We start from the raw sequence: 101,060 nt of genomic DNA on the forward strand, positions 1-101,060 counted from the left end.
TCCCAGGTTCGATCCCGGTCAGGGGCATGTACCTTGGTTGCGAGCACATCCCCAGTGGGAGGTGTGCAGGAGGCAGCTGATCGATGTTTCTCTTTCATCGATGTTTCTGGCTCTCTGTCCCTCTCCCTTCCTCTCTGTAAAAAATCAATACAATATATTTTTTAAAAAAAGAAAAGACAACCTACAGAATGGAAGAAGATATCCTCCAATGATCCATCTGATAAGGGGTTAATACCCAAAATTTATAAAGAACTTAACACCAAAAAAAGAAGAAGAAGAAAAGAAAAAAAAGAAAGTAAAAGAATCCAATTTAAAAACGGGTAGAAGACCTGATTAGACATTTTTCCAAAGAGGGCATATTGATGGCCAATAGACATACAAAAAGATGCTCAACGTCACTAATCATCAGAACAGTGCAAATTAAAACCACAATGAAATACCACCTCATACCTGTCAGAATGGCTATCATCAATAAATCCACAAACAAGTGATAGCAAGGATGTGGAGAAAAGCGAACCCTTATGCACTGTTGGTGGGAATGCAGATTGGTCTAGCGAAAAAATGGTATGGCCCTGCCCGGCTTGTCTCAGTGGATAGAGCGTCAGCCTGCGGATTGAAGGGTCCCAGGTTTGATTCCGGCCAAGTGCACATGCCTGGGTTGCAGGCTTGATCCCCAGTGGAGGGCGTGCAGGAGGCAGCCAATCAGATTCTCTCTCATCATTGATGTTTCTATCTCTCTCTCCTCTCTTCCTCTCTGAAATCAATAAAGAAATATATTTTTTTTAAAAAAAGAAAAAATGGTATGGAGGGTCCTCAAAAAATTAAAAATGGTGTCGGGGTTGACCAGCAGACCCTGAGCGATGGATGAATGATTACTCTGACACACGTTTCCGTGAAAGAGAGGGCTAAGGGACTGCCTGGCTGGAGAAACCTAATAGCCCCATTTACCTGTCTCCTTAGACTTTTATTGTAACAACAGCTTGAACTAAAATTAACTCTTTGTTTGCCATAAGTGTCTATAGATGCAAGTGGCAGACCTTCCCCACATGCTCATCTATAGCTGCACGTCTATAACACATGTCTATAGCTGCAAAAAATAGCATTACACTTGGTGATTTCCAGTTACAGGTAATCAGGCAATTAATTAAAAAACATAAATTAGTGTGACCTGAGTAAAGAAAATGTTATGGGCTCTCTGCTCCTCCTGTGCGTCAGACAGCCTCTCCTCCCACACCAGCAGCCACAACCCTGAGACACGATGGTAAAGGTCGGAGTGAACGGATTTGGCCGCATTGGGCGCCTGGTCACCAGGGCTGCTTTTAACTCTGGCAAAGTGGATATTGTCGCCATCAATGACCCCTTCATGACCTCAACTACATGGTCTACATGTTCCAGTGTGACTCTACTCATGGCAAGTTCAAAGGCACAGTCAAGGCTGAGAATGGGAAGCTTGTCATCAACGGGAAGTCCATCTCCATCTTCCAGGAGCGAGATTCCGCCAACATCAAATGGGGTGATGCTAGTGCCGAGTATGTTGTGGAGTCCACGGGTGTCTTCACTACCATGGAGAAGGCTGGGGCTCACTTGAAGGGCGGAGCCAAGAGGGTCATCATCTCTGCCCCTTCTGCGGATGCCCCCATGTTTGTGATGGGTGTGAACCTTGACAAGTATGACAACTCCCTCAAGATTGTCAGCAATGCCTGCTGCACCATCAACTGCTTGGCCCCCCTGGCCAAGGTCATCCATGACAACTTTGGCATCGTGGAGGGACTCATGACCACAGTCCACGCCATCACTGCCACCCAGAAGACCGTGGATGGCCCCTCTGGGAAGCTGTGGCGTGATGGCCGAGGGGCTGCCCAGAACATCATCCCTGATTCTACTGGCGCTGCCAAGGCTGTGGGCAAGGTCATCCCTGAGCTGAGTGGGAAGCTCACTAGCATGGCCTTCCGTGTCCCCACCCCCAATGTGTTGGTTGTGGATCTGACCTGCCACCTGGAGAAAGCTGCCAAATATGATGATATCAAGAAGATAGTGAAGCAGGCATCAGAGGGCCCCCTCAAGCCCAGAATAGCATCCTGGGCTATACTGAGGACCAGGTGGTCTCCTGAGACTTTAACAGTGACACCCACTCCTCCACCTTTGATGCTGGGGCTGGCATTGCCCTCAATGACCACTTTGTCAAGCTTGTTTCCTGGTATGACAATGAATTCGGTTACAGCAACAGGGTGGTGGAGCTTATGGTCCACATGGCCTCCAAGGAGTAAGAGTCCCCTGGACCACCAGCCCCAGCGAGAGGAAGAGAGGCCCTCTGCTGCTGGGGAGTCCCTGCCCCAGATCGAACCCCTGACACACTGAGAATCTCCTGACCACCGTTTCCATCCCAGATGCCCTGGAGAAGGGGAGGGGCCTAGGGAGCCCTGCTTTGTCGTGCACCATCAATAAAGTTCACTGTACCCATCCAAAAAAAAAAATGTTATGCCACCAGCTTGCCATCCAGATTATATGAATGACATTTTTTGGGGGAAATATCTGCCTATTGGAAAAAAAATATCTATGGAAAATGTGTTTGGTATGCTCTTCTACTAGTATTGGTACAAAACAGTGAAAAGAAACCAAATACTTTTGTAAACAATGTAATGTTCCATTATGTGTTGTACCATGTTTTGAACTTTATCATACACAGAAGCAATTTTAATTTTTTAAATAATAATAAGTATAAATAATACTTTTTTTCAACTGTGTCTATGCTACATAAAAATAATATAAAATGTTCTTTGGAAGAATTAAAAAGTAAAATGTTTTCCCTAAGTGGCAGCCCTGACCAACTTTTAAATCATTTTTCGTGAGAATTTTCAACTGAAAATATTCAAGAACACCCAAATTGTGAGTAATATATTTATTTTTATAATATTCATTGCAAATTGATTTTCTTTAAATATTTTTTTATTGATTTTTGAGAGGAAGGGAGAGGGACAGATAGATAGAAACATCAATGATGAGAGAGAATCATTGATCGGCTGCCTCCTGCACAACCCCTACTGGGGATCGAGCCCACAACCCAGGCATGTGCCCTTGGCCGGAATCGAACCTGGGACCCTTCAGTCCACAGGCCGATGCTCTATCCACTGAGCCAAACCGGGTAGGGCTGATTTTTTAAATTAAATTCAAAATATCATGGCATGTGGGGATGGTTTCTGTTTTGGACGCATGACAGTTAGCTGGTTAACTATTAGAGACTATCAGCAGGGTAAGCATCCTTGAGAAGACACAGGCGTCTGCAGAGTCCTTTAAGCATAAAGATTCCAACAAACACCTGGGTGTTCGCACGGGCACAGACTTGCTTCCCTACAAAATGGAACTGCCTTATAACCAAGCTATTCCACTACTGGAATCTGAACAAAACCAAAACACAAAACTGAAAGAATATACGTACCCCTATGTTCATTGCAGCGTTATTTACAATAGCCAAGATATGGGTGCAACCCAAGTGCCCATCAATACACAAGTGGATAAAAATGTGGTGGTACATATATACTATGGAATTTTACTCATCCATAAAAAGAATAAAATCTTACCATTTGTGACAACATGGATGGACCTAGAGCAGGGGTGGGCAAACTTTTTGACTCGAGGGCCACAATGGGTTCTTAAACTGGACCGGAGGGCCGGAACAAAAGCATGGATGGAGTGTTTGTGTGAACTAATATAAATTCAAAGTAAACATCATTACATAAAAGGGTACGGTCTTTTTTTTTTTTAGTTTTATTCATTTCAAGCGGGCCGGATCTGGCCCACGGGCCGTAGTTTGCCCACGGCTGACCTAGAGGGTCTTATGCTAAGTAAAGTAAGTCAGACACAGAAAGACAAATACCATATGATTTCACTTATATGTGGAATCTAAAGAACAAAATAAACAAACAAAAAACAGAAACAGATTCATAGATACAAGTTGATGGTTGCCGGGGGGGTTGGGTTTGGGGACTGTGTGATAAAGGTAAAGGATTAAGATATACAAATAGGTAGTTACAAAATAGTCATGGAGATGTAAAGTATAAGGAATATATTCAATAATATTATAATAACTATGTATGGGGCCAGGTGGGTACTGGACTTATCAGAGGAATCACTTCATTAATTATATAAATGTCTAACCACTATACTGTACACCTGAAACTAATATAAAATAATATTGAGTGTCAATGGTAATTGAAAACAAACAAACACACAGCATAGAATGAGTCACAGCGGAAAGTTTCATCCCAAACCTGTGCCCTCCCCCCCAAGCAACCACTTAAAAAATTTGTTGTACCATTCCAGAATTTTCTTAAGGAAACATATGTTCTTCCTCTTCTTCTTTTTTCCCCAATATATAAAAAGTTTAATTTTAGAATACCATCAGTAACTATCTATAGTTACATATGGAACCAGGAATATCACAAAAAGAGTAATATTCTGGACTTACATTGTACAGAATCCTATGACTCCCTCCTCCTTCATTACAAACAAAAATTGCATCCTATAGACACCCTTCTGCACCTTTCTTCTTTCACTTAACAATACACTTGGTGATTTTTCCCACATCATACAGCAAGAGCTTTCTCATTCATTTTTACCAAGTTAAATCTCATTGGGTGGATGTACCATAATTTATTTAACTGGCCCCTCCCTTAGGGCGACAGTTGAGCTATTTCCTAGACAAAGCCTGCCAGTCTTCCCTGACTGAGAGGCTGACCAAGCAGTCAGAAAGGGCTTATAAAGGGAGACGGGGAGGTGAGGAGCCACTCTATGTTCCCAGGTGACCGAGGGCAGAGGTAAGGGCAGATGAGAGGGGGTAAGTGGGAATGGGAGGTAGGAGTCAAGGATGGGTTTCCCACAGGACTCCCAGGAGGCTGGTTTCTCTGCTGACTTTCCTCTGGTGTCCCCATGGCCCACTGCTCTGGCTCAGCCCTCTCCTCCACAGGCCCCTTATCTGTTGGCCTTCTAGCTCTAGGCCTGACTCTGCTGGGGGAACTTCCCAAGACCCCTCTGTGTGGCAGGAGGGGTTGTTGATACTTGAGGACCTGGAGTCTGGCTGACTGGGTCTGCACTCTCACTGGCTTGACACATTGCCCCCCAACCCTACTTCCAACTCCCATGTCACCTGGTCCAGGACCATGAGCCATAACTGAACAACTCAGTGGCCTTCATCTGGCCCAGGACAGTTTCCCTGTCTGCCCCACTGGCAGTCTCTGGGCACCTAAAAGCCTCTAGGCTGCCAAGGCTGGCAGGTGCCCCTTCCTCTCACTCCCCCACCCCATCGGCAGGCCATGCTCTGTGGTTTCTCTTGAACAGGTTTGAGAGGACTTGCCAAGCTGGCAGAGATTTCCCATTGTGGATGGAATACTGGCTGGTGAAATCCAGAAGAGATCACAGAGCAAGTTAGTGTTGAAGTGTCCTCAATTGAGGGTTGGGGGTGGGGAGAGGAATTCTTGCCTCTGGCCCAGGCCTCTACATGCCCCTCATTGCTTGGCTCAGCTGCTCTGTGGGGTAAACTGGGTGGGGAGAAGAACTGGGCTTGGGAGGGGGACAAGAAATATGACCAAGAGTCTTATGGTCGCTGCCTCTCAGGCCTTGTGACTCTCTGACCGTGGCTTTCTGGCAGGAACAGATGGACATGGCCTGGAAGATCACACAGCTGCTGCTTCTGGCTTCGGTGACTGCTGTGTGGGGTGCTCCACCCAGGACTCGACAGGGCAGGACAGATCTGCTCAATGTCTGCATGGACGCCAAGTACCACAAGACAAAGCCAAGCCCCGAGGACAAGCTTCATGGCCAGGTGAGGGTGGGGTGGGGAAAGGACTGACCCCAGAAAGGGACGAAGTAGGGTGATAGGAAGATCAACTTTAAGGGGGGTGATAGAGGCAGGAGTGTGACTAAGGTGATACTGAGGGTCTCTCCAGGGGCCACCAAATCTACAACAGGGGCGGGGGGAACCTACTATGGGCCGAGTGCTTTCCTCACATCTTATCAGTGAGTAAGCCCAAATGTCCTACTTGGTTGGTGGGTGGTGGTCTTTACTTAAACAAGTGAAGAAATAGGCCCAGAGAGAGCACAGATACCCGTGGAGATTGAGAGGCTAATCATTAGCAGGGGCTAGGAGAGAGACAGGCAGGAAGTTTCCCAGCCTTCATTCTGGGCCAGCGCACAGAGCTCAGAGGGAAGGTAGAAGGGGAGACCGGTCTCTCGCAGTCACCAGGAGGCTCACATATACAAACAGGCCAGGCCCGCCCCCCCCCCCCCCCATGAGGTTCTGAAGAGATAGTGACAAATCAGATGTACTTGGCCTTGAAGGATAAGTAAGCTTTTTCCAGGAAGACAAAGCAGGAAGGGGCCACCTAGAAGAGGACAGCATGTACATGGGTCGCAGGGTGACAGCACAAACAGTGGCAAGTCTTGTGGGCCAGAGACCACAGAAAAGGAGAGGTGAGACCAGGGTCCCCATTTCATAGATAAGGCCCCTGGAAGCAGTTCAGGGGATCTGAGCTTGAAGTTGAACTCCAGGCTCATGAGAGATGCCAGTATTTCGTTCCTTCTGGTCTCCAACTCTGCTCCCCACAAGGTTTCACGTTGCTAGAGGGCTGGGGATGTTCTCCGGGAAAGACTGTGGCATGGACTCACTCCAGGAACTTGAGGTGAAGAGGAGGAAGCCCAGCAGCCCCATGACTCCTGAGTCGTTTCCAACATTTCACTGCTTTGTGTGCGTACGTGGTGAAATACAGGGTGTCCTCAAAAAATGTATACACACTTTAACAGCTGACAGCTCAATTTTGAAAATGAAATGTATTTTAACAAACACAGCCTTTATAACTATTCAAAGTGTGTACATACATTTTTTGGGGGGACACTCTATATGCATAACATAAAATTTGCCATTTAAGCATTTCAAAGTGTACGGTTCAGTGGCATTAAGTGCATTCACATTGTTGTGCAACCATCGCCACCACCCATCTCCAGAACGACTTCATTTTCCCCACCCGAAGTCGGTACCTACCTTGTCATTTTTAGAACTTTTTAAGTTCTTTTTAAGAATTCTCTGAAGCCCAAGCCAGTTTGGCTCAGTGGATAGAACGTCGGCCTGCGGACTGAAGGGTCTCAGGTTCGATTCCAGTCAGGGGCACAGGCCCGGGTTGTAGGCTCGATCCCCAGTACGGGACATGCAAGAGGCAACCGATCAATGATCTCTCTCATCAATGATGTTTCAATTTCTCTCTCCCTCTCCCTTCTTCTCTGAAATCAATTAAAAAACAAATCTCCCCTCTTGCTTGATTGTGGGTACTAGAGTCCATCTCAGAGAGTTGAAGCAATTGGTCCATGATCATACAGCTCTTGAATCCCAATCTAGAATGATTTAAAATATATATATATATATATATATATATATATATATATATATATATATTTCTCTATTGACTTTTAGACAGAGAGGAAGGGAGAAGGATAGAGAGATAGAAACATCAATAAGAGAAAAACATCATTGATTGGCTGCCTCCTCATGGCCCCCACTAGGGATCGAGCCCACAACCCGGGTATGTGCCCTGACCAGGAATCGAACTGGTGACCTCTTGGTTCATGGGTCAACATTCAACCACTCCACACTGGCTGGGCTAGAGTGATTTCTAAAGAGACACCTCCACCACTTCTACCATTTTATGTGCCATGAATTCTCTCTCTAGGATAGCCTCCCACATTTAGTCAGGCCAATATTCAGGCCCATGTGCTGACCATATTCCCTCTGTTCCCCACTGCTTTCCGAAATTACCTGGAAGCCCCGAGCCTGAGGTTCCAGACCCCAGGACAGCCAAACCAGCCCCCTTCACATCCACCCCCCACCACAACCTGGGCCAGGCTCCTGTCCTGAATCTTAACCCCACCATTTACCAGGGGTTCAGCTTACTTACACTCCATAAAATTTGGAGTAATGATGTTTTCACTGGATTTTTGAGAGAATAAAGCACAAAAGCCTCAGGGACTTTGCACCTGCTGTTTTCTAGGCCTACAATGTTCTTTGGCTTTCCCCAACTCCGAAGGAAAATCATACACGACATGAGAGAAGAGGTTTGATCTGTTTTGTTCACTGTAGTATTCTTAGTATCTAGCCCAGTGCCTGATATATAATAAGCACTCAATTAATATTGGCTGGATGCAACATGAGTAATATAAATAACTTAAATAATGTGAAAAACGTTTATAAACTGTTTAGAGCTATACAAATATAGTTGCTTCTCCAGACAGAGGTTCTCCAGGTTGCCCACATCCCCTGTTACTCAGTTAAAATCCAATATCACACAAATGGGGGCTCCTCAAGTGCCAGGCATAAAGGCACCCTCCCCACTGAGTCTTCCTCTGGATGATCTACTTGGGCCAGAAAATGGAGAAGATGGCTGTTCTGGGGGAAGAACTTAGTCCTGTGTCTTCCCCACCCAGTGCAGTCCCTGGAAGAAGAACGCCTGCTGCTCTGTCAACACCAGCCAGGAAGCCCATAAGGATGTCTCCTACCTGTACAGATTCAACTGGGACCACTGCGGCCCGATGAAACCCGCCTGCAAGCGCCACTTCATCCAGGACACCTGCCTGTATGAGTGCTCCCCCAACCTGGGGCCCTGGATCCAGGAGGTATGAGTTCTTCTCCATGCCTGCTTCCCAGACATCTCCTCGTCCTGCCTCTGCAGCTCAGGGGCTCTTTAGGGCCGGGCTACTGAGAATCCTGAGCCTGAGTCCTTTTCCCCTACTGACATCTCCCAGGTGGACCAGAGCTGGCGCAGAGAGCGGATCCTGGACGTGCCCCTGTGCAAAGAGGACTGTGAGAGCTGGTGGGAAGACTGCCGCACCTCCTACACCTGCAAGAGTAACTGGCACAAGGGCTGGAACTGGACCTCAGGTGAGAGCCTGGTGGGTGGGGCGAGAGGGGGAAAGTGCGGGTGTGAGATGGGTATATGAAGGGATAGAGTTGTGAAGTTGGCAGAACCAGAGAGAGTTCTGGGCCCAATGGCTAAAGGCCTTCCATCCTCCCACAGGGTCTAATGAGTGCCCGGTGAAGGCTGCCTGCCACCGCTTTGATTTCCACTTCCCCACGCCTGCTGCTCTGTGCAATGAAATCTGGAGTCACTCCTACAAAGTCAGCAACTACAGCCGAGGCAGTGGCCGCTGCATCCAGATGTGGTTTGACCCGGCACAGGGCAACCCCAACGAGGAGGTGGCCAGGTTCTATGCTGAGGCCATGAATGGAGCTGGGCTCCATGAGTCCTAACCTCTCCTGCTTGGCCTGGCCCTAATGCTGCTCCTGCTGCTCAGCTGAGCTCCTTTTACCTTCTGATACCTGGTCATCCCCAAGCAGTTCAGCCCCACGGCTCAGCTCCCATGGCCGGAGCTCTGTCCAACAGTTTGAATAAACTAGTTACCCCGCAGGTGACTTGCAAATTATTTGGGTCTGAATAGGAATGTGACTTCTGCTTCCCTGTTTCCATTGACTGAGACTTGGTCAGGTCCCAGCTCTGACACTTGCTAGGAATTTGCCAGACACTTAACTATTCTTCTAATCAAGGACATATTCACAGCTTTCAATTTCATTTTTCACTGTAGAGTCAGGCCCAGGACTTTGTCATTTGAATTGGACCAAAGCCTTCCAGGGTTGACTATTCTGTCCTGAGCGCAGTAGAAGAGAGGGAATGGGAGTGACCAGCATGTTCTGGATGCTGGCTGGGAAGAGGTGAAGGGGGCCAGCAAGAGCCATACTTCTCTACAGCTAATACCCTCAAAACACTACCTGCCAGGCATTGTCCTAAATGCTTTATATTTATTCCCATAGGGTGTAGATACTATTGTTTGCATTTTACGTGTGTGAACACAGGCCCATAAATTAAGGAACTTAGTCAAAGCCATCCCCTTGCCTATGAACATGAGTATGATTTTACCCATTTGAAAAGGTCCACGCCCAGCCGCCATGGCTCAGTGGTTGAGGGTCGACCTATGAACCAGGTGGTCATGGTTTAATTCTGATGAGGGCACATACCCGGGTTGTGGGCTTGATCCCCAGTGTGGGGTTTGCAGGAGGCAGCTGATTAATGATTCTCTCTCATCATTGATGTTTCTCTCTCTCTCTCTCTTTCCCTTCCTCTCTTAAATCAATAAAAATATGTTAAAAAAGAAAAAAAAGAAAAAAAGCAAGCCCTAGCTCAGGGGTGGGCAAACTTTTTGACTCGAGGGCCAATGGGTTCTTAAACTGGACTGGAGGGCCGGAACAAAAGCATGGATGGAGTGTTTGTGTGAACTAATATAAATTCAAAGTAAACATCATTACATAAAAGGGTACGGTCTTTTATTGCAATAGTTTTATTCATTTCAAACGGGCCGGATCCGGCCCGCGGGCTGTAGTTTGCCCACGGCTGCCTAGCTGGTTTGGATCAGTGGATAGAACGTCAGCCTGCAGACTGAAGGATCCTAGGTTCAATTCTGGTTAAGGATATGTACTCCCCTCCCTCACCCCAACACCCCCCTAGTCTTGTGCAGGGGGCAACCAATCAATATTTTGCTGTCTTTCCCTTTCTCTCTAAAAAATCAATGGAAAAATATGCTCGGGTGAGGATTTTAAAAATAAAATAATAGGTCCACAATAACTGACAATTCGGTCAAAACCCTTTACCTTGTATAAAACTCATCTCAAAGAAATGAGCTCCTCCCTTTGCTGTCATCTTCCTCCACATTGTGGACACTATGAACAGGGCAGCTCTTATAATACTGAGAAGCTAATTTTAAAAACGTGGAGCATACCAATTACATTTGATTATTTTTAGCATTCTTTCTTGAATACTTCTTTATTAGAGAGCACATTTTTGGTGTATTCTAGCAGCTGTCTGGGAAATGCCATGGTGATTTCAGTGTAAAATACATCTTGATAGTTTTATTGTCCTGAATGTAGGGCCTGATTTAGAGAAGAGAACCTGAAGAAAGTGTTGGCAGGAAATAGCCTGAGTCTTGGCTGTCTCATTAATAAGAGAACTCTATCTTATAACATTGTCATTAAGAATTTTAACTTCTCTAGAAGTGAGGAAACATACTGTCTTGTATCATGACCTAAGAGCACGACATGAGTGAGCCAGCACAAAATAAAATAAAAATTAACGTGTTTCCTGCAAAGTAAACGTTCACAGTCCAGCTGGGTAAGGACCTTAACACTGCTGTAAGGGAAAAACACAGGAAACAAATAATAACTTATTTCTTCATGTTAAGTGCAGAATATATACTCAAAGACCACTTCTTCGTAAGAGTGGCCAACATTATTTAAAGCTTTATGCCTCTTAAAGTAAAAGTAATCTGAAGATGCACTCCTGGAATGGCAGAGGATGGGCATCTGAAAATCCACTCCTCCATGAAAGCAAGACCACTGGCAAGATGTCAAACTCAACTTTCCCAGAAGTCTGGAAATTAACTCAAACTTTCAAAAATCGAAGGAGCATTTATTTAAGAAAAATGGTTGAATTTTGGTAGGAAACAGCAAACTCTTGGCATTTTGACTTGCACTTTTTAAAAAAAATTGATTTCTTTGCCGAACTGGTTTGGCTCAGTGGATAGAGCGTCAGCCTGCGGACTGAAGGGTCCCAGGTTCGATTCCGGTCAAGGGCATGTACCTTGGTTGTGGGCACATCCCTACTGGGGGGCGTACAGGAGGCAGTTGATCGATCTCTCTCATCGATGTTTCTAACTCTCTATCCCTCTCCCTTCTTCTCTGTAAAAAATCAATAAAATATATTTTTTAAAAAATTGATTTCTTTTTATTTTTAATGCAGACCTTTTATTAACATATGCTCAGCTCAACTGTCACTTCTTTATACAACATTTAGGGGGGAAATATATGATGTGTAGGAATGAATATTCCCATTATACTGTAATGGTTTTTAAAAAGTGTTCCTCAGAAGGAGATTTTTCCCTTCATGTTTTAATGTATAGCCTGAAACTTAAAGACTACATTAAAATGTGTTTTTCATTGTTGCTAAAAGAAATTCAATGCAGCAAACAACTATGCAATTACAGGGAAGCTTGTGAAGAAGCAAAGATGAAACCGTGATTTCAGAGAGGAAGGGAGAGGGAGAGAGAGAGAGAAACATCAATGATGAGAGAGAATCATTGATTGGCTGCCTCCTGCACAGCCCCTACTGGGGATCCAGCCCAAAGCCCTGGCATGTGCCCTTGGCCAGAATTGAACCTGGACCCTTCAGTCAGCAGGCCAACGCTCTATCCACTAAGCCAAACCAGCCAGGGCCTGACTTTTTTCCCATCCTCCTCTCCCAAATGCGATGGTAACCTTTAAAACCAGCTGTCTCACAACTGCAGTAGCTGTGAAAAACAGCAGCTTAGTAGCCACTAGAGGGGGCAGAGTGGGTGTGGAATTCCCCAAAATGCCCTACCCCTCAAGAAATGTCACTGATTTGTCTGGCAGCCGCTGGTAAGAACCCCATTCACAAGGTTAGTCTTATTTGACCTGACTCAGAGCTCACACAGTGAGAAGGCCCATCCCTAGGTGTTTGTCTTAAACAGGGGTGGGGAACTTCTAATCTAGCCAGTGAGCCATATGAGGCCCGAGATATCATTTGGTCTCACCCTGCCAAGGCATTAGGGGTGAGTTAATTAAATGTTTGACCAAATACAGCAGGCTAATTTTTAAGTTGATAGGTTTGTATGGCCTGCAAGTGATGTTATAAATATCCAAATGGCCCTTGGCAGAAAAAAGGTTCCCCACCTCTGTAATCAGCAGCAAGTTGTTTGACATCCCAACTCCCTGAGGCTGTAGAACCAATTGAGACAAACTAGAGGGCTCTTACACATACCCCGGGGTCTAGAAATCCACATGCTTCTGCAGAACTGTATGTAAATCCAGGAAATACCTGAGAAGGCCCCAGTCTTTCAATTCTATTAACTTTGAGGCCCTGCTCAAGCAGGAAGTGAGGGATGGGGCAGAGTAAACTGCCAGAGCACTGACATCATGCCTGAACCAGCACACAGAGTCCCTTGGCAAAGAACAGGAGACTTATGGCTCCAAGGCAATAAGTGTAGTCACTAGGTGACTGCTAAGGTAAATGGGCAAACATTTTTGAAAATAGGAGCTACAGAATTAGATCTTGAAGGTCGTTAATAAACTAATAAAAAGCATCAAAAATGAGCCCTGGGAGAGTCTAATTTCCAAAGATGCCATTTATGTTATTTTTTAAAAATATTTTATTAATTTTTTACAGAGAGGAAGGGAGAGAGATAGAAACATTGATGAGAGAGAAACATTGATCAGCCACCTCCTGCACACTCCCCACTGGGGATGTGCCCGCAACCAAGGTACATGCCCTTGACTGGAATTGAACCTGGGACCTTTCAGTCCGCAGGCCGACGCTCTATCCACTGAGCCAAACGGTTTCAGCTATTTTTGTTTTTTAAAAAGGAGGTCAGGGAACATCTGTAATACTGTCAACAATAAAAAAAAAAAAAAAAAAAAAAAAAAAAACAAGAAGAAAACACTTCAGCAAACCACCAAATATATATTTAAAAAAATTTTTTTTTTATTGATTTCAGAGAGGAAGGGAAAGGGAGAGATAGAAACATCAGTGATGAGAGAGAATCATTGATTGGCTGCCTCCTGCACGCCCCCCACTGGGGATTGAGCCCAAAACCCAGACATGTGCCTTTGACCAGAATCAAACCTGGGAGGACCCTTCAGTCTGCAGGCTGACGCTCTATCCACTAACCCAAACTGGCTAAGGCACCAAAAATATATTTAACAACCTGAGCTGTCACCTTTAAAAAAAAAATGCCATTTTTTACTTCCCTCCAACAAAATGAGACATACAAAGAAACAGGAGAGTATCACCATATGCAGAAGAAAGTAAAGTAGTCAATAGAAACTGTCCCTGAGAAAACATGGATGTTGAACTTATTACATAAAGTTTTAAAATCAGCTATTATAAAAAAGAAGGAAACGAAACTATGTCTAAAGGATTCAAGGAAAATATAAAAATGATGTCTGACCAAATAGAGAATATCAATAAAGAAACAGAAATTAATTTAAAAAGTCAACTGGAAATTTTGGAGTTGAACAGAAATTCAAATTTTACTAAAACTTCCTGAAGTTGATCTATAAAACATCCCAGAGCTAAGACCATACTTAATGGTAAGAAAATCTAAGCTTTCCCATTAAAATTAGATAAAAAGCACCCGGCCAGTGTGACTCAGTGGTTGAGCAATGACCTATGAATGAGATCACAGTTCAATTCCTGGTCAGGGCACATGCATGGGTTTTGGGGTCCATCCCTGGTGGGGGGCATGCAGGAAGTAGCCGATCAATGATTCTCTCTCATCACTGATGTTTCTTTTGTTGTTGTTGTTGTTAATCCTCACCCAAGGATATTTTCCCGTTGATCTTTTAGAGAGAGTGGAAGAGAGAGGAAAGACAGAGAGAAACATCAATGTGAGAAAAACGCATTGATTGTTGCCTCCTGCACAAGCCATGACCAGGGCCCAGGCTGGGGAGGAGCCTGCAACCAAGGTACCTGCCCTTGAATGAAATGAACCTGGGACCCTTCGGTCTGTAAGCCGACGCTCTATCCACTGAACCAAACTGGCTAGGGCTCATAATTGATGTTTCTATCTTTCTCCTTCTCCCTTCTTCTCTGAAATCAATAAAAACATATCGGGGAGAAAAAGATTATATACAAGGCAAGAATGTCTCCTCTCACTACTCCCCTTTAACTTTGTACTGGAAGGTCCAGCTAATGCAATAAGACAATGAAAGGAAAAATTCTACAAACAGATCAGGAAGAAGAAATACATGCATCTTTGTTTATAGGTAATATGTATTTCTTTTTTATCCAAAAAAACAAGGAAAAAACTTTTAGTACTAATAAGTGATTTATCAGATTGTAAAATACAAGGTTACTATAAAAAGCAATTGCCTTTCTACATGCTAGCAACAAACAAGTGGAATTTCAGCTTAAAAACAAAACAATATTATTTACATTAGCATCCAGAAAAATGAAACACTCAAGTGTAAATCTAACAAAACCTGTAAAGATCAATATGAGGAAAACTACAAAATTCTGATGAACAAAATACAAGAAAAACTAAATACATGAAAAACTAAATACATGAAAAGAGTAATTCTTAATAGTGCTCCAATGCTCTTTAAAGCACTTTATGGCTAAAAAGAAATATTTTGCCTTTAGATTTTTACCAATTATAGCATTTGCAATTATTAATTGAATTTCATTGTAAATAAAGCATTTAGTGTCCTTACCAAAAAACTAAATAAGTGGAGAGATATTTTATGCTTGTGAATAAGAAAATTAAATATTGTCATGATATCAGTTGTTCCCATCCTGATCTATTGATTCAATGTGATCCCAATCAAAATCCCATTAAGTTATTTTGTGGATATTCACAAACTAATTCTAAAATTTATATGGAGTGCTTGGCGGATATTTCTCAGTGGTTGAGTGTCTACCTATGAACCAGGAGGTCATGGTTTGATTCTGGTCAAGGCACATGCCCAGGTTGTGGGCTCAATCCCCAGTGGGGAGAATGCAGGAGACAGCCAACAAATAATTCTCTCTCATCATTGATGTTTCTCTCTCCCTCTCCCTCCCTCTCTGAAATCAATAAAAAAATATATATTTTTAAATATATTTTATTGATATTTTACAGAGAGGAAGGGAGAGAGATAGAGAGTTAGAAACATCGATGAGAAAGAAACATCGATCAGCTGCCTCCTGCACATCTCCCACTGGGGATGTGCCCGCAACCCAGGCACATGCCCTTGACCGGAATCGAACCTGGGACCTTTCAGTCCACAGGCCGATGCTCTATCCACTGAGCCAAACCGGTTTCGGCTATATTTTTATTTTATTTTATTCTATTTTTTTTTGTTAATCCTCACCAGAGGATATTTTTCCATTGAATCTTTTAGAGAGGGTGGAAGAGAGAGGAAAAGACAGAGAGAAACATTGATATGAGAGAAACACATCAATTGGTTGCCTCCTGCACATGCCCTGACCAGGGCCAGGGCTGGGGAGGAGCCTGCAACCAAGGTATGCGCCCTTGACCGTAATTGAACCCAGGACCCTTTGGTCCACAGGCCTACATTCTATTCACTGAGCCCAACTGACTAGGGCCGTGGTCGGCAAACTGCGGCTTGTGAGCCACGTGCGGCTCTTTGGCCCCTTGAGTGTGGCTCTTCCACAAAATATCAGTGTGGACGCGCACGTACAGTGTGATTGAAACTTTGTGCCCCATGTGCAGAAGTCGGTATTTTGTGGAAGAGCCGGTATTTTGTGGAAGAGCCACACTCAAGGGGCCAAAGAGCTGCATGTGGCTCGAGAGCCGCGGTTTGCCGAGCCGCAGTTTGCCGACCACTGGACTAGGGCAATAAAAATATTTTTTTAAAAGTTCTAAAAAAAATAGAAGAGAATAGAGAGCCCAAAAACAAACTCACACCAATATGGTCAATTAATATTTGACAAAGGAGGCAACAACATACAATGGGATAAAGACAGTCTATTCAAAAATGGTGCTGGGAAAATTGGACAGATACATGCAGAAAAATAAAACTAGACCACTTTCTTACACCATATATAAGAATAAACTCAAAATGGATTAAAGACTTAAATGTGGGGAGTGGGGGAGATGAGGAGGGTAGAGGGGGGATAAATGGTGATGGAAGGAGACTTGACGTGGGGTAGTAAACACACAACCCAGTGTACAGACGATGTGTTTTAGAATTGTGCATCTGAAACCTGTATAATTTTGTTATCCAGTATCACACCAATAAATCAATAAAAAGGAAAAAATACTTAAATGTAAGACTCAAAACCATAAAACTCCTAGAATAAAACATTGGCAATAAAATCTCTGACATTTCTCTTAGCAATATTTTTCCCTGATATATCAAGGGAAACAAAAGAAAAAATAAACAAATGGGACTACATTAAGCTAAAAGTTTTTGTACAGCAAAGGAAATCAGTGGCAAAGTGAAAAGACAGCTTACTGAATGGAAGAAGATATTCACCAATGATAGATCTGAAAATGGGTTAATATCCAAAATGTATAAAGAACTCATGCAGCTGAACATAAAAAAACTCCTAAATAATCCAATTTAAAAATGGGCAGAGGCTTGGCCAGCATCGCTCAGTGGTTGAGCATCAACGTATGAGCCAGGAGATCCGGGTGCAATTCCTGGTCAGGGCATATGCCCGGGTTTTGGGCTGCCAGTAGGGGTCGTGCAGGAGGCAGCTGATCAAGGATTTGCTCTCATCATTGATGTTTCTATCTCTCCTTCCTTCCCCTCTGAACATACATATATATGTACATATACATATACATATACATATACATATACCTGAATAGACACTTCTCCAAAGAGGACATAGAAAACCGTATGGAGGGTCCTCAAAAAATAAAAAATGGAACTGCCTTTGACCCAGCAATTCCACTCTTAGGTATATATCCAAAGAAACCAAAAACAGTAATTTGAAAAAAATATATGCTCTGCTATGTTAACTGCAGTGTTATTTTTAAAGCCAAGATATGGAACTAATGCAAGTGCCCATTAATAAAAGAGTTGATAAAAAAAATTGTGGTACATATATAAATGGAATATTACTTGGTCACAAAAAAGAACTTAATCTTACCATTTGCAACGACATGGTGGACCTAGAGAGTATCATGTGGAGTAAAATAAACCAGTCAGAGAAAGACAAATACCATATGATTTCACTTATTTGTGGAATCTAAAGAACAAAAGAAATGAATAAACAAAATTGAAACCGACTTATAGGCACAGGAAACAGACTGATGGTTGCCAGAGGGGAGTGGGGTTGGGGTCTGGGTAAAAAGGTAAAGGGATTCAGAAGTACAAATTGGTAGCCACAGAATAGTCATGCAGATAGAAAATATGGTAAATAATACTATACTATGTATGCTGCCAGGTGGGTACTGGAACTATGAGGGGGAACACTTTGTAAAGTATGTGATTACCTAACTACTATGCTATAAAACTGAAACTAATGCAAAATAATATTGAATGGAAATAATTGAACAATAAAATTAAAAAATAATACCAATCATTCACAAACTTATCTTTAAAAAAGGAGATGAGGACCCTAGCCAGTTTGGCTCAGTGGATAGAGCATCGATCAGCCTGTGGACTGAAAGGTCCCAGGTTCGATTCTGGCCAAGGGCACATGCCTAGGTTGCGGGTTCAATCCCCATTAGGGGGCATGCAGGAGGGAGCTGATTGATGTTTTGCTCTTACATCCATGTTTCTTTCTTTCTCCCTCTCCCTTCTCTCTCTCTCTAAAACCCAACCAACCAACAAACAAAAAGCCACCACTAACATCATACTTAATACCAAAAGGCTTTCCCCCTGAGTTCAGGAATAAGACCCATATATCCACTCTCATCATGTTTATTCAACATTTTACTGAAGGTTCTAGCTAGGGCTATTAGTCAAGAAAAAGAAATAAAAGTCATCCAGATTGAAAACCAGAAATAAAACTATTTCTATTCACAGATAGAATGACATTATATATAAAAAACCCTAAGGAACCTACAAAACATTGTATTACTAAAAGGTGAGTTTAGCAAGTTTATAGGACACCAGATCTATATAAAAAAATAAATTGTATATCTCTATACTAGCAATGAAAAATACAACAATAAATTTTAGAATCCCACTTACAATAGCATAAAAAAGAACAAAACACATTGAAATACATTTGACAAAGTAAAAGATTGTACACTGAAAACTAATAACATTGTTAAGTTAAAAACCTAATAAATGGAAAGACATTCCATGTTTATTAATCAGAGGACACTTTTGTTAAGAGGCAATTCTCCTCAAATTATTCTATAGATTCAAATCAATCCTTTCCAGCTGACTTTTTTTTTTTTTTTGAGAAATAGACAATATGAGCCCAAAATCTATATGGACATGCCAGAGACCCATGATAGCTCAAGCAGTCTTAAGAAAGCACCAAATTGGATGACGCACACTTTCCAATTTCAAAACTTATTACGAAACTTCAATAGTCAGGACAGTGTGGTAGTAGCATGAGGATAGATATACACATCAATGGAATAGAACTGAGAGTCCAGGTTTTTGACAATGGTGTCAAAACAATTCAATGGAATAAATGACAATTCAAAGAATAGTATTTTCAACCACATGATCTCACTCATTCATGGATAATAGAGACCATTATAAACTTTTGAACAATAATAGATACAGAGGCAGAGCTGCCTCAAACAGATTGTCAAACTGCAGCGGGAAGGCCGGGGAGGGTTGGGGGGCAGGAGGTAGGGGGGTAAGAGATCAACTAAAGGACTTGTATGCATGCATATAAGCATAACCAATGGACATAAGACACTGGGGGATAGGGGAGGCTAGGGGACTGTCTAGGGCGGGGGGATAAAATGGACACATATGTAATACCCTTTGTAATACTTTAAGCAATAAATAATTAAAAACAAAACAAAACAAAACAAAAAAACAAAAAACAAAGAATAGTATTTTCAAAATATGATGCTGGCACACACCTGGATATTCACATGCAAAAAAAAAAATTGCTTTCAGCCCTATCTACAAAATTTTACTCAAAATGGATCAAAAACCTCATTATAAAAGCCCAAACCATTAAAACTCCTTAAGAAAATATAGGGCAAGAGCTTTATTGGCATGGTATTAGGCATTGATTTCTTACAGGCAACAACAACAAAAAAAGAGTTAAATTGAAGTACATCAAAATTAAAAATTTCTGTGCATCAATGAACAATTAGAATGAAAAGGCAACCTACAGAACAGGAGAAAATACTGCAGATCATTTATCAGATAAGAGCCTAATCCTTCGACTCAATAACAAAAAACATAGAACCCAATTTTGAAATGGGGAAACAGTGCTCGATTCGGCAGCACATATACTAAAATTGGAACGATACAGAAAAGATTAGCATGGCCCCTGCGCAAGGATGACACGCAAATTCGTGAAGCGTTCCATATTTAAAAAATAAAATAAAATAAAATGGGGAAACAGCCAAACTGGTTTGGCTCAGTGGATAGAGCGTCTGCCTTCCGACTGAAAGGTCCCAGGTTCAATTCCGGTCAAGGGCACATACCTTGGTTGCAGGCACATCCCCAGTAGGAGGTGTGCAGGAGGCAGCTGGTCGATGTTTCGCTCATCATCGATGTTTCTAACTCTCTATCTCTCTCCCTTCCTCTCTGTAAAAAATCAATAAAATATATTTTAAAAAAATAAAAATAAAAATAAATAAATAAATAAAATGGGGAAACAACATTGCTTAAAAGAAGATACACAAATGACCAAAAGCATATGAAAATCTGTTGGACGCCACTAATCATTAGGAAAATGCAAATCAGAAGCACAATGAGATTTTACCGCACACATACTAGGATGGCTTCTATTTCCCCCCTCCCCCCCCAGTTCAACAGAAAATAACAAGTGTTGGTGAAGATGAAAAGAAATTGGAACTCTTCACACTATTGACGGAAATGTAAAATTCTGCAGCAGTCTGAGAGTTCCTCAATATTAAAAACAGAACTAGCACATGCTCCAGCTCTTCCACGTCTATGCATGCACCCAGAAGGGTCCTGTAGAGATATTTGTACACCCATGCCTATAGCAGCATTCTTCACAATACAAAGAGGTGGGAGGGAGCAACCCAAGTCTACATTTATGAATAAGTGGATAAATAAAATACATTGTATACATACAATTAAATACTATTCAGCTATAAAAAAAAGAGAATGAAATTCTGCCCTAACCGGTTTGGCTCAGTGGATAGAGCTTCAGCCTGCGGACTCAAGGGTCCCAGGTTCGATTCTGGTCAAGGGCATGTACCTTGGTTGCGGGCACATCTCCAGTAGGGGATGCGCAGGAGGCAGCTGATCGATGTTTCTCTCTCATCGATGTTTCTAACTCTCTATTCTTCTCCCTTCCTCTCTGTAAAAAATCAATAAAATATATATATTTTTTAAAAAAGAATGAAATTCTAACACATGAATAAACTTTGAGGATGTTATGGTAAGTCAAAGAAGCCACTCACAAAATGACAAATGACAAATATTGTATGATGTCACTTATGGAAGATATCTAAAGTAGTCAAGTTCATAGAGACAGAAAGTCAAATGGTGGTTGCCAAGGACTGGGGGAAGGAGGCAATGGGTAGTTGCTTAGTGGGAATAGAGTTCTAGTGTTACAAGATGAAAAAGTCCCAGAGATTGGCTGCACGACAATATGAATGTACTTAACAATACTGAACTTATTAAAATACTTAAAAATGGTTAGGATAGTACATTTTACATAATGTGTATTTTACCACAATTTTTAAAGGTTATCAAAAATTGCTTAATTATGGCCCTAGCCCAGCCGTGGGCAAACTACAGCCCGCGGGCCGGATCCGGACCGTTTGAAATGAATAAAACTAAAAAAAAAAAAAAGACCGTACCCTTTTATGTAATGATGTTTACTTTGAATTTAGATTAGTTCACACAAACACTCCATCCATGCTTTTGTTCCGGCCGTCCGGTCCAGTTTAAGAACCCATTGTGGCCCTCGAGTCAAAAAGTTTGCCCACCCCTGCCCTAGCCAGTGTGGCTTAGTTGGTTGAGCATCATCCCATGCATCAAAATGTCAGGGGCTCCTGCAGGAGGCATCTGATCAATGTTTCTCTTTCACATCGATGTTTCTCTCTCTCTCTCTCTCTCTCTCTCTCTCTTTCCCTCTCCCTTCCTCTCTCAAAATTCAATAAAAACATTTTTTAAAAATTGCTTAATTATTTTTAAAGTAATGTAATATGGTGAAATATTATATTTAATCAGATCCAAGACAATTTTTTCTGTGACCCTTGACTTCTGTACCTCACCTTCTACTTATGTCCACCTCGAGGCTCACAAATTAACATGATAGTTGGCATTTAAGCCTACTTCGTACGTGTCTGGCTTTTCCAGATATATTCTCAACCATTTTCTGGTGAGCCAACAAGAGCTCGGCAAGGTTTAGTGACATTTCCAAGGTTGTGAGAGGGCTGGAGCTGTTATTGGATCCCATGGCCTGACCCTAAAGCCTGGGTTCTTCTCCACCTTCCCTCATGCCCCTCAAGTTAGCTTTATCCTAAAACCATTTGTGGAACCTCAAAAATCAGATTCCCCAAGGAGGTGAGTGTTTCTCTAAATTTTCATGAATGCTGAATGTGTGGATCCTGGAATGAGCAAATTAAAAAATAAAGACATGAAATCAGCCCTGGCCGGTTTGGCTCAGTGGATAGAGCGTCAGCCTGCAGACTGAAGGGTCCCAGATTCTATTCCCATCAAGGACACATGCATGGGTTGTGGGCTCGATACCGAGGAGGAGATGTGCAGGAGGCAGTCAATGAATGATTCTCTCTCATCATCGATGTTTCTATTCTATCTCTCTCTCCCTCTTCCTTCCTCTCAGAAATCAATAAAATAATAATTTTTTTAAAAGTCTTTATTAAAAAAAGAAAAGGGAGATGAAATCAAACAAGATTGGCTAACTTGTCAGACTAAAGGAGCCTTGAAGACAGTGGGATCTGGAAAGGAAGGAAGGAGGTGGAAGCAGAAATTGCTAACCGCAGGGTACATTCTGCGTAAGCACATTCAGAGCTCTACAGTCATCCTGCCCTGAGGACAGAGACCACTGGGGAGTCCAGGGTCCTGGAGCTGTTGCAGCCCCGAGAGAGGCCAGTCCAGACACAGCTGTGTGTGCTCCCAGCAGCAGAGGAGGCTCAGGCAAGATGCCCTCAGGAGGGGAGGGTGACAGGGCACTGGGGGACTTGGTGGGTGTGTGGGTAGGGGAGGGACACGTCTTTCTTTAGAAAGATCACCCTGGCTCCTGTGGGAAAGATGACTTGAAGGGGGAGAAATTGGAGGAGTGAACTGACCCCAAACACAGAGCCAGGGGAAGTGAATTCTGGAAAGGTTTTTGGAGGGACCCTTGCCAGGGCTTGGTGATCAACTGTGTGAGGGAATGGTGAGGGAGAGGAATGGGTCTTCACTATTAACTCTTAGTACTTCAGCGACTAAGCCCAAAGAAACAGATCTGTAATGGGTGGGGTGGGTGGCGGGCAGTCTTGGACAGACAAGGGGCTGTCACTTTTTCCAGGGGCCGCCCATGCCACTCAGTGCCTGTCGGGTAGGCTCCTTTAACACGGGAGACTTTTATGCTGTCCTTCTGCTCAGTCCAAGGGTCTCTGCATTTGTTTTCTGAGGAGTCAGGTGGCGATCTGGGGCATTAGTCCAGCTCTCAGAGAGCTGAGGGGCCAGAGTCCTGATGGGGTGGAGAGAGGAAAGGCTTTCAGGAAATGGGGAAGGAAGAAGTCTGAGGGAGCAAAGCTGTTTGAAAGCCACCGCTCTTGCCCTGGCTGGTGTGGCTCATTTGGTTGGGCATCATCCCATGCACCAAGAGATGCTGTATGATTCTGGTCAGGATTGTGGGATCGATCCCCAGTTGGGGTTGTGCAGGAGGTAGCACATTGATGTTTCTCTCTCTCCCTCTCCCTTCCTCTTTCTCACAATCAATGAAAACATTCCTTTTTTAAAGATAAAAAAAATACTACTTACATTTCTGTACCATTAAACCAAACACAGTCCTGTTGTGTTACATCCCTTGATCCTCAGGCTGATGTGGAGAACTCAGCAGAGCTGGGCCACTGCCTTCCCCAGGCAAACAGGGTTCCTAAGCTGCCATGGGAACCCAGGTGATCCAGGGTCTAATGGCAGGGCCCTTGCTGAACACAGCATAAGGGTGCTGTGGGTCCCTGGCCCTTTCTAGGAAGTAGGGACCTAAACCATTTAATTACTTTTTTTTAAAAGGTAAAATCCAGAGAGAATGAGTGGGTTCAAGCATTCTTCTCCAACTTGGGTGCTGTCCCTTAGGACCCACCTACTAACCCCAGATCTCACTCTGAACCCTCCAAGAATGGGGTGAGGAGCACCCATCTATCTCGGTGTCAGGCAGCCCCAGGACCCAGCACTGAAGGAACAGGGTCTGGCCCCATCCTTCACTGTGCAGATGGGGAGACTGAGGAGGGGGTGAAGGGAGCACGCGGCATGGGCTCGCTCCCTTAGGCCTTGCTCTCCCTAACCACAGCTTCCTCTGCAGGGACAGAAAGACATGGCCTGGAAGCTGATGCCGCCTCTGCTGCTGCTGGCCTGGTTTTCAGCCCCCGTGTGCAGTGCCAGAGACAGGACAGACCTGCTCAACGTCTGCATGGACGCCAAACACCACAAGACAAAGCCAGGCCCTGAAGACAAGCTGCATGGCCAGGTATGGCTGCAGTGGGGCTGTGGTTGGGGAGGGGACTGGTTCTGACAGGGAAGAGGACCTGAGGGTGGTGCGGGAAGGGTTGAGGGGCCAGACACCCCATGTTCTGATTACTGCTGAGAAGGTAAAGGTCGGGAGTGGTTTAGGAGGTTTTCGGGGTGGCCTCTCAGAACAGGATACCATGTCAGCAATCACATGCCATGATCACTTACTGAGTACCTACCTACCAGGTATCATGTGCTTTCTGTCCATGATCTCATTTGTGCGGTGGTCCTCTGAGGTAGGCAGATGACATTTTCCTCATGACACAAATGTGGAAACAGGCCCAGAGGAGCCTATGGACACACAGAGAACCTGGACATGACTAGCCCTCGTGGTGGGGTAGGACGGGCAGACACCTCCAGGGGTTTGGGGGAGGATGGTTTTCCTACTCTGACTATGTGCCCCTCCCATGGAGTGCTAGGGGCAAAGGAGGAGGCCTCTTATGACTGTGACACAGGACAGAGGTGCAGTACCTTCACACATCCTATAAAAAATTATGCCACTTGGTTGCATCCCTATTAGTTTCCACAGTTCCTTTTTAGAAAAAAATATTTTTTAGGCTTTCTTTTCTATCCTGGAATGAAGTTCAAAGCTACTAGAATCTATTTGCACATTTAATTTAAAAATATCAACATCATTGCAATTAGACAAGAAGAAGAAATAAAAGGCATCCAGATTGGAAAAGAAGAAGTAAAACTGTCCTTATTTGCAGATGACATGATATTATACATAAAAAACCCTAAAGACTCCATCAAGAAACTATTAGACTTAATAAATGAATTCGGCAATGTAACAGGATACAAAATTAACGCCAAGAAATCTATGGCATTTCTAGCCGAAACCGGTTTGGCTCGGTGGACAGAGCGTCGGCCTGCGGACTGAAAGGTCCCAGGTTCGATTCCGGTCAAGGGCATGTACCTGGGTTGCGGGCACATCCCCAGTAGGGGGTGTGCAGGAGGCAGCTGATCGATGTTTCTCTCTCATCGATGTTTCTAACTCTCTATCCCTTTCCTTTCCTCTCTGTAAAAAATAAATAAAATATATTTAAAAAAAAAAAAGAAAAAAAAAAGAAAAAAAAAAGAAATCTATGGCATTTCTATACACCAATAGTGAACTTACAGAAAGAGAGACTAAAAAAACAATCCCATTTACCATCGCACCAAAAAAATTAAGCTACCTAGGAATAAACTTAACTAAAGAGGTAAAAGACCTCTACTCAGAAAACTACAGGACGTTGAAAAAAGAGATAGAGGAAGACATAAACAGATGGAAGAACATACCATGTTCTTGGATTGGCAGAATCAACATCATTAAAATGTCCATACTACCCAAAGCAATCTATAAATTCAACGCACTTCCCATTAAAATACCAACGGAATATTTCACAGACCTAGAACAAACTCTCCAAAAATTCATCTGGAATAAAAAAAGACCCCAAATAGCTGCAGTGATTCTGAGAAAGAACAAAGTAGGTGGGATCTCAATACCAGATATCAAGCTGTATTACAAAGCCACTGTTCTCAAAACAGCCTGGTACTGGCACAGGAACAGACATATAGATCAATGGAATAGAATAGAGAGCCCAGAAATCGGCCCGAACCAATATGCTCAATTAATATTTGACAAAGGAGGCAAGAACATACAATGGAGCCAAGATAGTCTCTTCAATAAATGGTGTTGGGAAAATTGGACAGATACATGCAAGAAAATGAAACTAGACCACCAACTTACACCATACACAAAAATAAACTCAAAATGGATAAAGGACTTAAATATTCGACGGGAAACCATAAAAATACTAGAAGAATCCAAAAAGGCAACAAAATCTCAGACATATGCCGAAGCGATTTCTTCACTGATACAGCTCCTAGGGCATTGGAAGCTAAAGAGAAAATAAACAAATGGGACTACATCAAAATAAAAAGCTTCTGCACAGCAAAAGAAACCATCAACAAAACAACAAGAAAGCCCACTGCATGGGAGAACATATTTGCCAATGTTATCACCAATAAGGGTTTAATTTCCAACATTTACAGGGATCTCATGAAACTTAACAAAAGGAAGATAAACAATCCAATCAAAAAATGGGCAAAGGACCTAAATAGACACCTTTCAAAAGAGGACATTCAGAAAGCCAAGAGACATATGAAAACATTCTCAAAGTCACTAATCATCCGAGAGATGCAAATCAAAACAACAATGAGGTACCATCTCACACCTGTCAGAATGGCTATCATCAACAAATCAACAAACGACAAGCGCTGGAGAGGATGTGGAGAAAAAGGAACACTTGTGCACTGCTGGTGGGAATGCAGACTGGTGCAGACACTATGGAAGACAGTATGGAGTTTCCTCAAAAAACTAAAAATGGAACTCTCATTTGACCCCGTGATCCCACTTCTAGGAATATATCCCAAGAAACCAGAAACACCAATCAGAAAGGGTATATGCACCCATATGTTCATAGCAGCACAATTCACCATAGCTAAGATCTGGAAACAGCCTAAGTGCCCATCAGTAGATGAATGGATTAGAAAACTGTGGTACATCTACACGATGGAATACTATGCTGCTCTAAAAAAGAAGGAACTCTTACCATTTGCAACAGCATGGATGGAACTGGAGAGCATTATGCTAAGTGAAATAAGCCAGTCAATGAAGGAAAAATACCACATGATCTCACTCATTTATGGATAATAAAGACCATTATAAACTTATGAACAAAAATAGATACAGAGGCAGAGCTGCCTCTAACAGACTGTCAAACTACAGCGGGAAGGCTGGGGAGGGTTGGAAGGGGGGCAGGGGTAAGAGATCAACCGAAGGACTTGTATGCATGCATATAAGCATAACCAATGGACATAAGACACTGGCGGGTAGGGGAGGCCAGGGGATTGTCAAGGGCGGGGGGAAAAAAGGAGACATATGTAATACTCTTTGTAATACTTTAAGCAATAAAACAATAAAAATAAATAAATAAATAAATAACTTAAAAATAAAAATAAAAATACCAACGTGATTACCTGTAATGCGAAGAAGCAGCAATTAGAAAGCAATTTATTAAAAAAAAAAACAACAAAAAACACCTACATTTCATATGTCAATTCTCTGGTATGGCTACATTAGAAGTCATTGTGAAACAGGATATGTTTCTTTATTCACAAAATCACTCTGAATGGGGCAGCTGCAAATGAAGATTTATGCAGGAGTAATCTATTCGCAACTTAAAGACTATGACATGTTGCCATTGATGACTATTTCCTATATGTTTTTATGTTTTTATTGATTTTAGAGAGAAAGGAAGGGAAAGGGAGAGAGAGAGAGAGAGAGAGAGAGAGAGAGAGAGAGAGAGAGAACATTGATTGCTGCCTCCTGCACATCCCTATGGGGTTGAGCCCACAACAACCCAGATATGTGCCCTGACTGGGAATCCAACTGGTGACCTTTTGGTGCATGGGAAAATGCTCAACCAACTGAGCCACACCAGCAGAGGCCATTTTCTAAAATGGTAATTAGCTCCAATAATGCAAAACATATAGTACAGCCTTCCATTTCATGGTTTTCTTGTCCTGGAAAATCGGGTTTATATTAAAAACATGCTGCCGAAACCGGTTTGGCTCAGTGGATAGAGCGTCGGCCTGCGGACTGAGAGGTCCCAGGTTCGATTCCGGTCAAGGGCATGTACCTGGGTTGCGGGCATATCCCCAGTAGGAGATGTGCAGGAGGCAGCTGATCGATGATTCTCTCTCATCGATGTTTCTAGCTCTCTATCTCTCTCCCTTCCTCTCTGTAAAAAATCAATAAAATATATTTAAAAAAACAACAACAACAACAAAAACATGCTAAACTATGATGTGTCTGTTTCTAAGGTGAAGTTCAGTTTAGATTAGGAAATCATGAATGTCTTTCATTTGCTTATTTTAGCAAATGTTTCTGTGGGCCCATTATGTCTGGTACTGGCCTAACCACAGCGGGGACACAGGTCTTATTTCTTGCCAAGAATATGGTTATTCAAAAATATATTTTATTCCTGTGAACTGAAGGGTCCCGGGTTCAATTCTGATCAAGGGCACGTATCTCAGTTGCAGGCTCCATCCTGAGTCTGGGCCCATGTGGAAGGCAACCAATCCATGTGTCTCTCTCACATCAATGTTTCTCATTCTCTGTCTCTCCCCCTCCCTTCCACTCTCTCTAAAAATCAATAGAAAATATATCCTTAGGTAAGGATTAACAACAATATATATATATATATATATATATATATATATATATATATATATATATATTTGCATTGCTCACTGTCTTTCCTCCTTTACTGAAAATGTCACCTTGCAATGAGGCTTTTCAAACCACCTTACTAGTATTTTAAATTTCAACAATCACCTCATTCTCCACATACTCATTCCCTGCTGTAAACGTCCCTATATAATTGATCATATCCTTTCATATCATATTTTTTCTCTTTTAGTGACTTCCTGTCTGTCTCCCCTGACCAGAATATAAGATCCATGAACACATATTTCTGTTTGTTTTCTTGTCTGCTGTACTCCGTCTACAACAGTGGCTGGCATAGAATAGTTACTCAGTAATACATTTTTAATGAATAAATTTAAGAACTTTTTAAAGTGTTAAGGCCTGTATAAATGATAGCTTTTTGTCCTCCCAAGACAGGGTTTCTCCCAGGCTCCCACAACCCCCTAATCACACTGTTGCAACTGAGTGTCCTCCACGATAAGAGTTCCTGAGGCCAAGAACAGAGAGGTCCTCACAGTGAGCGTTTCCAGAACAACCTGCCTGGGGCTGGAGAGCAGGAACCAAGTGGGGAGAGGCTGGAGGTGGCAGAGGTTGGCGGCAGGGGCACTCAGTGCTGTGTCCTCCCCCCCAGTGCACTCCCTGGAGGAAGAATGCCTGCTGCTCTGTCAGCACCAGCCAGGAGCTGCACAAGGACACCTCCCTCCTGTATAACTTCAACTGGGACCACTGTGGCAAGATGGAGCCCGCCTGCAAGCGCCACTTCATCCAGGACACCTGTCTCTATGAGTGCTCCCCCAACCTGGGGCCCTGGATCCAGCAGGTACAGGGGTGTCCTCACCCCACCCCACCCCGCCCCACCCCAGCAGGCTTCCCTCCAGCTCAGTCAAAGCTGTGGCTGCCAACAGGCCTGGCTGAGGAACCTTCTCATATTACCTCCCACCCAGGTGAACGACAGCTGGCGCAGAGAGCGTTTCCGGAACGTGCCCCCGTGCAAAGAGGACTGTGAGAGCTGGTGGGAAGACTGCCGCACCTCCCACACCTGCAAGAGTGACTGGCACAAGGGCTGGAACTGGACCTCAGGTGAGGGCTGGGTGGGTGGGGAGATGGAGGTGGGGTTTGGGCAAAGGCGGTGTGAGGATTGGGATTGCCTGAATCTCTCTCAGGTAAGCAGGGCTGGATGTCCGTGTCTATCCTCTCTCCCCCTGCAGGATCTAACAAGTGTCCAGCTGAGGCCGTCTGTCGCACATTTGAGTCCTACTTCCCCACTCCTGCGGCCCTGTGTGAGGGCCTCTGGAGTCACTCCTACCAGGTCAGCCAACACAGCCGAGGGAGTGGCTGCTGCATCCAGATGTGGTTTGAGCCGGCCCAGGGCAACCCCAATGAAGAGGTGGCGAGGTTCTATGCCTTGGCCATGCTCCATGGGATTGGGCCTCTCCTGCTCAGCCTGGATCTGATGCTGCAACTCTGGCTCCTTGACTGAACTGCTTCCACTACTGATCCCTGGACATTTTCCTTACCTGCACCCACCCTGGGTGACCTGGGCTCAGTCCAGCTCAGCTCTCTCAATTAGCAGACTTCACAATGCCCTGGTTCTTATGCTGTGACAGTCTATTCAAATAGAGAGATCCACATGTGTCCTGTGTCTTGTAAATAATTTGGGGATGAGTGGGTTGCGGAGGGTGGGGTGAGTCAGTCCTGGGGTAGAGGGGGCGGTAGGGGGACATGCCTCATTGATTCATCATTCCTGTTGAGAGAACCAAAGAAGGACTGGGACTAGCTTGAAATTCACCAGCAAGTAGGGAGTATAAATCAATCCCTTAGTCTGGGGCTAAATTCATCATTCTTGCATCACAAGGGGACCAGGGGATTGGTGGAGGGAAGGTGGGCAGAAATTGATGGATGACCTTATCAGGCTTCTGGTGGGAAACAAGTTTCTTTCCCCTTCCTTCTCTTACCAGATGTGGTGTGGGATGGAAATATTGGTGGAGGGGTCTCAATAATGAACACCTGCATTGTTTCTTTTTTTAAAAAACAACAAATACCCCAGCCGGTGTTGCTCAAAGGTTGAGCATCGACCTATGAGCCAGTGATCATGGTTAGATTCCCCATTGTCAGGGGTCAGGGCACATGCCCCAGTTGCAGGCTGGATCCCCAGTAGCAGGTGTGCAGGAGGCAGCCGATCCATGATTCTCTCTCATCATTGACATTTCTATCTCTCTCTCCCTCTCGCTTCCTCTCTGAAATCAATAAAAATATATTTTTTAAAATGACAAATAATGTTACAATGAATAATCTTGTACATAGTAGAATATTATACTTGAATTCCAGAAGAGGAGTATGTGGATTTCTAATTTTCTAATATGGATTTTAACTTTACAGGGGTTGTGTCAATGTAACCCCCACCAGAAAAATATGAGTGTCCATTTCCTCATAGCCTTGTCAACACAGTATGGCATCAAACTTTTTATTTTCTGCTAAGTTGATAGGTGTAGTTGTCATATGCCATGTGCCTTACCATGAGAACATGGTTTCTGAAATATTTCCATATTAATCTATTGAGATCTAGTTCATACTTTTTAATTGCTGTACAATATTCTATTCTATGGATATGTTACCTTTAATTCTGTCACCTACTGATAGATAATTCAGCAAGGGAGGTTCTTTTGTGACACTGACAATTTTGCAAAGCACAGGCCACTTATTTATTTATTTTATTGTTTATTGATTTCAGAGAGGAAGGGAGAGGGAGAGAGATAGAAACATCAATGATGAGAGAGAATCACTGATTGGCTGCCTCCTGCACACCCCCTACTGGGGATTGAGCCTGCAACCCAGGCATATGCCCTTGACTGGAATCAAACCCGGGACCCTTCAGTCCATAGGTCGATGCTCTATCCACTGAGAAAACTGGCTGGGGCCGGGCCAGTTATTTTGTAAAATAGCCCTCATTTTGAATTTATCTGTTTCCTCATCACTAGATTGAGGCTGAGCATTTTGGATACAAATATCCCAAAAGCAATACTCTGTCCTTCTTGGTGCATCATAACAGGAGCCACATGGTGTCAGGTTTGCCCATCTGATGATGTTAACTGATCTTTTAGTTAATATTGCATCTTCCAGGTTTCTTTACTACTCCCCCCCCCCCTTTATAATTAATATGTATGTTGTAGGGAGATACTTTGAGAACTGCAGATATCCTCTTCATCAGTACACTTTCAGCCATCAGTTCTACTATGCAATCGACATTTTTTAAAAAAGTAAAAACAAACACCTAAAAGGTCTTGTTATATGACAGTTCCTCACCAACCCTTTAATGCTTTCCGATGGTATCTGTTGTAAAAACCAAACTTCTCTAATGGCATAGGAGGCCTTGGCCAACCCTCTACTTAGGTTACATGTCAAATTATTTCCCCTTCTACCTCCGTATATGAGCTCCATTCACACTTTTCATTTGGGGCCTTAACTTCAGCAATTCCCTCCTTGTGTTCCTAGAATGTTCTTTTATCCTCTGCAGCCTTTTCCCCTCTAGTCAGTTAGATTTCAACCTATAGTTTCCTCCTAAAATGACTTCTGAACACCTTTAAGCTCCTCTACCCCAGGCATGAGGTTTGGCCCCTGAGCCAGGGCCCTGGGCCCTCAGGGCTTCAGAAGAGACCAGCTAAGGGACGGTGAGGAACCTTCTTATCACAACCCTTTTTTAAAAATTATATATATTTTATTGATTTTTTACAGAGAGGAAGGGAGAGGGATAGAGAGTTAGAAACATCGATGAGAGAGAAACATCGATCAGCTGCCTCCTGCACACCCCCAACTGGGGATGTGCCCGCAACCAAGGTATATGGCCTTGACCGGAATTGAACCTGGGACCCTTCAGTCCACAGGCTCTATCCACTAAGCCAAACCGGTGAGGGCTATCACAACCCTTTAGTCCCCTTGTACAGATATATACCTGCTGTGTTTAGTGTCTGGCTTTTCCTTAACAAAACATACATCTAAAAGCAGGGGCCATGTCTGTGTCATTTGTGACAGATGCCTGAGCCTGGGTCAGTGCCTGCAGAGAGGATACTCAGGAAGTTAAGGAATCCGTGCACTCATACTGTCAGTCAACAGAGGCTTTCTGAGCATCCAGTCTTCTTGTCTCTATCAACAGGGAGGAAACTGAGTACCTTGCACAGTCTGGTGGGGGCAGGTAGACCTGAGAACCAATAACTCTTATTTAAAAAAAAAAAAAAAATATATATATATATATATGTGTGTGTGTGTGTGTGTGTGTGTGTGTGTGTGTGTGTATATTATTGATTTCAGAGAGGAAGGGAGAGGGAAAGAGAGATAGAAATGAGAGAGAATCATTGATCAGCTGGGTCCTGCACGCCCCATACTGGGAATCAAGCCCACAACCTGGGCATGTGCCCTGACCAGGAATCGAACTGTGACCTCCTGGTTCATGGGTCAGCGCTCAACCACTGAGCCATGGCGGCCAGGCATTAGAAAACAAGTTGCTAAGGCTTTGCTATTGGGAAGCCCAGTGTGGTGTAGTTCTGTGGAAGCCCAGAGAGGTGAGGGAAAGGCTTCCAGAGGAGTAATGTTTGCCAAGCAGAAGATGGTGGGAGGAACAGCACTCCAGGGAGAGGGTTCAGCAAGTGCAAAGGCTCAAAGGTAACAGAGGCCCAAGCAGAATTTCTAGGTGGCTAAGAAGGAAGTTGAGAGGGCCAGGGTAAGAAACGGGCCTGGAGAAGAAGCACTGGATCTGCAGTCCTGAGGCTGATGCCCTGAGTCCCTCACAGAGCTCTCCTTTCTTTGTGAAGGACGCCAGGTTTGCAATCACACTCAGATCTGAATCCTACCCCTCCTTGCTGCCTGGGAATGCCGTTCCCACAGCTGTGAGGATGAGTGAGCAGCCATTGCCTATGTGGTGGGCTGGCACTCAGGAAAAGCTCTGGTTTGTCCCACCCCCACTCCCGCCAGCCCAGAGCCCAGAGCTGTGCAGGTCAAGCAACTTCCTGTTATCTTTGTGTGACTAATCTTGCTGGTATTAAGCTTCCAGTTTAGGTGGACATTCTTGGGATTGGCTCCAAGGTGACTGCTTGACCTGTTCCCCCCTGCTGTCCAGATGGCCCCAGCACCCAGACCCCAGATTCCGAGCAGAGTGCGGAAGGAAAAAAGGATTCTACAGAAAGTAACCTCACAGAGTGATCTGATTATAAATTCCTAACTTGGGGGGGTCATGGTGGATATTTGTGCCCAGGCCTATAACATTTTAGTAAAAGGTTTATCTTTGCCTTAAGCAAGCTCTGTCCATTGTTTTTGTGTAACTGGGTTAATACACCTTTGAAATAAGTGGTAACCACCCACTTAACTTATCTGTCCTGCAATTCTATTTTAATTGTCCTGTAATCCTGTCCCACCTTGCTTTCTCTCACCTTCACGTAATCATCTTTACTTCCCTCCTTAATTTCAAATGCATAATGGAAACTGCAAAACTGTCATTCCGCAGAGCAACTGTTGTCTGTTTTGGCTCAAATAAACGCAAACAAATTCTCTACAGGTTTGGCTGTTTCTTACCTTGAACAAGGGCCTGAGGCTCAACAAGGGCAGGGACTCCCCACAGATTAGAGCTCCACTTCAACTCATCATCCATTGGCTGGTCCCTTCTGAAGCCCTCAGGGCCCAGGGCCTGGCTCAGGGACCAAACCTCATGCCTGGGGTGGAGGAGCTTAAAGCCCATAAATGATCAGCTCTTGGGGCCGGAATGGAGGATGAGGAGCAGGAGCAAGTCCCATCCTGAGGTCTTTTCACTGGTCATTCTCTAATCAGGAGCAGGCTGAGCTGGGCTTATGAAGTCAGGAGGGAGCCTGAGGGCTCCAGTGGCCCTCTGCCTGCTGAGATCTTCAGAGAGCTTAACCCTCCCAGGCTGCTGTCACAGGATTCAGATAAGGCTGGCTGGACAAAAAAATCAGCTTGGCTGATTTTCCTCCAACAATCTGATAACTGGAATGGCCAGCCGAGGTTTTTGTCCTGGGGTCCTATCTCTTGAAGCCAAAGAATGAGATCTCAGACCAGAAGATTTAAGCAAAAACGTGGAAAATTTATTGCAAGCAGATTCAGACTCCTCACACGGGAAGGGGGACCAATAATGGGTTGCCCATGAAGCCTTGTCGTCTAGGGGTATATTTTTGCTACAAGCCTGCTCTATATCTACTCCTGTAGTGTAGCCACCTGATTGATTCCTTCCATTGTTCTTGCCCAGCAATGGACCTGAACTTTCCCTGTTCCTATGCGTTAGTTCACTTTATTGTTGCAACCCGTCCCTAGTTCCATATACCTCCCACTCCCAGTCTAAAAACATTTTGTTATTCCCGCATGGTTGGTTTCTGTGATTAGGCTGCTCAAACTGCTGTGTCTGCCCTGCCTATGTTCCACCTGCCTTTGTTTTCCACTGGACCCCTACCCTGCCTGCGGGCGTGTCAAGCTAAGCCAGCCGTGGGCAAACTATGGCCCGCAGGCCGGATCCGGCCCTTTGAAATGAATAAAAAAAAAAAAAAAAAAAAAAAAAGACCGTACCCTTTTATGTAATGATGTTTACTTTGAATTTATATTAGTTCACACAACACTCCATCCATGCTTTTGTTCCGGCCCTCCGGTCCAGTTTACGAACCCATTGTGGCCCTGGAGTCAAAAAGTTTGCCCACCCCTGAGCTAAGTCCTTTCAAATCCATCTGCCTCCTCTGATTCTCCGGCCCCCTCCTGCTCCAGGGACCCAGACCTGTGGCCTTCCAGGAGGTATTGGGATTCCATCTTTCCTAAACTTCCACTGCCATCCACAGGCTGATGGCTCCCACATCTGCATCCAAGCTGGACTCTTCCCTTGGGCTTTTGCCTCTGCAACCACCCTCCCCTGGGTGGCCCGCAGGCACCCTGACAAAACCAAGCTCAGTATTTCCTCCTGCCCAAGTCTGCTCTTCCCTCTTCTCTTCCCCCACCAGTGATATCACCACAGCCTAAGGGAGTGAAAAAGGGAAGGCTTCTCTCCTTGGCTGGGAATGGTGGGATCTAAATTAGACCAGACTCTTTGATGCTGTAGAAAGGATACCTGTGTAACCCGGGCCAGGAAGCTCAGTTGGTTAGAGCATTGTCCCAATACACTAAGGTTGCTGTTTGATCCCAGGTCAGGGCACTTATAAGAAGCAACCAATGAATGCATAAATAAGTGAAACAACAAAATTGATGTTTCTCTCTCTCTCTCTGTTTCTCCCTCTCTCTCTCTCCCTCTCTCTCCCTCCCTCTCTCTCAAATCATTATAAAAAAATCTTTAAGGGGTACCTGTGTAGGTGGGTGAGTGAGTAGGACATAGCAGGAGAATTGGAATTTTGGAACAACGGAGGCTCTGGCTATCAAGTGAACACCTGTGATGCTGCAACTGGAGGTAAAGGATGTATGGGGTTGATGAGGTTGGAGGAGTTGGTGGCTAAGTTGGGGACATGGGAGCTCTTTGCTCTGTACAGCTGACTGTGAGGTCAGAAGCCTGCACTCCAGCCCTTGCCCTGCAACTGGTTCTGTCCTGGGAACCTTTCCTTTTTTTTCTGCCAAAGCCCATTTGGATATTTATAACATCATTTGCGGACCAAACAAAATTATCAACTAAAAAATTAGCCTGCTATATTTGGTCAAACATTTAATTAACTCACTCCTAATGCCTTGGTAAGAGCCAGACCAAATGATTTTTTGGGTCTTATATGGCCCATGGACCAGATGATCCCCACCCCTGTTAAAGGTTCCCAGCAACTCTGCTGCAGTTTTATCAAATCTGAGTTTTTGGAAGAAAATGGGGTAAGTGGGGCTTGGGGAATGGCCTTAGGCCATTATTATTATTATTATTATTATTAATTATTATTATTATTATTACTGTTGTTGTTGTTACTAGAGGCCCAGTGCATGAATTCATGCATGGGTGGGTTCCAACCAGCCTGCCCTGATTGGGGCCCATCATCCGGCAGGGGGGAGGGGCCGAGGGTGGTTGGTGGGTGGGCACTGCCCCCTGGTCAAACTCCCTGTCAAACTCACATCGAGGGGACAATTTGCATATTAGCCTTTTATTATATAGGATTATTATTATTATTATTATTATTATTATTATTTCTCCCCCACCCCCATGGAGTCCTGGCTGGTGACAATAATTAACTGCTGAGTGGCCTTCGCCCGATCCCAGGCTCCGCTCCTGGGCCACATTCCCACTGCCTGACGGACTGCCGTCTCCTAGGCTACTAAACCCCAGCCATTCCTGAAGTAAGGCAAGGGCAAGGAACTGGAAAGCAGAGCAGACGCCTGAGCGGCACGGAGAGCCACCTCCACTCCCAGGTATGCCACTCCCCACCCATCACAGGTACTCCCAGCATGAGTTAAAGGATTTGCTAGACTGGGAGGGTCCACTTTGCCTAAAGTGCTAAGATTCTGGCAGTGGAGACGGAGGCCCAGAGCAGAGCAAGGCCTGCCCAAGGTTAAAGTACAAGTTAGTGTCCATCCCCGAACTAGAACCCCGAGCTCTTGCCTTTCAGCCGAGCACCGAGCTCTCAGTGCTTTAAGTCTGGGGCCCTGGTGTGTGTGTGTGTGTGTGTGTGTGTGTGTGTGTGTGTGTGTGTGTTGAGGGTGATGGTTGTTGTTGGTGGGGTCACACCTGATCCAAGAGCTGAAGCTGAGCCTAGGAAAGTGAGGAAGGGTTTGTGGAGGGACAGAGCAGGCTCAGAGAGGAAGAGGCCTCTGGCTCTGGAAAGCAGCCACAGTAAGAAAAGCTACTGATTGACCAGGTGGGATCCAACAGAACCTGGAGAAAGGGCTTTCTCACCCCCCTGCCAGGACTCTACATCAGTTGCACCCATGACAGCCTCAGCATAGAGAAGGCACAGGGGCCCCAAGCGGAAGGAGCTCTGGACCTGAGGATCCCAGAGTCAGTCTTGGGTGGTCCCAGACTTGGAGCACATCTTTTAAACTGTGCCCAACTGATGCCTCAATCTGTGCTCAGCTGGCCATCATGTGTTGGGAGTCTCCTCCCCATAACGCCCCCTCCCCAGACATGTAATCCTCAGATGAGAAAACTAAGCCTCAAGATAATTGAGTTATTTCCCCCTAAGATCAAGTAGGAGGTGAGTGTGAGGGCTGGGATTGTGGGCAGGCTGATCGGAAACCCTGAGCCCTAAATTGCTAGACTTTGTTTCCCCAGGGAGCCTGATTGGAAGAATCACCTGGTGGTCCCCAAGAGTACAGATTGGGTCCTGAATGAATGAGTTAGCAAATGAAAGCATGAATGAACACTGGAATAAATAGAGTAGCAGAATATGGTTGTGGAAGGGTATGGGGTGTGGACAAAACAGGGGGGTTCTTTGGAAAGTAACTTCACAGGGTGACCTGATGAATTCCTAACTAGGCAGGTCATATATAACTTCTTTACTAAAAAGATTATCTTTGCCTTAGGCAAATCTGTTCCTTGTTTCTGTGTAACTAGATTAACACCCTCTGGAATGCACTTTTCAGACCCCTCCTTCTAATAATACCTGACAATTCTTTCAGACCCCCCTTCTAAAGTTTGTAAGAGGTAATCTGATCGCCACCTTGCCTTCTTCCACCTTCATGTAACCTTTCTTACCTTCCCACCTTAATCATAAAAGACTGCGAATTTATTTTTCAAAGCATTTTTTTTCATTCTGTTGAGATCTTGCTTCTAGGCATATCCTCTGACTCAAATGAACTCTTACAAAATTCTCAACAGGTTTGGATGTTTCTTAGGTCGACAGAGGGAAGGAGTGGGGAGGAGGAGAAGGAGGAGAGCTAGGTGGGAAGTCAGTTCCAAGTTTCCCAGAGCCCTGTTGGGCAGAGTCAGCCTAGAGCAGGGGTGGGCAACCCCTGGCACACGTGCCAAACATGGCACGCCAGTAACTTTTGCTGGCACGTGAAACCCTCTCTTATAATCTTCCATTTACAATTTTTTTTTCTTAATATCGACTTTTTTATTTTTCAGATAAATTCCGTGTAGGTGCATCTTAGATAAATAAATAATTTTACATAACAAGTTATCTTAAAGACCATAGACGTGGATTGACGAGAGGGGAAGAGCAATTTCTACGCCTCTGCCTTAACTCTCCCTGCCTTCCTAGATCCGATCAGTGTTTTGATTTCATCCACAAACGCTTGTCAATCTTTGTTCTCAGTGATGAATTTTGTTAAGTCTCGTAATAGGAGTAGCCCGACAGATGAAAGTAGTAGCTCGTGCATATCTCTGAAGGTCACGAAATATAAACCTGATGTAAAATCTCTGTCATCAGTGATGCAGCAGCAAAAGTTCCACTGATAATACCAAACGGAGTCATAAAGTTTTCTGTCGGACTATCAGTGTACATGTATACATTAAAAAATACATGTATTGCCCTAACCGTTTGGCTCAGTGGATAGAGTGTCAGCCTGCGGACTGAAGGGTCCCAGGTTTGATTCTGGTCAGGGGCATGTACCTTGGTTGCGGGCACATCCCCAGTAGGAGGTGTGCAGGAGGCAGCTGATTGATGTTTCTCTCTCATCGATGTTTCTAACTCTCTATCCCTCTCCCTTCCTCTCTGTAAAAAAATCAATAAAATATATTTTAAAAAAACATGTATTTTTCATCATCATATACTGTGTTTTTGTCATTCGAATGAATTTTATTATTTCTTCAAGGTTCTTCACATACGTATACCTTAAGAGATATCAAGTAGGCGTAACATGTTCTCAAAAAATTAGGGTTGGCATGCAGAAGAATTTTGAGTCAGAGATTTTGCTGGTTTTGGCACGCACTCACAAAAAGGTTGCCCACCCCTGGCCTAGAGGCTACTCAACTCAGGTCCTGTCCATGAGGCCCAGGCATGACACCTGAGTTCTACAGGAGATGGGTGTAATGTGGAGGCGAGGCAACTTGGTGAGCAGGGGGCGCATAAAGCTTTAGGAGCTGTGGGAAATGAGTGTTTTAGGAGGGCCAGGCATCTGCTGACCAGGAGGCTGAGGGAACAGTTACCTCCCAAAGCTCAGTGTCTGAGGCTAGAGGACTGAGGTGCCACAAAGGCTGAGTGGAGGCCACCTCTGTGGTCGGAGGCTCAGGAGCCTCCCCCAGGGACTGTCCAGCCGGCTGCCAATGCCCACCCACCAAGCCTCTGTACCCTGCGACCTCCCTCAGGCTACATGGGCTCTGGGAGAGGCCAAATGATAGGCTGGAAGGAGCTAGAAGCAAACTTTTTAATAATATTATTATTACTTGAGAGAGAAAGAAAGAGAAACATTGATTTGTCATTCCAGTTATTTGTGCATTCATTGGTTGGTTCTTGTATGTGCCCTGACCGGAATGGAATCCGCAACCTTGGCATATGGAGACTATGCTCTAATTATCTGAGCTACCTGGCCAGGTGGAACCGAGGCTTTGTTTAAAAAAACAACACATAGGTCTGCAGTTTATCTGGAGCCCTAAAATGAAGATATTGTAAACTTTTACACAGTCATTTGGTGTAAAAAAAAAATCTGTCCTGAAAATTAATGTGAGGTGACAATAGTTTTTATTTATCCCACCGGTGTAACTATTTCACCAGAGTGAGTGCCTGATCGCTGAGTGTATGTAAATCCTACTACCTGATTTTGTGTTACCTTTTATAAAATCCTAAAAAAGATTGTGAACAAGGGATTGGGGACCTATGTTATCTCCTGGCTATTTCTGCATATTTCCCACCCCACCCCTAGGCTTAGTGTATGTATCACTTGTTTCTCATGACCGCGTGGAGAAGACAGGGAGGCCCCACCCAGAACTCTCCCAGAAGATGGCGTCTGGTCCCACCCCTCATTGAGGCCGGAAAGACTGAGGAGTGGGGGTAGGGTGTAAACTTCCTGGAGGCTCCACCTACCTGGATCTGTTCATATACCTTGAGGCCCCACCTCCACTTTACTTGGTGTCACTGACTACAGCTCTTCCTTCAGGGACTGACATGGCTCGGAAGATGACAACACGGCTGTGGCTCCTTCTGGTGTGGGGGGCCGAAGTATGGGCAGCCGGGCCCAGGACTGAGCTTCTCAATGTCTGCATGAATGCCAAGCACCACAAGGAAAAGCCAAGCCCGGAGGACAAGCTGCATGAGCAGGTGGACCGAGGTGGAGGAGGGGTGGTCTGTGGGGAGGAACTGACTCAGTTGAAAAAAAGCCGGAAATGAAAGGTTAAACACTCCCTATGCCTGAGGAGACAGATTTTCGGACCTAGACAGACTTTGGTCTATAGTGACGGTTCTTTTTTTTTAAGATTTCAAGCTTCTATCATTAATATATTATTGATTTCAGAGAGGAAGGGAGAGGGAGAGAGAGAGATAGAAACATCAGTGATGGGAGAGACTCACTGATCGGCTGCTTTCTGCATGCCTCACACCGGATGGAGATCGAGGCCGCAACCTGGGCATATGTCCTGACCAGGAATCCAACCGTGACCTCCTGGTTCATAGGTTGATGCTCAACCACTGAGCCAACTGGCCAGGCTATAGTGCTGGTTCTTAAACTCTGCTCCAGGGGACCCCTGGGAGACTTAAAGAGGCAGTCAGGGTACTTGGGAGACCTGGGAGGAAACCTAAGATTCTAAGCATCCCAGGGACTGTGGGCACCCATTCTCCACATTTCCCAGCCCACATCCCACTCCCCATTTTGTCATTTGTAATTTGTTCTTCCCTGTGTGATTTTTTAAATATAGTTTTTTTGTTGATTTCAGAAAGGAAAGGAGAGGGAGAGAGATAGAAACATCAGTGATGACAGAGAATCATCAATTGGCTGCCTCCTGCATGTCCCCTACTGGGGATCAAGCCTACAACCCAGACATGTGCCCTGACCAGGAATCGAACTGTGACCTCGTGGTTCACAGGTCGACACTCAGCCACAGAGCCATGCTGGCTGGGCTCCCTGTGTGATTTTTGTCATCAGAATAAAAATCTAATCTCTGACCGGGTAGCACAGTTGGTTGGAGCATTGTCCCCGTACTATGCCAAGGTTTGGAGTTCCATCCTCAGTCAGGGCACATACAAGAATCAACCAATTGAATGTGTAAATAAGTGGAATAACAAATCTCTCGCTCTCCCCCCCCCCCCCCTTTAAAAAACAAAAAGACTAGCAATCTGAGAGATCTATTTTTTAAAAATCTAAAAAAACTAATCTGGCAGCTATTTGTTTAACATAAACTTTGCGCCTGTGTTGCCAATACATTGTCAACAGCTCAGCTTCTTAGGCTGTTGGTTTTCTGTCTTACACAAATCAGGAAGCAGGCCAGAGAGGAGCCTGGGAAGTGACACTGGGGAGACCCCTCCTAGGGGTTGATTTTTGTTGTTGTTTTTCCTCCCCTGAGAATATTTTCCCATTGATTTTTAGAAGGAGTGGAAGGGAGGGGGAGAGACCGAGAGAAACATCTATGCAAGAGAGACACATCGATTGGTTGCCTCCTGCATGTGCCTGACTAGGGCCAGGGATTGAGTCTGCAACCAAAGTACGTGGCCTTGACCAGAATCAAACCTGGGACACTTCAGTCCACAGCCCACAATGCTCTGTTCATTGAGCCAAAAATGGCTAGAGCTCAGAGGTTGATTTTGATTTCAGTTTAGACTGGGAACAACCTCTCCAAGGATCTGAGAAGATGACGTATACACTGCACATAGTGACTTCTTTTCTGCCGGCCCCAAACAGCTCAAGAAAAGAGGGTCTCCCAGTGATGAGGCTGGGAATGAGGCACCTTGATTCATGTATCTAGCAAACATTTCCGCTGGGGAGGTCTACCTATGACAATTATTATGTTACACCCCTTTAATAACCAGAACCAACCTAAACATTTTTAAAATATATTTTTACTAGAGGCCTGGTGCATGAAATTCGTGCACTGGGGCGGGGGGGGGGGGGACACGCTGTCCCTCAGTCCAGCTTGCACCCTCTCCAATCTGGGATCCCTCTCACAATCCAGGACTGCTGGATCCCAACTGCTCACCTGCCTGCCTGCCTGCCTGCCTGATTGCTCCTAACTGCTTCTGCCTGCCAGTCTGATCACCCCCTAACCACTCCCCTGCCAGACTGATCGATGCCTAGCTGCTTCCCTGCTGGCCTGATCACCCCCAACTGCCCTCCCCTGCTGGCCTGATTGCCCCTAACTGCCCTCCCCTGCTGGACATCTTGTGGCAGCCATCTTGTGACCACATGGGGGTGGCCATCTTGTGCGAGGGCATGATGGTCAATTTGCATATTACCTTTTTATTATATAGGATTAATTTCAAAGAGGAAGGAAGAGGGAGAGAAAGAGATAGGAACATTAATGATGAGAGAGAATCATCAATTAGCTGCCTCCTGCACGCTCCCCAATGGGGATCGAGCCTGCAGCCCAGGCATGTGCCCCTGACCAGAATCGAACCTGAGACCCTTCAGTCTGAAGGCCAACACTCTATCCATTGAGCCAAACCAGCCAGGGCTGGGGTTTTTTCTCTCTCTTTTTTTTTTAAAAAAATATATTTTATTGATTTTTTACAGAGAGGAAGGGAGAGAGATAGAGAGCTAGAAACATCGATGGGAGAGAAACATCGATCAGCCGCCTCCTGCACATCTCCTACTGGGGATGTGCCCGCAACCCAGGTACATGCCCTTGACCGGAATCGAACCTGGGACCTTTCAGTCCGCAGGCCGACGCTCTATCCACTGAGCCAAACCGGTTTTGTCGTTTTTTTTTTCTTTATAATGTTGGCATCATATTGATTTTTTTTAAAAATGTTTAGGTTGGGCCATAGCTGGTTTGGCTCAGTGGATAGAGCATCGGCCTTTGGACTGAAGGGTCTCAAGTTCGATTCTGGTCAGGGGCACATGCCTGGGTTGCGGGCTTGATCCCCAGTGGGTGTGCAGGAGGCAGCCAATCAATGGTACTCTCTCATCATTGACGTTTCTATAGCTCTCTCCCTCTCTATTCTTCTCTGAAATCAATAAAAATATATTTAAAAAACAAAAACAAAACAAAGGGAAGTCACTTGTAATATGCATTCCAATATGTAAATGTCCATTAGGATCTCATCCGCAGGTAATTATCTCAGTCCCAGTTGTGCTTGTGAGTGACTTAGCAATAGCTGGCAGTGCAGACTAACTACAGGTAGTGGTGTAACTTGGGTACTTCTAGCAGCATTGACATGAACTTTTTCAGCCTATATATATACTTTAAGTGCACATTTTATTATTTTGTTTATACTACATTCTAGGCCATTGGTTCTATTCATTCAATAAGAATGTATTGAGTGCGGTCAAACTTTGTTTCCCAAACGTCTCCCATCTTGAACAATTCGGTTTTAGACCAACTGAAAATATGTCTCCGTTGTTGAACCAAACTTCAGTTTGAGACCTGACAACCCTTTCATGCTGATACCTCAGCTTGACAAAAAGCAGCTCTCAGGCAACAAACAAAGGAGAGAAGAATGCTTTTGTTGCTGGCGGAAAATGATGATTAGCATAATTTTAAAACATAAAAAGGCCATCAACAATGCTAATGCAGCCCTAGCTGGCTTGGCTTGGGGTAGGCAGGGACTGAAGGGTCCCAGCTTCAATTCCAGATCTAGGGCTGGGACCATGGTTGCAGGCTTGATCCCAGCCCTGGTTGGGGCACGTGTGGGAGGCAACCAATCAATGGGTCTCTCTCATTCTGTCTCTCTCCTTCCCTTCCACTCTCTCTAAAAACTAATGGGTGAGATCATGTGGTATTTATCTTTCACTGACTGGCTTATTTCTCAGCATTTGTGGAATATAAAGAACATTATAAACTGATGAACAAAAATAGATACAGGGGCAAAGAAGCATCGAACAGACTGTCAAACTCCCAGCGGGAAGGCAGGGGAGGGTTGGGGGTGCAGGTAAAAGTTCAACCAAAGAATTTATATACATGCATATAAGCATAACCAATAGATACAAGACACTGGGGCGGGGGGGGGGGGGGGGGTGAGGTGAGGGGAGGACATGTGCCAGAGGTGGGGGGGTGGAGGATGGGGGGTAGGGGAGGCCAGGGGGGAGGTCAATGGGGGAAAAAAGGAGACATATGTACTACTATTTGTAATACTTTAAACAATAAAATTAAATTTAAAAAAATAATAGGAAAAATATCCTGGGGTGAGGATTAACAACAAAAAAATTAAATTATTTTTTTTATTTTTTATTTTTTAAAATATATTTTATTAATTTTTCACAGAGAGGAAGGGAGAGGGATAGAGAGTTAGAAACATTGGTCAGCTGCCTCCTGCACATCTCCCACTGGGGATGTGCCCACAACCAACGTACGTGCCCTTGGCCGGAATCGAACCTGGGACCTTTCAGTCCGCAGGCCGAGGCTCTATCCACTGAGCCAAACCCGTTAGGGCCAAAAAAATTAAATTAAAAAAAGTAGTGCTGATGTTGCTAAGGGTGTGCAAGAAGGGGTGGTTTGATAAATTTTAGAAAAGAAATGTTTATAGATTAAGCAGTACATTAGACATGTACTTTATATAAGAAAGTTTAAAACAGGGAATCATTTGGGGGTCTGGAGTGGATTAATTGAATTTACATTATTTCTAATGGGAAACAATGATTCGGTATTCTAACAATCGTTTCTCAAACAGGCTTCAGAACGAATTAAGTTCGAGAACCGAGGTTCCATTGTATTCATTTAATTAGAACTATTCTGGGGTTAGAATTGATTTAACTTGCTTCCTCACCTCCTGGTCTTTGTTACCAAATCAACGAGGCTTAATTGGACCATTCTACAAAATTGCAATTTCCCATTCCTCTCCCCTGCTTTGTTTTTTCCAAAGCATTTATCCTTGAGAAGTTTTTCTTGCTTTGTCCCCAGTTCCTAGAAAAGTGTTTGGTTAAGAGTAAGAATAAGCTCAATAAAGATTTGAATTGCCGAAACCAGTTTGGCTCAGTGGATGGAGAGTCAGGCTGCGGACTGAAGGGTCCCGGGTTCGATTCCGGTCAAGGGCATGTACCTGGCTTGCGGGCACATCCCCAGTAGGAGATGTGCAGGAGGCGGCTGATCGATGTTTCTCTCCCATCGATGTTTCTAGCTCTCTATCTCTCTTCCTTCCTCTCTGTAAAAAATCAATAAAATATATTTAAAAAATAATCAAAAATAAAGATTTGAATTAATTTTTTAATGACTACATCTCCCCAAGAGAGGGCCCCCCAACAGTAACTATTTCCCTGAAAGACCAGCTGCACTGGGAGACTAAGGGTTCAAATGGGAGAAGCTGCCGGTGATGATATTCTGTGCTGGGCCTGGGACTGTCCTGTGTCTTCCCCACCCAGTGCAGTCCCTGGAAGAAGAACGCCTGTTGCTCTGTCAACACCAGCCAGGAAGCCCATAAGGATGTCTCCTACCTGTACAGATTCAACTGGGACCACTGCGGCCCGATGAAACCCGCCTGCAAGCGCCACTTCATCCAGGACACCTGCCTGTATGAGTGCTCCCCCAACCTGGGGCCCTGGATCCAGGAGGTATGAGTTCCTCCCCATGCCTGCTTCCCAGACATCTCCTCGTCCTGCCTCTGCAGCTCGGGGGCTCTTTAGGGCCGGGCTACTGAGAATCCTGAGCCTGAGTCCTTTTCCCCTACTGACATCTCCCAGGTGGACCAGAGCTGGCGCAGAGAGCGGATCCTGGACGTGCCCCTGTGCAAAGAGGACTGTGAGAGCTGGTGGGAAGACTGCCGCACCTCCTACACCTGCAAGAGTAACTGGCACAAGGGCTGGAACTGGACCTCAGGTGAGAGCCTGGTGGGTGGGGCGAGAGGGGGAAAGTGCGGGTGTGAGATGGGTATATGAAGGGATAGAGTTGTGAAGTTGGCAGAACCAGAGAGAGTTCTGGGCCCAATGGCTAAAGGCCTTCCATCCTCCCACAGGGTCTAATGAGTGCCCGGTGAAGGCTGCCTGCCACCGCTTTGATTTCCACTTCCCCACGCCTGCTGCTCTGTGCAATGAAATCTGGAGTCACTCCTACAAAGTCAGCAACTACAGCCGAGGCAGTGGCCGCTGCATCCAGATGTGGTTTGACCCGGCACAGGGCAACCCCAACGAGGAGGTGGCCAGGTTCTATGCTGAGACCATGAATGGAGCTGGGCTCTATGGGGCCTGGCCTCTCCTGCTTGGCCTGGCCCTAATGCTGCTCCTGCTGCTCAGCTGAGCTCCTTTTACCTTCTGATACCTGTTCATCCCCAAGCAGTTCAGCCCCACGGCTCAGCTCCCATGGCCAGAGCTCTGTCAAACAGTTTGAATAAACTAGTTACCCCGCAGGTGACTTGCAAATTATTTGGGTCTGAATAGGAATGTGACTTCTGCTTCCCTGTTTCCATTGACTGAGACTTGGTCAGTTCCCAGCTCTGACACTTGCTAGGAATTTGCCAGACACTTAACTATTCTTCTAATCAAGGACATATTCACAGCTTTCAATTTCATTTTTCACTGTAGAGTCAGGCCCAGGACTTTGTCATTTGAATTGGACCAAAGCCTTCCAGGGTTGACTATTCTGTCCTGAGCGCAGTAGAAGAGAGGGAATGGGAGTGACCAGCATGTTCTGGATGCTGGCTGGGAAGAGGTGAAGGGGGCCAGCAAGAGCCATACTTCTCTACAGCTAATACCCTCAAAACACTACCTGCCAGGCATTGTCCTAAATGCTTTATATTTATTCCCATAGGGTGTAGATACTATTGTTTGCATTTTACGTGTGTGAACACAGGCCCATAAATTAAGGGACATGATCAAAGCCATCCCCTGCATAAGAGCTGGGCTTGCACTCCAGGCAATCTGGCTGTTGAGAACACACTCTTTCCTTTGTGAAGTGGGTAAATGTGTTTATCTTAAAGGGATACAGGACCCACACCAGACCAGAGGAGCTGGGCCTGAGCTGCTCTGGCAGAGCTGGACTGGATCCCAGTCCTAGAACAGGTTCCAAACCAATGATTTGACAGATATGTAGGCAGTGATCTCACATTAAGTATAGTTCGTATGCTGTAAAAAAGAAGGAACTCTTACCATTTGCAACAGCATGGATGGATCTGGAGAGCATTATGCTAAGTGAAATAAGCCAGTCAATGAAGGAAAAATACCACATGATCTCACTCATTTATGGATAATAAAGGCCATTATAAACTTATGAACAAAAATATATACAGAGGCAGAGCTGCCACGAACAAACTGTCAAACTACAGCGGGAAGGCTGGGAAGGGTTGGGGGACAAGAAGGGGGCGGGGGTAAGAGATCAACGGAAGGACTTGTATGCATGCATATAAGCATAACCAATGGACTTAAGACACTGGTGGGTAGCGGAGGCCAGGGGATTGTCAAGGGCGGAAAAAAGAAAGGAGACATATGTAATACCCTTTGTAATACTTGAAGCAATAAAACAATTTTTTAAAAAAAGTATAGTTTGTAGCAGTTGTAATAAGCTGGGTTATGTTACAGTACCATCCCTGAGATCTCAGTGGCTTAACACAACTAACATTTCTTGCTTAAGCTACAGTGATTAAAAGTGGGTTGTCAGGGGGATACTGCTGGGCACTCAGCAAGGCAGGTTGATGGAGGCTCCATCTGGTCACACTTTTATGAGACAGGAATAGGGAACTTGGTGAAATCCACCCCGGCAGTTAAAACTTCCACCCATCACTTATATATATTTCAAAGAGGAAGGGAGAGGGAGAGAGAGAAGTATCAATGTTGAGAGAGAATCATTGATCAGCTGCCTCTTGCATACCTGCTCCTGGGGATTGAGCTAGCAACTAGGGCATGTACCCTAATCAGGAATTAAACCATGACCCCTTGGTTCATAGGTCAATAGTCAACCACGGAGCCACACTGGCGTGGCACCCACCTATCACTTATTTTGTTGGCCAGTTCAAGTTATGACCATGACTAACTTCAAGGAGGCCAGGGAAGTACAATCCTACATGTGCCTGGAAGGAGAGGGGGATCAGAATGTTTGTCAACAGACCTAATGACTACTACAAAGACTGTTACGCTATGGTCAGTATATTTCTGGCATGGTCATGGTTACAAATGTATTTTTTGGGCTTGGTTTTGGTAAGAAGGAGGAGGACCAACTTTAAATGAAAAGTGGTGCAATCTACTGGCTACCACCCTAAATAGTCTTGTGAAGACAGTCAATTAATGCTTCATATTTTCTACAGAATTTGTGACCCTACAAATATGCTTATAGATGTAATAGAGGCCCAATGCACAAAATTCGTGCAAGGGGCTCGGCCCTCGTAGCCGCAGCCTCTGCCTTGGCCCTCCCAGTCCCGGCTTCACCCAGGAGGTCATCCAGAAGGACATCTGGAAGGTTGTTCGGCTGTCTGGTCTAATTAGCATATTATGCTTTTATTATTATAGATTAGAATTACTGAAATTTAAGATTAGAATCACCTCAATCCAACATACCTTATCAAAGGTCTACTGTGCTGATTATGAATCATTTATAAAAATGCTTGGCCTTAGCCATTTTGGCTCAGTGGATATAGCAGTGGCCTGTGGACTGAAGGGTCCTGGGTTAGATTCCAGTCAAGGGCACATACTGCGGTTGCAGGCTCCTCCCTGGCCCAGACCCTGGTCGGGACACGTGCAGGAGGCAATCAATGGATGTGTTTCTCCCACATCGATATTTCTCTCTGTATTTTCCTCTCTCTTCCACTCTCTCTAAAAAATCAATGGAAAAATATTCTCAGATAAGGATTAAAAAATAAATAAAATAAAAGTACTTGTCTGAATCCTACCTCTGTAGCTATCATTTTCAAGTTCTTAGGAGTCATTGGCTTACAGAAAGTATTAATAATTTTTCATATCAAGATCTAGAGCAATGGTCCTGGCATAAGGATAGATACATAGATTAATGAAACAGAATCAGAGCCAGAAATAAATATTGTATTTATAGTTAATTGATTTTTGACAAAGTTGCTAAGGCAATTATTCAACCATGTACTGGGACAATTGAGTACCCACATGCAAAAAGATGAACTTAGACCTACAACTCATGCCATACACAAAATCAACTCAAGAAAAAAAAAATCACGCAAAAATAACCTACAAAACAAAATCAACACGAAATGGATCATAGACTTAAATGTAACAGCTAAAACAATAAATATCTTAGAAAACCATTTTCTAGATCCAGTGTTAGGCAAAGTTTTCTGAGATCAAAACTTCTACCATATTTTCCTAGTTATTTTTCAACTAAAAGCATAGTGTATAACTGAAAAAACTGATAAATAGGACATCATCAAAATTCAAAATTTTTCCACTTTAAAATATACTATTGAGTAATTTAAAGAATGTTTTTATTAATTTTTAGAGTTAGAAGAAGGGAGAGGAATAGAGAGAAATACTGATGAGAGAGAAACATCCATCAGTTGCCGCCTGCATGCCTCCTACTGGGTATCGAGCCCAAACACAGACATGTACCCGGACTGGGAATAGAATCAATGACCTCTTGGTTCATGGGTCAATGCTCAACCACTGAGTAATTTAAAAGACAACAGATTGGAGGAAATATTTGCCAAACACAAGTCTGATAAAGGGTTCGTATCCATACTATGCAAAGAATGTCAACAATCTATACTAATAAAAGGGTAATATGCTAATTAGACTGGGAGATCTTCCAGATGTCCTTCCCGACAAAGCCATGGTGGCGGGGCTGAGGCAGAGGCTGTTAGGGGTGATCAGGCTGGCAGGGGAGGGCAGTTGGAGGCCATCAGGCCAGCGGGGGGAGGCAGTTGGGGGTGAGCAGGCCAGCTAAGGGGGACAGTTGGGAATGAGCAGGCCGGCAGGGGGAGGCAGTTGGGTGTGATCAGGCTGGAAGGGGGGGCAGTTAGGGACAATCAGGCTGGAAGGCCGAGTGGTTAGGGGTGATCAGGCAGGCAGGTGAGCGGTTAGGAGTCAGCAGTCCCAGATAGTGAGAGGAATGTCCGATGCCAGTTTAGGCCCGATCCTGCAGCCAGACATCCCCTGAGAGGTCCCAGATTGGAAAGGGTGCAGGCCAGACTGAGGGACACCACCCCCTGCATGAATTTCGTGCACTGGGCCACTAGTCCTATATCATAAAAGGCTAATATGTAAATTGACCAAACAGCTGAATGACTGGTTGCTATGATGTGCACTGACCACCAGGGGGCAGACACTCAATGCAGGAGCTGCCCCCTGCTGGTCAGTGTGATCCCCCAGAAGCTGGGCTCACGGCTGGCAAGCCCAGCGGTGGTGGTGGGAGCCTCTCCTGCCTCTGTGGCAATCAGACATCCCCCGAGGGTTCCCGGACTGTGAGAGGGCACAGGCTAGGCTGAGGGAGCGCCCCCCACCCCCCGTGAGTGCATGAATTTTGTGCACTGGGCCACTAATTCAATAATAAAAACAAACAGCCCTGTCAATAATGGGCAAAAGAAATAAATGGAAATTTCATCAAAGAAAGTACATGAGTGGCTAACAAGCATATGAAAAGATGCTTGGAAATGGAAATTAAAACCATAATAATACACCATTTCATCCCATTAGACTGACTATGATACATAAGAATGCCAATAACAAATGTTGGCAAGGATGTGGAAAAATTGGAATCCTCGTACATTGCTGATGGGAATGTAAATGGTTCTGCCCTTTGGAAAACAGTGTCAGTTTCTCAAAAATTAATTGTAAAAGTCTTATAACCCAGCAAATCAAGAGAAATGAGAATATATATCACACAAAAACTTACATTTGAATGTTCATAACAGCATATTTATGAAAGCCCCAAACTGAAAATAACCTAAATGTCCATCAACTGGTGAATGAATAGACAAAATGTGTTGTATCTATAGAATGGAATACTTTTTAGCAAGAAAAGCTAATGAACTACTGACACATGCTATGTCATGGATGAACTTCAAAAACACTATGCCAAGTGAAAGTCCATTTGTATGAAAAGTCCAGAAAAGGCAAATTTATAGAGACAGAAAGTAGATTAGTGATTGCCTGGGACTGGATTTGGGAACAGGGATTAACTATAAATGTGTATGAGAAGGAATGAAAATGTGCTAAATGTTACAAGTTTGGGGGGAGGTAGAGGAAGGTATAGGGTAATGGAAGGAGACTTGACTTGGGGTGGTGAGCACAATACAGTGTACAGATAGATGATGTGTTGTGGAATTGTGCACCTGAAACTTGTATAATTTCGTTAACCAGTGTCATCCCAATAAATTCAATAAAAATTAAAAGTAAAATACAATAAAACACTTTTACAGTAAGGTTGCACCACTTGGCAAAATCATTGTAAACTTTAAATAAGTAAATTCTATGACATGTGAAATGAATGAATAAATAAATGATTGCCTATAGGGTATTTTCTCTTGCATGGCAGCATATGATTCTGATTTCTGTGGGTTGCACCCTTGAGGGTTGTATTCTAAAGAATCTGTCATCTGGCTCCATACAATCTATTATCTCAGACAATTTTTTTTGAATCCTCACCTGAGTTTATGTTTATTGATTTTAGAGAGAGGAAGGGAGAGAGAGAGAAACATCAGTTGCCTCCCATATGTTCCCTGACCAGGATTGAACCCACAACCTAGGTATGTGCCCTGACCAGAATCTAACCTGCAACCTTTTGTGCAGGGGACTACACTCCAACCAACTGAGCCACCTGGCTAGGGCTGAGGCAATTTCTATTTGATTATGAACTTTGAGGCATTGGTTGGATCGATATCGCAATCAAGGAGGGAGTCTGTTCTTGGTGTAGATCAGTGGTTCTCAGCCTTCCTAATGCCGCGACCCTTTAATACAGTTCTTCATGTTGTGATGACCCCCAATTTCATTGTTACAAATTGAACATAGTTAAAGCATAGTGATTAATCACAAAAACAATATGTAATTATAAATGTGTTTTCCAATGGTCTTGGGCAACCCCTGTGAAAGGGTCGTTCGACCCCCAAAGGGGTCGCGACCCACAGGTTGAGAACCTCTGGAAGTCAACAATACCAGTTGAGACATTTAAAAACGTAGCCCACTGACCAAAAAAATTTTTTAGAAGGAGTGTTTATCCCAGTTGGCATAAGTGTGGTCTGCTAAATTGAGGGTTAGCGATCAGAGCCAGGGGAAAGAAAAGGGCTGCATCATATGACTAATTAAAAAAAGAACATGAAGCACATTACCAAAAATACCGACATAATAAGCACAATCATATCCTTTGTCAACTTCACTATTTCTTCTTACCTGTTTGTGGGTGAGCATTTCCCTCCAGAGAAATCTTTTGCTTTGGGGCTGGAATTTTTCTGGACAAGAACCAGGGCTCTGATAGGCTGAATTATTCAAGTGTTGGTTTATGGGGGTGATGTCAGACCCATGAGTCTATTTTCCCATCAGTCAATTATGGCAGGATCTGTAGGGAAACAAAAGGAGAGACTAGAAACCACTTGTTAAAAGGACCAAATGATCTGATCAACATATTCATTTCCAACAGCAGAATGAAAGAGAGGACAGAGCATGAACCTCCTGAGGAAGAGATTCATGAGGTCTCAGTTGATGGCTACTTTCAAGAGAACATATTATAGAACCTGAGGAAGGAGAAGTAGACAAGGAGAGTTAGTTTCCTCAACCACTTTACCCAACTTATTTTTAAACATATATTTTTATCGATTTCAGAGACACAGGGAGAGGGAGAGAGAGATAGGAACATCAATGCTGAGAATCACTGATCAGCTGCCTCCTACACGCCCCCTACTGGGGATTGAGCCCACAACCCTGACTGGAAATCAAACCGTGACCTCCTGGTTCATAGGTCAATGCTCAACCATTGAGCCATGCTAGCTGGGCTACCTAACTTATTTTTGATAATTCCATTTATCTCCTCTATTTGCCAGAGCTCTGTGGGTGATAGATATTTGGAAATCTTGAGTGCCTTACAGTCTATTTTGTAAGATGTGCACCCAGATTCCTATCAATAATAAAAGGTGATTTTATTTTATATACTTTTTTTTACTGATTTCAGAGAGGAAGGGAGAGGGAGAGAGAGAGAGATACAAACATCAATAATGAGAGAGAATCATTGATCAGCTGTCTCCTGCATGCTCCCTGCTGGGTATTAAACCTGCAATCCAGGCATGTGCCCTGACCGGGAATTGAACTGTGACCTCCTGGTTCATAGGTCAATGTTTCAACCACTGAGCCACACTGGCCAGGCTAAAAGGTGATTTTAAATAAAGGCATCAAATCATCTTGAAAATAAACTTGTTGGCAGTGATCATGCAAGCCCTTGCCTGTGAACATGAGTATGATTTTACCCATTTGAAAAAGTCCACAATAACTGACAATTCGGTCAGAACCCTTTACCTTGTATAAAACTCATCTCAAAGAAATGAGCTCCTCCCTTTGCTGTCATCTTCCTCCACATTGTGGACACTATGAACAGGGCAGCTCTTATAATACTGAGAAGCTAATTTTAAAAACGTGGAGCATACCAATTTTATTTAATTATTTTTAGCATTCCTCCTTGAATACTTTACTTATGAGTGCCATGCTGTTAGAGAGCAAGTTTTTGGTGTATTCTAGCAGCTGTTCGGGAAGTGCCAGGGTGATTTTGGTGTAAAATACACCTTGATAAGTTTTATTGTCCTGAATGTAGGGCCTGATTTAGAGAAGACAACTGTAGGAAGTGTTGGCAGGAAATAGCCTGAGTCTTGGCTGTCTCATTAATAAGAGAACTCTATCTTATAACATTGTCATTAAGAGTTTTAACTTCTAGCCGAAACTGGTTTGGCTCAGTGGATAGAGCGCCGGCCTGTGGACTGAAAGGTCCCAGGTTCGATTCCGGTCAAGGGCATGTACCTGGGTTGCGGGCACATCCCCAGTAGGGGATGTGCAGGAGGCAGCTGATCGATGTTTCTCTCTCATCGATGTTTCTAACTCTCTATCTCTCTCCCTTCCTCTCTGTAAAAAATCAATAAAATATATATTTTTTTTAAAAAAAAAAGAGTTTTAACTTCTAAAAAAAAAAAAAAGAGAGTTTTAACTTCTCTAGAAGTGAGGAAACATACTGTCTTGTATCATGACCTAAGAGCACGACATGAGTGAGCCAGCACAAAATAAAATAAAAATTAATGTGTTTCCTGCAAAGTAAACGTTCACAGTCCGGTTCGGTAAGGACCTTAACACTGCTTATAAGGGAAAACACAGGAAACAAAAAAGAACTTATTTCTTCATGTTAAGTGCAGAATGTATACTCAAAGACCACTTCTTCATAAGAGCGGCCAACATTTCTAAAAGCTTTATGCCTCTTAAAGTAAAAGTAACCTAAAGATGCACTCCTGAAATGGCAGAGGATGGCATATGAAAATCCACTCCTCCATGAAAGCAAGAACACTGGCAAGACATCAAACTCAACTTTCCCAGAAGTCTGAAAATTAACCCAAACTTTCAAAATCTAAGGAGCACTTATTTCAGAAAAATGGCTGAATCTGAGTAGGAAACAGCAAGCTCTTGGCATTTTGACTTGCTTTTCCCCCATCCTCCTCTCCCAAACTCTGGTAGCCTTCAAAACCAGTTGTCTCAGGACTATAGTAACTGTGAAAAAGAGAAGCCTAGTAGCCACTAGAGGGGGCAGAGTGGGTGTGGAATTCCTCCAAAAGCCCTATCTCTAGAGAAATGTCACTGATTTGTCTGGCAGGACCTGGTAAGAGCCCCATTCATAGTGCTAGTCTTATTGACTGACTCAGAGCTCACACAGTGAGAAGGCCCATTCCTAGGTGTTTGTCCAAACAATCATCAGCAAACTGTTAGACATCCCAACTCCCTGGGGCAGGAAAACCAATTGAGACAAACCAGAAGCTGGCCAAATAACTTAAAAGAAATATTAGGAAGGACATGTAGATAGAAGGCTTTGAAAAGCTCTGACATACCTGGGGGTCTAGAAATCCATATGTGTTTGCAAAACTGTATGTAAACCCAGGAAACACATGAAAAGGCCCCAGTCTCTCAATTCTAATAACCTTAAGGCCTGGGTGAAGCAGGAAATGAGGGATAAGGAAGAGTAAACTTTCAGAGCTTTGAAGGCTTGCCTGAAGCAACACACAGAATCCCTTGGCAAAGAGTGGAAGACATTTAAGGAAATCTCTGTCCACTCATTAGCTGACCACTAAGCTAAATGGCAGAAATGACAGTGACCACACATGACAAAGAAAACAGGCTTTACAGATTTAGTCCTTGAACATCAATCAACAAACAAACAGGAACAAATATGAGCCTTGGGAGTATCTAATTTCCAAAGATGCCATATTATACCATTTAAAATTACCAGTTTTTACACTGTTCCCCAACACGATAAGACATGTAAAGAAATGGGAGAGTATGACCTATATAAGGAGAAAAAAAGCAGTCAACAGCTATTGTCCCTTATGTTGAACTTATTAGACAGTTTTTAAATCATCCTATCTAATAAAAGAGAAACATGGTAATTAGCGTACGACCGCTACCCTTCCCATTGGCTAATCAGGGCGATATGCAAATTAACTGCCAGCCAAGATGACGGCCGGCAGCCAGGCAGCTGATGCGAACAGGGAGGCTTGCTTGCTTCAGTGACGGAGGAAGCCAAGCTTCCCCACCTGCCTTGCCGGCCTCTCAACTGCACTCTAAGCAACACTGTAACAAATATAGAAGCTAAACAAAACCCCGGGCTTCAGCCAGCAGGACCGCAACATTGTTTCAAATACAGAAGGTAAACAAAGGCCAGAAACCTGCTTTCAGCAGCGGAGGTCTCATAGCTGGAGCCGAGCCTCAGAGCTAAAGCTGGCCCAGAATAAAAAAAAGGAAAAAAGGACAGGTTGGGAGCTTCAGTCACCCGCCAGCCTGAAAACGGCCCTCAGCCTCTCACCCAGGCTGGCCAGGCACCCCAGTGGGGACCCCCACCCTAAAGGGTGTGTGACCAGATGCAAACAGCCATCATCCCCTCACCCAGGCTGGCCAGGCACCCAAGCGGGACACCCACCCTGATCCAGGACACCCTTCAGGGCAAACCAGCCGGCCCCCACCCGTGCACCAGGCTTCTATCCTATATAGTAAAAGGGTAATATGCCTCCCAGCACTGGGATCAGTGGAGCCGGGAGGCCTCCCAGCACCGGGATCAGCGTGACAGGGGGCAGCGCCAAAATCCCCTGATCGCCCTGCGGCTCTGTATGTGACAGGGGGTGGGGCCACAACCTCCCTATCCGCCCTTCTCTGTTCGTGACGGGGGGTGGGGGGGTGGGGGCGGGGGGGGAGCTCCTCAACCCCCTGATCAGCCCTGCTCTGTGCGTGACAGGGGCGGGCTTCCCAATCCCCTGATCGCCCCGCGGCTCTGTGTGTGACAGGGTGTGGCGCCCCAACCCCCTGATCGGCCCTGCTCTGTGTATGACAGGAGGGAGCTCCCCAACCCCCTGATTGCCCTGTGGCTCTGTGTGCGACAGGGTGCAGCGCCCCAACACCCCCTCCATCGGCCCTGCCCTGAGTGTGACAGTGGCAGCACCCCAACCCCCTGATCCGCCCTGCTCTGTGTGTGACAGGGGGCGGTGCCCCAACTCCCCTATCTGCCCTACTCTGTAAGTCACAGGGGGGAGCTCCCCAACCCCCTGATCGACCCTGCTCTGTGCGTGACAGGGGGCGGTGCCCCAACTCCCCTATCGGCCCTACTCTGTGAGTGACATGGGGGAGCTCCCCAACCCCCTGACCTGCTGGGGTCCAACCCCAGTGGGTTCAGTGGTCCCCAAAGGTGTAGACGGAGTCGGTGAAGAAGGAATGACACGGAGACAGCGTTCAGTTGATCAGCAGCCTTGCCAGGATCTCTAGCCAGGATCTCCAGCCAAGTTCTGGTCTGGATCTCCAGAGAGGTTCTGCTTAGGATCTCCAGCCAGGTTCTGTGTCCATGGTCTCTTGCTAGGTTCTCCAGCCAGGTTCTGTAGCCATGTTCCCTCGCTAGGTTCTCCAGCCAGGTTCTGTCCAGGTTCTCCAGCCAGGTTCAGTCACCAGGTTCTAGTCAGGTTCTCTTGCCAATTTCTGTAGTCAGGTTCAGTCCAGGATCTTTTGCCATGTTCTCTCGCTAGGTTCTGTCTCTAGGTTCTGAGGCCAGTTTCTGTCCAGGATCTTTTGCCATGTTCTCTCCAGCGAAGTTCTTCTGTCTCTAGAGAACGTTCTGTGTAGGTTCTGTGCCAGTTTCTGTCTGTCTCTGTGTCTCTTGCTGTCTTGTTACATCTGTATTTATACCAGTTGATTCAATCCTATCAATCTCTATTACAAAGGTTAGGGCGTTTCTTATCTCCATTCCAGGGAGTAAAGATTATGTAGCTTAAGCATGATTGTTCGTAGTTAAAGTGATTAATTACCCACCTGGCACTTAGTTAAGAGGTTTTATTCCCTCCCTAACTTCAGGGGAAAATCCCTACCTGGGGAAACAACCTTTCTCAGAGACCTTGGTTAAAACACATAGTGCCTAGAAGGTGAGCAAACATATTAAGAACAGTATGCCATATATGCCAGGTCCTTTGAAACAGAAAGGATGGACCGGCTCCCGGCACTGATCGACCCTGCTCTGTGTGTGACAGGGTATGGAGCTCCAAACCCCCTGATGGGCCCTGCTCTGTGCGTGATAGGGGGCAGCGCCCCAACCCCCTGATGAGCCCTGCTCTGTGCGTGACAGGGGGTGGCGCCACAACCTCCCTATCCACCCTGCCTTGAGTGTGACAGGGGGCAGTGCCCCAACCCCCCAATCGGCCCTACCCTGAGCGTGACTAGGGGTGGCATCGCAACCTCCCGATCCGCCCTGCTCTGTGCATGACAGGGGGCGGCGCCCCAACTCCCCAATCGGCCCTGCTCTGAGCCCGACCAGGGGCTGCACCTAGGGATTAGGTCTGCCCTCTGCCACCCGGGAGCAGGCCTAAGCCAGCAGGTCGTTATCTCCTGAGGGGTCCCAGACTGCAAGAGGGCACAGGCTGGGCTGAGGGACCCCCTCTCCCCCCTGAGTGCACAAATTTTTGTGCACCGGGCCTCTAGTCTATTATAAAAATGAACTAGAGGCAACTATGTCTAAAGGAGTCAGGAAAAATATAAAAATGATGTCTAACTAAAAGGAAACTATCAATAAAGAGATATAAATTTTTGTTGTTGTTGTTAATCCTGTTCTGAGGACATTTTTCTCTATTGCATTTCAGAGAGTGGAAGGCAGGGAGGGAGAGAGGAAGGGAGGGAGGGAGAGAGAGAGAGAAACATAGACAATGTGAGAAACACACATCGACTGGTTGCCTCCCACACGTGCCCCACCCCCTACCAGGGGAGGGGAATGAACCTGAAACCCAGGTACATTCCCTTGATGGGGAATTGAACCCATGACCCTTTGGTGTGTGGACTTACACCCTAACCACTGAGAAACACCAGCCAGGACGAGATATAAATTATTTTAAAAAAAATCAAATAGAAAACCTGGAGTATAATAATTAAACTTAAAAATTTACTAGAACTTCAACTTGATATTTTAAAAATCCTAATCATAATTAATGGTAAGAAACTGGGAGCTTTCCCACTAAGATCAGGTACAAGGCAAGGATTTTCCCTCTCCTACTCCCTTTCAACATCATACTAGAGTTCCAGATAATGCAATAAAATAAGGAAAGGACATAAAAAATATACAGTTTGGGAAAGAAAAAATAAAATTATCTTTGTTCATAGATGGCTTGTTCTTCTATGTAGAAAATGCAAAAAATTTGACAAAAAATTTCCTGGAAATAATAAGTGATTATAGCAAGATTGCAGGATACAGATTAATAAATAAAATTCAATTGCTGCCCTAGCTGGTTTGGCTCAGTGGATAGTGCGTGGACCTGTGGACTGGGGCGGGGGGTCCCAAATTCAATTACAGTCAAGGGCACATGCCCAGGTTGCGGGCTCGATCCCCAGTGGGGAGCATGCAGGAGGCAGCCAATATGATTCTCTCTCATCATTGATGTTTCTATATCTCTCTCCCTCGTCCTTCCTCTTTGAAATTAATAAAAATATATTTTTTAAAAAGTCAATTGCCTTTCCATATACTAGCAACAAACAAGTAGAATTTGAAATAAAAAACACAAAAAACATAATTTACATTAGCATCCAGAAAAATGAAATATTTATGTATAAACCTAACCAAATATGTACAAGATCTATATAAAGAAAACTACAAAACTCTGATGAACAAAATACAAGGACTAAATAAATAGAGAGATAGTTCATGTTCATAAATAAGAAGATTCAATATCGTCATGATGCCAGTTATTCCCAATTTGATCTATAGATTCAAGTAATCTAATCAAAATTCCATTAAGTTATTTTGTAGAAATTAACAGATCCTACAGTTTATATGAAGAAACAAAAGACTCAGAATAGCCAACACAATATTGAAATAGAAAAACAAAGTTGGAGAACTGATATTACCTGACTTCAAGACTTACTATAAAGACAGTCATCAAAATAGTGGGTATTGGCAGGAATAAACAAATAGATTAACGGAACAGAATGGAGAGCCCAAAAGCAGACCCATATTGAAGAAAAGAAAACTACACCCCAATAACCATTTTAAATAGTCATAACTCTCCTCTACAAAATACTAGCGAACTGAATTTAGCAACATGTCAAAGATATTACACACCATAACCAAGCAGGAGTAACCTCGGGAATGCAAGTTGGTTTAACATCCAAAAGACAGTTGATTTAATAAAACACCATATGACTAGAATGAAGGGCAAAACCCACATGATCATCTCAATTGAGGCAGAAGTACCATTTGACAAAATATAAAGTCCTTTCATGATAAAAACAAAACAAAAACACACCAAAACAAACAATAAATAAGTTTGGAAAAAAAGGTAAATTTCCCAACCTTATAAAGAACATCTATGAAAAACCCACTGTTAACATCACACTTAGTGCCAAAAGACTTTCCCTCTAAGATCAGGAATGACATGAATAGCCACTCTCATCATGTTTTATTTTTGTTTTGTTTTTACTCTTATCATGTTTATTCAACATTTTACTGAAGGTTCTAGCTAGGGCTGTCAGTCAAGAAAAAGAAATCGCCCAGCTGGTTTGGTTCAGTGGATAGAGTGTTAGCCTGCAGACCAAAGGGTCCCAGGTTTGATTCCAGTCAAGGGCACATTCCCTGGGTTGTGGGCTCGATCCCCAGAGGGGGGTGTGTAGGAGGCAGCCAATCAATGATTCTTTCTCATGATTGATATTTCTATCTCTCTCTCCCTCTCTCTTCCTCTCTGAAATCAATAAAAATATATTTTAAGAAAAAGAAATAAAAGTCATACAGATTGCAAACAAAAAATAAAACTATTTCTATTCACAGATGGTATGACATTGTATATAAAAAATCCTAAGGAATCTACAAAACATTGTATTACTAATAGGTGAATTCAGCAAATTTATAAGACACCAGATCTATATATAAAAATAAATTGGCCTGCCCAGCCGGCATGGCTCAGAGATTAAGTGTCAACCAGGAGATCACGGTTCAATTCCCGGTCAGGGTACATGCCTGGGTTGCGGACTCAATCCCCAGTGTGGGGCATGCAGGAGGCAGCCAATCAATGATTCTCTCTCATCATTGATGTTTCTAGCTCTCTCTCCCTCTCCCTTCCTCTCTGAAATGAATAAAAAATCCTATCTAATAAAGAGGGAATATGCTAATTGACCCTCACACTGTTGCAAAGATGAGGTGCCCACAGCCAAGAAGGAGGGAATATGCTAATTGACTGCCCTGCTCTCAAAGATGGCGGCACCCACAGCCACAAGATGGCGGCGCCCAGTCCCCTCAGCCCTACCGGGGCAGAAGGCACTCAGCCTGGGGGCAGGCCTGGCCACTCTGTGCGCCTGCCTCCGGAGTCCACCACCCCTCGGATGGTGGCTGTCCAGCCGCCCAGGGCTGGCCCGAGGCACAGGTAACCAGGGCTGGCTGAGGCTTGTGCTGCTGGCAGTGGCAGCAGCAGAGGTGTGATGGGGTGTCGCCTTCCCCTGATTGCTGGGTCGCCTCCTGCCCCTGAGGGCTCCCGGACTGTGAGAGGGGGTAGGCCTGGCTGAGGGACCCCCCCCCCCTTCTAGTGCATGAATTTCATGCACCAGGCCTCTAGTATATAATAAAAATAAATAAATAAATAAATAAATAAATAAATAAATAAATAAATTGGCCCTAGCCGGTATACTCTGTGGTTAGAGCACCAGCCCATGCACCAAAGGGTTTCTGGATCGATTCTCTGTCAAGGGAACAGTACCTGGTTGCAGGTTAGATTCCAGGCCCCTGGCCAGAGCCCTTGTGTGAGGAAACCAATCGATGTGTGTCTCTCACATCCATGTCTCTCTCTCTCTCTCTCCCTTCCTCCCTCTTTTCCTGCCTCCATTCCACTCTCTCTAAAATCGATGGGAAAAATATCCTCCAATGAGTATTAAGAAAAAAAACTGTATTTCTGTACACTATCAGTGAACAATACAACAATGAATTTAAGATTAGAATTCCATTCACAATAGTATAAAAAAGAACAAAACACATCGAAATACATTTAAGAAACTAAAAGACTTGTACACTGAAAACTACACATTGTTGAAAGAAATTAAAAAGCTAATAAATGGAAAGACATTCCATATTCATCAATCAGAAGGCACTTTTGTTAAAAGGCAATTCTCCCCAAGTTGCTCTATAGCTTCAAGTCAACCCTTACCAAAATTCCAGCTGACTTTTTTTGAGAAATAGACAATATGAACCTAAAATCTATATGGACATGCCAGAGACCCAGAATAGCTCAAACAATCTTAAGACAGCACCAGATTGGAAGACGCACACTTTCCGATTTCAAAACTTATTACAAAACTGCAATAACCAGGACAGTGTGGTAGTAGCATGAGGATAGATGTCACATCAATGGAACAGAACGTAGAGTCCAGGTTTTTTTAAAAATATATTTTATTGATTTTTTTTACAGAGAGGAATGGAGAGGGATAGAGAGTTAGAAACATTGATGATGAGAGAGAAACATCGATCAGCCGCTTCCTGCACACCCTCCACTGGGGATGTGCCCGCAACCAAGGGACATGCCTTTGACCAGAATCGAACCTGGGATGCTTCAGTCTGCAGGCCGACGCTCTATCCACTGAGCCAAACCAGTTAGGGCCTGAGTCCAGATTTTTGACAATGGTGTCAAGACAATTCAATGCGACACAGCCAGTTGGCCTGGTGGTCAAATCCCCGCCAGTATTACCTACAACAACTAGGCTTAACTACAACAAGACTGCGCATAAAGACCACTAGGGGTTGCACCAAGAAAGCATAAAAAATGCGGAGACAAAGACACAGGACGCAGATGTCAGAAATGGAAGATATAGAGCTCAAACCACACTTTTAAGGCCTTTCAATAATTTTCTAAAAACTTCCGATAAATGTAGTGAGATCCTCAAGAAAACTAATGAGACCCTCGATGTTGTGATAAAGGACCAACTAGAAATTAAGCATACACTGACTGAAATAAAGAATATTATACAGACACCCAACAGCAGACCAGAGGAGCGCAAGAATCAAGTCAAAGAATTGAAATGTGAAGAAGCAAAAAACACCCAACCGGAAAAGCAAAATGGAAAAAGAATCCGAAAATATGAAGATAGTGTAAGGAGCCTCTGGGACAGCTTCAAGCGTACCAACATCAGAATTATAGGGGTGCCAGAAGATGAGAGAGACCAAGATATTGAAAACCTATTTGAAGAAATAATGACAGAAAACTTCCCCTACCTGGTGAAAGAAATAGACTTACAGGTCCAAGAAGCGCAGAGAACCCCAAACAAAAGGAATCCAAAGAGGACCACACCAAGACACATCATAATTAAAATGCCAAGAGCAAAAGACAAAGAGAGAATCTTAAAAGCAGCAAGAGAAAGAAACTCAGTTACCTACAAGGGAATACCCATACGACTGTCAGCTGATTTCTCAACAGAAACTTTGCAGGCCAGAAGGGAGTGGCAAGAAATATTCAAAGTGATGAATGCCAAGAACCTACAACCAAGATTACTTTATCCAGCAAAGCTATCATTCAGAATTGAAGGTCAGATAAAGAGCTTCACAGATAAGGTAAAGCTAAAGGAGTTCACCACCACCAAACCAGTATTATATGAAATGCTGAAAGGTATCCTTTAAGAAGAGGAAGAGGAAGAAAAAGGTAAAGATACAAATTATGAACAACAAATATGCATCTATCAACAAGTGAATCTAAGAATCAAGTGAATAAATAATCTGATGATCATAATAGAATCAGGGACATGGGAATGGACTGACTATTCTTGCGGGGGAAAGGGGTGTGGGAGTTGCGGGAAGAGACTGGACAAAAATCGTGCACCTATGGATGAGGACAGTGGGTGGGGAGTGAGGGCGGAGGGTGGGGTGGGAACTGGGAGGAGGGGAGTTATGGGGGGGAAAAAGAGGAACAAATGTAATAATCTGAACAATAAAGATTTAATTAAAAAAAAGACAACTCAATGCAATAAATAACAATTCAAAGAGTAGCACTTTCAAAATATGATGCTGGCACACACCTGGATATTCACATGCAAAAAAAAAAAAAAATTACTTTCAGCCCTTATTTTACTCTATCTACAAAATTTAACTCAAAATGGATCAAAGACCTAATTATAAAAACCAAAACCATTAAAACTCCTTCAGAAAGCACAGGGCAAGAGCTTTATGACATTGTATTAGGCAATGACTTCTTGGATAGAAGAACGGAAGTATAGGCAACTGAAGAAAAAAAGAATTAAATTGAATTCCATCAAAATTAAAAACTTCTGTGCAGCAGTGAACAATTAGAGTGAAAAGGCAACCTACAGAACAGGAGAAAATATTTGCAAATCATATATTTAACAAGGAGCTAATCCTTCAACTCAACAAAAAACAACAACACATATAACCTGATTTAAAAATGGGAAAAGGACTTGAAAATGAAGTCCAAAGAAGATGTACAAATGACCAATAGGCATATGAAAAGTTGTTCAATGTCACTAATCATTAGGGAAATGCAAATCAAAACTACAATGAGATTTCACTTGACATCTATTAGGATGGCTTCTATTTTTTGAAGAAAATCCAACAGAAAATAACAAGTGTTGGCAAGAATGGGAAGAAATTGGAACTCTTGTACACTGTTGATGGGAATGTAAAATTCTCCAGCTGCTATGGAAAATAGTATGACAGTTCCTCAAATGTTAAAAATAGAATTATCATATGATCCAGCTCTTCCACTTCTGGGTATGTACCCAAAAGAACAGCAGGCAGGGTCCTGTAGAGATATTTGTACACCCCTGCTCATAGCAGTGTTCTTCACAATACCAACAGTTGGAAGCAACCCAAGTATCCATAAATAAAATGTGGTATATCCATAGAATGAAATATTATTCAGCTATAAAAAGGATTGACATTCTGATAAATGGATGAACTTTATAACTGTAATGAACTTTGACTGTAGTCAAAGAAGCTAGTTACAAAAGAACATGTTTCCACTTAAAGAAGGTATCTGGAGTAGTGACAATCATAGAGACAGAAAGTCAAACGATGGTTGCTAAGGATTGGCGGAAGGAGGAAATCAGGAGTAGTTGCTTAATGGGAATCGTTTCAGTGTTACAAAATGAGTTTACCAGAGACGGGTTGCACAACAACATGAATGTACTTAACAGAACTATACACATAAAAATGGTGAAGATGGTATATTTTATATAATATGTATTCTACCACAATTTTCAAAAGATTATAAAAAATTCCTTATTTATGTTTGAAGAAATGTTATCTGGTGAGATATGATATTTGATCAGATATGATACAACTTTTCTCTGTGTACCTAGACTTCTGAACCTCAACTTCTACCTATGTCTACTTCACTGCGCACAAATTAACATGATAATTGTCATTTAAGCCTACCTGGTATGTGGCCGACTTTTCCAGTTAAATTCTCAACAATTTTCTGATGAGCCAGCAAAAGCTCAGCAAGGTTTAGTGACATTTACCGAGGTTATGTGAGGGATGGAGCTATTACTGGAGCCCAAGGCCTGACCCTAAAGTCTGGGTTTTTCCCCTCCTTGCCTCATTCCCCTCAAGTTAGCTTTATCCTAACAGCCAGTTGGGGAACCTAAAAAATCAGATTCCCGCCCGAGCCGGTTTGGCTGAGTGGATACAGCGTTGGCCTGTGGACTGAAGAGTCCCAGTATGATTCTGATCAAGGGCACATACCTGGGTTTTAGGCCTGATCCCCAGTGGGAGGCGTGCAGGAGGCAGCCCATTGATAATTCTCTCTCATCATTGATATTTCTATCTCTCTCTTCTTCTCCCTTCCTCCATGAAATCAATAAAAAATATATTTTTAAAAAAAAAGGTACAAAAAATCAGATTCCCCGAGAAGGTGAGTGTTTCTCTATATTGTCATGAATGTTGAATGTGTGGATCCTGGAATGAGTAAATTAACAAATAAAGAGATGAAATCATATAAAATTAGCTAACTTGACAGACTAAGGAAGCCTGGAACACAGTGGGATCTGAAAAGAAAGGAAGGAGGTGGAAGCAGAAATTGCTAACCGCAGGGTACATTCTGCGTAAGCACATTCAGAGCTCTACAGTCATCCTGCCCTGAGGACAGAGACCACTGGGGAGTCCAGGGTCCTGGAGCTGTTGCAGCCCCGAGAGAGGCCAGTCCAGACACAGCTGTGTGTGCTCCCAGCAGCAGAGGAGGCTCAGGCAAGATGCCCTCAGGAGGGAAGGGTGACAGGGCACTGGGGGACTTGGTGGGTGTGTGGGTAGGGGAGGGACACGTCTTTCTTTATTTTATTTTATTTTTTTAAAATATATTTTATTGATTTTTTACAGAGAGGAAGGGAGAGAGATAGAGAGTTAGAAACACCGATGAGAGAGAAACATCGATCAGCCGCCTCCTGCACATCTCCCACTGGGGATGTGCCCACAACCCAGGCACATGCCCTTGACCGGAATCGAACCTGGGACCTTTCAGTCCGCAGGCCGACGCTCTATCCACTGAGCCAAACCGGTTTTGGCGAACATGTCTTTCTTTAGAAAGATCACCCTGGCTCCTGTGGGAAAGATGACTTGAAGGGGAAGAAATTGGAGGAGTGAACTGACCCCAAACACAGAGCCAGGGGAAGTGAATTCTGGAAAGGTTTTTGGAGGGACCCTTGCCAGGGCTTGGTGATCAACTGCGTGAGGGAATGGTGAGGGAGAGGAATGGGTCTTCACTATTAACTCTTAGTACTTCAGCGACTAAGCCCAAAGAAACAGATCTGTAATGGGTGGGGTGGGTGGCGGGCAGTCTTGGACAGACAAGGGGCTGTCACTTTTTCCAGGGGCCGCCCATGCCACTCAGTGCCTGTCGGGTAGGCTCCTTTAACACGGGAGACTTTTATGCTGTCCTTCTGCTCAGTCCAAGGGTCTCTGCATTTGTTTTCTGAGGAGTCAGGTGGCGATCTGGGGCATTAGTCCAGCTCTCAGAGAGCTGAGGGGCCAGAGTCCTGATGGGGTGGAGAGAGGAAAGGCTTTCAGGAAATGGGGAAGGAAGAAGTCTGAGGGGGCAAAGCTGTTTGAAAGCCACCGCTCTTGCCCTGGCTGGTGTGGCTCATTTGGTTGGGCATCATCCCATGCACCAAGAGGTTGCTGTATGATTCCGGTCAGGTTCATACATGCCCGGGTTGTGGGATCGATCCCCAGTAGGGGTTGTGCAGCAGGCAGCTCATTGATGTTTCTCTCTCTCCTTTCTTCTTTCTAACAATCAATAAAAACTTTTCTTTTTTAAAGATAAAAAAAACACCACTTCTACTTCTGTATCATTAAACCAGTCCTGTTTGTGTTACATCCCTTGATCCTCAGGCTGATGTGGAGAACTCAGCAGAGCTGGGCCACTGCCTTCCCCAGGCAAACAGGGTTCCTAAGCTGCCATGGGAACCCAGGTGATCCAGGGTCTAATGGCAGGGCCCTTGCTGAACACAGCATAAGGGTGCCGTGGGTCCCTGGCCCTTTCCAGGAAGTAGGGACCTAAACCATTTAATTACTTTTTTTAAAAGGTAAAATCCAGAGAGAATGAGTGGGTTCAAGCATTCTTCTCCAACTTGGGTGCTGTCCCTGAGGACCCACCTACTAACCCCAGATCTCACTCTGAACCCTCCAAGAATGGGGTGAGGGAGCCCCCTTTGCCAGCCTCATCTATCTCAGTGTCAGGACCCAGCACTGAAGGAACAGGGTCTGGCCCCATCCTTCACTGTGCAGATGGAAAGACTGAGGAGAGGGTGAAGGGAGCACGCGGCATGGGCTCTCTCATCAGGCCTCACTCTCCCTAACCACAGCTTCCTCTGCAGGGACAGAAAGACATGGCCTGGAAGCTGATGCCGCCTCTGCTGCTGCTGGCCTGGTTTTCAGCCCCCGTGTGCAGTGCCAGGGACAGGAAAGACCTGCTCAACGTCTGCATGGACGCCAAACACCACAAGACAAAGCCAGGCCCTGAGGACAAGCTGCATGGCCAGGTATGGCTGCAGTGGGGCTGTGGTTGGGGAGGGGACTGGTTCTGACAGGGAAGAGGACCTGAGGGTGGTGCGGGAAGGGTTGAGGGGCCAGACACCCCATGTTCTGATTATTGCTGAGAAGGTAAAGGTCGGGAGTGGTTTAGGAGGTTTTTGGGGTGGCCTCTCAGAACAGGATACCATGTCAGCAATCACATGCAATGATCACTTACTGAGTACCTACCTACCAGGTGTTATGTGCTTTCTGTCCATGATCTCATTTGTGCGGTGGTCCTCTGAGGTAGGCAGATGACATTTTCCTCATGACACAAATATGGAAACAGGCCCAGAGGAGCCTATGGACACACAGAGAACCTGGACATGACTAGCCCTCGTGGTGGGGTAGGACGGGCGGACATCTCCAGGGGGTTGGGGGAGGATGGTTTTCCTACTCTATGTGCCCGTCCCATGGAGTGCTGGGGGGAAAGGAGAAGGCCTCTTATGACTGTGACACAGGACAGAGGTGCAGTACCTTCACACATTCTATGAAAAATTATGCCACTTGGTTGCACCCTATTAGTTTCCCTAGTTCCTTTTTAGGAAAAATATTGTTTAGACTCTCTTTTCTATCCTGGAATGAAGTTCAAAGCTACTAGAATCTATTAATTTAAAAATATCAACATAATTACCTATAATGCAAAGGAGAAGCAAAAAGAAAGCAATTCATAAAAAAAAACAAAAAACACCCCAACTACATTTCATATGTCAATTCTCTGGTATGGCTACATTAGAAGTCCTTGTGAAACAGCACATGAATGGGGCAGCCTCAAATGAAGATTTATACAAGAGTACTCTATTGGCAACTTAAATACTATATGATACCCTAAGCCAGCAGTTCTCAACCTGTGGGTCGCGAACAATGAAAATACATCCTGCATATCAGATATTTACATTACGATTCATAACAGTAGCAAAATTACAGTTATGAAGTAGCAACGAAAATAATTTTATGGTTGGGGGTCACCACAACATGAGGAACTGTATTAAAGGGTCGTGGCATTAGGAAGGTTGAGAACCACTGCAAGCAGTCTTGCCATTGAGGAGACAATTTTCTACAATAGGATTAACTCCAGTAATATAAAACATATAGTACAGCCTTCCATCTCATGGTTTGTGTTGTCCTGAAAAATCGGGTAAACTAAGGTGTGTTCACATGAAAGATGTAATTCAGTTTAGAACAGGAAATCATAAATACGTTTTTCACGTTATTAAGCAAATGTTTCTGTGTTTCTGATACTGTCCTATCCATGGGGGGGGGGGGGGAGACACAGATCTTAATACTTGCTGAGAATATGGTCATTCAACAATAGATTACTGTATTGCTCACTTTATTTCCTCCTTTTTTTTAAAAAAAAAAATTATTTATGTTAGAGAGAGAAAGGGAGAGACACAGTAAGTGAAAGAGAGAGAAACATTTATTTGTTTTTTCACTTACATATGCATTAATTGGTTGATTCTTATATGTGCCCTGACTGGGTTCAAACCCACAACCTTGGCATATCAGGGTGATGCTCTAACCAAACTGACCTACCTGGTCAGGACTCCTTCCTTCTTTACTGAAAATGTCACCTTGCAATGAGGCTTTTCAAACCACCTTACTAGTATTTTAAATTTCAACCATCACCCCATTCTCCACATACTCATTCCCTGCTGTAGATGTCCCTATATAATTGATCATATCCTTCCATATCACATTTTCCCCTTTTAGTGTCTTACTGTCTGTCTCCACTGACCAGAATGTAAGATCCATGAACACATACTTCTCTCTGTTTTCTTGTGTGCTGTACTCTGTCTACAACAGTGGATGGCATAGAATAGCTACTCAGTAATAATTTTTTAATGAATAGATTTAAGAACTTTTTATAAAGTGTTAAGGCCTTTATAAATGACTAGAGGCCCAGTGCATGAAATTTGTGCATGGGGTGGGGGGGAGGGGGGGAGGGGAGGGTGTTGTCCCTCAGCCCAGCCTGCACCCTCTCCAATCTGGGACCCCTCAGGGGATGTCCGACTGCCGGTTTAGCCTGATCCCTGTGGGACATCCCTCTCATAATCCAGGACTGTTGGCTCCCAACCGCTGGCCTGCCTGCCTGCCTGATTGCCCCTAACCGCTTCTACCTGCCAGCCTGATCAACACCTAACCACTGACCCTGCCAGCCTGATCAACACCTAACTGCTCCCCTGCCAGGCCGACTGCCCCCAACTGCCCTCCCCTGCCGGCCTGGTCGCCCCCAACTGCCCTCCCCTGCCAGCCTGGTTGCCCCCAACTGCCCTCCCCTGCCAGCCTGGTCATCCTTAATTGCCCTCCCCTGCTGGCCCAGTCGCCCCCAACTACCCTCCCCTGTTGGCCTGGTCACCCCTAACTTCCCTCCCCTGCCGGCCCGGTCACCCCCAACTGCCCTCCCTCCCCTGCTGGCCTGATAGCCCACAACTGCCCTCCCCTGCCAGCCATCTTGTGACCACATGGGGGCAGCCATCTTTGGCCACATGGGGGGGGGCCATCTTGTGCGAGGGTGTGACAGTAAATTTGCATATCACCTCTTTATTGTATAGGATAATTTTTTTGTACTCCCAAGACGGGGTTTCTCCCAGGCTCCCACAACCCCCTAATCACACTGTTGCAACTGAGTGTCCTCCACGATAAGAGTTCCTGAGGCCAAGAACAGAGAGGTCCTCACAGTGAGCGTTTCCAGAACAACCTGCCTGGGGCTGGAGAACAGGAACCAAGTGGGGAGAGGCTGGAGGTGGCAGAGGTTGGCGGCAGGGGCACTCAGTGCTGTGTCCTCCCCCCCAGTGCACTCCCTGGAGGAAGAATGCCTGCTGCTCTGTCAGCACCAGCCAGGAGCTGCACAAGGACACCTCCCTCCTGTATAACTTCAACTGGGACCACTGTGGCAAGATGGAGCCCGCCTGCAAGCGCCACTTCATCCAGGACACCTGTCTCTATGAGTGCTCCCCCAACCTGGGGCCCTGGATCCAGCAGGTACAGGGGTGTCCTCACCCCACCCCACCCCGCCCCACCCCAGCAGGCTTCCCTCCAGCTCAGTCAAAGCTGTGGCTGCCAACAGGCCTGGCTGAGGAACCTTCTCATATTACCTCCCACCCAGGTGAACGACAGCTGGCGCAGAGAGCGTTTCCGGAACGTGCCCCTGTGCAAAGAGGACTGTGAGAGCTGGTGGGAAGACTGCCGCACCTCCTACACCTGCAAGAGTGACTGGCACAAGGGCTGGAACTGGACCTCAGGTGAGGGCTGGGTGGGTGGGGAGATGGAGGTGGGGTTTGGGCAAAGGCGGTGTGAGGATTGGGATTGCCTGAATCTCTCTCAGGTAAGCAGGGCTGGATGTCCGTGTCTATCCTCTCTCCCCCTGCAGGATCTAACAAGTGTCCAGCTGAGGCCGTCTGTCGCACATTTGAGTCCTACTTCCCCACTCCTGCGGCCCTGTGTGAGGGCCTCTGGAGTCACTCCTACCGGGTCAGCCAACACAGCCGAGGGAGTGGCCGCTGCATCCAGATGTGGTTTGAGCCAGCCCAGGGCAACCCCAATGAAGAGGTGGCGAGGTTCTATGCCTTTGCCATGACTTCTAGGGCCATGCTCCATGGGATTGGGCCTTTCCTGCTCAGCCTGGCTCTGATGCTGCAACTCTGGCTCCTTGACTGAGTCCAGCTCTTCCCAGGGGTCCCCTCTGTCTGTCCCCAGCTTTGAGGCACAAGGATCAGTTTTGACTCAGCACAGGTCCACAAATGAAGCCCTAAGCTTGCCTCCATGCATTACCCATCCCTCTGTCAACCAGTTCCTCATGTGGGGCTTGGGGTTCCTCTGACAGCCAGTTCTAATAAACAGACAGACATATTTGTGTCTGATGAATTATTTTGGTTGTGAGTTTGTGGGTGCACAGTGGAGAGATTCCATAGTTTTGGGATTCCTGCATATATATATATATATATATATACGCATATGCAGGCCTGGTGCATGAAATTTGTGCACTGGGGGTGGGGTCCCTCAGCCTGGCCTGTGCCCTCTCGCAGTTCGGGAGCCCTTGGGGGATGTCTGACTGCTGTGGAAGCAGCAGGAGAGGCTCCCGCCACTGCCACGGGGCTCCCCAGACTTTAGCCCAGCTCAGGGTTTCTGGCTGAGCAGCGTTCCCCCTGCAGGAGCGCACTGACCACCAGGAGGCAGCTCCTTCATTGAACGTCTGCCCCCTGGTGGTCATTGTGCATCATAGCAACGGGTTGTTCCACCATTCAGTTGATTTGCATATTAGCCTTTTATTATATGGGATCCATATATATAGATTTCAGAGAGGAAGGGAGAGGTAGAGAGAAACATTCATGAGAACCATTAATCAGCTGCCTCCTGCACGCCCCCTACTGGGGATTGAGCTGGCAACCCGGGCATGTGCCCTTGACTAGAATCGAACCTGGGACCCTTCTGTCCACAGGCCAATGCTCTATCCACTGAGCCAAATCAGCTGGGGCAGTTTTTGGATTCCTTCAGATTAGAGAAATGAAACCTGGGTTTCAACATCAGCTCACCTACTCACTATGTGAAAGGAAGCCGTTGCTTGACTGCTCTCAATCTTTTTCCTCATTAAAATGGGGCTAATAATCCTTCCTTCCCTCAGGGTTGTGAAATATAAAGGAGCTGTTGCCTAGAAAGTATGTGAGCCCAGTGTCTGCACATTAATAGTTCTCAAGGATCCTGTTGCTCTTGTAGCCCCAAGTAAGAGTCAGGTCCAGGACTTCATTATTTATATTGGTCTGTAAATATCCCCTTTCACCCAGGCCTTGTCTGTCTGCCTCTGTGCTCAGGTCTGCAACGAGAAAGCTAGGGATGGGGGTCCAGAGGTGAAAAAATAATTCACAACTGATGTGGACTAAAGGGCCAGAGTTGGGGCTTGGGACCCTCATTGTAGGAAGAGAGTGTAGGAGGAGGGCAAACGGGGAGGTTCCTGGAGCAAATACTCAAGTGCCTTGAGCTGGTTCCGTCAGGCTATATTCTGGAGGTGTGGCTGGAAGAGGGATGGGAACTCTTACCTTTGTCCCCACCTGGCAACGGTAGAGACGCCTACCTGGGTGGTGGTGGTTCTGTCTTTGCACAGTCCCCAGGAACTGGGCCTCGGTTGCTTTCTGGGGCTCTCACTTCCCCCTTCCTCCCGAGTCTCCGAACTCAGACTGCAGTTATCCCTAGAGAGGCACCGAGACCTGTCTGACACCATCAGGCAGGCGGTGATCAAGCTAGAACCAGAATGCGGCCTGAGTGCTCCCAGTCCAGGTCTCTCCCTGCCGCCCTGGCTGCCCCCTCCTGGCAGACTCACCTTCCCTCACACCAAGAGGAGACTGACTCGGTGAGAGAAGTCGGGCACAGACTGGCGGACGAGTTAGTGGATCCCCGTAGGGGCCTGGCGGCACTGCTGGGTTCGTGGGAGGGTCTCTCAGTGACTATTTACCAAGTTGGGGAGGTCCCACCGAGCCCCCTCCGCGTCCCAGGATTTGCTTTAGCGAGAGTAAGTCAACGCGTATTTGAAATGCGGTAGAGTAAGGAGCTGGTCGGGACTCAGACACTCCATTCGGCAAAATGAAAGTTCTCTCCCAGGTTAAAGGGGCACCTGCGGCAGCCGTCCCGGAGTTGGCAGCCGCGGGAGCCAGGCTGCAGGCCTGCGCCTTTAAGGAGCCAGGGGGCGGAGGGCGGGGCAGGAAGCGGACTCCCCGGCGGCGCCACGGGCTAGGTCTTTTTTGGGATGGGGCGGGCAGCCGGGCCATGGGCCCCGCCCCGCTTCCGACCTCCAGGTGCCTGGCCCTCCCCAGGCGGGAGGGGAGGGAAGGGGGCCGGGGGTGTCGGATCAGCCCGGGTTTGGGGGGGCTCCCCACTCGGCATCCCGCCCACAAAGGCTCAAGTTTGTTGACTTGGAGAGAGTGGCCGGGGCGGGGGCGGGTGCTAAGAATACTCGTCCGCTCGGCCGCCGCGCTGTGCAGTTTACACAGCTGTCACCTCGGGACTCCTTCCTTCACCATAAACACAGCCGCCGTGTGGGAGCGCCTCCCGGGTGCCAGGCCCGGTGCCCAGACCTTTCCGAGCGCAGCCCCATGGAGTCTGCCCTCATCACCTCGTTCCCACCCTACCGGGCGGGAAGGCTCCGCTCGGCGTGGGGCCGAGACTCGCCCGAGGTCCCTAGGCGGGTCGGCGGCTCCGGGATCCAGACGCGGGGCCGGGGAGGCGGGGCGCGGTGCTGCCCGGGGGCGGAGCGGCGGGCGGGGCGGAAGGCGAAGGGGGTTGCGCGGCGGCTGGCCATCTTAAGTGGCCGCGGAGAGTCTAGGGCCGCTTCCCCCGGGAAGGGCGCCCCGGAGCAGCCCAGGAGGTGGGGGTCTGCGCGCGGCGGCCGCGGCCCTGGGGAGAGGTCGGGAGCCCACGGGTTTGCGGGAACTTCCTCCTAGACGGGCAGAGGGAGGCCTGGGTTCGGGCTGCTGAACCCCTCGAGGCCAGGGCCTGCGGGGATGGTGGATGGTGCCAGGGAACTTGGCCAAGACGGGGGAAGGGCTCTGCCCGGGCCGAGAGGGGCTGCCAGGGACCGTGCGTGGGGTTTCGAGGACACCGAACCTCGTCAGGGGGTTTGTAGGGGATCGGATCTCTGTGAAGGGGATTCCCTCGCGGAATTTGTATGGAGCTGGACCCAGTGTGGTTTAGGGGCTCGTGTCTAAGCGGGGAGTTGGGGGTTGGGGCCGCTCGGATGATGGGGAGAGGGATGGAAGGAAGTTCATCGTGGGGTCCACGGGTTTGGGGAACTCGATTCTGCAAGGTTATGGGGGGCGGAATGGAAAGGATCTGGGGCGGAATCAGACGGCTGTAGGAGCCGGGGGTCATATGGCGATGATTAAAGGGGACTCGCTCCCAGGGGAGGGGACCGGGGCCCCACTCTGTCGGGGCACAGGATGGAGGGACTTGGGCTTCCCGTGGGGGTTGGCTAGATCTCCCCGGGATGGTGATGGCGGGGCGGACCATTGTGCGGTTTGGGAAGTCCCGGGTCCTGCGGGAATGCGGGGGGCGGGGGCGGGGGGCCCGCGGCGGGGGAGGGGCGGCCGCCGGCCCTGCGCGCTGCGCTCCGGCCCCTCCCGCCGCTTCTGAACAAACTTTTCTTTCTCTTCAAGTTGAGGCCGGCGCTGCAGGCGGCGGCGGCTGCACGGCACACCAGACGGCCTGCGCGGCGGAGCGCGGTGCCCCGATCCCCGACCCGGCTGCCCGCCGATCCTCAGGCCCTGGGCCCGGGCGCGGCCCCAGCCTCAGCCCCTTGCGCGCGGAGGCTATGGCGCGGGGCGGTGGGCGCGGGCGGCGCTAAGCCCAGCGCGGGCCATGGCCTCGGCTGGCGGGGCGCTGGGCCCCGGAGGCACCGGGCCGGGGGGCGCGCTGGGCAGCCCGGCCCCTGCCTGGTACCACCGAGACCTGAGCCGCGCTGCTGCCGAGGAACTGCTGGCCCGGGCAGGCCGCGATGGCAGCTTCCTGGTCCGAGACAGCGAGAGCGTGGCGGGCGCCTTCGCGCTCTGCGTCCTGTGAGTGGCGCTGGGGCTGTCGGCGGGCGGGGGCGCGGGTTGGGGTTCCTTGATTGTGTGGAGAGGGCTCGGGACGGTGGACGCCAGCGCCCCCCAGAGTGGGGCCTTGGCTGTATGCTGAGGCCGAGGAAGGATGCCGGGCACACTTCCTTCCTGCTGCTGTGTGTCTGGGGGCACTTTCTGGGGGCGACGAAGCAGAGTAAGTGCCCACCCGCTGCCAGGGTGGCTGTAAGGGGGAAATGCATGGGGGTCTCTGTCCGACCCCCTCAGCCACCCTCCAGAGAGAAGGAGCTGGAGGATGAGGATGTGCATTGCATGGTTGTGTGCAGGGCTGCTTACAGAGATGGGGTGTCTGAGAGGTAGGCAGAGGCGTAGTTGGAGTTGGGGGCAGAGGGACTGATGGGGTGTGTGAGGATGGTCAGCAGCTCCCTTAGGGGGCGTTGCTGTGCCCCCAGATTGAGGTTGGGGCCTGCCTGGCCATGTATGGCTGGGGCTAGGGGGCAGGGTGGTGTCCAGAAGAAGAGGGTGAGGCTGTGTGGGGCCATGCCATTATTTCATGAATCAATGAGTGAGTGTGTGTGCTCTGGCTCCCGGCTGCCCTAGCCTTGAACTGTGGGTGCTGAGTGTGGGGCTAGACTTGGCACCTCTCTGGGTGGGTCTGGCCCTGTGGCTGTACCCATCCGCTGTAGGTGGCAGTGGTGTTGGGTGAGTTTGCACTTTTAGTTTTTGGAGTCTTCTCCCTGAGCTGCCCCCACACCACTGGGTCTGACACTGGGTAGGCTCCTATGGGCCTCAGGGGTGGGTGGTGGTGAGTGGGGAGCCACATGGATGCTTTGTTTAGATCTAGTTATGTTTCTCCTTGGCCCCATGAGCACTCCCAAACCTCCATCCCTCTGTCCCTTCCCTCTCTGTTCTCTTCACATCTTTGGGGGGGGGGGGGGAGTGCATTGGCCCAGGCTGGTGGTTCTCAACTGGGGTTGACTTGATCCCTCCGGGGACCTTTGGCAATGTCTAGAGACATTTTTTGGTTGTCACAACTGGGATGATGCTACTGGCATCTAGTGGGTAGAAGCTAGGGATGCTCCTAAGCATCCTACAAGCATGGGGCAGCCCCTCCCAACGAAGATTTATGCAGTCTCAACCGCAGTAGTGCTGAGGCTGAGAAACCCTGAGGCAGGCAGTGGACCTGAAGAGGAAGGGGTGCTCTGGGTCTCAGCTTATGCCCTAAGTCTGAGGCTCAGCCTGGAAGACTACAGAGGAGCAGACTAAGCAGATGCATATCCTTGAGCCCTGCCTCCCAGCCCCCTCTGAGGCATAACCCCTAATTAGGGAGGGGCGGGAGGCAGGTGTTGGGTCAGCTGTTGAGTGAGAGGAGGACAGCTGGGCCTGTGTCTGGGTGAGGAAGTTATTGTCCCAGGAGGGGAGAATCCGGGCTCCATTGCCAGGAGAGGAGATGGGTGGGGTGAGGGTCTGTGAGGAGATAGTTCAGCTTTGCCAGCTGACTCTGGCTACTCCTAGCATTTCAGGAGCCTGGGGGTGGGCGATCAGAAACATACTTGCTTACCTGTGTACACTCCCACATGTACACAGGACACTTCCCTGCCTCAGCAGGCACAGGCGATCCAATCAGCAGGCCAGGATATAAGGCCTTGGCCTCTGCCCTGGCTTTAAATCCCAGCTCTGCCTTTTACTTGCTTTGTGTTTCATCTGTGAGTCTCAGTTTCCTCTTCTAAAGAATGGAGATAATAATGATATCTGCCTCAAAAGGTGAAGATTAATGAGATCATGTCTGTGCTAAGTACACAGAGACAGGGCTCAGTTAATGGGATGTTATTATTGTTATAAACAGAGGCCCACAGTCCACAAACCAACACACCCAGTCACATACAGGCACCAGCATGGCTTGTGTCTGGTTGGCAGCCAAGAGAGCCCTCAAACGGGGCCCACCTGAGGGAAGGGAATGGCCCCGTGGCCAAGGTAAAGGGTCTTCTCATATAGGCATTTGGTCCTCTCTGGAGCCAACACCCCCTCCTGCCTAATACACAGTCTGGGTGACTCCCTTGGGCAAGACTACCCTGAGGTATGGCTGCAGAGGGAGTCTCCCAGCCCCACTGAGTGTGGCCTTCGCCACCCAGGCCTGGCTCAGCTGTCACCTGCTCAGCTGTTGCTGTCATCTGTCAGCACCCCTATTGCCCCTCCTCAGTTTGGGGCTCCTAGTGGCCTAGGTCTACCATGGGGAGGCCCCCTTAGGTCATCCCAATTTCCTGGTGTCTGGGGAAGGGGGTAGAAATCCCCAGGATGATACCCTACACTCTCCAGCAAAACTGCCCCAGACACACCCAACTTCAGCAGAGCTAGACACCAACATAAACACAAGACAGCAGGCACATGTGTGTTAGCACATTGCCCATGCATGCAAACAGCGGTTACCCAGGCTTCTGAGGACTCTTAATCTGGCGGGGGGCCCAGACTGGTACCACAGCCCAGAGGGGCTGTTTAGACAGCTGTAGAGGCCACAAAAGAGCTGTCTGTTACTTCCCGGGCCCTGTGGTGGGTGTGGAGACTATGTAGGTCTGGCGGGGGGAGGTGGGGGGGATCCTGCTTGTTGGTGACACTAGAAGGATGGACGTGGACTGCCTCCATCATTAACCCTATACAGCTTGGGCAAATGGTTATAGGGAAGCCAAGCTGAAAGGGCTGGTGTTGAGTCCAGTGGCAGGAGGAGAGGGAATCTTGGGGCTTAGACTCTAGCCTGGGAGTGACAGATTCTGACCTCCACCTTGCTATCAGGTACCAGAAGCATGTGCACACATATCGAATTCTGCCTGATGGAGAAGACTTTCTGGCTGTGCAGGTAAGGGCTTAGACCCTGACCCCTGACCTTGATTCCAGCCTTGGCCTGGGACTAGTTGGTTGACCCTTCTCCCACCCTTGTTGGCTGCAGACCTCGCAGGGTGTGCCTGTGCGCCGCTTCCAGACCCTGGGCGAGCTCATTGGCCTGTATGCCCAGCCCAACCAGGGCCTGGTGTGCGCCCTGCTGCTGCCTGTGGAGCGAGAGCGAGAGCCAGACCCGCAAGACGACCGAGATGCCTCAGGTGCCACCCGGTGTGCAGTGTGCAAATGCCTGCCCTGCCTCATGTTCAAATACTACCTGCTTCTTTCCATCCCATTTTCTCAACCTGCCTTCTTTAAAGCCCCAGCCCTAACCATGATGCCAGGGACCTATATCCCCTTTCCACGGAAGTTTCTGATCACCATGGCATTCCCCCATACTTCACTGAGGGTGGGAGGCCCAGATGGATGCCCCACTGACCCCTGTCCACAGATGGGGAGGATGAGAAGCCCCCGCTGCCCCCACGCTCTGGCTCCACCAGCATTTGTGCCTCTGTGGGGCCCAGCAGCCCCCCACCAGCCCCTGAGACCCCCACAACTCCGGCTGCTGAGAGGTAAGACCCCAATCCCCTCCACTGAGCAGGAAGTCCCTTTCTCCTCTGAGAACTATGTTCTCATTAAAGGTGGGGAGACCTTCTAGGCCTCACCCCCAGGGGCCCCCATCCCATCTCAGCCCCAGAGACAGTACTGATCCATGGTACTCTGATCGTCAATACTACTGTCTCCTGTAAGGATAGGGGAGGGGTGCTGGGACAGGGTCAGCAAGGCCTCTATTGACTTCTTAACCCCTCCTCCAAGTGCTCCCAATGGGTTGAGCACTGTCTCGCATGAGTACCTGAAGGGCAGCTACGGGCTGGACCTGGAAGCTGTTCGGAGTGGAGCCAGCAACCTGCCCCATCTCACCCGCACTCTTGCCACCTCATGCCGGAGGCTACACAGGTACCTGGGACATCCAACATCATGCATCGCACCTTTACCCCTCTGACCTGTCCTCACCTGCTCTCCCCTGCTGCACAGATGCCCTGACCTCTGACCTCTGGCCCTGAACAGGGAACCAGTCATTGCCTCCTGACTTTTCCTCACCTGAACCCTTGCATCCTCATGGTGGAGGCTGAAGCCCCCCTCCCTGTACCTGAATCGGGGTGGGCAGTTCTTCTGACCTGATGTCTCCCCTAGTGAGGTGGATAAGGTCCTGTCTGGCCTGGAAATTCTGTCCAAGGTGTTTGACCAGCAGAGCTCACCCATGGTGACCCGCCTTTTGCAGCAACAGGTGGGGTTGTGGGAACATCTTTGGGGAATGGGTTCATGTTCTGGGGCTGAGTTGGGGACCTCCTGCATGGCGGCCTCATGTACAAGACTTATTCCTTCTCACTGCAGAACTCACCACAGACGGGGGAGCAGGAACTAGAGAGCCTGGTGCTGAAACTGTCAGTGTTAAAGGACTTCCTGTCAGGCATCCAGAAGAAGGTGGCCTGACTCCTGACTTCTGACCCCTCACCCACCAGTCCCTTACCAGTCCCATTGGCCTAATTGATCTGAAGCCTGAAATTACAGTTTAGGGGCACCTCTATCATGCCCCTCTCAGGAGCAGCCCTCTGACCTTGTCCTCTTATGTTCCCTGACCTTGCCCTGTCCTTGCCCTCTCCAGGCCCTGAAGGCCCTTCAGGACATAAGTTCCACGGCCCCCCCGGCTCCACTGCAGCCATGCACACGTAAGGCCAAGACCATCCCTGTGCAGGCCTTTGAGGTACATTGCAGGGGGTGCCAGCGGGGGGTCTCATGGGTCAAAGGACAGTTGGAGGTGAAGGGGTTGCTGCCTGCCCCGAGGTCTTTTCAGCATCTCCTTACCTCTTGGCCTGCAGGTGAAGCTGGATGTGACCCTGGGCGATCTGACCAAGATTGGGAAATCACAGAAGTTCACGCTGAGCGTGGATGTCGAGGGCGGGCGGCTGGTGTTGCTGCGGAGACAGCGAGACTCACAGGAGGACTGGACAACCTTCACACATGACCGCAGTGCGCCAGGGCCGAAACTGGGAGGGGGGACAGGGCAACCCCAGGTCTCAGTACATAGGCCAGTGTGACTCATTCTCCATCCCCTAGTCCGCCAGCTCATTAAGTCTCAGCGTGTCCAGAACAAGCTGGGTGTCGTGTTTGAGAAGGAGAAGGACCGGACACAGCGCAAGGACTTCATCTTTGTCAGTGCCCGGGTGAGCAGCAGATTGGGCCAGGCCATTGGGGGCTGCAGGAGTCTCCATGGAATGGGAAGAGAAGGAACACATGATATAGACCTGTCATCCCTCCTGGCCGGGTGGGTCTGACAGGGCAGAGAGTACATGTATGGAGAGTGGGTGGCCTGAGGGTAGATTTAAATACTCCTTCAATGAACATTTATCGAGCACCTATTATATGCACGGACTATATAGTGGTGCACCAGACAGGCATGACCCTCCGCTCCCGGTACCTGCTACCTAGCAGGGTATCCCTGGAAGGAGGGGTTCCCTGGCTGCTCACCTGCTTCTTACTGGCTGCTGTTCCCCCAGAAGCGGGAGGCCTTCTGCCAGCTGCTACAGCTCATGAAGAACAAGCACTCAAAGCAGGATGAGCCCGACATGATCTCTGTCTTCATAGGCACCTGGAACATGGGTGAGGCCTGCGGGCAGGGGCCGAGGTGGGAGGGAGAAATGGCCCCAGAGCAGGGGCCTGACCACTCCCATCCCCTCCACCTCCAGGAAGTGTGCCTCCTCCGAAAAATGTGACATCTTGGTTCACATCGAAGGGACTGGGGAAGACCCTGGATGAGGTCACAGTTGCCATACCCCATGACATCTATGTTTTTGGGACCCAGGAGAACTCGGTGTGTGACCGAGAATGGCTGGACCTGCTACGCGGGGGCCTCAAGGAGCTCACAGATCTGGATTACCGCCCGGTGAGGGGGGTCATCTTGTCCAATCCCCTCTCCTCACAACCATCCCAAACGATCCTGCTTGACCTTATGGTGACCCTGGGAACACAACTTGACTGGCTGTTCTTCTGGCCTATGGGCATGTCCTTTATGAGATTTAACCCGAGTCCTTCATGATATGGGAGGCTCTGATTCTCTTTTGCCCCTCAGAAAAAAAAATAGCAAGTTTTCCTATCCTGTGCCTGCCAGAACAATTGATACAGTATGGGCTGTTTGGGAGGGGGTAGTGGACAGTGGCCCAGCTCAGGACAGAAGTGACTCTGTACTCTCCACCCAGATTGCCATGCAGTCCCTGTGGAACATCAAGGTGGCTGTGCTGGTCAAGCCAGAGCACGAGAACCGCATCAGCCATGTCAGTACCTCCAGTGTGAAGACTGGCATTGCCAACACCCTGGGTGAGCAGCGTGGACCTCCTGCTTCCTTTCCAGCCCAGGATCTTCCCCTTTGGGGTGGTCTCAGCTTTTCCATATATGGAACTCTTTGAACTTTGTAAAGTATGTTCCTATTCTAAATCTCATCTGGCCCCACCAGGAAGGCAGGCCAGGATAATTACCTCCATTTCACCTATATATATAAAAGCCTAAGCGACTAGTTGACCGGTTGCTATGACACGCACTGACCACTAGGGGGCAGATCTCTCTCCCCCCCCAATCACTGGCCAGGCCAAGGGACCCCCCACCTGTGCATGAATTCATGCACAGGGCCTCTAGTAGATGATAAAACTCAGGCCCAGAGTGGTTGAGTGATCTGTTCAGGTTGCATGCGGTGGAGCCTGGCATAGTGCCCAGGTCTGTTGGTTTGCAGTCCAGTGCTCCTCCAGGGTAGATTCTGCCCAGAATCTGTAGGTCCTTGCAGCTTCACCCTTGGAATCACTTGTGATCTCCAGGGGCTCTGTTCACACATGCAGACAGACTCAGTCCATCCTCGTGTGTGCCCCACGTGGATCTCCAGGGAAGGTGTGGGTGTGTGCTCAGAGGCCTGCCTACCTCCTCAAATGTGTGGGTGGGGCGTGTTGGGAGAACCTCACTGCTGCTTCAAGGGGGGAGCTGGGAGTCCTCTAAGGGTGACTCAGGCCTTTTTTTCTTGGTGTCCTGACAGGAAACAAGGGGGCTGTGGGCGTCTCCTTCATGTTCAATGGCACTTCATTTGGCTTTGTGAATTGCCACCTCACCTCAGGAAATGAGAAGACTGCCCGGTGAGCGGGTGCCTTCACCCCCATCCCTTAATTCACCTGAGGTCTATTCCCTCTCCCATATCCCAGTCCATGACCTACTTATGTCCCTGTCCCAAGAGACCACCTTCTCCCTTATCCCAACTCAAGACCCCCCTTTCCTCAGGGACCCTAATCCCTACCCCATCCCTGAACCCAGAGACTTCTTACCTTTTTCTGCCTGTCCCTGAGTCCTGACCCTGGGGCCCTCTTCCCATCCTCACTGTAGGCGGAACCAGAACTACCTGGACATCCTGCGGCTGCTCTCTCTGGGCGACCGCCAGCTCAGTGCCTTTGACATCTCTCTGCGTTTCACTCACCTCTTCTGGTTTGGGGACCTCAACTACCGTCTGGACATGGATATCCAGGTGCGAGCAGGTGGCTGGGCTGGGGGTCAGATGGGCTCTCACCTCTGGCTCTGGCTCAGAGGGACAGTCTTCAGCCTTTGTGTCCCCACCTCAGGAGATCCTGAACTATATCAGCAGAAAGGAGTTTGAGCCCCTGCTCAGGGTGGACCAGCTCAACTTGGAGCGGGAGAAGCACAAGGTCTTCCTCCGATTCAGTGAGTGTGGGCCAAGTAGGAGGTCTGAGGGCCAGAGGTCTGCGATATCCCTGAGCCCTGACCCCAGCCTGTTCCCTGCCTTCCCCAGGTGAAGAGGAGATCTCCTTCCCGCCCACCTACCGCTACGAGCGAGGTTCCCGGGACACATATGCCTGGCATAAGCAGAAGCCAACTGGGGTGAGTGAGGAGAACAGGTGTGCCTTAGGACCCTAGGGCTGCAGTGAATCAAGAGTACTTGTGGGGTCAAGGGCGTAGGCATCTGCAGTTACCACTCCAGTGCTCTGTTCCCTCTGAGGCCGTAGGGGTAATACTAGGTCTTGTGAGGATCCAAGGGGAAGGATGTAGGGCCTCATCAACTCTGGGAGTTGGGGGGTGGGGGGGTGGGGGGGGCTTGTGCTGAGCATTTCCTAGCTGTTGGCCCTGACCATGCTGCCATCCCCTGCCCAGGTCCGGACCAACGTGCCTTCATGGTGTGACCGGATTCTCTGGAAATCCTACCCTGAGACCCACATCATCTGCAATTCCTATGGTCAGAGCCTCACGGAAAGGGTGATGGGCGATCCTGGGTAGTCACTGTCCTGACTCTGCTCCAGCTTTGGGAAGTGGGAGCACAGGTTTTCTCTGAGCCCCCATTCCTATCCCCCTCCCCAGGTTGCACTGATGACATTGTCACCAGCGACCACTCCCCCGTGTTTGGGACATTTGAAGTTGGAGTTACCTCTCAGTTCATTTCCAAGAAAGGTGACTATTCTGGATATGCTTGTGGCTGTAGCTCACGTCTGGGGGACACAGGTGGAGACCTGGGATGTGCATGGGCTTGAATATATGTGTGTGTGTACACGTACATGCAGAATGTTTCTGAATATGATGTGTGAGGGTGTCTGTCTCCCTGGGTCATTGTAAGAGGTACATGCCCATGAGTATGTGTGTATATGTGTGAGTAGCTATCTGCCTGGGGCCACGTGTGTGCCCCTGAGTGTGCCTGATGGTGTGGTAGATTATTGGTGGCAATCCCTGAGGCATTCTGGTCCCCAGCACCTCTTAGATGACCTCTCATCCTTGAGTTGTGTCTGCTCTGATCTAGGGTCTGGGCATTAGGGTCTCACTCCCTATTGGCTTGTTGGGACTGGGGAGGCCCCTCCTGGCCTCTCCTCCTGCCCTGCCAGGGCCCCTGGCTTCCTATCCCAGGGCTCAGTCTCTGTCCTTTCCTCCTGTCACCTTCTCAGCCCTCCTGTCTTCCTTCCGCTCTCTGCCCCTCAGGGCTCTCAAAGACTTCAGACCAGGCCTACATTGAGTTTGAGAGCATCGAGGCCATTGTGAAAACGGCCAGCCGCACCAAGTTCTTCATTGAGTTCTACTCCACCTGCCTGGAGGGTCAGAAGGGGCCCAGGGCTGGAGTGGGCCAAGGGCCATGGGAGGCCAGATGTGCCCAGAGCAGTTAGCCCCCTACCCTAGTTAGGGGGAAGGGTGGCCGGGAAGTGGTACTTAATGGGTGTTCCCCACCTCTACCCCAGAGTACAAGAAGAGCTTTGAGAACGATGCCCAGAGCAGTGATAACATCAACTTCCTCAAAGTGCAGTGGTCTTCGCGCCAGCTGCCCACGGTAAGGCTGCAGGCAGGGCCTGGGCTCGCGGGTGAGGGCACAGAGAGGGCGCAGTGGAGCGCGTTCAGGGCCGGCCTGGGAGGGCAGGCAGAGCCTGCAGAGCACATGCGTCTGTGTGCGTGTCAGCGGGTCAGGCGTGGGCATGAGTGAGGAGAGGGTGTTTGCTTCATTTGGGGCCAAGTTACAGTTTGTTCATTTGTTTAATCATTACTTTTTGAACCTTTGCTAAATGTCAGGTCCTATGTTGGCCATTGAGGAAGCAGAAAATTAATTAGTTACAATGCTTTTAAGTGCTGGAAAGGCCCGTTTAGGGCTGTGTCTTCTACATTAAGGATTTGGGTTCTTTCCGTAAGAGTTGAGTTGCAGTGATCATGCGTGAGCCTGAGGGTAGGGGTGAGTGGTGTCAGGCAGGAGGGGGTGGTGGGGGCTTTGTTCCTCACTGGGCCTCTCCGCTCCGCAGCTCAAGCCCATTCTGGCTGACATCGAGTACCTGCAGGACCAGCACCTGCTGCTCACAGTGAAGTCCATGGATGGCTATGAATCCTATGGTGAGGGGGAAGGGGTGCCAAGGAGCCTAGGAAGCCACACGGGGCCCTAGAAAGGTTTGGCAATTTGTTGGTGTGCCCTTTCAGGGGAGTGTGTGGTGGCGCTCAAGTCCATGATTGGCAGCACGGCCCAGCAGTTCCTGACCTTCCTGTCCCACCGTGGCGAGGAGACAGGCAACATCCGTGGCTCCATGAAGGTGCGGGTGCCCACAGAGCGCCTGGGCACCCGTGAGCGACTCTACGGTGGGGGCTCCATGGGGAGGGGTGTGGGGCATGAGATGAGGTGGTGTGGGTAGGCCTCGGAGGAAAGGACCAGGGGTGTGGGGAGAGCATGTTGGAATCCCTGGAATAGTGTTTGGAAGTTCTGCAGCCATGGCTGGGAGAGGGCCTGCCCTGAGGAGCAGCTGGGTAGAGGCTGGGAGGTCAATGGGTGCCAGGACCCCAAGTCCCCTCTGAGTCCCCGCTCCCTTTCTCCCCCAGAGTGGATCAGCATTGATAAGGATGAGGCAGGAACAAAGGGCAAAGCCCCCTCTGTGTCCCGAGGCAGCCAAGAGCCCAGGTGAGCTGGGGCTGTGTGCGGTGTCATGTGAAGGGGTGCCTGGGGGCTTTTGGTCAGCCCCTACTTCATCTCTCCTGCCCTGTGCACCCCTGGCAGGTCAGGGAGCCGAAAGCCAGGCCCCACAGAGGCCTTCTGCCCACTGTCCAAGTTATTCGAAGAACCAGAGAAACCACCACCCACTGGGAGGCCACCAGCCCCTCCTCGAGCTACTCCCCGGGAGGAGCCCTGGACCCCCAGGTGAGAGAACTTCATCCATCACTGTGCTTGGCTTTCAGCACCAGCCCGGGGACTGTCTGCTGCCTGGGTGCCCTGCTGCCCCAGGGCCTACGCCACGGCCACTGGCCAGCCAGGCCTCCCTTAGGTGTGGCTCTGAGTCAAAGGGAGCACAGTCAGCCTTTCCTCTCAATTCTCCCTGAGAAATGGTTTCTGCAACAGCTCCCTCCACGTAAACAGAGCTCTTCTGAGCCTCCTGTGGAGAAGGCACACGCCCCAGCTCGGGGTTTCCCTCTGCGCGCTCTGTGGAGCACTCGCTGTTCTGTAGTGCCCCCTGGAAACGGGCTGGTGATCAAATGAGTTTGAGAAACGGTTCTTGCTAGATTCTTTTCTTAGATATTCCCAGTGCACATTAGTATTAGCCAAAGCTCTGAGCATGTGGACAGGAAGGAAACCCTTTTTCAACTTTGTTGAATATAGTTTCCCAAACTTAACAGGCCAGGAAGCTTCTTTTCCACACAATAACTATTAATATCTACAGAGTTCTGTGGATCATACCTTGGGAAAGTGGTTACATCCAATTGTTGCTTGCACTTAACTAAAAACTCCTAGGTCCAGGGGGTGCTTTTTCACTCATCTTCAGCTGTCGTCAGTCATCTTGGTTTTATTGCCAGGTTTGTGTAAAACCAACTTGAATTCCTGAGCAAGAGTCCTCAGTAGGTCAGTCTCTGATGCCTCAAGAGAGGGAAAGTGATATGCTCAAGGTCACATGTCTCCTGACTCCCAGTCTGGTTTTCCTTCTACCTCACCCACTACCTTCACTTTGGGTTTCTGGGTCCTGACTTAGTTATCCTGCTCCCTAACCCAGGTTGAAGCCAGAGGGGGCTCCAGAGCCCGAAGGGGTGGCGGCTCCTCCGCCCAAGAACAGCTTCAATAACCCTGCCTACTACGTCCTTGAAGGGGTCCCACACCAGCTGCTGCCCCCAGAGCCACCTCCGCCTGCCAGGGCCCTTGTCCCACCTGCCACCAAGAACAAGGTGGCCATCACAGTGCCTGCTCCACATCTTGGTCGCCACCGGCCTCCCCGTGTGGGAGAGGGGAGCTCATCAGATGAGGAGCCCGGGGGTACACTGCCCCCTCCAGACTTTCCACCCCCACCACTGCCAGACTCGGCCATCTTCCTGCCTCCAAGCCTGGATCCTTTGCCAGGGCCAGTGGTCCGGGGTCGCAGTGGGGGTGAGGCCCGTGGCCCACCACCCCCTAAGGCCCATCCAAGACCCCCACTGCCCCCAGGTCCCTCACCCACTAGCACTTTCCTGGGTGAGGTAGCCAGTGGGGACGATCGCTCCTGCTCGGTGCTGCAGATGGCCAAGACACTGAGTGAGGTGGACTACGCGCCTGCTGGGCCTGGCCGCTCAGTGCTCCTGCCAGGCCCCCTGGAGCTGCAGCCACCCAGGGGACTGCCCTCAGACTATGGCCGGCCGCTCAGCTTCCCTCCACCTCGCATCCGAGAGAGCATCCAGGAGGACCTGGCGGAGGAGGTGTGTGGACGGGGGTGGCTGGCTGTGTGCCGGAGGTGTGTGCTTGTCCCTGGACTGCCGTGTCCTTTTACGCCGTTCAACACTCAGCGGTGTCCCCTCTACCCTGAGCTGGGCACTGGGGAGCTGGGAGACATGGGTTAGCCCCAGTCCTTGCCTCCCTTCCCTCCACCCCAGGACATGTGGTAGAATGTGGCTGTCTTTCAATGCTCTCCCTGACATGCCCTATTTCTTCAGGCTCCGTGCCCGTGCCCGCAGAGCGGGCGGGCCGGCGGGCTGGGTGAGGCGGGCATGGGCGCCTGGCTGCGGGCCATCGGCTTGGAGCGCTATGAGGAGGGCCTGGTGCACAATGGCTGGGACGACCTGGAGTTTCTCAGGTGGGGCTGGGGCTGGAGGCAGATGGGTGGGGCTTGCCCTGGGGTGGAGCCACGGATCCTATGCAGTCCAGAGTCTGGACTACCTGCCCAGCTCTCAGCCTCCCTTACCCCTTCCTACAGCGACATCACCGAGGAGGACCTGGAGGAGGCTGGGGTGCAGGACCCGGCTCACAAGCGCCTCCTTCTGGACACCCTGCAGCTCAGCAAGTGATAGCGGTGGCACTGTGAAGCTGCGAATTCAGCACCCCTTCCTACCCCCACGAAGACCCAGCCATAGCCCCCCGAGTTGAAAATTTATGAGGGGTGGGCAGCACCTCTCTACCTATTTATTTGGAATCTGTGTTCCCCACTACCCGATCGTTTGGAATGCCCTAATTAGGACATCCTGCCCCTACTTTTATACCAGGGGCACCAGAGATCAGTTGCCATGGTTACCAAGGACCTTGGTTATTCTGGTGCTGCCCTCCCTTTCTGGCCCCCTCCTCTCAGACCTAAGGAGTGTCTGAGGGGTCCATTTGGGTACGTCTGGACCCTCACTTTCACCACTGTTCTTGGGCCTGTAGCACAGCGGGCGGGGCTTGGTTGGGACCTCTCCCCAACACCCATCTGGGGTGTCCATCCGGAAATGAAGGAACAGTCCAAGTACCGGGCTGGGTTTAATTTAAGATGTTCTGTGTGGGTTTGGGGAGGGCAGGGACTTTAATATTATCGGGGCAGTTGGGACTAGGGGATGAATCTCTGCCATAAAGTGCCAGTTTGCTTAGTTCTCACTGTCTCCTGGTCTTTGCGTGCGTAGCAGCCTCTGGGAGCAAGGGAGACCCAGCTCTTACCAGCAGCCAGCCTGTCCCCATCCTGGGCACTCAGAGGGGTTAGCGGCATGATGTCTTCAATAAATTAAGTTTTATTTGGATTGAGCAAAACTCACCTCAATAAATTACAAGTTTTTCAAAGAACAACAATAAAACAAAACAAAAAAAATCAGGAGGAAACCCCTCTGTCCCATTGGCCTGGCAGCCCCTGCACTTCTCTAAAGGGCCTACCCTCTGGGCCGGGAGGAAACGCTGGGGGACAAGCGGGTGGGGCCCTTCAGGCTGCTGATTACGGTGAGCCTGAGGGCTGGGGCCGCTGGCTGCTCCCCGAGGAGGGGACTGGCCCAGCCTGCCGCAGGGAGGGGAGGGGCCGGCTGTCCTCCCGGAGGACCTCACGTTGGAACCCTGTTGGGGACCGGCAGTTATCTGATCCCGGTTCCAAAGAAAGCCAAGCTAGACGCGCCTCTGGGCTCTCCTAGGGGGCAGGGGGTCCCAGGGAAAGTACCCCGCTCTGCCGGGTGGGGTGGGTGAGGGCAGGAGTGGCTCTGACTTTGTCTCCAAAACTAGGGAGGGGGCTCCTAGGGGTCAGACACTGGGAGGCGGGGACTTCCAGGCAGGCGGCCGGGGTGGGGAGGGGCTCTGTCAGGCCTTGGAGGGGCTGGGCGTCTCTGGGGCCCGGCGCGGAGCCTCGGGGTCCAGCGGCTAGAAGAGATTGGTCTTCAGGGTGGGGCCGGGCTTCCGGTGGAAGGAGGACAGAACCCCGGAGAAGGGCCCTGGCCCCGGCTCTGCTGGCTGCCAGGCCTTCAGCAGCTCCGCGGCGCCCGCGCCGGGCCCGCCGCCCCCGCCGCCCGCCACGCCGGCCCACAAGGGGCCCTTGAGCGGCTGTGGCCCCGGGCCGGGGCCGGGCCCGGAGCCCAGGGCGGCCGGCAGCGGGCTGGGGCTCAGGCGCGGGCTGGCCAGGCCGGGCGCGGGCGGCGGCGGCAGCGACGCGGTGCTGTCGGGCGTCGGGCTGCACGTGGACTCCTTGGAGTCGTCGTCCTCGGACGAGCAGCGCGCCTCGCCCTTTTTGGCGCCCGCCGCGCCCGCCGCGCCCTTGGAGCTGGCTGCGCGCTCCTGTTTTCGGAACTTGGCCCGGCGGTTCTGGAACCAGACCTGCGGGCACAGGGGCCGGTCAACCCGGGGCCGCCAGGCGCGAGGGAGGCTTCCGTCCGGAAGGGCAGGGCCGGGTCGGGACGGTCCGCAGGCTTCCCCGCGAGGCCCCTCCGCCCCCGCCCGCTGGCCTCCTCGCCTCTCCTCGTCGGCTGGCCCCTCTCTCCAGGTCCTTGGGGTCAGCTCCCCGCGCAGACCCCGCTGGGGGAACTCCGCCTTCCTCCCCTCAGCACCCAAAGGCCCTGCCCCCCAATTCCCTCCGGCAAGACGCTCCGAGACCCGCCTAGAGTGCCCCGGGGCGGCCGAGCGCGGCTTAGGACCCCAGGAGAAACCTTTTGTCTCCAGTGAACGCGGACCAGCTGGACCTGTGCACTCGGATTTGTAACAGACATCGGCGTCCGCCCTGGCCCGGCTCTGCGCCCGCCTGGGTTTCCAGGCTCCGAGCTTCGCAGCTTCAGAGCCCGGGAGGGGACTTGGCGCTGCCCGGCTCCCCTCGCCCCCTTCCCCCATGCGGGGACCTGAGGCCGCCTGGGGCACCCCCTCTACCCACTCGGCCTCCGTGCTCGCTCCCCCAGCACCGCGCGGCGTGCCGGGTCCTACCAGGGGGACTACAGGGAAATCGCGGGCCGGGCCGGCTCCGTCTCCCGAGACCTCAGGTCGGCCAGGCCCTGGTCCAGGCGCCTCTCCAGGCTGCCCGTCCTCTCCTGCCCGGTTACCCCGCCTGCACCTGGGCCCTGGCCCTCCGCCTGCCGGCTACACCTGCCCCCCGCCAGGCGAGGCCCCTCCGTCCCGGCCCCCCAGGTGTCGGGCAATAACCCCCGGCCCCCTCCGAGCACACACTCCCGCACACACGCGCGCAAACACGCACCTGCACGCGAGCCTCGGTGAGGTCAATCTTGAGCGCCAGTTCCTCCCGCGTGTAAATGTCCGGGTAGTGGGTTTCCGCGAAGACACGCTCCAGCTCCTTGAGCTGCGCGCTCGTGAACGTGGTCCGTATGCGCCGCTGCTTACGCTTCTCGTGCAGGCCCGACGGCTCCGGGAAGAACTTGTAGGGCACTGCGGTGTGCGCGGAGGGGGGCGACCGGGTGAGCGTGAGGGGCCGCGCTCAGCCGGCTGCGTCCTGCCCCTGCGGGGGTCGCTCCCGTCCCCCGTCCCTGGCCTGGCCCCTCGGCCTCGGATCGAGCGCCTTCTCTATGGCTCGCTGGGGCCGGCGGGGGTCACAGCGGACATGGCGCAGTGAGACCCAAAAGCAGCAGCGAGGGAACGAGAATCTGCCCCTCCCGTCCAAGCTCCTTACCTGCGGTCGGCCTTCGCCCTGTTCCCTCGCCTCCCGCCAGTCCACCACCCGCTCCCACCCTCCCATCAGCGTGTCTCTGCCTCAGCCATTCTGCCCGCCCGGCGGCAGGTCCCGCTCGGTCCCCCCGAGCCCTGGCCAGCTTTCAGGGCTCATCTGCACCGAGAATCTCCCCAGGAACCAGTCCTGCACCTCGGCAGGGCCGGGAGACTCCCCTGCTCGGGTCTACTGTCAATCCTGCCACAGCCCCTCGGCAGTGCCCGATCTGGCCCTACCCCGCCATCTCCCTCCTCCCCAGGCCCCATGTCCTCAGCTGCATCTCACATCTTCCAGACGCCCCTTCTCTTCCTCCTCTCCATCCAAACCTCCGTCTAACTTTCCTCTTGCGGACCATTCTCTTGGGCCCTTTGGGAAGTGTCCTTGCTTCTCCCCATCTAGGTTCCTCCATCTTCTCTTTGCCCCTCGTCGTCCTCGCAGGCACCCCGCTCTGTGTCCCAACTCCCCCAGTGCCGGTCCCACCCTTCCCCCTCACTCTCTTCCCATCCGGGTCTCCCATCTATCCCATCCCAGTCCCCACTGTCCCATAGACAGTGTTCTGACACTGTCTCCCCATCCCTCTCTCCAACTCCCACTTAGGTCTCCATATTTTCCAGGGCCCCCCAATATTCTTCATCGTTGTCCTATCACCCTAGTTCTCTCCCTGAATCCCTGTCTCTAACACCCCATTCAGTCCCCGAGTCTTCCTCATCTGTTTGATCTTCCTTCGCCCCCGTCTCCCATACTTCTGTCTCCACCACCTGGCTCTTATCTCCATCTCCCCAACCCTGGGTCCCTATTCTCCTAGGTCCCCAATCTTCCATCTGGCTCATACCTCTATCCAGTCCCTATCTCCCCCAGCTCAGAACTCCATCTTTCTGGGGCCCATCTCCCCATTTCCTTTCTCCATTTTCCAGGCCCCATCCGCATGAGGCCCAGAGCACCCAATCTCCCCAGCCCTGTTCCAGTTTCTGACTTCTTCTCTCTGAATTTCATTTCTCCAAATCCAGGTCCCTATCTTACCATCCTCCCCACCCCCACCCCTAGGCCCCAATCTTCTAGTTGGTTCCTAGGGGTCTTCCCCGGAAGGAAGGAGATAAGGAGATCGGGTGGGGCAGCTTGGACTGTAATTGGGGGGCTGGGGATGGCTGAGAGGCTCCATGAGACTTGGGGTTCAGATGGGGACTTGGATCAAGGGGCCCAAGGGTTGTAGGAGCAGCTTCTGGGTACTGCGGGACTCTAGTTGGGAGAGTCCCCAGGGGGAATAGGGACATGAGAGTGGCTTAATGATCTGGGCACCCTTTTCTCAGAGCATGGAATGGGATGCAGTGGTGGAAGAGGGTGTGGGTACAGGCAGGATGGGTCCAAAGCCAGGCAGGAGGGGCCTGATGGCTCTGGGCTCTAGGAAGGTTTTCATCTGGGCAGCTCCGTTGCTGGAAGGGTCCTTGCTGGGGGTCGGGCATGAAGTGGGTGGTGATGATAAGGATGGGGGCCTGTCAAACTGAGCCCAGAGCATCTTCCAAGAATACAGGGATTGAGAGGTTCGGTGGTCAGTCTTTGCAGGTAGGGAGGGGAGGGCCTGGAGAGGGGCCTGGGGCTGGACCGGCTGTTTCCTTGACCCTAAGGGTGTGGGATGGGGATGTGGCGGCTGGGAAGGATGAGAGTGGGGGGCTCGGCGCTGCCTAGGTTAACCCCGTCTTACAGTGGGACTGAGGGTCCAGCGGGGCATGGGAGGGTCTGGCGGGGGGGGGGGGTCAGAGATGGTGGCGGCTGTGGGGGACTGTCTCAGTCACTGGAGGGGCAGGGAAGGGGCTGGGGGGTCCGCAGGATTTGGAGCGAGGATTGGGCTGGGGCGAGGCTCACCTGCCGAGTAGGGCGCGGGCTGGTGGTCGCGTAGGGCGCCAAGCGCGCAGTTGGAGGAGCCGAGCGCGGGGCAGGGCGGCCCGGCCGCGGGGAAGGCGGGCCGGAGCGGGCTGTACTGGAAGCCTCCGGGCTGGCTGCAGGCGCCGAAGTCGCCGTAGGCGGACGCCTCCATGGCCGCCACGCAGGAGTCGTACGAATTGAGGTAGGAGTAGTCCATCGGCCCGGGGGGCGAGGACGGGGGCCGGGCCGGGCCAAGTCGGGGTCGGGGTCCCGGGCCGGGTGCGGGTCGGGGTGGGAGTTCGAGTGCCAGGCGCCAAGGACCCGAGTCCGGCTCTGAACGCCCGCGAGCCCGCCCGCCCCGTCGCGGCCGCGCTCCACCCGGGTGCAGCGCAAGTGCAGCCCTGCTCGCCCGCGTGCCTTTTAACGCGCAGGACCCCGCCGAGGGGGCGGAGCGAGCTCCTCGGGGCGGGGCCTAGACGGGCCAGACCCCGCCCCAGCTGCCCCCGACCCCACCTCCACCCCAAAAGGTACCCGCCGCCTTCCGAAGGCTCCGGAGGTTCAGGGCGGGGCTGCGCGAGGCCCCCTCACGGGAGTCCCCACCCCGCCCCAATCCAGCCCAGGCCTTGGTCTGGACGCATCGTGCCAGCCCAGAAGGTCCCGACCCCTTTCCCCGGCTGCTCCACCTGCGGCCCCGCAGAAGGGAGGGGAGACGGGCCGGCAGCGCTCGTGTGAAGTTAATTCAATTCGTCCAGATAACCGAGTTATTCCGATCCAGCCCCTCGGCCCCGCCCCCCGCGAGTTCCTTCCCGGCGGGACCAAGGAGGCAGCCCTGGAAGGGGGAGGGGGACAGGCCCGAGGAGCAGACGGAGCCTGGGACGGGGACGGGGATGCGGAGAGGAGACGGAAACAAGCACGGAGCGAAAGGGACAAGACAGATACAGGTACCCAGATGGAGACAAGGACGAGACCTGGGCGAGAGGAGGACAGGGGCAGCGTTGGAGACAAAGGTGAAACATGGACTTGAGAAGAGCAGGGTGGGGATGGGGACGAGGCAGAGACGGAGAGCGGGACAGAGAAAGGAAGGCAGCCGCACGGAGACAGAAGGCCGAGGCATGAGACGGGGATTGTGATGGAGATCAGCAGAGAGGTGAGACGAACCAGGGCAGTGATAGTGCGACAGGCACAAACGGAGGGACAGTTTCAGAAAGACGAGGCCAGGGAGCCACACAGAGGAGGAACCGAGGCTGAGAGGCGGAGAGAAAGAGCCTTGGGCGAGCTGAGACTCACGAGCTGGAGCGCCCAGAGTAAGGATTGTGGTGTAGGCACCGCTGGCTCCAAATCCTGCGGACCCCCAGCCCCTTCCCTGCCCCTCCAGTGACTGAGACAGTCCCCCACAGCCGCCACCACCTCTGCCCCGGCCAGACCCTCCCATGCCCCGCTGGCCCCTCAGCCCCCCTGTATGACGGGGTTAACCTAGGCAGCGCCGAGCCTCCCACTCTCATCCTTCCCAGCTGCCACATCCCCATCCCACACTCCTAGGGTCAAGGAAACAGCCGGTTGAGTACCAGGCCCTCACCAGGCCCTCCCCTCCCTACCTGCAAAGACTGACCACCGAACCATCTGCAGCTCAGGGGGAGGGTCGCAGGTGCCGAGGTCCCTCTGTCCTCCTGACTTGTCCTGAAGGCCCCACAACCTTGTCCTGAATCTTCATGGCCGGATCGGCCTCTCCCCTTCCAGTTCCCCCATCTCAGTCCTCCTTCCCACTGCCATCGCATGTGACCCTCTGGTTCCCTGCACCTTCGTCACAAAGTGTATGAGGAATGTCAGGACAGGGAGTAACCCAGTGGCACCTTTCCTCTCCCTTAACCTCTCACCTCCCTTCTCCAGAGAATCTTTTCTCCTCCAGGAAAACCACCTCTAGGTCCTAGACTTACTCTGGACTTGGCCACAGACACCCTGGCCTTTGGCAGACTCAGCCACCGCATCTACACCGTGGGGTGGTGGGACACAGAACCCTTTCCAGGGGAACAGAATAGAGAACTCTTCTGCCCCAGCAGCTCACCTTATGTAAATGGACAGTTGCCTCACCCAGCCCCCAGCCTCCTCTACCCAAATTTTAGCAGGTCCTGCAGATGGGGGAGTGGAGACCCAGCACTCCAGTGGAGACCCCTGGAAGCCAGGGGAGGAGGCGCCTTTCTTACCAAAGTCCTTGGGGATAAGGGAAGGGCTCCCAGAATACATCCCCTGTCCCGGTTTACTAGCTCAATGGGGAGCATGCGCACCCTCAGATCACCCACTTCTCTGGCCACCCATTCCTTGCTTCACACAAGGACATCTCCATGCCAGGAGGGTTCTTTGAAGTGTTTTCACTATTTTTTAGGTCTGAACTTCTAAAACTTGCAGTGAAACTGCTTTAAAAATTCTCCCCACTGAAGTGTGAGGTTCACCTCTCTCCCTTAACACATCCTCTACAGCAGGGGTTCCCAACCTTTTCTTGGCCACGCCCCACCTAAGCATCTCTAAAACCCTGATGCCCCCCTCCCCCATGACATATAATTCTTATTCAAAAAGTGAATTCCTATTCACGTGGAGGAAGCCTAAAAGGCCATTAACTTAATCTAAACATGCTTTCAAAGAACATGGCATCCATGAAAGAGAAAAACAAAAAGAATGAAAGGACCGTTGAAGTACTGAGAAAGAAATCACTAAGAAATTGTTAAATAATAATAATAATAATATGAAGTGATATGAAAAATAGCAAATAAAGTTTCAAAACATATAAGAGAACGGAAATGCATAAATATGTCACAATATATATTTATATATTGTATATGAGGCCTCAAGAACTATAAGAAATAAAAAAAAATTGTTAATAATTCATTCTCAAATTGCCCCCTTTAAAAATCAAATTGCCCCCCCTGAGGGGCATGTGCCCCACCTTGGGAACCACTGCTCTACAGGACACCCAAGGGATCTCAGAATTGGGAAATCAGATGGTGCCACCTCTCTCTTTAGACTTCCCATGGCTATCCATTGCCCTCAGGATAAAAGCCAAGCCCTCACTCTAAATAGTGCCTGGCACCTAGTAAACATATAGATAAATTAGCTACTATCACCACCACAACCCCCTTTCCTGTCACCAAGTGACTGAGCCCTGTGTGACTAGACCCAGACCACACTGTGGCCAGGCTCCTCCACTCCTTTACACCTGACACCTAGATATGTATCTGGACACAGAACCCTATCTTTGCATGGGTGGCAGCATCACCTCTTCCCTGAAGATTTCAGAAGATATTAGGTCCTGCAGAGTTACCCAGCCTGGCCCTTTAATTAATTTTTGCAGATGAAGAGATTGAGGCCCAGAGAGGGGTCCTGTAGGAAGAGTGGAAGTAAAAACAGTGGGTGTGTTTCAGGGTAGAAAGACATCCCCTGCCCCCACAGAGAGAGCAGCAATGCAAAAAGGAACGTGGGGAGGTTCCTTTTTCTGTCTGCTCTTATCCCAACGTTGATACTTATTCTGTGAGCCTGGCTAGTGGAAGCATCATGAGAATGGATGAGGAAGGACCCATGCGCTGGAGAACTCTTTCTGCCTGTGGTCTTTTGGAGAATGGTAGCCTGAGACCACCACCTTATTCCCACTTCTAAGAGCAGCCACTGAAGTTAGCCTCCCCTCAGAACTCTGAGCAAGGATCTCCTGGCCCCAGGGCGTGGCCACCATGCTGACTTATTAACCCAATGTACTCCTAGGCAGTCCTCTCCTGTGAGGGGAGAGCATGGAGCAGCGGCTCCTCCCTGGAGTGCATCTTCTCACGCTCTGAAGCAATGTCTTCAGTGTCATCATTGTACAACTATGATTGGAAGCCAAGCTTGATCAGACATCCATGTCTAACTTCTAATAAGGGATGAAGCTTATCTATCAGTGACACATTAGCATTGTCTGGTTCTGCTTAAAGATCCTAGAACTGCCAACCCTATTTATCTACCAACTTCATAAACAGAATACACCCCTCCCCTGCCCCTGTTCTCAAATCCCTATTCTCTCCTGCTAGGACTTTCTGGTCCAGGGAGGGTTGGAGGCAAGCACATTAACTATATATTCTCCCAACCCGTCTATCAGATCCTATAGTCTCTCTGTTATGGGAACAACTCTTCCCACTAATAGGCTACCCAGTCGTCAAGTAATTTCCTTTCCTTTTTTTTTTTTTAATTTTCACCTGAGGATATATTTAGAGAGAATAAGGGAGGCAGGGAGGGAGGGAGGGAGGAAGGGAGATATGAAACATCAATTAGTTGTCTCCCTTACTCGAATATCTGGGGATAAAACCACAACCCAGGTATGTGACCTAACCAGATTCAAACCTGAAACCTTTTGGTGTACGGGACGCTACAACCAACTGAACCATCCAGTCAGGCTAATTTCCATTTTTATTTTGAGCTTCTAGTTTTAAGCCTTTCTGGGGCCAAAAGTGTTCAGCCTTCATGGATCGTGAAGAATGAGGAAAGGTCTTTATTCAGTTCTACAAATATTTTTTGAATGTCTGATCTATGATGGAACTTCGTAGGGCACCGGACACATGAGGATAAACTAGTCCTGCATGCTTTCTTTAAGGATCTCCCAATCTGGTGGGCAGATGAGCACTTATCTATAGGGAGGTTCTGTCCAGAATGTTTTCATTGTCTGTGCAAGAGAATGGCACATAGGGAGTGAAGTGAGTTGACTCCTTTACAAAACAAAGGGTGGGTGGGGGTGAGTGGGTCAGGGGGGAGGTTTGATCCTACCAACCATGCCATACATTGACAAGCTTATTCAAGTTTTTGTGGGTGGGAAGGGGCCTGCCTGAGGGCTGCCATAGTGGACATGTGTGGTGTGGCCAGCCCAGCACAACTTTTCTTTTGGGAACTGTCTTCTCCATCCACATGGCTACCCAGGGAACTATTGTTCTTACATAATCCACCCCTCAGCTATAATTGGTTCAGGTGTGTGTACGTGTAGGTCAATAAAATCCTTAATCTTTTCTTATTTAAATTGAGAAACATGTTATTTTCTTTAGATTGCTGAAAGCTATACATATGAAATTCAGGAAATGTTCATAGCCATGTTCCCTATCATCAAAACAAGGAAGATCGTCTTCAATGAAGAAAGAATGAAATCCTGGCCGGTTTGCTCAGTGGATAGAGTTTCGGCCTGGGGACCAAAGGGTCAAGGGCACTTGCTTAGGTTGCAGGTTCGATCCAGCTCCCAGTTGGGAAGCATGCAGGAGGCGGCCAATCAATGTCTCTCTCACATTTATTCTTCTTTCTCTCTCTCTCTCTCCCCCTCCCTTCCACTCTCTCCGAAAATTAATGGGAAAATATCCTTGCGTGAGGATGAACAACAACAAAAATAAAATATATAAAGAATGAATAAGAAGTTGAAGCAAAGATAGACTCATGCTAGAATTTAAAAGCCTAGTTCTAGTTATTCCTGAGACATCCTTATTCAAATTAGTTGTTCAGCCCTTTGCTGGGTTTTGTTATCCAGTACTTTCTCCTCCTCCTCCCCCTCCTCTTCCTCCCCCTCCCCTTCCTCCTCCTCCTCCTCCTTCTTAATTTTAGAGGATGTTTATTAAAGCTGGGGACAGTGAAACAAGAAAGGGCCTAGGACAGTGATGGCGAACCTTTTGAGCTCGGCGTGTCAGCATTTTGAAAAACCCTAACTTAACTCTGGTGCCGTGTCACATATAGAAATTTTTTGATATTTGCAACCATAGTAAAATAAAGACATATTTTTGATATTTATTTTATATATTTAAATGCCATTTAACAAAAATCAACCAAAAATATGAGTTCGCGTGTCACCTCTGACACGCATGTCATAGGTTCGCCATCACTGGCCTAGGATAACAGGAGAAGGACAAGGTGGGGAAATGAACCTGGGCTGGGCTGCTTTGGCTCACTAAGAAGTCAGAGAAAACGGGGCTTTGGGGACAGGTTCAAGAGGTTGGCCAGGATGAACTGCCACTGCCCATTGCTGTCCTCCCTGGTTCCAATCCTTATGGGGTCTCTTAGAGTTTAGGAGATGCATGGATACTGTGGGGAATGAAGAGGAGAAGGGGGAGGAGAAAGGTGCAGTCGTGTCCCTGCCATTCTTCTCTAAGTTTAATCTACTTCAGGTTGGATTTCTATCACTTCCAAACAAAAAGATTTAACTAAAAATTTGATTTAAGGTCTGTAGCAATGCAAATGACAGACGCTAAAATATGGAACTGGCCCTGTTGATGTAGGGTGGGATGCAGTGAAAATCTCTCCATTGAGCCTGGAAATGAAATATCTTTGTTAGGTGATAATGAAGTAGCTGGGAATTCTACTGCATATTGTCTCTTAGAACTCGACCTCAACTTTCCCCCTTGCCCTGTGGTTGCAACTTCAGAGGATTAAATAGAAAAATGGTAAATATTGGGGTATACTGCCTATATTTGGCAACCTCAGGAAAGTGCTTCAAGGGGGCGGGGCACAAGATGAGGAGCAGATGTAACTCTGGTAAGGAAACCTCTGACTATGGCCAGCAATTTGAAGTTGCAACAGGATAATCAAGTGCTTTGCTGATTGGCTTTAGCCATGTTCTCTGCCACATTGATTAGGAAATAGTGAATGTCTGACAGGTGAAATGAAATTTGGGAAGATAGAGGAATTAGGGAAGTGTGTTTCTCCCAGTCTTCCTTGGTACCCTGGCCTGACAGCAGGAAAGAGTTGACATTTATTATTCTTTTCTGGCATCTGGCATCTGAAACCACTTTCTAAGTTAGGGGAAATCCCCACCTGATGGATGCCATAAATTCACTTTCTGAATTTCCCTCACAACCAAAATTCAGACACTTAACCTAGTATCAGCCAATCATGTACACTGATCACAGTCTAAGCTAAGGAATCTAGGTAAGGCAGTGAGGACTCAGGAACCTTAAGAATTATCCTCAGGTCAATGAGGTTGTAGCAATATCAGTTTTAGGTGTAGCAGGGCCACTACAGAGCTTGATCTTGGAAGCATTGTGGGTTGAGTGGCAACCATGTCAGTTGTGCAAGGGACAGGTGTCCCTCATGGAGACAACAATGCAGGTTAATTTAGGGCATTGTTTCTAGTTCTGTGCTCTGTATCTGGTCCCCCAGTCATTCCAATAGTTCTCCAAGATATCTAATATATTTTATGAATTTAATAACATTATTTTTTGCTTAAATAAGATGGAATTGATTTCTATTTCTTATACCTAATGACTCTGATATAGAAATTGGTACTAGAATGGCTGAGCACATCAGACTCTCAGAGAATTGGTTGGATTCTGGGAATAGTTGTGTGACCTGATTGGGATTAAAGGCAACGAAAACTCAGAGATGGAGAGGCATTCAGTGGTAAAAACAAACAAACAAACAAAACAATTCATCAGCCTGGCCAGTGTGGCTCAGTGGATGAGTGTCAACCTATGGACCAGGAGGTCATGGTTCGATTCCCGGTCATGGCACATGCCTGGGTTGCAGGCTCGATCTCCAGTAGGGGGCGTGCAGGAAGCATCTGGGCAGTGATTCTCTCTCATCATTGATGTTTCTATCTCCCTTTCCCTCTCTCTTCCTCTTTGAAATCAATAAAAGTATATTTAAAAAACAACAA

At 48.3% G+C, this 101,060-nt stretch overlaps 5 protein-coding genes and 1 pseudogene across 9 annotated transcripts; 5 read left to right on the forward strand and 1 right to left on the reverse strand.

Moving 5' to 3' along the window:
* The first annotated feature begins 1,219 nt into the window (after positions 1-1,219).
* On the forward strand, positions 1,220-2,387 carry LOC308524335 (glyceraldehyde-3-phosphate dehydrogenase-like; annotated as a pseudogene). The gene has a single exon. The product of its transcript is annotated as a glyceraldehyde-3-phosphate dehydrogenase-like (transcript).
* Positions 2,388-5,650: 3,263 nt separating this feature from the next.
* Positions 5,651-9,337, forward strand: FOLR1 (folate receptor alpha; the record flags this gene model as incomplete). The annotated part of the gene is given in 5 exon segments (XM_081100302.1): positions 5,651-5,818; positions 8,467-8,655; positions 8,785-8,920; positions 9,057-9,286; positions 9,290-9,337. Coding segments are annotated over 5 exon segments (771 nt in total).
* Positions 9,338-24,221: 14,884 nt separating this feature from the next.
* On the forward strand, positions 24,222-46,963 carry LOC308525489 (uncharacterized protein; the record flags this gene model as incomplete). Its single annotated transcript, XM_081100303.1, has 11 exons — positions 24,222-24,374; positions 29,299-29,487; positions 29,612-29,747; positions 29,876-30,136; positions 33,778-33,843; positions 36,439-36,494; positions 36,956-37,022; positions 40,647-40,807; positions 45,993-46,181; positions 46,311-46,446; positions 46,583-46,963. The coding sequence occupies 11 exons, from the start codon at positions 24,222-24,224 to the stop codon at positions 46,861-46,863; spliced, it is 1,695 nt and encodes a 564-aa protein (XP_080956429.1). The 3' UTR covers positions 46,864-46,963.
* Positions 46,964-66,353: 19,390 nt separating this feature from the next.
* On the forward strand, positions 66,354-72,130 carry LOC308524489 (folate receptor beta-like). Of its 2 annotated transcripts, none has more exons than XM_081098970.1 (5): positions 66,354-66,444; positions 68,058-68,234; positions 71,062-71,250; positions 71,375-71,510; positions 71,639-72,130. In XM_081098970.1, the coding sequence occupies exons 2-5, from the start codon at positions 68,082-68,084 to the stop codon at positions 71,923-71,925; spliced, it is 765 nt and encodes a 254-aa protein (XP_080955096.1). In that variant the 5' UTR covers positions 66,354-66,444; positions 68,058-68,081; the 3' UTR covers positions 71,926-72,130. The 2 variants fall into 2 exon arrangements, with proteins under 2 accessions (XP_080955096.1, XP_080955095.1); XM_081098969.1 differs by having other exon boundaries at positions 68,070-68,234.
* A 3,482-nt stretch (positions 72,131-75,612) lies between these two features.
* INPPL1 (inositol polyphosphate phosphatase like 1) lies at positions 75,613-89,036 on the forward strand (the record flags this gene model as incomplete). The annotated part of the gene is made up of 28 exons (XM_081100304.1): positions 75,613-75,809; positions 78,600-78,663; positions 78,754-78,904; positions 79,135-79,255; positions 79,500-79,640; positions 79,878-79,971; positions 80,079-80,168; positions 80,350-80,448; positions 80,564-80,714; positions 80,802-80,908; positions 81,242-81,344; positions 81,431-81,627; positions 81,941-82,058; positions 82,762-82,858; positions 83,103-83,241; positions 83,336-83,435; positions 83,524-83,612; positions 83,883-83,964; positions 84,087-84,176; positions 84,696-84,809; positions 84,950-85,038; positions 85,499-85,586; positions 85,671-85,826; positions 86,064-86,142; positions 86,239-86,379; positions 87,224-87,896; positions 88,131-88,270; positions 88,391-89,036. 28 exons carry the CDS (start codon positions 75,613-75,615, stop codon positions 88,479-88,481), a joined length of 3,801 nt encoding a protein of 1,266 aa, XP_080956430.1. The 3' UTR covers positions 88,482-89,036.
* A 745-nt stretch (positions 89,037-89,781) lies between these two features.
* PHOX2A (paired like homeobox 2A) lies at positions 89,782-93,638 on the reverse strand (the record flags this gene model as incomplete). 3 transcript variants are annotated; one of them, XM_081099355.1, is made up of 3 exons in its annotated part: positions 89,782-90,231; positions 91,097-91,284; positions 93,422-93,638. In XM_081099355.1, 3 exons carry the CDS (start codon positions 93,636-93,638, stop codon positions 89,782-89,784), a joined length of 855 nt encoding a protein of 284 aa, XP_080955481.1. The 3 variants fall into 3 exon arrangements, with proteins under 3 accessions (XP_080955481.1, XP_080955480.1, XP_080955479.1); XM_081099354.1 differs by having other exon boundaries at positions 89,782-90,255; XM_081099353.1 differs by having other exon boundaries at positions 89,782-90,280; positions 91,077-91,284.
* Positions 93,639-101,060: the final 7,422 nt, after the last annotated feature.

The sequence above is a fragment of the Myotis nattereri genome (genome assembly GCF_964212035.1).
Source record: "Myotis nattereri genome assembly, chromosome: 9".
NCBI classification, from domain to species: domain Eukaryota; kingdom Metazoa; phylum Chordata; class Mammalia; order Chiroptera; family Vespertilionidae; genus Myotis; species Myotis nattereri.

Excerpts from the sequence above, each read along its gene's own strand:
- LOC308524489 (XM_081098970.1), top strand. The coding sequence starts at position 68,082 with ATGGCCTGGAAGCTGATGCCGCCTCTGCTGCTGCTGGCCTGGTTTTCA. Across the intron at positions 71,251-71,374 it reads TGGGGCCCTGGATCCAGCAG|GTGAACGACAGCTGGCGCAG; the intron begins GTACAGGGGTGT and ends CCTCCCACCCAG. Across the intron at positions 71,511-71,638 it reads GGGCTGGAACTGGACCTCAG|GATCTAACAAGTGTCCAGCT; the intron begins GTGAGGGCTGGG and ends CTCCCCCTGCAG.